Below are 144,179 nucleotides of genomic sequence, written 5' to 3'. Positions count from 1 at the left end.
CACTGGTTGACACACATATCAATTTAAAATTGTAGTTAAAAGTTCGTGAAAATGCATGCTTACAAGAGGGTGGATGCGTACCTTCATATTTTGTGTGCAAACACCTAGATGAATGGCTTGTTGCTGCTTAATGAATTTCAGAATTCATATGAGGCAGCAAAACTTCTGTATATGCAACCACAGTGCAAACTGAGAGTTTGTAAAAGACCATAGGTGTTAAGATGTAAACAACAATCGAGTGAAGGTGCAAATTTAGAGAGATTAAGTTTGTAGACTCAAAAAAAATATATCATATATACCTCCAAGTAATTTGCTTAGCTTCTCAGAGCTATAGTTATAGTGATTTTGGCAATTGTGACAATTTCCCCAAGTTGGAGAAAAAGTATGTTGTAACAAGAATATGTATCAGACGTAGCTGTGATGCTTTCCTGAAAAGAACAGTATCATTTCAACAGACTTTATTAAGACAAATTACTGGCAATGTTCCTAGTGTCAGTTATAATGATCTAGAAGATTTGTAACTGTTTAGATTAATATTTTTCAAGTGTATAGGAATTTAAAAGCAAAATATTGAAAAGCTAATCTAAACATAGGCATCCAAATACAGCTTTTGGGAAATTACGTTGTGATTTTGCAGAGTGCGATTGCACAAATCAGAGCTCTCCTGAGTTGTGAATACCTAAGAACTGGAAAACTGGGGTAGTGCTTTGAAAAGTGTTGTGCCAACAGTTTTCCTCATGCAAATTTTGGTGAAGGGTAAGAATATTCTTTGGCAAAAGACAACAAAATGTGTCCGACATCTCCTTTGATACACCAAGTGCACTTCTGATGAGAGACTTGTAATGTTTGCTGCCAAGTCACATACGCTGTAGGTAACAGCTCATATGATAATATTTTTTAATTGGACTCAGGCATTTTCATCTGCACAGCTTACATTGCAAGTTACATTGACTTTGAAAAATCTTATATTGATAGTCATTTTGATTCAGAGTTTACTCTGAAGAACCTTTACCTTCAAGAGGCATATTTGTCCAGCTAAAAGAGGACTAGAGCTACAAAAGGGTCATTGACATTTTAGAAAGTAAACATGAAAATACTCTGGCCTGACTCCAATGTGCAAAGGATGTGACACAAAAAAGCAACTGGAGTGAGGTTAAACAAAATACCAACATAAAGTGCTTTCACTGCATCGTGTCAAAGCAGGGAGATAAATTTTAGATTCTCTTTCAAGACCAGCACATGAACATGAATAATTATCCAACGTGTTTCAGGCAACTAGATAAAGTGTATTTCATTAGTGTGTTTTAAAAATGCTCTTCTAATAAAGCTATTCCCCCAGAATGAAGACTTGGGGGATGTTGGCTGGTCCCGGAAGAGGGCAGGTAGCCGATGTGCCAAGCTTCCCTGGAACGGGGGCTGCCACACGTAGTAATGCGGCCGGTCCGGGCACGCGGGGATCTCCCGCGGCCTCCGGGCGCTCCAAGGCGCAGGCAGTGATTTACTGCCAGCGAGGCTGTTTCTAATTGAGCTCCTGCGGATCGCGCTTGTTAGGGCTTGCCTCACCACAAACCTGGATTCAACCTTCAGGTTTCTTAATGAGTATATGTGAGAGAGAGCAAGCGTAACACTGGTACCAGTTATCAAACAGTAAAATGTGGTGTCTGACTCATGCAGCCACTGGAATACAGAGATAAAGTATCCAGCTTCCCCTGACAAATACTACACTATTCCTGCAATATCGTGTTACACATTCTTCTATTGGCTACTGCCGCCTTTCACACATTTATGCCATTCTTAATGGGCTGCTTATCCACGCATCAAGCATACAATGAGCTGCCTGCCATTCTTAACACACATTGAGTTTATGCACTAGTCATGACAGATTTTGAAATTTCCTTGTCTGTAGATCTGCACGGTGCAGCATCCTTTCCAAGGGTGCTTTAAATCAGGTCACAAATATTGCATCTCTTTAGTCTGTGCTTAGGTGCCTGCCATCCCCTGAAATAGCTGGATGCTCATCTGGGAGCACTTAATCACATATGTGAGTCAAATCATTTTCCAGATAACACATATTTCACTAAACTAACTTTCATTTAATGATATCCTCTAGCCTGTTATTATTCATGTAATCCAAATCCTTATGCCCTATATTGTTTTCTTTTCCTCTTTTCACATACCAGTTCTCTTGATGCTCTGAATTTTATTTTGCTTTAATATAATAAAATAGTCATTTTTCACATGGTTGACAATAGTCCAAAATCATACATCATTCCTTTGCTGAACCTTAATTTTTATGAAGTACAGTAATGGAGGCATAAAGAGACTCTCAGAAAAAGTAAAATGGATTGGGGCTATAGACTACATTTGTTATCTATTGCCCAGAATGTTTGATATACTATATTTAATAAAACACAAAGTCTACCTTAGAAAAGATAAGCTCCACTCTGAACTGTTTTAATAGGAAATGAAAATGTCTGTAGCACAGAAATGTATTATTTGATTATATCCAAATATTAGTGTTTAGATCGTCTTAAAAAAAAAACTATTTAACAAGCATATTGCTTACAAAAAAGTTGGTCATTTTGTTCTAAAAATTCCACATTGTAACAGGTGTTTTAATCTACAGAGTGTACTAATGACTGTAATCTTCATCAGTGTTCCCTTTTACTTTTTTCACTCACTTAACTTCTATTGGAAAAGGCAACAACTATAGTGCTGCTTGGCCCCTGTGAACAGTGTTTTCTGCCCTCTGATGCTCGTCTCCTGTGTTACTGTTTCTCATTTTCTGTTTTATGTCTTCATTCACACACCTTTTTACATTCACTCAAACTAAACATACAGGAGAGTACTTTTATATTTTAGATTCATCTTCATTGAAAGGAAGCTTAACTTTATTCAAAAGCAATGGGAGGCAGCAGCCACCCTCAAAGCAAACACTTTAAGGAAATCATTTTACAAAACATAATTAATTAGCCTTTGATGGAGAATAAATTTCAGTTAGAAAGAATAATTACAAGAAAAGATAGAATCTTTCAAAATCAAGCAGGCAAATGCAAACATTCTTCATTTCAAAAATTTCTTATTTTATGGCAAGTTTCAAAAGTTCACATCATTCATTCTTCCAAACATTTGCAGCAAAATCACAATGCTTGATCTGTGCACAATCCACAGGACTAGGTTTTGAGTAATCCTGTCAGTATCTACTAAATCTAACCTCCCCACCCCAGGCCCCCCAAAAAGAGACATCAGCTATTCATGTATCAGCCTGCCTGATACAGCAAGAAGGTAGCAGCAGCAAAGGGAAGGCACACCCTGAGCTTAGTGATAGGCAGTCACAGGCCAGTACTCAGAGCCTGCACCTTCTCTGGTTATTTACTAAGTTTATTCTAGTAGTTAGCAGCCCAGACCAAAACTTGTGCTGGAAAGCTACTTGAATTGCTAGCGGAACAGTAAAGAGGGCTCCTTCTGCAAACAATACTGATGGGGGAAGTTGTGTTTTCAAACTGACATCTCCACCTTAATGAACTGACCAGGTGGAGCAGTCACCTTGCATCACCGTACATAGTCGTTTTGAAGTCTGTTGTGTTTACCTTAAGCCTGCTTCATAAGATAGGTTGTGAAACTTACCTGAGTTAGTTACTGCATCGAGTCTACAAGCTAAGGGTGAACTGAATATATATGAAAGTCTCCTTGAAGCACGTGCAGCTTCAAGTTAAAAGCTTGCAGTGATGAAAAATCCTTTAAATTTCTCCAGAGACAAATTATCCTGGCTACTGACATTTACCTATTAGTTTATTTCATGTTGTTTTTTTCCTATTAGAATGAAGAACATGAACAGATCTATTATTCAGCATGAGGATACTGTCTTTTGGAAAGACTATACTATCAAATCATCTTTCTGTCTTCTCTTACATAAGACCAATACATGGAACTGACATTAGTTTAGAATCATCATGGCTTTTCTCAATGTCTCAGTTTTCCTCTTCCTTTCTGAACTATAAATTCCCTCACCGACTGCAGTGTTCCAGTAAAGCAACACCAAAAACACAGAGGTAAATCAGCCTTGCTTCTCTTTACAAAGTATTCTACCATTTTTTCATCCAGCAGCTGCTTCAACTCTTTTCACTATACCGAGCATGTGCTTTCAGTTGGTTATCCAGTGCGACCCCAAATCACTTTAAGCCTCTGCTTCCTCAGACAGAATATCCTCACCCAGTACATCTGGTACGTGTTCTTTTTTCCTTAGAAGTGCAAACATAGACTTGACTGTATTCCAGACACATAAACTTTGATTGCACCCAATTTGTTAAGTGATCTAAATGGTTATATATTATTGCTTTGGCCTTTTAAGTGTTTACTATTGTCCCAGTTGCAAGTTGGTCAGAGGTAATTGCATTCTACACCATGGATAAAAATGTTGAAAGAGTTGAGTTGAGAACACACTCATATACAGAACTTAAAATTGCAAGTCTATAATTTGTAAGTCACCGGTTGATCTAGCATCAACCTGCTTAATGAAAATGTTGTGCATTACCACAATGTTTTATTAATCTTTACCAAAAAAATGCATCAACAAATATAGATTTGAACCTCACAAGGAAAAGATATCAAAGTAATTATATGAGTGTCATTCTTTATAAATCAATGCTGATTGGCATTAATTAATTGTTCCCTTTCAGCATTTTATTAATAATGTTCAATATTAAGCACTCTTTATCTTGCCTTGAATCAGTGTTGGGTCAGTAGGCCTATAATTGCCCAGATCATTTGGTTTACCTCTTCATTAGTTATTGGACAAACTAATCTCGTCAGTGTTTTACTGGCAATTACCTATTTACTAAGAAAACAAATGATAATTTATTATGAATTCTTTCCTTCCAAATATGCATTCAAAACTTATTTGTCTTTGCACTTCCTGCCATAGATTTCTCTTTGTACTCTTTATCAGTTTCCCACAGTTCTTAGCTTCTGACTAGAAACTGTGACTTTGTTCATTAGCATCAGTTTCTCCTATCTTCTCCTTCTTATGTGTATTTTTGCTCATTTCTTCATTTCCTCTCGAGATAGTGAGGGCTTTTGTTCAGTTTCATTTCTTTGTTTGCTTTTGATCAGAATAGTCTTCTTTCCTAATGTTAGAATAGTAAGCTCAATAGCGTCTAGGAAATGCTTTTAAGTAGTACCCAAATATCTTTCATAACTTTCTAAATTCTTTCTACTGCCTAATTTAGCTAAAAATTTCTTTCAGTTTTATTATGCAGTGTCTTTAAAGCATTACATGTGTGTGTTCTACTCTATATGCACATTTTAAATGTGATTCACTGGAGCATAGGAGAAGGCTGAGGGAACAGCTTGCTTGGCCCAGGCAGAAGGCTGCTTCACAGGGACTTAATAGCAGCTTTCCTGTACCTAAGGGGAGGTTATCAAGGAGACAGAGCCAGACTGAGGTACTGAGGTACATGACAGGAGAACAAGGAAAACTGTGATGTCAACTTTACGTAAGGGGGGAAAAGAAGTCACTACATCAATAGCTAAGCATTGGAACAGGTTGCCCAGAGAGGCTTTGTCCTTGGAGATTTGCCTAAGTGGACAAAACCCTGTGCAACCTCATCTGACCTCAGAGCAGAAGGTTGGACTTGAGACTTTCTGAAGTCCTTTCCCACCTGAATGATTCTGTGACATATCTCATATCTCTGCCATTATTTATTTTTAGTTCTGTTTTTAGTTCCCTTTTATATGTCAAAATAAGGCTTATGTTAGCATCCTACTACGCTGGGTAAGACATTGATTTAGATTTAGATTTTTAGGAAAACAAATATGTTTAGAAATTTTGAGGACAATTTAGAAAGAATCACGTGAGACCTCCAGTTCTTGTCTTTCTAAGCGAAATTCTAAATAGACGTGTGAATAGTTTGTCAGTCTTTCCCTTTGTTGCTTGTTTGCTTGCTTTGTATAGCAGATACTTTTTTAGGTAATCTGTATGTTATAAAATCAACATTGCACGTGCAGGAGTCCTTTGGCAACTAATCATTTAAAATATTTAAAACAAATTGCCAATAGCAGACTGCAATAGGGCCACAAAGTATTATTCACCAGTTATGACAATGTCTTGTCAAAGAAGCTAGGGTGATGTAGGATAAGGAACATTCTGTTGACACAAATTGCTTGGCTTCCCAATCACAAGACTATTCTAGGCTTATTTTACTTGGCTAAACTGTCTATACTGTGTCTCATAAGCCAGAGTCTGGCCAATACTCAACACAATACATGCAATGTTCTCTTGCATTGAATGGTACAGACATGAATCCTTCCTGCTCACATGAGGAAGGCCAAAAATTTCTATTTTCACTTCTCTGAGCCACTATTTTTTTCAGGATTTACAGAGTAAAAAACAATTGAGAAAAACAACAACAACAAAAACAAACCAAAACAATTGCCTCATCTCCAAAAGGTCACTTTTGCTTAGTAAGAGCAATGCTACTCATTGTCTTTCTATCTGTCAGAGAGATGCCTGAGCTGACACACCTTTTGATAAAACCAGAGGCTAACACCTTAAAGGTGGTTGTCCCCGTACTACTGACCTTTTCAATGTGACATTTTAAAGTGACTTTGAATATTCATGCCAGGGAGGATCCCTTTGCCTTTCCCGCAGAATTCCTGGCTCCTTGCCATAAGCAACCTCAGCAAGGTGACTGTAGGCTTGTGACTCTTCCCATACAACCAGTTACACTAGCCATCTCATTTTGAAGTTCATATTAAAATTGCAATAGGCTAGAGCTTACCTAATACCATAATCCAGATAGAACTTTCTACGTACAATTAAAGAACATAACTCTTCCTGTTACATGGTCTGCCATCTGAAACAGATATTTGGCAGGGCTCAGCCTGTGATTTTGTGGGATTTTATCCACAATGCAGTATTATAGTAGTCATTAATTCCACTGGCTTGGGAGCTGCTATTCAAAGTCTACATTTTGTATATATTGTTTGCAAGTACTTTAGGAATAAGCTGACAGGATGTTGATATAAAGTATAGCTGGAACCCTACACTGGACATACGAAGGAGGCAAGGAAGCATACCTTTGTTGGTCACAGCGTGCACGAAAGCACACCCTGCAGATAAACACCTTGCTAAACGCACGTGAATATCTTGGTTAATGTTACCTCTTGCTGTTTCATGACATGAAACTTCTTTTCCAACGTTCCTTTATATCTTTGCCTCTTTCCACAGAAAAATATCTAAGCCACTGTTTTCATGTGTGGGAAATATGAAGTACAGTGTCTTTAATGTACAGTAGATATAGATCTGCATTGGTTTTAAATCATTCAAATCCAAGGAACTGGTTTTATTCTGAACGTAATCAAACAGTACTATGTAACATGATTCACTATGTAATACAAAACGCTCTGATCAGGTAAATGAAAATCCATGAACTACTTGCTAATGGCTGCTTTAGAAAGTGAGGAGTGGCAGAAGACCTGGAGAAGAACTTGCATCTAGCTGTTCCATATTCTTACTCTGTAAATACCTTTTGCTGGCCACTGTAAGAAACAGAAGACTGGTAAATTTTTCTATTTTGGTGCCGTGTGGCCTTAATAAGGGGATAATATCCAAGCTTTCAAGAATGGAAAATCAACAAAGTGGTTTGGGAAAATAACTTCATGTGCTGGCTGGATGAAATTCTATTACCTCCCCAATGAAGAGATCATGCCAGTACTGAAAAAAGATATCGCTGTTAACCTGTGGCGATTTCTAGATAACCAAGTTATTGTGGTCAAGATGTACATTTTCCAATCATATTTAAATAATGCTAGCCTTATGTAGCTTCAGCTATCAGAAAGCATCCAAACAAGTTGTTTTATACATAGCCATGGGGCAGTCATAGGAGGAAGCTGATGCATCTCATATCCCATGTTAGGTAGCCACAGAGCAGATCTCTGCATGAGGGCACATTTAGGGACAAACTAGAAAATGGTTATTAGAGGAACAAATACCTGAAGTTAAAGATAGCAAATATACCTACTATTGGTTGGAGGTTCAAAATTTCAGGTCCCAATATTTTAGGCAAACCAATTTTGGCTCCTAAAGTCTTCTCTAATTAAATTCTGCAGTGAGGGTTCTTGTCTAGCAGGCTTTTGTAGTGGTTAGACATGTGACATTCTGCATTTTTATTTTTGTTTTCAATTACAGAACACTTCTTAGTAGATAGGCAACATCTTTTATACTAGAAAGCTGCTCAGAGTAGCAATCCCACACTTAGAGATAAATGCTTCATTATTTTCATTTTTCTGATGTGGAATAAATGTACATGCTGTTTTCACTACAAATTTTAATTAATTCAAATCAAAGCTCATATATGAGCTGTCAGAGGAAATGCCCAACCCATTTGTGAGAGTATAGTTACCTAACGCAATGTGAAGAAGCCTCTACTTGCTATTATTTTGTTTAGCCATCATAGGTGTTTAATTACATTCTTTTGATGTCAGTAAAATCATTTAACTTCCCCTGAAGACATTGAAAGGCATCTGTTATATCGAAAAAAATATTTTCCCATACCACAGTTTGAGTTTTAAGCATAAGTACTTACCCAGCTCTTAGCTGTATCTTTTTAAAGTTCAAAATACTTTTCTCGTTCAAAATAACAATTCAACCATTACTATTTGCCTTTGAAGTATAGTCAGCAGCACATATACCAAAATGCATGTTTCTGTAACAAATAAACATACATTTTTATTTATATATAGCTAAACGGATCATAGCCACATAATTTGTAGCCATATTTGAAATTTAACATCTGGGTCACCAAATTTGGTGGACTCCAAACCTAGGACTTTAGTCTGAGTCTGTGAGGTTTCTCATACCCTAACAAGAATAAAATTCTTTCTGTGCCATAATTTTTTAAACAAGACCATAAAAGAGCATTTTACGTCACAGAGTCAGGAGAAGAACACACTCTCCTATTATTAATTACCATTAATCGTTATTTAGACATTTCCTGTGCTCAGGCTACTACATCATTTTATAATTATGTCTAAAAAAATATGTAATTATTATTAATTAACTGCAGGCAAATATTCCATTTTTTATGTGTATGTTTTTCAGAATTCTGAAATCAGGTAAAATATGTTGGGATCATTATACCATGTTTCCATCACTTAAAAATAGAATATGCACATAGTGTCCTTTGGAAACAGCTGTTAGTTATGGAAAATTAGTTTAATGTTATTCCATACTCTGCAACCTTTTTACTATCCACACTAAATGAGACAGAGGAAATGATACATGCTTATTGTTCCTTATCACATAATTATAATTATGTTCTTCTATTTTTTTTAATATTTAAGCCTTGGAAAATTTGCTAACTCCTGTGTATTTACAATATTTGTTTATGGTCACCCTCCTGTAATTCCTAAGAAATAATTGTCTTACCATTATCATGCATTTTTACATCTGAGCTACAGCAGCCAGAGTCTTAGTATTGAATCATAAGAAAATAAGAACTGGAAGAAAATAATTTACACAGTTTTAATTCACAGAACACAAACCATCATAGTCATTGCTTTTTTATATACCTATATCCCTTGTGCTGTATCCAGTTGCAGCTGGAACTGTTATGACATTCATCTCCAGTATGACACTTTTAAAAAGCATTTTATGGAGATGAAAAATTACAGAACTACTTTCATTAGTTATTTGTCATAAAAATAAATACCAAACAAATAACAAATAAATAGGGCTTTAAAAATCATATTGAGAACACTAGTGGAAATCCTGTAAGGACATCTAAACAATCCAAATGCCAAAGCAAGACCTCATACATTTTTGACAGAACTGAATCCAACTCAAATTCAACTAAATCCAAAACTATCTCATTTAATTAGGTAGCTGTCCCATCATAAAATTTCTGCCATATTGCAGTAATAACATGTTTTTTCACATATAAAGTTCTTTTCAGCCATAAATAAGTTAAATTTCTCTTACAGATTTTAACTGTTAAATATGTGTCTCAAATAAACATGCTGAAATTCCTCCTCACTTTCAATTAATTATAGAGAAAGCCTAGACCACTGACTTAGGGTAGTTCCTGAATTTTTAGGACTCACTAAAAATGCATTAAGTAAGTAAGATGCATTCCACTCTAAATGCTACCATCTTTATTCTACAGATAGACTAACTTTGACATAGGAAAGTAAGTTAATGTGCAAGAGGCAACATTAACTTTATGTATTTTCAATCTTCATTGCTCATTTAATGTAGCTATGAAATATAAAATGATAATACATAGCATCAAACAATAGTTAAGGCATGTTATATTAATGTGGTTATGTATTCATCTTAGAAAGAATAAACGTTTAAATTTTTTTCTAGTGCCAGGGTCCTGCTTTTGGATGTGTATATTATGTTGTACTTGTCATTAAACATAATTGCTTGCTGTTTTAGAAATATTCTCTCTTCTATTATTAAATATTTCCAAGGTCCACAAAAATATTTCCTGTTAAAGAAACACAGTAAATTATCCTCATTGTATATGCTGTTTGCTTCATATACAATAACATAATTTGCTGAGTGTGTTGAACTAAGGAAATTCATCTCAATCTGTAGATTTATATAAAGTTATAAAATACTCTGTGCATTTTTTATCTTTCAGAAGTAGTTTATGGCTAACATTAAAATTCAGTACAAGCTATGAAAGTTATGTTTAACATTATTTTATTCTTCAGCTGTTAGTATTCAGTCCACAGGGACTACAACTCAAGAGAAATACTTAAGGATGAACGGCATTATGCCTAGCTGTTATAACTAGAATTTAACGTCTGTTTATTTAATATAAATAATGATATGTGCCTATCTGAAGATCTAAGTAGCCTAACTATTAATCACACATTATATAAAATAACAGCAACATTAAAGCCTCACTTAACTGGAAACTCAGCCAACCTCTCATCTTTACGGGATGCAAAGTTTCCAACACCTTTTTTTTTTTCTGCCATCTTCAACAGATGTCTTTTGCAACCTGGAGCTGAAGATTATTGTATTCAAGCAATCTTAGACTCAGGTGGTGCTGGAGGTAATGCACACGGTTCTGCAGTGCTGATAGAGAGCACCTCCGATAATGTGTTTGCATATGGCGAGAAGGGGAAAGAGAAGGAGAGAGGAAGGGGAGAGTGCAAAGAAATCAGCCTTGAGTTCTCTGCTGGCAGTAGCTGTGGTAATATGACATTGGGTAATGCGACATTTGGGAGGCCTACATGATTTATAACATCCTAAACAGCTTCTGGAAGCAATTAAGCAAATAGTGCAGATCTCAGAGGATGAGAGGCCTGCCTCCCACAGTTCGATGGCTCGATACCTTGACTGCTGCATTTGGTACCAGCTTCAACCCCTGGCTGGTTTAGCAGCTTGGTGCAGAGTCTAATTTCAAGGCAGCAAAATAATAGAAAAACAGTTGATGGGATAGGATCACTAAAGAGAAGTTGGGAAGCCTAAAAGTGTCTTAAACTCCTATTTGCATGAATTCTATCAAGTCATGGCAGATGTCTGTTCTCGGTCATGCTCTGCCTCCTTTTCTTCTGCACCCTTTTCCATAGGTCACTATCATAGTCTCAGTCTTGGTCTAAGTTTCACCCGAGTTGTTCCTTGCTGTACCTCAAGCTTATGTCGATAATGACTGCAGTATTTTGTTGCAATAACCTAGCTCCTGACATAGGACTACGTGCAACCAGCTTATTGGAAGTATCATACCCTCTGCCTCCTAATAACTCCCCTAATAACCTTCATATACGCTGAAATGGAAAACTAAAACTAATGCACGAGGCCTCTCAGAGGAGAGACTGTCAGCTGAGATTTCATTTAAGGATAAGAATGAAGAGTTGTTCTGTTTGCTTGTGCCAAGGTCTTCAGGTTCATCATAATGTTCATGATCAGATCAGCAGCAGATTTTATAAAACATCAATATGGACATTTGATCATTATCTGTTTCCTGGAAAAAATCTCCATTGTCCTTACCCGTCAGCCTGACAAAAATGTCTTAGAATACAATACCTTAGATCCAATTTTATCATTTCTAAGCAACATAAAACTCTTCTAAATACAAACCAACCCAAAGATAGGGAATTGTGTCTGACTTCAGTCAATACTAGCTAGAGAGCTATGGCTGTAGACAGTGCAGCCCAGCTACATTTCTGTTTATAGCTGACAAAGTAATAATGGGACCTGAAACCATCTTAACGAAGATCAAGGTTCTTTTCAGAATAATTTGTTATTTTATAGTATTGCCATAGGTAAAATAATAAATTGTTCCTGAATGAAGCCCTGATAAATGGCTCAGCAGTCTGTTAGATAATAAGATTGATTTTTTACAGGTTATGATTGGCTGAATAAAAGGGGAAGTGCCAACATGTTTAATTTCTAAGTATTATGAAATAAATATAAAGGTATTACTACAACAAAGCATCATTGGACTTGTTAGTGTTCTTGCCATAATCCTTGAGGACATTTAATAATTGCCTTTGAAGTTTTAATACTCATTTGCTCATTCATTATTATAAATATGCAGTTGTGATTCTCTTACCAGATACTGATGGTGATAAAAAAGACTGGGTTTAAATATCTAAGGTTAAACTAAAATTTACAAAAAATAGTGGCTTAAGCCCTACGCAGAAATCTGGGAGAACAATTGCCTTTCTTTGGAATAACTTAGCAAACAACCAATCCTCCCTTAAAAGCATTGCATCTCTAGATAAACAAAATCAACTTTATTAAGAGAGGAGAATAAAATAGCATTAATTTGAGAAGAAAGAACAACAAATTTGCCATATGTCTTTCCTCTTACAAACCAAATTTTCACCCTTGTGATAAAATCCATTGTATCTGCTATCCTACCTTCTGGAATGAATGTCCAGTTGACAGCTGTTTCTTAGAACATTTGACATTTTTCTAATGCATCACATTCAGTGCTTGTTAACTGTGGCCGTGTCCCATAGGTGCAGCGTGCAACTGTCTGTGTCCTTTCCCTTGGGAAAATCCTGACTACCATACGCCTCACCTTTGCGGCGCTGCCTCATGCAGCTGCTGCTTTTAGCCAAGATGCCAGCTCTGCTCTGTGATCGTAGTGCCAGAGCTTCGTCCCAAGTTGTTATTTTCATCGGAGCAACCCCACGTTATCCAATCCATTTCAACTAAGGGTGCTGGAAGAGAGAGCGTGCTCCAGAAGCTGCACAGATTTAACATTGTGCTGTGCAAGCTTAGTACCTGGCTTAGGGTTTTAACTGTACTGTTATATTTTGAGTAGGGTTCATATCCAGATGTGACTCTGACGGAGAATACATACCAGCAGGGATTACACTGCCTCATACGAGATAAAAGTAATGTAGTATTAACCAAACAAATCATGCAATATTAACCAAACATTGTAATATCCACTGGTCTAGGTCGTATATCTGAGTTTAAGGTTATGATGAGGCCAGTTCTGTTGCTCATTAATTGCACAGCATTTTCTTACTCCTGAATCCTAATTGTAAATGAATATAACAAAACAAAAATAACCAAAATATTTTTACTAGCTGAGCAAGTATCACTCATGTAGGCTAATTCTTTTTATTGTGTGTTCATTAATAAGCAGAGAAATATGCAGGGAAAAACTCCTTTACATATAATTGTGATACTATAATGATACACTAATCTAGAGTATGCCAATTTGCTTGGCTAAAATTATTAACACTCATTTTCTTGGAACAAATGACTCATCAAAACCAAAATGAGCCGCCTATTAACACAGAGATTCAGGTCTGATTTGTTTCAGCAACTCATTCGAATAGATTAATTCTTAGTATTTGGAAAAGTAATATTAAAGTGAAGAGATTAAAGTTGACTCATCTTATTGAAATGAGTACAGTTACTCAGTTAGGTCAACTTCTTTATTATCCAGGAGTCTTCATACCCTTATGTATATATGTTCTTTATACCTAGATCATATTTACACCTGGAATGTCACATCTTAAATCAAACCATCAAATCATACATTATATGATAAGGAATTGCTTTTCTGAGGCTTAGACAGGGGATTATCCACTGTCTTGACAGCCCTCTCCCATAGCTTCTGCTCCCGACACTGGGGAAGTTGGACGGCTTTCTGTACTCGGGCTTTACATGTGTCAGTAAGGATCTCCCTAGTTTATGTACCACTGGGTTACTTTCTTTCATCAGGTTCAGGAAACTACTTCTCCAAATCCCTACATTAGATATGGAAAAATCTGGCTTTCCCAATTCTATTCTTATCATGAATGGTTAGATTATTAAAGACAACTGAATTCCATTGCACTTAGTCTCCTCAGCTAATGGGTGTACCCACGAACAGAGAAAGTTATGAAACCTGGGTTGCATGATAAAAAGCTTGTTTCCACCAACCTGAAGGAGCACAGCAGAAATTGGTCAGCAACTGGTCAGGGCCACGGGCCACCGGGCACTCGGTCACCAGAAGGACCACGGAGTCCCAAACAAATGCTCGAGAGACTGTGGAGTCTGAGGGAGTTAACTGGGAGACCAATTTGTGTGTGTGTGTGCATGCATGAGGGGACTGTACCAGCCACTGGAGTGGGGCTGCAGGTCTGGCGGGCACACATGTCCAAGTGCAACCAACTGGGGAGGCCAGGGATCCAGTTACTGGGCAAACTGAGTGTCTAAGCCAAGCTGCTGGAGAGACCCACATTGTGCAAGTGTGTGTGTATACATATATATTTATATACAAACATATATATATAAACATATGTATGTATGCATGTCCCACTCACAGACCCTCATCCTGATCAGCCAAAGATACGAACAGGATGAGGTCACTGGTGCTTTTTGTGTTTGCGCAAGTGCTGAGTGTGTCTATCCATGCTGATCCATGTCGCTAGCCATGCGTATGCACATACCTATGTGCTGTATATGCATGCTAGTCTGCACACCTAGTGGGAATACATGCTCAGACTCCCTACTGGTTGGATCTGGGGGCATGGAGCTGTGGCAGCCAGATTCAGCAACTCCCTTAAAGAAAAAACAAATTTTACAATAATATCTGCTTAGCAGTATTGCATCATAAGCCAGATTTATGGATGAATTTATTTAAGCCATGTACATACATTCCCCAAATAATTACAATGAATATTATGAAATAATCCAAAAACAATAGAAGGTACAAACTTTAAACTAATATTTTACTAACTATTTGTTTTTTCAATCTTTCCACTAGACCAATAAAAAAGGATGAGTTCAGCTTCTAAGGATTCTTTTTATTATTACTTAACCAATAGCAGAACTTGGTGAGGTGAGCCAAGGGTTAAAATAAATACAATTGCACTAACGCAAAAATAAATACAACTACACTAAAGCAAAAGAATATATATATATATATTTCTCATATATTTCTCCAAATGGACCAGGGAAACAGTTGAGATATGGATGTTCTCTAAGCTCTTAGTTCTCAGTGGTGATGCGAATAGAGTAACTAAGTAGCTAATGTATAGACATCAGTACTGTCTACACCTGTTTTCAAAACTGACATACAACAACAGATAGAGAACATACTGAAAACTGTAGAAAAATCTAGGAAAATGATATCTTTGGCAACTTATTAACTTTAAAAATATATACCAGAAGAGCCAATGTTGACAGTTATTTACTATGCATTAAGAAACTGGTGATAGGAATCCTGTCATTTACAAAAATTTCCAGATTAAACAGAAATCATTAACTTTTTCCCATTTTTTTCATCTTTTCTTTTCCTAGGGTCTCAGTGCCAACTTTTAGTAGCTTAATGTGGACCTGAGGAAGTGTTGTATGAAGGTGATACAAATAGAAGTGTGATAAAATTTCTTTTGATTTATAAAAAGATCTAATTTTATCTCTACATTGCTGTTTCACAAGACAAATGAAGGTAATATGCATTCGGGAACATTTAGTAGATGAGCAGAAGACTATGTTCAAGAAATTAGAATATCTATTAAATGAAATTTGCTTAGCAGAAAAGGGAAGAGATTTTTATTCAGTTCTGTGAAATTGTTTGATTCAAATCAGCTATGCCAAGTTTGCCCTCAGTGTATTTAAGAAAATAATAGAGAAAGGTTGGTTATCAAGACCACATTTCTGCTCTGTTGAATCACTGCTGCCCAAAGGTGTAACAGCTCAGTCCCTACAGTAAAGCAGCTTGGAAATTACATTTAATTATATTGACTACTGCCATCCAGATTGCTTTGGTTATTGCAGATGGTTCATGCAAAGTTGCAAGAATTTAATGTAAGCTTTTACACTGATCTTCACATGTGGAAGTCATCTTCTGACATGACTAGTCAAACAAAGTTCTCATCCTTTCAGGCATTTTTCTATCTACTCTGTAATGCTTCAGATGTTCAAAGCAAACAGAGCTGAGTTTATAAACCCAACCCTTTAATTTTGGTTTTGCTTACAGCTTATTTAAATAAAAGTCTCAGAAACATACTATCTATGTAAAAGTTTTCTGTGCTTCTGCTTCTTTAGTTAAAGCTTGCAAAACTCCCAGCTACCTTGTCTAAGACTGACAGATATCTATTAAAAAACAGGGGATCTGACTTGAAAATAGATATAAAGGAAGAGAAAGGACTCTCCTTTGTACAAAAAGAAATTTTCAGCACAAAACTATTATAGGTCATACTAATAATGGTCCACATAACAGTTCTTGACTATAAAGTTAAGAACTTGAAGTTGTCTAGACTGGATCATTACCTCATTTCCTAAGTGCTCCTTTTTAAAAACATGGTTTCCCTTGTTTATTTGAAATTGGGAATCATGTCACAGAACAACATTATCTGCCTCCCTAGCTCCCTACCTCCCCATCTACCAAGGAAATACACTCACCAGCAGTGAAAGGGACCCTGAGAGGCCAGGACCCCTTACCTAAGTCACCTTGATGCTTGTCTAACCTCTTCTTACTTACCTTATGAGAATGAAGATTTTGTACTCCCCAAACATTTCACTCTCCTTAGAGATAGATTTTTTTCCCTTAGAATCCAACCAGCTTTTTATTGCTACTTCTTAAGCAATAAGAACTTCTTATTCAATAAGAACTTCTTCTAACTTCTTCTTCCATCCACCATGCACACAGAGACCAGACTGTGCTGCAGGGAGAGCCCTGCAGTACCATTCTGGTGCTGCTGCCCTCACTGCTGCAGAAGTAAAGAGGTGAAGAGCAATAATTTTGCTTTATGTATGCAGCACTAGCAAAACAAAGTGCTCCTGATTTTGATATTTTTTTCCACCCTCTGGAACTGGAGAAAGAAATTTACCCCGAGTGAGATTTTTCAAAGCCACCTAACACATCAAGAGGTGACAGAATCTGACTTTTACTTATACAGTCTGTATTTCACTGATACCCAGAAACTTGTGAAAATCCCACTCCTGGTATAACTGTATATTAGGCTTGAGTTACTGCATGTTTTCCTGAGCACAATGGTTCAAGTTACCATTGCTATACTATGACTATAAAACAGTAATATATAGGTGCTATGGTGACATAGGAATGGCCCCTCAGCGCAGTAGGCATTTCATTAACATAAAATGCTCCAGATTTTATAAAGCAGACATAAGATACAAGGAATGGATAAAATAAGTACAGGAGTGCAAGGTCATACAATATTAGTAAGTATAATAGCGCTTTTACTGCTGCCAAGTATTGAAGCTATCACAGTAAAATAGAATTTTAAGGAAAAACATTAATGAGAACAATTAACTGACTTGGGGGGGGGTTCAGGGAGCTATACATGGGGGAAACCACAAACATTCTTGTTTAAAACCTAGTAAATGGAAGAAAAAGCTGTGGTATTGACTTGACATGGCAATTGATCTTTTGCTATTAATGAAAAATGAAAAATGGGATTAAGTCAACAAGGGTTTTGAAAGTGAAAACAATATTTTATTTTGGTGAAAAGGAGAAGCAAGGATGGGCGTCAGGGTGCAAAACAATATGTGACACGGATGAGGTGTAATCTTCACAGTAGTGCTCAGTAGATGCAAGCAAGGTTTGTACATACCTACAGATACATATTAGTCAATGTCAGAGAAAGGATATTGCAATAAATCATATGTGAAATTATAAATTTCTGACTATGTAATTAAGTAGGAAAGGTCTTGTATGAAAACCATTCAATAGTATCAGAATGATGTGTTCCTTTGTTCATTCAAAAACTTGTGAACAAAAAACAAAAACAGTAAAATGAATACAGAGAAAACCACAGAATAATAGAGGACACAGCCTTCAGCTTCTGCAGCAAAATTCACAAAGACCAGCTGCAAGCTCCTGCCTACATTTTCTGATTTTCACTCAAATCACTATTGTATACCTCTAACAAAACCTTTTTCTTTTTTTCCTCTTTTCTGGTTCTATGTTACAGGATACAGCACATCAGAAAATTCTGTAGACAAATATGTGAGAAAATAAGATAAAGTTTTAAAAGGTCATTTTAACTCCTCCATATAGTCTCCACTTATTTGTGACTCATACATGAGCAATAACTTTTCCTAAACAGAGGAGTGAGTGATAATATCTTCCTATGTAACAGTTACCTGGACATTAGCAGAATTCCTTCTTAACCTCACCAGATGTATATCTTCCAAACTGGAAGGATATGCTTGTCCGGCTCTTTGATTCTGAGTAATTAGCACCAGACTTCCTAAATGAGAACATGTCCTGTGGAAATAGAGGGTGGGCCCACAACATTACTTAAGCTGCTTGGCCTTTTGGGGTTCTGAAAGTTCAACTACAGAAAATTTTTGTGATAATTTCTATGTCCTTCTAAAATTCTTTAAAGGACATCTCTAGAGTGACTCTTGAAACTAAAATGTGCTCTCCAGCAAAAGGTGAGCAGAATATGTTCCAGTAAAATTACAATACCTTTCTCTCCGTATTTTTCCTTAATAAATACAAAGATTCTTTTCTCTAAATAATATTTTAGAATTTTTATTTCATAATGCAACCAATCAATGTCTTTTTCAGTTAGTAAAAAACATGAAGGCACAGTGGACTCAAACATTTGCATACTTAAATGTGGCATTTTTTTTAGTGGGTCACAAATTATTTAAATGAAACCATTGTATTCCTTTCACACTTCATGTGTGAAAGTTATTGGATGCCAATACCCCAAAAATACACATACTCCAAGAAGTAACTGGAAAGGCAAAGTAATATAGTTTACATGTGAATTGTTAGACAGCTGTTTTGGGGAGAATGCATGCTTCTCTGCAAATATCTGCATACTATATTTGATACTTTATTTGTGATAAGGATAGTTTCTCTAATGCAAGTCATATATATGTAATTTTTGCGCAGTTTCTCCCAACAACACACAGGGCAAATCAGGTGTTCCAGACTGACATCTATAAATACAGTACACTCAGCAAGGAGAGGACTAGAAAATCTGAAGCTTAAGGGCATTCTTCAAACCCTTCTCCTTCTCCAGAATGAGCACTATTAGAAAGCAAAGGCTCGTAGGATAATCGTGTTGGAAGCAGCAGGCAGAAAAGTTTTCAGAGTTTTCAAATCAGAAGGATATGAACACTTTGGCACTGACCCAGGCTATTTTTAATTGCCAGACCCTCAGAGAAGAAGACATAGCCTAGGCTCTCAGAGTTTGTACTTGCGCAATATAGTGGTAACATTCAAAAGCTACCTTGCTGCTCAGCAAATGCACACACAAGCCTGATCCGCCTTGAGCTAAATAACAGCCATGTGGCCATGTTAAAAAGACCCTGAGCTTGGACAACACACTCCAGGTTGCAGCAGGGCTGATTACGTTTGGTGGTGTAGTTAGTTACACAGTCACTTGGCTTTGCTTCCTTTGGAACAAGAGCAGGGTGAGCTTGCATCTCTGGAAGAAGCAAAAAAGCAAAGAGCCATGAAAACCACCATGTTCAATGGAGAGGTATGTTTTTGGTGCTCCAGGATTTTTTTTTGTATGTGAGGCACTTTTCTAGGATGTCAGGCTTTGGCACATAAGCCCTAAATATATCAAGTTTTAGAATCTTAATTCTTTTTGGGAAGACAGTCTAGAAGTAGTCTCATTTATTGTAATGAAACATATACTGAAAAAAATATAGAGTGGCCATTTTTAGAGATATCAACCATCCTGCACACTGAAGGAGGCAGGAAATATAGAAAAATGCTGCTTAAAGAGCCAATTAAAGACTATACTGTATGATACATATTCATAGAATAGGAAGGGAGGATCAATTAAATTTGGACTAGCTATCTGAATCCAATATTTCCCAATATTGTGGTATAGTAAAGATACTGTAGGAAGAGGAAGAGAACTTGTAGCTGAGAAACTGCTCCAAGCAATGGAGGCCACTTGAATAAAATGCAGAAAAACAGCTATGCAGAAGGAACAAGCAGCAGGTTTAACCAGAGCAGATTATGTTGAAAGAGAGGAAGTTACAAAAGTTGATTAAAGATGAAAAGCATATTTACTTACAGTTTTCCACTTAAGTTGATAGTTTATTAATAAAATCATATGTTATTATACTTAAATTTATACCATATATTGGGCTTACATGTTTTTATATTTCAATAGCTGCATGAAGAAATTAATAATGGTGGCACCACTTTATCAAAAAGATTTTCACTGCAAGGGAATGATTATGGTATCAAAGGATAAGTCACATGCATATAATGTAAACCTAATATTTTAATCTAAAAATAATAATAAACATGAACAAGAAATAAATTAAGAGTTTTAATGATCTTCAACTATATATGTAATTTCTCTTGGTAGTTTTTTGTTGACTCAAGTTTAGATATCCAGAAAAACATGCAGGTTCCTTCTACTATCACAGGATAAAGATGAGCATCCTAATGCACATGACATCCTTCTGAAAAGCTCAAACTGATAACTGAATATTCAGCAATGTTCCTCAGTATATTTTATACTGAGGACAAGAAACAGATTAGCACACAAATAATTTCTGTTTGCAAAACAGGAATATCATCTCATTCTGAATCTCTACCCATTCTCACTCACAAATATTTTGCAATGACAGCCTATCAGATCAGACAATGGATTTTATCATTAAAGGTTTGATTTCTACTGCTTACTTTTATTTACAGAATGGGGTACAAGCATTTAAGGAAGGTATAGATCTGCAAGGCAATTCATCACTAATTCCTTCTTCTGAACCAGGAGCGACAATGATAGTTAAGCTTTACAGTAACTTGCACTATCAATAATCCTGATATCTCTCTATTCAATAACCTCTTTATTTGTCTGTAATACATCAAGACTGTCAAATTCATGCATAAGTACATCCAGTAGTATTCTACATATGATAATGATATACTTGCAGACATCTTTTTATGGAATGCCATGAGAGATCTGAATCTATTTATCTATGAGATAAATATTTGGACAGAATTAAACTATGGACTCCTGTGATCTGGTTTATTTCACTTCTGATCTTAGTCCAGAAATTTGCTATAAACGTGTGAAGAAGTTAATTTTCCCTGCAATATCTCTGAAGCATCATCTATTCAAAGTAATTTCTAAAAGTGATTTACTCAAAGCACTTAATATATTTAATGATGATAATTTAATAATTCAGTAATGATAATAAACTCTTTTATATATGCTTCCAAAGGATTTTGCATTCTTTCAGTCACTTAGCTGTAATTTTTGGATACTGGGTACATCTCTGGCTATAATTTAAGAACTGTTTTGAAAACAGTTGCAGTAAAGATTTTTTTAGTGTTGATATAATAAACTTTGATATTAAGAATATACATTTCTGTTGGTTTGGAATTTCCAAAAAACAGCTTTGCTCCTCACATTTGCAGCCTAACATGGGAGATAAAGAAACGGAAAGGAGGTACAGACAGAGTCTGTGAAATTAGCATTAACTCCTACTATAATTTTTCCTATCTTTATGAGCTCTTACATGAAAAAAAAGCAGGGGAAAATATTTTTTAAAATATACAGTGCTTAGCTATGCAATGACAAACTTTGTAGTTAAGGACACACTTTCAAAACATCACAATATGACTTTCTTACATATTTAAAGATTTTCCATCACTTTCCAGGACTTTGTAAACAGAGTTTGCTTAAAAGTATACCACTGTGATACAACACCAAAATGAAAGAGTTCAGAGTGCTAGCGGTTGCAAATAAAAGTTTAAATTCTGACATGAAAATTCATTAATGTTATTGGACAAGTAGATTATCGGATTTATGATTCTTTTTCTATTCAAATAACTAATTCTCGAATAAATGATTTGTAAAAGGTTATTTGAAATATTATTAGACAGAAGACAACATAATGCTGTTGTTCTTATACAATTATTCCAAGGCAGTGAAGTCTCATCAATTAGATTAATACTGAAAGAAATTAATCTCTTTCCCAGAAAGTCGTGTTGATATTTCAGTGCAAAAAGGGACTCTTATTCTTGTCCAGTGATACATTCCAAAACTTACAAAACATTTGGGAAGCATTTTGTTTAAACTGGTCTTCTTAGCTGGTCTGTACCATAAGGCACAGAGATTCTATACATGCTTCTCTGCAGTTTCAGCATAGTTTCAGATGTGGGATTTCATACCTAGGCATGGCTTAGAAAGGAATTTACAGCAAATCAATTTTACAGCTTGAGTAGAACTCAGGAGATCATGGTTCCTAGGGGCTCAAACCATTTGCAAGCTATAACTTCTCTCTAAATCATAGAAAGATTGCTATCAAGAAAAAGGTGATTCCACAGGTTAAAGAAGATTTAGAGAACTTCATCCTTATGTCATCAGTTCTGACAAATGTCTTACAATTTCATATCTACCAGTTGCTGAAATGAGTGTTGAAATTCCCAGAGCTGGTAAATCTCTCTTAAAAACAGAAAGGATGGTTACAAACTCTAACTTTCTTTCTTTTTTTTTTTTTTTTTTTTTTTCCTTTTTTCTTTTTTCCCCAGAAATGTGTTTTTTAAAATGAGATGGAGGGAAGAGTTTATGCTTGTTATAGATAATGAAAATGCTGTCTTATATATAAGCACTGCTGAATGAACAGTCTAATTTAATACCTTTTGAAAAGAGGAAATTAAAGCATTGCATCACCCCTTGGACTTTCTGGAATATTGCTTCAGGAATAAGTCAGAGAAATTAAAGTTGACCAGCAAAATGCCCAGGTTTGGTGAGGGTTTTTCTGTTTTGTTTTGTTGTCAGAAAAAAAAAATGTAGCCATAACACTCAGGTTAGGATACAACTAGATCAGGACCGGTGTATAAATCACTACCAAAAACATACAGAATTAAATGAGCTTTGATATTGCTGCCTCAAATGGATATACATCAGACTGCTCTGTTTAGGTGCTGCCACATTAAAGTTTTGAAGCTCTTCTGCCATGCGAAGTCTGATGGCTCCTGGTTGTTTCCATGGCCTCTGTGAGATACTTCTGAAACACAGTCTTCATCTGCTACTCTTCACAGCAAAGACCACACAATCTCACAGCACTACAGTCGTCAAACTATCAACCCTGTGTAAGTATGAGAAATAAGAGAAAACCCAAGAGGGTTTTCTCCACTTCTCTGCTTCTCCGCTTCAGGGCAAATGATAGTTTAAGCAACCAGCTAGGCAGACTCTGTAAGGATTGCAAAGCTCTACATCTTCTACTGGAGGGGAAGTATACAAATCTAGATAAAACACCTACGTGCTTTCCTGCGTCTCAGTTTCCTCAGCAGTCTGAATCACTTCTTTGATCTCAGATTAGAGTCCCCTATCATGTTTTTGATCTTTGCCCCTGTAGCTCTTGATTTCGGATCTTGTCTCACTTGTGCACCCGGTTTTCTGCCTCTGGTGCTTCCTCCTTCTTTCTCTTAAACATACTGTGGTCAGTCAAAGATTATTTTGCACTGTCTTAATCAAACTCCAACACAAGATGTTATGTTTCTCAGCTATCTTCCTCTGAAACTTGGTCTTAAAAACTGGCAGCCATCTCCAAAGGTCAAGAAGGCTGTGGACATTTTTCTTAGCCCGGTGTCCAAAAAGAACAGGGAGCACAAATAGACCCAGTCAAACTGATCCCATTTTGTGCCTGACTTGGGAGCTCTGTGTGTCTTATTCAGAGTGTAGAGAGACTACTAAGACAGCCATGAGTAGATATTTGAATTCTAAAAAAAAAACCCCTCAAGTTTCAGGGAATTTGGAAGAGGTCCGCTTCTTGATGGAAAATTGGAGTTTTCTAGGAAAAATAAAATGTTTTGCATGTTTTTTGTCAAAACTAAATTCTTACCAATACCTAGTTTCAATAGAAAGCCCCAATAATAGTAATAGTTGCATATGCTTAGTTTGACAGATTTCTCATGATGTTTTTAAGATACAGACAAACATATAGTATTAAAGAAGTGGATAATTTCTGTTGTAAGGCAGGGCAACATTATAACTTTCTGAGACTGCTTGGGGAGGTATTTGATTATAAGGGGCAGTAAAGAAAGTATAGAGAAATTGGGAAAAAAAGAACAATAAAGAATCATAGTAATACCACTTGCAGAACAGTGGGGCTAGGAAACCAGATAAGATGTAAGAATGGTAAGTTTATTCCTGCTGTTGTAAAAAATGGTGATGATGTCACTCACGGAAGTATTTACAAAAGGAAAACAGTAGGTTTAGCAGTATTTTGAATACTTTTATATAAGGCTGAGTGGCAACTGCAGTGATGACAACAGTGCATAAGGATCGATAAAAAAGTCAAATGGTTAGTTAGATAGGTAAAGTTAGATACTGGAAATAAATTATTTAAAAATTCCATAAGTTTTCTATACAGTTTAGATACCTAGTTCTATACTAAAACAAAGACAACACATTAACTACGGATATATATGAATCCAAGAACAAAAATATTGCCAACAACTGCAGAGAGAAATAAGAGCTTAAAAATGTTTACAAAAGATTATAAACAGCTAGTATAGGTAATCTTTCTTTTAAGTTGACCATGAGCACATTAGACGACATAAGAAATCATCATCAAAGTGGACAGAATGGAGATCACAGAACAATAAATAGGAAAGCAATGGCCTGTTCAAATCAAACTAAAAAGGAAACATGAGGAGAGGAGGTCTGATAAATCAAAAATACTGAAAAGTGTAATTTCTGGTTGATCTCATTAATTTTTTGTCTAAGATAAACTGTTTTACATTTAAAAGCTTTTTTTTTCCTGCTCCTTAATAAATCATTTTAGTGAGATTTTTCTTTCTTAGATGATATCAATTTTGAAATGAAAAAAAGCCATTTAGCACAGAAAAATGCAAGTTCTCCACATACGGGTTTCCTATCACATTTCTTTTTCTCATGATATATTTTAGGCTTAGGTGCTACCTCATTTTTCTTATCAGATTAAAATGTTACAACTATAGTTTCTTTGGATCTACTTAACAGAAAAATTGGTATCAATGCCATAAAAATGTAGAAAATGTTTCATGAAGTTCCTGATACTGCAGTACAGCAAATTTCCTTCTAAGTTACCTTTGGTTGATCAAACTACACTAATTTAAGATTTTTTTTAAGTTACACAAGTATTTTATTCTTTCTATATACATGTCTACATAAACAAACATTTCATAAAACAACAAGAGATACCACCTAGGTAGATACAATAGCTTGTTTATTAAATTTTCAAAAGGTATGTACTATGTCTTTAAGTCTTTTTTAGTGTTCATTTCACAGTTGTGTAAGCTCACATTAGTCCCTGCTCACGTTTGCAATTGTTAGCAGCAAGAGCACTCATATTAGGGATGGGATAGTTATTTGAACAGATGGGACAAAATTATTATTATGGATACAGCAGAAAAAACTTTAAAGATAGAAGTTTGAAAAATGCTTTCTGCTGCTTGTTTGTGAAGCCTGCAAAATGCATGGCAAGACATAGCATCTAAGGTAAATAAGAGCACAAGCAAGGCATTCCGGGGTGGGAATGTAATGACTATGCTTTTGGTATGCGTGGGAATATAGACAGAGGGCTATTGGCTAAGAGAGGTGTTTTAATGCCCTTTGATCAAAATGAAAAAAGAAAACAGTTAAATAAATTTTGAATTTAAAATATTAATAAAGCTAAAGCGTAACGAAGATGTGGGATGAGAATTCCCTGTGCTACAAAATGGATTGCCTTGTTATCCATAATCATAGGCAGCTGCTCATTACTTTGTCAGTCTGCACTCTTAATTTGGTCGAAACCGTCTGGGATTTTGCATGTTTACCCTCGAGAGCTAATTTTCTATCCAAGATGCCCCCAAAGTTTTGGCAGTTACTGATGCTTTTCCTGTCCCTTCAGGAAGTGAATGAGTCAATGAGGACTGATAAGGGAACTATTTGCTGTTCCCTTGAAGACTGGACAGAAATCCGTTTTTTTTTTTTTCCCGTATGGGACATGAAGATGTACCTTCCTATGGCACTAGTGCCTTTCCCACAGCCATCTCGTTAGACCTAAGCAGCTCAATCCTTTTGCAAAAGCTTTCAACTCCAGTTCTGACTTCACATCCAGGCCAGAATGAAAGTGGCAAATTCTCCAAAACTGCAACATGTCTCTTCAATTCTTTCCTCAAGTCTCTCCAAAACAGGCATTTCTTCCCTACTGACAAGAAGAAAAAGGTTTTATGCAGGTAGTGCAATTTAGTGACTCATCTCGGTCATCTGGAGGCAGACTTGGCACTCCAGATTCCCAAGTAGGGCTCTTACACATGATGCTTTACCTGTTCAACCATTATACTCTCCTGGATGGGTATCTACAGGTCAGTTGATCTCAAGCTACTGCATTAGAAAACACACTGCTTATACAGCAATGGCAGCAGTGAGGATTAGATTATTTGCATTTAGATATAAACCATTTACATTCCGATATAAAAGAAGCTTGTATTCTTTTAGGCATTTAACCAATGAACACTAAAAGACCTACATCTGAAAATAAAATTGTTAACGAAGTATAAAAAGTAAAGAAAAGGAAAAATTAGCCAATAGCCACTTTGGAAAGGACACTCTTGGACAGCATAGCTAGAAATCATTTTCAGCAATAATAATATTTCTTAAGTAGTCCATAGAAGTTTAATAAAGACGTTTTTTTTCTCCTTAAAGAGAGAAGCTAGGCTTTATGGCCTTCATTAACCACGTGTTCACTTGCAGATCACTGAAAAATATTCTCAGCAGCTCTTAAAGACAAGCCTTCCTGCTGATTTGAGACAATCTCTAAACCTGTGCCCTAGACGAGATATTCCTTATATTACTGCCTCCCTTGAACTATCAAACTGGAGAATTTCTTCTTCTACCTCTTTACAAACCAGGTCCATAAAATTAAACAAACCCTTGGGCTCTCAAGTCTTGCCACATTTGTATCATTTTCCCAGGAACTTTTTTTCTGCAGTTGTTTTCTTTTGTTTGTGTGTTGCTTTTATTTTTTAGGTTGGAAAGGGCATTATTGCACCAGAGACCTGAAGTCATTTCACAGGATGCTATTCCAATCTAGACTTTCGCTGTACTCCTTCTTAACACTATTTAAGTTCCATTGGTTTTGGGAATAACAACAATAATACTGATTACTGTGTAATCACTGTGGTTTTTCGAATTCATTTTAGAAAATTAGTTTTTTCTAAATTATATTATCTACTTAAGTGCCTGAAAATCCTAAGTTATAAGTCTCTTACTTCTGTCCAAGCAAAGCTACAGTAGAGGTCATAATTTTATAGATAAAAACTCTACAGCAGACTAGACTGGAAAGGATATCTCTTGGATACTAATTAACAGAAAACATTGAAATGAATGATATAAGTAACTTCAGTGCAGATCTTAATGATACGTAAAAACACAATTGTGAACAAATACCAGCTACCCTTTCTAAATAAAGATTAGCTTAATATCCTGAATCTGCAGTACACAATTCTATTAAAAGGGAAAAAAGCCTGAAGGAAATTGCATAGTACTAACAGAAAGATGTAAGGCACTCCAGCTCCAAAAATCACAAATCAAAAGGAGTTAATTAAGTAGACAGATGACGTATATGGAATTGAATACTCTAGCTGACCAAAGTGGATGTATTTTAAAAACAAAAAAAGCAAGGAAATTTACACAACTCTGACCTCAGTGAATAGCAGATTATTAATTGCACAACAGTGAATCATTGGAAGATATTATATTGACAAAAATTTTAAATTCTCAAGTAGAAATGAAGGTGTTTCCGTTTACCAGGAAAACCACGGAATGAACAGGAGAAAAGAGTAACTCTTGCTCTTACGCCTACTTTTGCATTGATCTTATGAGGTTTACATGGGAATGAGGAGAAAGTTGCTTTCTTTTTTTTTGTTTGTTTTACAAAAAAAAGTTGCAGTCTTACATGAGGTTAGTTGATATCAACTCATAAAAATGTACTAAGTGTTATTCCATTTTGTGAGAAGTATTTGTCAAACTGTGTATCCTCTTCAGATCCTCTTAGGTGTACTAGCCATCATATTACTTGTGAACAAATGCACTAGAAAACGTTCCTGAAATTAGAAAATTAAAGACTTGAGCAGACAAACAAGTTATTCCAAGGTACACTAATGTTTGAATCTACGCCACATCAGTTTCTCTTCAGGAACTACCCACATGCAATGTTCTTACCCTGAGGCACATGTTGGTAAATGCTGGGGAGGTTATTCCTCTCTCTCTGAAGGATGTGCTCTCTCATGTTTCTACAGAGTGAGAATATGCAGACAGCTTCTATGGAAAACCTGAGCTGTAAATTTATACAGAGTTTAACTTGAAAAAAAAAATTGCCCACCCATATTCTTTGAATCAAAGTATCATAGATACTTTTTGCAGTGTAGAACAATGTGGGAAAACACCATCATGGCAGATGCATTCAGGTTTGTCTTCTGCAAGAATGAGCTCTTGACCAGGGGGCCATGTGGAAAAGATTGAAACACACAGAAAACTGCAGTGATTAGCTACAACTATTTGTTGTCGTTGTCCATTTCCTACAGACAATCTTTACTTTAGATACAGACTTTTAAAGCAAAATGAGACAATATAATTAGATCAGTTAGTTGTACTTTCTATATAACACAGACTGTAGAGCGTAATCTAGTCACTCCATGATAGGTATAGTAATTGATATTTATCCAAAATATAATCAAAAAAGGCATTCAGTTTTCATAATCAAACTCTAAGAGCTGGAGAGATTCTTAACTGTTCATTACACAGACTTTTAAAAACATGAGCTTTATTCTTATGTAGAAAATGTATCCGTTCAAACTTCAGCAATAGACAAAATGTAAGCCATTCTCTTCCAGGAAAGGTAAGTCTTATAAAGCCATTGCTTAATCTCATTTTTAATAAACTGAACAGACTGTGCCTTTTAGTGTAAGGCACTTTTCTAATATTAAAATAATTTTTGTGTTTTGTTGTTGTACCTTCTCTAATTTTTAAAGTGTTTTAGAACATATTTTTAAAATGTATATAAAATTGGAGGTTTTTTTAAAATGTACATCACATTCCATTATGGGGCACAACTCTTCTGTAAAAATATTTCCTTCTTCAAACTCATTACTGCTTTATTTGTATAGCCTCTAGACTCAGATATAGGTTTTTTTCCTCCGCGTTAACCTTATCATCATGCTGGGAATTCATCTTGGAATACTTGTGCTTTCTTGCACATTGCAAAAGACACTTTGGAGGCCACTTGTGAAGAGGAAGAATTAGTTTGATTTTCAGAAATGTAGGAGTAGCAGCCTCTGGGTGTGACTAGCCAAGAAAAAAAAGTGCTTCTTTAAAAACTGAGCAACTTTAAAATAAAAACTGAGCAACTTTAAAATGGAGATTGACAGCATAAACTGATCGGTGGGAAGAACCACATTTCAGGACTAAATGAAACACTACTGACAAAGTGAGAGTAGTCCATGTAGACCTTTGGAAGTCACCAATACAATATAGGAGAAAGAAGCTAAAAGATGTACAGCAAAAATCAGAATGGTCAAAACAGCTTAGATGTGATTACAGCAAGAAAAGACTAAGCTGTGAGATGATGACAGAATAGACATTTTTGGTGAATATACAACTAGCATCAAAAGCCTGTGTGAAAGTGCGTTGTCAGCCTTTGTCCAGTTTCCCATTCCAAACCTGAAAAACATCAGTACCTCAATCTTCATTAACCAAAGCTTCTATGGTTTCACCAGAAGGTCTGGTGGGTAGATGAGGAGCAGACATTATGACTCTGATGAGGATGAAGGATTAGACAAAGCAGAGGAATATTAATATTGAGTCCAAGTTGCTTGTATTCTCATATATACTATTGCCTTTCCAAGTTATTAAGCCTTTCATCTACATGATTATTAAACTTTACAGCACACACAACATTCAGTCAAAAGTGAAAAAGAAGCTTCCAGACATCCTACAAAGTGATTAATACCTTCGCCTTTGGCCTCCCACCTCACAGACAGCATGTTCTAATTGCCCAGAAGGTGGATTCAGCTATCAGTTCGTGTCTTTTAACTCATTATTTTTACTGAGAAGACTGATGGCAGACCCCTTATTGCTTAGATAATTTTGTACTCAGAACTTACACTTTTATTAAGTTGAAATATGTAAGACAACTATGCAAACTGTCATTGTCAAATACCAAAAATATTTTCACTTAATTTTTCAGTAAAAATGTTTTTGAGTTAATGCTTTAAAATCACACTAAACACAGCAAGTTGAGACATAGTCTTTCTGTTCCTGAATCTGCAGCCAAATGTCTAGAATTAATTTAGCATATTTCCAGCATACTTGGATTTTCAGTATAATACCCCTTGCTATAAAACAAATTAATTACTTTTTCTTACCATTTCAGTTATGAACACAGGTAAACTTTTTTTAAAAAGATCATGATGGAAACCTTTTACAAGTTATTGTTTAACACTACGCTACATTCACTTTTATAGTGATTTTTGTTACCTATTTACATTTTAAGCCTACATCTAGTGAGGCTCTCCTCATGAATACAGGCCATTTACAGCTATGTCCTACATTCTTAATTTCTTCTGTAGGTATGAGCTGATCTCTGAAATAAACTTGCCAGTGTACTTAGATTTCCTTCATAACTACCCAGAAACATCACCTCTTACAGGGATGAGAATCTGGCAGACACTAATGTACTTCAAAATTGACTAGGTCTTTTGCTCTCTCCATTTAAAAGCACTAGAATATAGGACTAAGTATTTGGTCAGCAGAAACCATTCAAATGAATGGGAAATCTTATTTTATAAAAACAGTAAGGAGATGCTTACCAGATTCCTCATGCAATTCCTTTCATTTCATTCTAAGGCAAAACCTTTAATGAATTATTTAGCTATTAATCTTAGCATTTTCTTTTCTCAAGATATATTTTTTTTAGATCTTCAAATATATAACAGACAATTAGCCTGGTATGAAAGGAGAGAAAAAGAAATTAAATGAAAACATGGATTAGATATTTTTAGATGTTTTTCTGTGAAGAAAATAAAAATAATGGGGTGGGGAAGAACCAGTGTTTTTCTTTTAAGTAAAAGAATATATTTCCTCTTTCCTTTTTGAAATCAAATTATCCATAGACAGAAAACATAATTCACTGAACATCTGCTGTTCTTCTCTTAGATCAAATCATTTAAATAGAAAAAGTAATTCTGTATGAGGAAAGGCAGGGAGTATGTGATGATCACTATGAACAGTTTTGAAGAAAAATATATTTCAAGATGAGAAGCCCTTCTTCTTCATTCTGCTCTTTTAAATCATCTTTGATAGGAGAGCAGGTTATTTACTAGACTGAGTCTAGTACATAAGTGAGTCTAGACTAAGACTGAGTACAAAACCTGTGTTAGATTTAGCATTAAAGTGTAGGCTAGGGCTTTGCACTTCAGAAGTGTCTTGCTTAAGGACAATGTCAGTGTTCTTGATTTAGTAGTCATTTTAACTAGAAACTCATTCAACACATTTGGAAGCAAATAGAGAGGGATTACAAATTGCATATAATTAGTCACAAGCATGAAAAAAAAATCTAATATTATAGTCCTGTTTGTTCTTTCTTTTTACAACAACTTACACTGAAATTATTCACATTGCCAACCTTTAAGTACTTAATGTTCATGCCTAAATTAGGAGGCTAATTTCCATGTGAAGCAAATTAAGAGAGTCTGTGTTGAAGCTTTAGCTTAAAGAAAGATCCCTAACTTTATCCAGTCCAGGTATTGCAGTCCCTGCTTTGGGGAGATTACTGTAGACCAGACGTACAGAGAAGATGAGGAGGATGGGACTCCAGACTGATATCATTGCTCTACACTGCCTAATGTTACGTTAGAAAATAGCAGCCTTTATAGGAATCTCAAGGTCATTCTGTTGCAATCTGATCTTAGTGTTGTGATTTAGTCTACCTCGGCAAAAGGAAAGCCGTCCACTTTCCATCATGATAATATTCCTTGGCAGAGTACTAGGCAACACATTGTTTTAGTGCATTAATATTTACATTTGAGGGTTATTTTTAAGTGTCTCTTTGTAAACCCCGTTGAGACTTACATTCAGAAAATATTTTTTAACTGAAATTCACTTCTTTCTTAGAATATAAACACTTCTCTTTCTACAGAGTTCCACAACCTACATAAATACAAGACCTTTTTCACTTGTCATTTTTGTTTTATTACATTTCCCATCGTTGCGAAGAAAATTAAATATGATTTACTATGTGCTAGGTGCTAGCTGTAGACTGAGAAATGCCCTCATGTACCACACAGCCATACTTTGCACAATCTCTCTAAGGGAGAGCCTTGCAGGCCGTAATTCTGAGGCTCGCAGTGTTGATGACTGAACTTAGCAGGTGAAAACTAGCCCTGTCTTTACTCAGTACCAAGAATGAGACTCTGGTCTTGGTTTACACCATCTCTGTCTGATGCACAAAATTATATTCTTGATTTTAATGATGGGCTTTTTCTCTTCAAATAGACAAACCTGGGTAAATATGAAAGCAAGGTTGCCACAGGTTGGAATAGAGACTGTGCTGTGTTAAACAAGTCAGAGGAAGCTTTAGCTGTGCTTGTTCAAATCATACTTCTTTGAAATGTACATTATAGATCTTATACTTCTATAGCTATCCAAAGAATTTTGAAAAAATGTGGGGTTTTTTTAAGATAAAAATGTCTGTTAGTTTATATGCTACTTGCTTCAGATACTACATACAGAGGCTAAAAAAGGCTGTTGTGTTTTAATACTTTCTTCTGGGATGTGTTAGATATCTGATAACAGTAACAGTTTAGCATCAAAAGTATATGCTAAATAAACTGAGTTCACTTTCAAACACATAAAAAAAGCTTGCAATGCTTTGTCCCGCATTAATTATTTAATCCTCTTCATTTTAGCTAATTGTAGATATCCAGAGGCTTATGCAGGCTTATTGACTTCTTTATCTAAGGTTCTGCAAGAACTTGTTTAAAAAGGGTGTTGCTATTATATACTTTCAAGCTTTTGCTTATTTAATAATCCTGAACATGACAGCCAGCTTTGGTTATGCAAACAAAACACTGAGCTTTGTTTCATAATATTTTCCTTTAGGTTATTATTGACACCAAATAATAACTGCTTCACAAATTATTTTTTGCACTTTTTTTTTGTTTCGTGCTTCCCTACTAAATGCTTTTATTACCTTTCACTTTTTTTCATGTCACTGTCACTCCAGGACATGTTTTTTCTGGAAGGAATTAGTGTTTTCAGCTGCTCCCTGCTAGTAGTTTTGGTGTCTGTGTAAATGAAATAATGCTAAAAGAAAGAGAGAAACAATTACTCTTTTGGCATATTTTATGTTTGTATTTAGAATAGGACAGCATATTTCATAGAAACAAGAGCAAGAAACCTTGAAGTATCATCTAGCTCAGTCCACTATCCCGAGGCAGAATCAACAATAGTTAAAACATTCTTCACGTATATTCTTCTAATCTGATTTTGAGAACTGTCATTGACATAAATCCTACCTTCCCTAGTAATCTATTCCTTTTTTTTTTTTTTTTTTTTTTTTTTTTGCTATTTCTAACAGCTAATAAATTTTCCTAATGTGGACTTGCTGCTCTTTAATACTTCTGCATTAGCAGCAGGATTTTAGATAGAGCAAGGATAGATAGATCTGTTTGCAGTGGAATTGCAGATGGAGTAGGGAAGATTGTTATTGTTTTAAATGAATAAAAGACATTTTATGCAGCTTCATTTAGCTGCATCTGCAACTTCGCTTGTACACGGGCAGCCCAACACAACTGCCCCAGCTTGCCAAAAATCTTATTTGACATCTCCCCATACTCCTCAGTAAAACCTGTGAACCTGATACAGGAATGAGCTGGGGACACCAAAGATTGGCCTTCCTCACCACCTGCAGCCAGGGCCAGGATGGAGCCCTTCATTTACCTCTTTCTTCTCAAGAATGAGTTCAGGTTAAATAGGAAAACACAGACATAGGGGACTCCTGCAAAGTAAGTTTTGGTGAGGGTGCTGAGGGTAAATACTTGTCGTACTGGGACAAAAGACATTAGGACAGCAGAAAAAGCTCATGGGCATATAAGCTTTGCTTCAGGGACACCCTGTAAGTGAATCAGTGAATGAGTCTGGCAGCCAGAATATGAAAAGCAGCAGCACCTAGCACAGGGAGAGAGTTCTGGATACGCCTCACTCCCCTCTGCCCCTCCTTGCCACTCCCTTCTCCCCTCTGGCACCAAAGGGGAAATTCCAGCCCAGCCAAAAGGGGCCAGTTTGCAGGGACCAACGAGTCTTTCCTCCTGGCAACAACACATGCCACGTCCTGAGCTGCTGCCGGTCGATCGTGGGCTGCACTGTCCCTGCAAGAGATATGTATTCGCTAAAACTGCAGCCTTGACTGAGTTGCTATTTATTTATGACTAGATTACACCCCACTGACTGTAACCATAACCCTTCTCCTGCACGCTCCTCCGGCGTTTCTAGCTCTTCCCTTTTCCACAATCGCAAGTGGCTGACTAGAACGTGAGACAGCCTCCTTTACCTTCCTTCCCTTATCATGCACCTGTCCACTCTCAGGAAATGTTCACCCGCTGTCCTGGCCGCACTCTATCACTGCATGCTACGAGGCTGGATACAGGGACGGTTTATGTCACGACATAGCTGCTGCTCCAAGGCCATCAGGAGCACTTCCACCCACCCTCTGGACCAAAACCATGCCTAGGACCATCTGAATAATTTCACAGAGTAGTGGACTGAATTCTCATGTCCTGGAACATTCCTGGTGCTGCTTAATTTACTAATATTGATATAGGCAGAATGTCCAGGAAGTATGCCTTTCACAGTAAATGTTTTAAAGTTTTATATTAACACCAAGTCTTATGTTCGCTACATACAGGCACACACAGCGAAAAGACCTTCTTGATTTGTTTGGAGTTGTGTAGTAGACATTCTGAGGATACGTGACCTTGTTTTTCACTCCATTGATCAATATCCAGACATTTTCAAAGGTGTATTTCTTAGTGGACTTTACACCTTCAGAAAAAACTGTTCCTCAGGGACATATCTCCTCTCTTCCTTAAAAACTTTCCTTAAACAAGTCATACTTTTTTTAAATTGTCATAATCATGTGTATTATTATAGTCATATCAATCATTCCAAGTCTGTTTTTTGCCAATTAAATAATAAAATGGCTAATGTATTAAGAACTCCGATTTACTTTCTGTGTTGCTTGAACTAGTATGAAGACACCTGAGATCACTATTTTTTCCTAATTTTGTCTCCTATGATCTTATTATGAGTATCCTCCTCTGCTTCTTAGTTGTTTCCAGGCTTTTGTGGTTAATATTCATTGATGTACTGTTAGCAGCTACCACTAATCTTAGTTTAAAATCCTTCTCACAAGTTCAGCTAACCCTATTCAAAGATGTTTTCCTCTTTTTCATGATATGATTTCTGTCTCTGCTCCTTTTTTTTTAGAATTTCAGTTGCTGAGGAAACCAAAACGTTTTCCAGTACCAAGATCTAAGAAGCCATACATTCATTCTTGAGGTTGTGACTGTCTGTTCCTTGGCCTTTACCATCTGTCACTACACACAGTGACTAGTAAATGGTGACTAGTAACTGTTCCCTCCTGTCAAGAAGCTGGTTCATCTGCTGAGGTTGTGCTGCAGTGATCCTCTCTGGCTACTTATCCTTTTTACTGTTTCGTTGTCATTTACATATTGTTCATTATGTCACATATTCGTGAATGCCTTCCAGTCTAACTAATGCTATTGACATCTTCCCCCCGACGCCTGAGAAACTTGAGTAGAGAGCATGCTTTATGGTTCCCCATTCCTGGCTTTCATTGATAGAAACATTTGGTTGTAGTGTCCAAAAGTGAACTGAATGCCAGGATTAGGAATCAGGGGTCGGAGAGCAGCAGGAAGCATTCAGGATCTTTGTGTGGATACAGCAATTATGTTTAAAAAAAAACATTTGTCATCACTGGCTGTGATGCCTTGACTCTTCCCAGTCATGTGGCTTTGCTTTTTTTCATCTCTGCGGACTTTTTTTTTACACTGCTTCTCAAAGCTCCCTTGTTGTTCACAGTTCATTATCTCCCGCTATTCAGCAATAATCCAAATCAGTGATGAGAGGCCAGCTAATTACCACCCTTCCTGCTCAGGCACCCTTATACAATCCATACATTGGCAATCACCAATACTCTTCAATATCCTTTTTCCTTAACTATTTTTGCAACACAGTTTACGTCTTCCAGGAAATCTTAGGGATATAAAGCTACTTTAGTTTTTATTCCCTTGGTAAAGGCATATTTTCTGCTTTACCTCAGTTTCATAAATCCTCCATCTAGCTGATAAGTATCAGATGGAAAAAAAGGCATGCTCTTATACAAATTAATGTGATGCAAAATGCGCAGTCACAAGAGGAGAGACGGGTGAAATAAATTACGCAGGAAATCTTGCGTCTATTATTTCATAACTTTTGAGCACTCACATTGTCATCTTAACTTTTCTTAAAATACAGTTTTAATAAAAAATAATTATTAGTTCAACTGAAACCAGTGTTATCTATATAAAAAAAGGTTGTCTTTTTATTGCACAAGGGCTTCAACTGCCTTAGAAAAGGCAATTTTTTATTTCTTGAATGCACAGAAATATGTTCAAAACTCCATCTCAGCTTGTTTAGTCAGTGTCCTTTCCTTCTGCATTTTCTGCCACCTACCTTGTTCAGTCTGTTCTCAAACACAGATATATGTATTTTTTCTACTGTTCTGATTGTGTTATGCCTCTTCTGAATTCTCTGTTAAATAAAATTCAAGTTGCTTCTTCTCAACTTCTAAAGCTTATTCCTCTCTACTAATCTACCATCCTGAATGTTATTTAGCCATACCTTAAGATCTCTCCTGCTTTTCCAGGAAAGGAACATTTGATTATAGATTTCTTTCTGTCTTCTACAGTTTTATGTACAAAATGGAATTCTTTTTTTAAATTCATTAGAAATGTCAAATATTTTCTAAGAACTCTTTAAAGTTTTCCTTATGATTCCTTATGATATCTTTAATAATGTGGATATCTTAGAAGTGGTTGAAGGACAGTCATATTGTTATTTTGTCATATATTTAAACAATACAGATAAAAATTGTATGTAATCATATATATATTAATTTTTCTTTATTCTCTAGCTTTTGCATATTACATCCTTCTTAGACCTTTGAACTCTCTGTGGACATTATATACTGGAATACAGTTAAAATATAACAGCTGAAGTACAAATTGCTAGCATATGAATGGAAGTCACAGCTTATACCCATTTCTAATATTTTTGAGATTAATAGATTACTATAAGGACCTGAGTAGGCAAGAAATATGGATAGACTATAACAAAAAAACAGACTTCATTAGACTTGTTGTCATTGACAAATGCTACATTGACACAACAGTGTCTTGAGCTACTGGTATTCTTGCTGAAATAAAGGTATCAATTCTTCCAGCCTGATTAGGGCTGTCAGAATCTGATCCAAATGCAAGTAACTACAATAAATTTTGGAGAGGAAAATCTAAACAAAAGATACTTATTGAGAAGTGTTGTATCTCTGGAAAACGCCTTATTCAACAAATTAAATGTGAGAGATTTGGCAGCAAACGTGTTGGCACAACGTAGGTTTCACACAGAGAGGAATCAAGTCGCGCTGCAGGGAAGTTACCCTCTTCATTACTGTGGTGACACTACATGAGGAAAAAAATGTATACCAGAAAAATATAACTAATGACAAATTGGAAAGAGTTCAGAGAACCATAAATACTACTAAAAGGCTTAAGGGCAAAGACTTACAATAAAATTAATGGAGTTATTTCTTTTCTTTATTAAGATGTTAGAAAAAAAACCTATTATTCACAATTATTATTTCTATGCTAATGCTAGGAAACAGATCATCAGCTGATATAAATCTGCATGGTTTAATTGAGAACAGAGTAGCTATGCTGATTTATATTAGTGGAGGATAAGACCCTAAGAAAAGAAGCAAAATTTAAGCTCATATGAGAAAGTAGCAGGAGAATTTTAACAGAGTTTTCTGAAAAGAAATGTAAAGAACCATTACATTTTAGAGCAGTCTCACAAGAGAACTGATGGAATTACTGATTTTTGGAACAATAGAGACCATTCTGACTGAGAAAATTAAGTATACGTTTTAAGGTGTGACACTAACACAAATGAAGACTATCATCAGCATGATCATTGCTTTTTCTTGTCCTATTTCAAACTGCTAGGATCAAATGAAAAGTCTCAGTTAGAAGATTTGAAGGCTGTGATGTATTTTTGAATAAGTTTTTCTTACTTTTATACACATTTTTAGACTGCAATAGATAAATATCACAGTCTTTGTGGTGTCTGGTATTATTATTTTGACATTTATACAAACAATAATAGATGACCATGCTTTAGAAAACCACAATGAAAATAGTTTTAAACCTCATTAGACAGTGTGATATCTGTGCAAAATAGTGCTGCAGCACTAGTTTGGGAAAAAATTATTCAGACATATACTAAAAGGAGGGCACTTAAAGAGCAGGTAGAAAGGCAGTTGTTTCATCTTAGTCGTTTATTGTGTTGCATGTATATAATGTTCTTTTTGATATGCTGCCATTCCAGTTGGCAACCTCTCAAGTTTGGAAGTTTTCCCTCTCCCCATGCAATACATAATTATTCCATACCAAATGGAACAGATGCAACAGGAGAGACTGAAAGGGTACATCTACGCAGTCATGACAGCGCAGGCTTCCAGCTCACATATGAGTCCAAATTCTCCCATCGTTCACACTGTTCATGCTTTGGATCAAACTGGAGTTGGCATAGGACTGGAGATAGCCAACTGTCTCAGCAGACAGAAGGCGCACACATAAGGTGAACTGGCTCAGGTTATATGGTGCATAAATCAACCCAGGCTTGAGCAAGCTGAAATCAAGATGGATCTCAGCAGAGCCTTACACAAGAACTCTCTACAGAGATGGCAGCATAGGAAGAAGTGGAATTGAATCTGGATACCCCACACCCTGAGAGATAATTGAACTCTTGAATAAAAAGATGGAGGAGGTGCCAATGTGCAGGGGGTTAAATTCGAGAGGTGTATTCTGGAAATGCAAAATTAGCTGGACTCAGCAGGGATGAAACACAGTCAGGACACTCTAACTGATGATCTCAGATGAGCTTAGGAACCCAGCTACTCTGTCCAGCACTGCAGTAATCCTAAATGATGGGTATTGGGGAACTTCATTCAGGCGAGTGTAAACACACAAAGGGAAATGTAAGCACGTAAAGAGTGTAAGTATCCAAACTTTTAAGCAGCAGCTGATGCTGGTTATGGTGCCTACTGGAAGAGTACTAGGATAAGTACCCACATTTTGGTGAACCTGCTAGGTGACTAACAAAAAGGGAAAACTAGAAGCAGGACCTAGGAAGTGATGGAAGTCGGGCACAGAGGTTGAGATCTACAGATGCAATTGGAGAATGAAACAGGCACAGCTGTGTCAATGCAGTAGGGACAAAGCAAGCCCTGGGACTGACAAGGCAAGAAAAGTCATCTAAGAAGGGCTGATAAAATCCTGTGAGAAAGACAATACATGGGAGGCAGTTGTAAGGAAGAGATATACAGATGAGAAAGAATGGAATTGTCTGTATCACAAAACATGGAACTGGGAAGAGAAATCAACAATGGAATAAAAATAGGAATAGTCTTGGGATAAATTAGAGAATACAAGAAAAATGAGACCTTGCTTTGGAAGAACTGGCAGAACAATTCATATTCACAAGAGACATCTCTTTAATGCCTGAACAGGAGCTGACATGTTCTGAGTCTCACTTTATTTAATCTTGGTAATGTTTAGGATTAGAATGTTTAGAATTAATCCTGAAATTTTCTCATGATGAGAATTTCTAAAAGTCACTAACAAAATAGATGCATAAATTCTCTGTTTGTTATTAATAAGTGACTGTATCATGAAGTGTCCCTATTAAAAATCTATTTAATATGTTTATACAGAAACCTCAAGAACAAAATGCTGCACAATCTGCTTCACCATATTCTTGGCCAGTGTTAAAAAAAAATCTCATAATGAAGTAGCTTGAGTCTTGGTTCAGTTCTAGCAGCACACCTCTGGTGACTGTTCTAGTCAACAGATAGCACCAATACCAGATAGCATATTATGCTAGTATGTGTCTTAAAGATGTCCTTTAGTATTGTTATAAAACATGTGGGTCTGTATAAACAGTATAGTAGCAGAGGTAGAACTATACACTGTTTTAATCTTATGGTCGTAGTGTCATAAGTACTTTTACAGTTTTCTGTCCCTGAAGTCATTTCCAGGGAGGAAAAGCCAAGGATGATTATATTATTCTTCACACTACTGATATGTGTAACTTCCTCCTCCTCTGATATCTGGAGGCTATATATACTATTTTTGTCATTCTTCTCTTAGGAGGAAGGAACTGAAGTAATTCCCTACACTGACAACATCAGGAATCTTAGTCCCTCTTCCCTAAAAGAAAGTTAAGTACAGCAGCTGTTAAATTCACCTCAGGTATTGTCATATATCTGAAAGAATTTTTTTCTTCCTATCTCAGTCCATTTAGAAAGATGGATCTTTAGTATTTAAATTGTGCTTTTATCCTTAAAAAATAAATTGTGGAACTGTCTTTAACCTTCTAATTTTTTGTCCTGTATTTGTTCAGTTAATGAATAATAAATGTTCTTGTAATGGTGCCAGCCTTACAAATTCATTCTGAGAGCTAGAATTCACACTGTGTGCTTTCTCATGTGTATGCCAAAGAACTAGCCAGAGACAATTTTAAGTTAGTGGAAATATATCTATGAAACGTATTCAACAGGCTTAAGACCAGATCTAAAGATTCCAATGGTAAGATTTACATCCAGGTCCCATTGTTGTCAATGGGGTTCACCAATTTAAATAATCCCAGAATTTCTTGGTGGAATATGAACAAGACAAATATTTAATATATGTATTTGTGTGTGCGTGTGGGGGTGGGGGTGTGTGCATGTGTGCACATGTGCTTGCGTGTATTTATCTCCTTAGGCTTCACTTAGGTTTCAATAAGCTGTCCAAAAGAAATGCTGAAAAACAGTTTGAAGTACAATGCAAATGGGAATGTATTGCAGTGATACAGGAGCTAACTTTAAATAATAATCAGAACCTATCTGGCTGTAATCACAGTGTCCAGTGAAAGCACTGTATCTTGCATGTCAGAGAGTTAACTATCCTGAGTGCCATGCTAGGCTGCTGCTAGTATTCTTTAGAGCCGTTTTGGTTGTCCTCACATAGCACTGCAGTCTGTGGTGTAATCAAACACAAAACCTCTGTGTAAAGATGCTTACAACCTTAGGAAAACAATATGAGGAGGACAGAGGAAATGACAAAATGTTAATATATTTATTACATGATGTTATCTTCAAATTTCCATCGCTGAACTTACAAATCAGGTGCTTATTGGGCACGGTAGTAGTTACAGAAACATGGAAAAAACTTTCTCTGACAGTAAAGCGAATATTAATTCCCGATATCCAGAGATAAGATGCACTTTTACAGTCAAATACTAACTATAGATCCCTCCAAAACTAGTCTCCAGGCCTCTATTTCCTTCTATAGACACCCAGAAATAGCCTCATGATCACAGGCCCTGGTTCTCATCGGGGACTTCAACCACCCTGATATCTGCTGGAGAGACAACACAGCAAGGCAAAAGCAATCCCAGAGGTTCCTGGAAAGCAACGATGACAAATTCTAGGTGATAGAGGAGCCAACAAGGATAGGTGTGCTGCTGGACCTGGTACTTAGGAACAAGGAAGGAAAGACTAAGGAAAATGTGAGCCCACTGCTGAATGGCACAGGGGGCCCTGGTGACAAAGGATACAGAAAAGGCAGAGATACTGAATACCTTCTTTGCCTCAGTCTTCACTGGTAAGACCAATCCTCAGGAAACCCAGACCCTGGAGACAAGGGAGAAAGCGGATACATCCACAAGTGCTGAGGGAACTGGCTGATATCATCGCAAAGCTACTTTCAATTATCTTTGAAAGGTCATGGCGATCCAAAGAAGTCCCTCAGGATTGGAAAGAAAAAAAAAACACTCCAGTCTTCTAAAAGGGCAAGAAAGAGCACCCAGGAAACTACAGGCCAGTCAGCTTCACCTTGATCTCCAGAAACGTAATGGAGTAGCTCATCCTGGACACCATCTCCAAGTATATGAGGGTAAGAAGGTAGTCAGAAATAGTCAGCATAAATTCACAAAGGGGAAATTATGCTTAACCAATCTGATAGCCTTCCATGATGGAATGACTGTCTGAGTAGATGAGGGAAGAGCATGGATGTTGTCTACCTTGACCAGCAAGGCTTTTGATGCTGTCTCCAATAATATTCTCATAGGCAGGCTGATGAAATATGGGTTAGATGAGCAGACAGTGAGATAGATCGAAAATTGGCTGGATAGCAAAGCTTAGAGGGCTGTGATCAGTTCCACAGAGTCTAGCTGGAGGCCAGTAGCCAGCAGAGTATCCCAGGGGCCAATACTGAGTCCAGTGCTGTTCAACATATTCATCAATGACCTGCATGAAGGTACAAAGTGAACTCTCAGTTTTCTGATGACATAAAACTGGGAGGAGTGGCTGAGGCACCAGAGGGCTGTTGTGCCATTCAGAGGGACCTCAACAGGCTGGAAAGATGGGCAGAGACCAATCTCAAGCAGTTCAACAAAGACAAGTGCAGAATCCTGCACCATTGAGAAATAGCCCCATGCACCATTATAAACTGGGGCTTGACCAGCTGGAAAGCAGCTCTACAGGGAAGGATCTGGCAGTTCTGGTGGACAGCAAGGTGACCATGAGCCAGCAATGTGGCAAAGTAAGGCAATGGTATCCTAGGTTGAGTTAAGAACATTTCTAGCAGGTTAAGGGAGGTAATCCTTTCCCTCTACTCAGCCGTTGTAAGGCCACACCTGGTGTCCAGTTCTGGGCTCCCCAGTGCAAGAGAGACATGGAGCTATGGAGCAAGTCCAGCAAAAGGCTATAAAGATGATTAAGGGACTGGAGCGTCTCTCATATGAGGAAAGGCTGAGAGAGCTATGACCGTTCAGCCTGGAGAAGAGAAGGTTGAGGGGGATCTTATCAATGTGTATAAGTGTCTGAAGGGAAGGTATAGAGAGCATGGGGCCATGGTCTTTTCAGTGGAGCCCAGTGACAAGACAAGAGGCAATGGGTGCAAACAGAAACACAGGAAGTTCCATCTCAACACGAAGAGAAACTTCTTTGCTGTCAGGGTGACTGAGTTCTGAAACAGGTTGCCCAGAGAGGGTGTGGAGCCTCCATTCTTGGAGATATTTAAAAGTTGTTTAGTTAGGGTCATGGACAACCTGACCTAGGTGACCTTGTTGGAGCAGAAAGATTGGACTAGATCTCCAGAGGTCTCTTCCAATTTCAACCATTCTGTGATTCTGTGAAATCACCAGTCTCTCTCCCAAGTTCCTCCTGCCCACCATACAAACATCCTTGTCTAGGAAGGTCTTCTCTTGTCCTTACTTCCAGGAGAGATTTGTCTAGTAAGGTTCTGAAAGTAAGGTACAACTCCCAGCAGCAGAACACAGGGTCTGAGACCACTGAGACCACCGAGACCACTGAGGACAGCAGCCATCTCCATCCCTTGCTGACAGGCTAGGGAGCTGTCAGCTATTCCCTAATACAGACTATTCCATCCTCCAAATAAAGACTGTTCTTTTTTGTAAGTCTTGCCTCCTTTCTAAAATGAAATTGAATCAAATCATGTTAAGGGCTTTGAAAATATTTAATGTATCTCCTCATTAACTTCCTTCATTTAACACCCCAGACTCTTTGCATTGCAGTTGTTAAATAAATATCAAAAAGAACTGTTAGCTTAAAATTAAAAATGTTTCATTTTTGGCACCACATGGCAAACTAAAGTTGCAGAACATTACAATACATTTGGGGTAAGCAATCAAGCTAATCAAATTAAAATGTTATAAATGTTTCTCACAGACATCTTGACAACAAACTGGTCTCTTCTGTGAATTTTGAATCCTAAAAATGAGAGGCAAAACCAAGCTGTACTTATTAGACAGAAAGAAGAAGACAGAGAGTAATATACTACTGGAGCAAAGATATAATCTAAATTGTTTGGCAAGCCAAACACCAAGCAGCCAAAACCAAACAGCAGTCATGCAGCTACACATGTACAAACCAGTGGTTAATGAGACTGTACATCGGCCTATCATGCAACTGTTAGATACTTCAGAAACAGCACCTATAGACTCTGTAGAGCCAAAAGTATTTTGATTGTAATCAGGCTGTGTCTTTTTCTTCAGTCACTTGCAATGTTCTTTGGCTGAAGCCATCTTCACAAAAGAATTGTCCATTAAGAACAGGGAAAGTATACAATATTACTCCTTATGCGTTGATCCTCATGAGGGAACAGCGGTAAGAAGGAAGTCTTGGTAAGCTTTTCCCCCAAACACTGTTCTGTTGTTACTGTGTAGCTGCAGCTGTGGTAGGCTCTGATCCAATGTGGTCCAACCACTAAAAGCGGGAACATGAAGAATTTATTCTTTTTTATTGTTTTTAAGAGGAGCGATGGATTCAATCGACAATAAATTGAAGTGAACTCACAGATTTGTCATTTCCAATTATAACAATATTATAACAATATATAACCATATTATAACAATAATTCTAATGACAGTATATAAAGGAAAATAACAAAGATTTGATATTTATTAGCTAATAAATATCAGAGTTTCCCATGTCATCTAACAGGAATTCTAGAGCACAGAGTTCTGTTTTGGCTCAATTTTCTGAAGTTAATTCTGGGATATTCTCTGTGGTAAATAGAGATTAGCCTGCAAGAGGATTGGGGCTCCAGACTTGGCATGCTAGATATATCCTGGGCAAAAATATGAAAATTTTGCAATCATCAGAATTACACAACTTTTGGTGGTTTTCTCATAGCTTGCCATTTCATTGAATGAAAATGTTTTTATTTTTTCTCTCCTAAAAATATAATATGCAATGTAAACCACTGTAGTGCCAACCCCTTCACACAGATTTATCTAAAAATGTCTCTGGCCAACTGCAGCAAAAGGGAAAGCAACTCTGATGCCTCAGTGAATATATCAGTTCTAGTAAAGCTGTGGGAAAATGTGGGAATTGGGGAAAATTCCAATTTTATTAAGCAGATAGGGAAAACCACAACTGAAAGCAAGATACTTTGAAAAAATTTTGTTTATTCCTCTCATCTTTTTAGAAGACAGCTCTTTCTTTATTCACTCATTAAAATACAATTTTCTACTACAGTCACTGCAGTTAAACATTTTTCCTTCTTATCCCAGTTATTTTTTGCTATTTTGAGATCTCTTTCTTTATAGTAATTACCATTAAGAATGGATAAATGGTGCCTTGGAAGATGGCAGTAAGCAGTCTCAAAGTTTCCATTAGGAAATGTATAACCTGCTTTATTTATTTTGAACATACTTTATTAATTATATCAAAATATAATGATTAGTCAGATTGAATGCAGTGAGACAAATGAATATAATTCTGTTTTGAAGTTATATGAAGACTCCTCTGGATTAGGTGAGTCATTAGGGACAAAGCAGCCTGCTTAATTCTGCTCTTCTGACATTTATTAGCACATGATGGTGCCAAGACATAGGCAGTATGCTTCTGCAACAGACTCTAATCAGATATACTAAAACATTTTTAAAATAATTGTCTCCATGCTTCACTCACACTCTTAAACAGATAGATGAGATAGATTTCACTATGCAGCATCACTTGCTTCTCTCCAGCATGGACTTTAGAGGGAAGCTTGATTCCAAAATAAAGAATTCTAGGAAAGCTTTCAGAATAAATAGTGGTACTTTACAAACTGGACAGAAATTTTGTGTTTTTCTCTTCTGGGAATATGTTCTATTTTAATTCAACTCAGCTGTCTTCTTCATGATTTACTGTTAAAGAACAACTCTGTAAAAGTGACCACAATATGTTTAAACATCCTGGTAGCAGCAATGACAACAACAACAAAAAACATTAAAAAAGTCATTACAATTTTGTTCAAATATAAAAAGAAGAATTACCTAAGAATAATGAAGCATGTTAAAAATATTCTAAAATGATAGCTAAAAGATGCTAAAAGGAAAGACTAAAAGAGTTAAATCTCTGCCAGCAGCAAGAGCACATGTTAAGGAGACTAAACTAAAGGTACAAAGGATATATATACTTCCTGTCATGAAAGATTTGAGAAAAGCAAAAGGAAGCCAGCATGGCTAAACAGCAATGTAAGAAAGATTATTAAAGGCAAGAAGGCATGTTTGAAAACACTGAAGTGGTGTCCAAATATGGAAAACAGAGAGGATTATACTTTGGCAGGTTAAATATAAAAACACATTAAGGCAAGCCAGACAACCACTTGTAGAAAGTTTGCAAAAGACATAAAAATAACAATAAATATTTTTTCAAATGTACAAGGCACAGGAAACTTGTCAGGGTGTCCAAAGAGCCAAGAGATATTCAGAGTTACAAGGAGCACTCAAAGAAGATAAGGCCATAGCAAAGAAACAAATTGAATCCTCTACTTTTGTGTTCACTGTGGATGCATGTGAGAAGGTTCTCAGGCCAGAAGATTTCTGTATTGCAAACTCATTAGAGAAGCTGTTTCAAATTTAAGTATTAGTAGAAGAGACTGTGGAAGAAGTAGATAAACAATTACAAAATAGCCAGGACCAGACAGCGTTCATCCAAGAGTTCTAAAGAAACTTGAGGCTAAAACAGCTCACCTATTAACTGTGATGTGTAACCTCAGATTTACAGCTACCTTGATGCATGAGAACTGGAAAGGGGCAGGTGTGATGCCAGTTTTTAAAAAATGGTTCCAGGACAGTTACAGGCTAGCAAGCCTCTCATCTGTACTTGACAAATTGGGAGCAATAATAAAAAAGAGAATCAGTGGCCATACTGACAAATACAACATCCTAGGGAGGAGTTCAACACAGTTTCTTGAAGGGGAAGTTCTGCCTCATAGGCCTCCTGGAAATCTTTCAAGGAGGCAACAAACTTGTTCATAGGGGAGATAAAGTTGCTGCAGTCTACTTGGATTTTCAAAAAGCATACAACAAAGTTTTTCACCAAAAGCCCTTGTAGGGTCTTAGAATAAAAGAGATTTTCTCATGAATTAAAGAATTGGTTAAAAGATAGGAAACACTGGGTAGGAGTAAATTTGACCAATGGAAGGTCTATAGGTATCCTTGCTAGGACTGTGTAGTTTAAAATTTTATTATTGCTATTACTGCATTTTTGAAGGATAGTAAAGATGAGCATCAGCTGTGATGCACAGAAGGAAAACATGAGACATAATGACTGGATGCTAAAATGGAGGTAAGATTCAATGAAGGTAAATGTAAAGCTAATGGACTCTGACCAGTATCCTGCAGAAATGAGTTCTAGGGATTACAATAGATGTTTCTATGCTCAGTATTCAGTAGCTATCAGAAAGAAAATAGAATGTTAAAAAGCATTAAGAAATGAATAGAGGACAAAGTAAAGAGCATCATTTGCCACTGAATAAATCCACAATGCTTGTACATCTTGATTATTCACGGTATTTCCCATCCTTCTATCTCATTAATAGTAAAACAGAACTGGTATAGCTTCAGAGAAAGGCAAAAAGGATGATCACAGATGTGCACTGGCATTCTGTATGGGAATGACTAGGTAGGATGCTAAGGTAGGGAGCTTCAGCCTAGGAAGGACCTCTGAGGGAATTAAGTTATAAATCTACCAAATCACAAACATCATGAAAGGGTAGGCAGTGATAGACTGTATACTCTTTCTTCTAATAGAAGAAGTGGCAGTTACCAAATAAAGCTAGTGGTTAATTTGCTCAAAGCAAAAGGTGATATAGCTAAGCTATGGAACTACTTGCCACAAAATCCTTGAAGAGTTAATGAAAAGCAATTTAATTATGGATTATTAAAAAAAAAATCATTCCTGACTAAGAAACTTATTCTCAAACTCAAAAATTACTGAAAGTCAGGAAAGTATTCTGGGGAAGTAATACCCTAGACTCTATTTTCTTTGTCAGCCTGAAGAAGAAAAGGCTTAAGGGGGACCTAATAGCAGCCTTCCAATAACTTCCTTCTAACTACCGAGAAGATGGAGGTTGGACTAGAGATATCCTAATGCCCCTTTCAATCTGAATTATTTTGTGATTCTATGATTCATTAGGTTCTGGCCACTGATGAAGACAGGACACTAGGCTAACTGCTTTTTTCCAAACCTGTATACACATTTTCATCTTCTTACACACATTTATGTTAGAACATGCTATTAAAAACTTAAGGTCAAACTCAAGCTCATTTAACAGTTCACCAGCTCTGCAAACTGAACAAAGCCAAATGTCTCCTGTATTTGAAATTTCAGGAAACAAAACTTGCTGAATTTTACTTGAATGCTTTCAGAAAGAAAAATTATTGAAGTCTTGACATAAGGTACCTATTCAAATGTAGTTTCTGAACCCTTTAAGAGAAACTCAGTATCTTCTAACAACATAGCCTGAACATAGAAATAACATGTTCAAAACAATTCCATCCCATTATTATTATTAAATACAGATTTCCTAGAAATCCCAACTAGGGAACAAGGCTCCACTATTCTGGATGATACACAAACGTGTGAGCAGATACAATTGCTTTTAAAGCCTCACCATATAATACACTAATTCTTTGTCTAATAGACTAAAAGATTTTCAAAAAAATATTCTATAATGCTTTGAGCAGTAGAATGAATAGGAAGACTTGAATTCTTGATAAGCAATGAAAATTGTAGTTTAACTGGCATTTTAGAAGCCAGCCAGAGAAATGACATATTGCTGAAGAAAATGTGACATGTTCAGGAAGAATAGGCAAGAAAAAATGGGAGAAAGCACTCTACTGTAAATGAAGACTGTATGATATATATAGAAATATAAAATATATTCTCTGACTCTCAGGGAGAGCTGAGATGCTGAATGGAAGGATGTCTGTAAAGGAAAGTAAAAGAGAAAAAGGAATAGGTATAATGTCATGATACGAGACTACTATAGACTACTTAGTTAGATAGAAGGTTTTTCTTTTTCCCAGACTGTCCAGCAAGATATTGCAATATGCTAAGTACAACATTTTATTTTAGAAGGTAGAGGGGACATTTAGGGGGCTATTGCTCTAGAAGTGACTAACAGGGGAATTGGTTGAGTATGTGAAAATAGAAGCTCATTTGTATGCAAATAATCAGAAAATAACAGAGTACCTCTAAAGGGAGGAAGGAAAGGAAGGAGTGAAAGTAACAAAATAATGACAATGAACTTTGTTATAAATTTAACTCAGGGAATATGTAGTTTTGGTCTCTTGGGAAGATACAGGAAGGGGAAAAGTAACAAAGTAGATAGTTACAAAAGAAACCTTATAAATACATAATCAGGCTGAGACAGAAAAAAGGAGGAGTAATGGATTTAGCATTATAAAGTGCAATTTAAGTAGCAAAGAATTGTACAAAAAGTGGAACATTACAAAAGGCACATGATAAATAATCAATATAAAGGAACTGCAGAAGCAAACAGGGATAAATCAAATATTACTGTTAAGACATTGAGAAGTAACATGTGAAAGGAGTTGGATGAGAACAGAAGGGAGTTACCAGGAAGGCTAAAAGACAAAGCAGCAAGAAATTTAAGGATTGGTCGTATGTAAGCTTAGTATTTGCTGAAATCTTGAGTACCTCCTTGGTATGTATGAAACTAGCTATCAAAATGTTTCAAAGTGCAGGGCATTAATATATTATGTAAAGCCATTAACCTATCTTACACTTCTCACTTAAATGTAAAATATATAGTATTGTAAACAACTGTGAAACATTTGTTTATGCAGTGTGGAAACTTCTGGTCTTGCCAGCATCAAACAAACACAGCAAACACTTTTCCTGGTCATTTTAAGCCATTGAAGGATATTTAAAAATGTAGGATTCAGTCTCTTATCAAAAACTTTGGTTAACATTTAAATTCCATGTTTGTAGTTATTTCTCCTATTTTTTATGCTAATTAGTATCAATTACCATGCTTAAATGTTTTTTTTTAAGAAGCCTTCAAAAATCTGAGTTTCTATGGAAAAAGTTCTGTACAAAAGAACTTGAGATGTGCTATTAAGCTATTCTACTTACAATTTAAAATTAAAGCTGTAAAATCATTTTTTTAGAATGCAATTTCTCTACAGTGTTTCCATTTGACTAGCAATAATTCCAAAATTAAAAAAGAATTGTCTCAAATTTTCAGCTAGAACTCTATCAAGAATGATAGTGTAAAACAGGTAGGACTCTAGCAATTTCACTTACATTCTTAATGCAACTCTAATGACTATATATTTAGTTTTGGGAGATCCTGGAACCACTCTTAATATAGTATGCATGTCACAACATCTGCTGAGCTCGAAGGGAAATGAAAGTATTCATCATAACCTAAAATTAACCCTTGCTTGTAAGAAGTTTGTAGTTCACTCCCGCACTGCTCGAGTGATTGAGAATGTTACCAGTGAATTCATCAGCTTCTTCATAAACTGAAAAATTGTATTACTTTGGATAAATCAACTCATATATTCTCTCTCAAAAATAGAATAATTTCACCTTTCAAATCAAATGCGAAAAAAAAAAGCAGGTGGTTTGAAGCACTGGGAACATTATTATGTCCAATTACATATAAAACCTATATATTAAGCATACTTGTAGAAAAAAGAAATAGAATATATTTGTTGAAAAAAATACAAAAATCATATTTTATAGAAAACTCAAGGTGAAAAATCAAAGATTATGAAGAGCATGAAAGAGTAATATTCTTTATATTATCTGTCTTTATATCTCTAGATATAGTATATCTGTATACTATATATCTTTACCCCAAAGAAACTTGGCCCTAAAGAGACTTTGTCCAGAGACTTACCCTCTGCATTCAACACTTCCCTTCCACTATTAACACTTCTTAATAAAAACCGAGACTGAAATATTTTGGTCCTAAAATTTATTGTATGTTGAAAGTAGAAATGACCCTAAAACAAAATAAAAGATGCTTGACTTTTAGGATAAGTTCTAATGACAGATTATATGAATTACAGAATGCTGCTTGGGAACACCGACAAATAGGTTTGGACATTCATCCTTAAATTTAACCTAGTCTGACTGTAATGGTACTATCACTGTAGTTCAAAAAAAAAAAAAAAAAAAAAAAAAAAAAGATAGGGGAAAACAAACTTGAACATGAATAAACTTGCCACAGACTGAGCTTGTGGAATTAATTTGTAACTAATAAATGACAACGATAATAACAGGATCCAATGGCTCAAAGAATAATTTAACAAAGTGACACCTGGGAAAATAATGCATTTTTTTTTCATTAAAATAGACTACTAAAGACTTCTATTTTTTCTTTTTATGCCACATGGGATAAATGAGATTACAACATGTGATTTGTTTCTTTCTTATCTATGGGTATATTATAATGATAAAAATTATACTAAACAATGAAAAAATAAAACTCCAAAGGAGAAAAGCTTTCAAATACAGCAAACAGCCTAATTAAATACACAACATAGTAAGGAAATAAGTGGGAAGACTGTGATGACATCTGGAATTCATTCACTGGATACAACAGAAAATCAAAACAAATGAGAAAATATATCAGAAAATGAAAAAATTAAGAGTAAGTTTTGTCTGTGTTTCTTTTTCTTGTCTATAAAACAGTTACATTATTACAGAAATTGCATAAGGGAAAAGAAATCCATTTCTCTGATCTGTGCATGTGTAGTACAGGTCTACAACATTAAATAGAACAGAATACCCTATAGAAGGGTAGAAAAATAGCATTGTTCCTATATCTTTTCAGGTGTGAAGCACCAATGCTATTCAGGAACCACACAGCAGAGCTTAATTACCCAGTCAGTAAAAACACTGTCTTAGAATTCCCTTTTATATTCTGAGAAATGGATTTCTTCACTTTCCAGTGAAGGAACAGTATCTAAAAATCTCTGTTTTGTGGAGTACTTTTTGCTTCCCAGGAAATGAGGGCACCAAGGCTGCATTCACACTAAACACCTCTACAAAATATAAGCCTTGAGGTGCTCCCATAGACATTTTACCACAGATAATTCAGCCTTTCCTCCATTTAGCTCCAGATTAGTTCCATGGAAAGTCTTAAGAGCCCTTCAGGCAGCTAAGGCTACATCTACATTAATAAATAATTCAGCAAATAAAAACATATTGGCTGAATGAAGCTGCCAATGTCCCCACATCCACATTATATATGTTTCAGGGATCTTTCTTCAGATGAGATCTAGTGTGATGCCTTGAACTGAACAACCTCATCATGAATGTGATTCAAAGCTGCCCAAAGGTAGCCAATGATTTGGAGCAGTCAGAGCATATCTGCAAGTACCTAGAGCAAAGCTTCTGGTTTAGTTTCCCTCAGGTGGAAACTATTATGCATGTACAAAACCTGTACATTTCTAGAAACTAAATCAATGTGCCATAACTGCAGATGACTGAGTACTTATCTTCAAAACTGCACTATTGCACTGAACCAACACACTCGTGCACATAAAGTGTACACCCAATACAAAAATGGTGATGGCCTTTCCATTTGACTGTGAATAAACCAACATTTCTGTTGGTAAAACCATCACTGATGATTTTGGCTGTGCAAGCAAAACTGAATTTTACTCGTCAGCAGCAAAATCTGGCTTTGTACGAACCATGGACACAGCCCCTGGCATGCAGAGGCAAAGCCCCAGTGGAAGGACTGAGGTGGCTGCAATGCAGCTACCCAAAAGGGAGGCGAAGGGAATGGGGGGCTCTGGCCATGAGCCACGTGGCCTTCCATGCTTCCCGCTATTTGCTGTCCTGTTACACACCATCACGACTCTCACACATTTATCACCAGCACAGCCAAGGGAGATGGGGGTGGGTGCTGAAGGCCAGCTGTGCAAAGAAATGATTGCGATTCAGAGGAAGATGGAATGAAAACCATGGGAGGGAAAAGGGAAAGCCAGCCTTGCTGTAGAGCAGTTGCTTCTCAGGTTGAGTGAAATGAATAGATAAACTTACAGCTTATCTGTGAGTCTTTTTTGCATACCAGCTGTTCTAAAGTTTCTTACTGATTTATTTAGCCAGTTATAAGACAAACTTGCAAATTTCATACACAGTATTTTACTTCATCTACTTCTAATTCAAAATTAGCAATAGCACCTAAAACATAACCTTGCTAAAATGAAATTGGAGAAGGGCACTGAAAAACATAGCGAGAATGCCGTTAATCCTGTCAAAGTGCTTAACATTGGTCTAAACTATTTTTAAAGCACTTGTTTAAATTTTAAAGCAGTAAGGGATCAAGAACAAACACAGGCATTTCTCGTCTCCTTGGGTGTAAGTAATTTTAAAGGTCAAGCACAGCTTTTTTGGTCCATGAAAAAGGTCTTTGCATTTTTGAAAGTTAAAAAACAGGCCAGATAATCAGCTAACATAAATTAGCAGAGTTCTATCACAGCCAGTTCAGGAGGCCAATTTACACTGACTGAGGTACAGCCCCCAGTTTTTTAAAATTCCAGAAGGGGAGAAAGATTACAGCATTTTTAAAGAAATATATCTTGAAAGAGGAGATGCAGATTTCCTTGTTAGTCTCGGCCAGAAGGAATGACCTCATAAGTACCATAAATCAAGACAATGAAAACAGGCTGTTAAAGTCCAGTCCTTGTGATGATAGGTGCTCTATTTCTTTAGGTTTGCAATAGAAAGCCAGGCTGTGCATGAATCTGAGTAGAAACTCTCTACTGAGCCAAAAAGAGCACCACAGGTTTAGGGTGCCACTCTGTTTATTCCATAAAAGTCCTAATTTAACAATCACTAGAAAAAAATCACTCATGCTTCTGACATGACAGTTCTCTCAAATAATTTTAGAAGTCCTATTGGTGTCCTTTGGACAGAAGGAGCAGCAAGTCAGCAGCTCATGAGTTCTCAGGAACTTAATCAGAACAATTTTCTAAAGCCGATTTTAGAATACCACGCTAATTTACACTACGTTCATCATAAACATGTGCAGAGTGTTTCTTCTGGGATATCAGAGAGGAGGTTTGTGAGGTTCTTGAAAGGTAGTAATTCATGTCTAAAATCTCTTTCTGTTAATTCTTTGAAAAAGAGCAGAGAAGTATTTTGGATCTCTCCGTCCAGATCTGCAGCAGCTGCAGATCTGAAGGGCACTTAAGACCTGATCCAAAGGTCAGTCAAATCAACGAAATATGTATCTGATTACATGAGGAAACAAAATCAGTGTTATCAGCTTAATCCTGCTTCTATGGAAGTCAAATTTCAATGGAAATACTATCCAACGCTTAGGCTACTGGTTAGTCCTTCACTGAATACTTTTTGGTGATTTTAGTAGGTGCTATTTAACTTAAAACTCTTCATGCATAAAGCATCCTCAAAGACTTGGTATGAGCAAAATGAGTAGCATCTTATTAATTTTTTTGCTGTTAAAATTAGTCTCCTAATCATTCTCCCAGTGCTTCACAAGAAGACATCTGCAGATCTAGGAGAAGGATTTCTGAGTCTGCCTCTTCTTCTCCACTCTTGTGCTGTACTCACTGCAGAGCTTGAAAAGCATATTCATGTGAGAACATTTTCTTTTCTAAATATGGGCAACTGGTATGTTAGGCTGATTATTTTTCAGAGTGAATTTCTGAAAAGATATGATCCTTCTCAGAAGGTCAGGTATTATAAGGTTAAGTCACATGAAGCATGTTTTTCTTCACCTTTAATTTCCTATTTTGATGCATACAACTAATTGCTATGTTGCACTAAAAGTAGATTGATTTTAACTTACTTGTACACCAGAACTGACTTGTAAACACAATTCAAGGATCCAACACAATAAACATTTATGTGACTACTCTAACTGAAGCACAGCTATGTAAGGATTCCTCCTCCATGAATAAAAGTTTAAAAGTATAGGGATAAAGGCCTGAATTCCAAATTTGGTTGTCTGAGACATTTATAATTCAAAATTTAACTGCAAGCAGGGCCTAAAATTAAGATGGTCTATAGCCCATATATAAGTAATCTTTCTTTCTGTTCTGAAGTATTAGACACACAGGCTGTGTTGGAATACAGGATGCCTAAATATAAGTCCTTTAACAGAATTCTTAAAAACACCACTTTTTATTATCTTGCACTTTTTAAATTCAAGCCACTTCTACATCATGATCATAATACAGGATTCAAACATGAAAACGTATACAAATATCAGCATACAATCAGGACTTGAAATGTAGTGTTTTCATGATCTTTTGCAAAAAATGCACAGATCTCTTTTTGTGTACAGGAGGTGTTTCAAAAACAATAACCATTCAACGCTATTAATCCCTTTTGGTGCACTTACATTGTCATATCCTACTCTGTGACCTGCAGTGTGATAAAAATACTGATTGTTTCAAAACTTATGAAATGATGAGGAGTAGCTCTGCTTCCTCAGGAGTCTCTTTCTCGCTATTCCCCTCTTCTGCTGTTTTTACTCTGTTTAAAAACACTAAGAAATCTGTGTGATAATTAACAGGCTTTTACTTTTGTTTATAGTGAGTGATACATACTTAGATATTGGATTAAATATTATAAATACACAGGGAGGGAGACTATGTTCTGGACAAAGTATCTCTATTATCTCTGCTCCCCCAAGAAACACTTATCAAGTGGCACTATATAAGGAACCTCCAGAATTACAAAGATTCTTATCTTTTCAAACTATTTGCAGAGATTAGAGCTGCTCTGACATGCATTTTCCAGCCTGTGAAATACTAAAACCAATAGTATCCTGCTTTTATTAAAATGCAAAAGCAAGCACTAAGAATCTGAGAAAATGCCAAACTAATGGTTAGTTGTGCATTGATTATTCATGTAATTTTATCTCTTTATGCATTTATCCTTCAAATTAAATGACAGGGGAAACAGTAGATGGACATGAAATCAGACAGTCTATGCAATTAACTCACCAAAGACACATAAATGTGTTTTCACTAGACACAGTACATGTGCCATTTTTTTCAGTTCTGGAGCATTAATACAATATGGTCCAGTGGCCTAACAATTCATGGTTTTCTATAGAGAATTTGCTCGATCTTGTTAAAAAAGGAGAGATTTTCTGATTTGTAAATTAAATTATATGTCCAAGGAAAACCCCTTAATTGAATTCTTCACTATATACACAGACTTGAGCTTGAGCTGCAGGTCTTATTTGAATAGGTACCAGCTAAGGCCAGATTCTACTCCATAGCAGAAAATGAACCATCATCACCATTCTAGAAAGCCAACTCTATCCTATTTCCTCTTCTTTCACATGATTTAAAAGCTGGTGCTTCGCTAAGACTCAAAAACAGAGAGAATATGCTCATCTACCTCTTTCATTTTACATTTCCAGTATCAGGGCTCTGGAAGCATTAGGGCATTCACAGTTCTGCATTTACAGAGCAGAACAGGTTTATTCTCAGGTTGTTCATGTTCAGTTAGTATTTTAGCAGAGTGCCAAAGTTTTTCTGAAGAAGTCAAGTCACAGAAAAGAAGCTTTATTTATAGCAGTTTCTCATCTAGCCAAATTGAAGAGTTGCATGAGAAAAAGGAAAACACATTTTTCTAGCCTAAACTGTTGATTTGTATCAGTCTTAGAGAATGTATTAGAACATTTAATACAGATATAAGTAAGAGAAATGCAAAATGAAAATGGAATGTATTAGGCAATCAGGCTGTTCCCAGCTCCCTGTACTATTATTATAAACCTGTTCCACTCATCCTGTAGAAGTTCTGTATGTCTGGAGACAGAGTGGAGCCTCCTTCTAGCAGGCAAGTTCGCCTTGTATATAATTCATTTCCTGTCAAGTAAGAAACCTTAAGACCTAAAGTGGTTACTAAAGGCTTATGGGGGCCCAGAATTTCACAAGTGAATGCTGTCATTTGTCTCTCCTAATTACCATGAATTCTTTCTTTGTGCATTGAATGGAGATTGGATTAACACAGCTATTTTGTTTAAAAATCAGACCTCAGCATTGTCACTTGCAATGCTGTAGTAGCTAAATTTATAGTATCTTATCTTGCTGAAGAATCTTTGCTGTGTTCCAGAACCATCTGTTAATGTCAGCACAGCTACTGAAATAGCACAACTTCATTATATTGTTATTGTACGCACAGCATAACAAAAAAACTAAATAGAAGGTCAAATTCTGATTATGTGATTACATATGTAAATCAACAATATTTCCATTGAGTAAAATGAAAATGCTGGATATGTGGTCAAAGACAGAATTTATAGCTTAGTGTGGCACTCACAGAAATAGTGATTATAAATAAATACACGGATGCATATATGCATGATATAATACAAAACACATAAAATATTGTATCTTTGTATGGTTAAATTTCTCTTAAAAAGTAAACTAGGAAAGAGCAAGAATTCAAAGGAATTTTTCCATTAATTTACCACACAAGAAAAGTCAATTTGGAGCCTAAACTACTTGACATAAGAATTCAGTTTGCTAATGGCATTCTTTATTAGGGAGAATATATTTTGTTTTCAAAACTTCTTTTGCAACCTTTTTCACCCATTCATTTACCTCAGGAAAACTGACAATTGTGAAAACAGATTTCCAAAAATCAGAGAGCAGATTGTTTTAATCCCATGCTTTGCTACTACAATTAGTACAGGTTTTGTAAAATGGAGATGAGACCCATTACAAAATCTGTCCCGTAACATTTTCTCCTGGGTCAGAGATGGGATCCATCTCCAATAGCATTCTTAGTTCTTCTGGTTCTAGTACCTTCCCACCCACTCAGGGCACTGAAATGGGCAGAGCTTCCTGGGGATATCTGCACATGTGTCTGAAACATCCAAAGCATGATACATGCCATTTCTTCACAAGACAGAAGGAAAGCATAGAGAGAAAGGATTTTAAACTTCTGATGGTCTGGCTTACTTCCCAGCACCAGCAAAGGAGACCAGTTTCTGTTATAATAAATGTATGGACACCCATTCACACAGATCTTGAAAGATCACTTGTTACTGGCATTATTTTCTCATTAAAGACTGCTTTAAGGCATTTCTGACTGCAAAATAATTTATGCAAATCGTGGCTTATCTTTACTATGTAAGGATCTTTTTTTTTTTTCTAACTTGCACAGGCTAGGGAAAACTCTCTTTGCCATTATGCCCGTTGTATCACCTACTACTTCTCATATAAAAATGATGTCGGTCAGTTCTACTGCTGAAAGGAAAAACAGGAGATTATAAAGCACATTCATCACAATGCTGGAAAGGTACGTTTTATAGTTGTAGAGAGACATCAGGTACCTCTCTACAGGGGCGTACTTGGATTTCCTTGGAAATACATAAATTAATGAATCCTGTGAATTAAAACACACTTGCACTCATCAGAAAGTTAGGATAATGGGGTTCCTTTCATTATGCTCCTTCTAGCAGGACAGTAAGAGACATCCTTGGCCATCAATTCCTGGTCTTTTTAGAAGGCTGTTCCAGAATTTCAGTCCTGTGCAGTCTGCTTGTTTCTAGCCTATCCTAATTATTGGCCAATTTATATCTACATATTCTGGTGTAAATATCATTATCTTACTGCTTCTGGTTTTCCTATTTATTTCCTTAACCTCTATAGAAGAAAAAAATATTTTAGCCTTTGGTTTACCCAGCCAAGCAGTCCAAACTTTCTTATGCTTTTCTACATAATAGACTCACCATTCTCCTAAATAAGCCCTCTTTATTCACGTTCCAAACTGAACACCATTCTCTAAGCAAGAATTAACAGAAGTCTTCATTCATTACTAAAGGCGAGATCTTACGAGGGCCTTGTGCCTCAGTTCCCTATTGCTATGGGATCTATGGTGGACCATATCTGCCTTTCCCACAGCTATGACTACAAGTGTCTCTGAAATATAAAAATACAGATGACCTTGCTTTATTTTATTTACAAAGCTGCCTTTTCCTGAAAAGTGTTATTTCAAACACTAAATATAACCATTGTTTTCCAGACCTGCGACTTCTTTCTTTTAAAAGTAAATTTAATATTTTAGATTGCAAAGAGAGTGAATGTATTGAGAAATTAAATGTTTTACAAAAGATGAAGTAGGCAGCTTGAAGCTGTCTATTTATCACTAGTTTTAGCATATAGTTGCAGTGTTCCAGGATAGTGCTGCCAAAGGAACAGCAACCTATTTTAGGGGCCGGGCCAGAAGGCAAGAAGTTGGCAAGGATATGCTTCTAAGCCTTGTCTTGTACATACAAATGCACATACAGGGAAGGGCACACTTCTCCGTCTCTCAGTGAGAAGGAGGAAGGACCAACCAAGCACAGAGAGTACAAGCTCCTGGGGAAGAAATACCATTATGGGGAGCAGAACTTGTTGATAGCAATTTTTAGCAGCTGATTCCTGATTTAACCAAATTGCTTCCAGTACAGGCCTAAAGTGTTCTGTTCTCCCCTCTATATAAGCTTAATTTCTGTCTCTCAGAATGCATATGCCTTCTTCAGCCTCTTTTTAACGGGGCTTATCATTAAACTATGATAAAAGAGAATAAAATTTATCAGTTATGATATCATTTTCATATAAGAAGTGTAAAAAGGTTAGACTTCTTTAGAGAAAAAATAAGCAGAAATGTACAACAAAAAGTGAAGAAGCAAAAACAAAAAGTGCTTTTATTTTAATTCTGTAATAATTCAAGAGTACAAGGTAACTAAATGATATTGCAAGACAGTTTGTTTAAAGATTATTATATTTTACAAGATACATAGTTAGTTCATGGAACTTGTCCCAGTACAGCACTTAAGAACATTCAAAAAGAGTAGAATTGAACTGATAGCAAAAATGTCCACATTACATTTTCATCCCCCCACACTCTCTTTTCTAAGGTTTTTTGAAATAACTCATTCATTTATCCTAAGACTGAGGGAGAAAATATGGCAAATCATCCTTCTGAAATGGTTGATAATGATGACTGTTAGGCAGTGTAGCATGATGCAGACAGAAAGAAAGAAAAGGAAAATCAGTAAGCACAATATGCAAGAGCTGGGAACTCTGAGGAAGTAGTTGGCAAATGAACCTATCTTTTTAAAAACAATACTTTAAAATTATATTACTTCATAAGGGAAAGCAGATTGAATTATATTTCCTTTTTATAGCTAGTTTTTAAAATTAGTGAATGACTTAATAGACTGAATACATTAGATGAAAATTGCTACTGTTTACAAAATCTTAAGAAAAAGAAAAGAGCAGGAAAATACATCATCCTTTCACCATACAGGTGGCAATTTTTTCATGTCCAGGAGAAGAGCAATCTATTGTTAACCCCACATGAAACCGGATTGAGGAATGACTCAGACTTACATATATGTCACTGTTCTCCATTTTGGATTATTTCCAAAACTGTGTGGGAAAAAAGAAATCTCATCTTCACAAATTTCGATTTTCTATACTGTCAGAGCTCAGAGCTTGTGAGTAGATCAGTACTGCCATCTTAATGGAACTGAGAATCAAAACCAACCAGTCTAATTCAGTATCTGCATTTTCTTATGCAAGTAAACACATACTCGAGAAAACAGTCAATCTGAGGGATTTAAACTATTGCACAAAATTGAATTCAAGTATTTCTCATCATTCTAATTGGAATATCCAGTTTTCACACGGCTTCTCTCTTTACAGTTGTACTGCAAGCACCCCATTCACACTGAGTTGTCTCAAACAGCAAAAATTCTTTTCACTTTTTTCTTTTCTCTAGACATGATCTTTAAAAGGATAGGTAAAGCAAATTCATGGTCACTGCCTGATCTTCCTGTTGTCTTTTCTACAGCAGTTTAAAAGCTTCAGCTGAGTGCTTCCCTGCAGGAATACATAGGCATAAAAGCAGACAATTTGCTAGTGTACCATAACCGCTCGATACAGTGAAATCTCACTCTTTCTATGAGCTCCAATAGCAGGTGAGAAAAAGAAGAAAACACTTCAATACAAGGTAATTTCTGCACTGTTTTCTTTCATTTTTTTTTTCACATTAATAGAATGTTATAGAATGAATATAATTCCAAACCTCAAAAGAGAGGAAATTCCAGAATTAAGATTGACTTTTACTGCACAGGTGCTGCGGTTGGGCATTTCCTGAACATCTGTTCTACAAAACTCTTTCTTTTTAATGTAATTTGCAAATAACACTTTTAGTGAGTGCCTTACACGAGGTAATCCAAACCACAGCTTTAGGCCTGGACCCATTCTCTGGCCTTAGGGTAAGTGGCACAGGATGGATTGCATCCACGCAGTTAAACTCTCTCTCTTCCCTACAACAGGGTGTCACCCCTATTGCCTACTGGAAACATTTCCTGGCTTGTACTATTCCTCAGTTGAAGCTCAGGCACTGGCTTGGAGAACGCTAGTTGGCTGGACCAAAACTGTGCCAAATGGAGTGCTAAAAATTAAACAGCACAGATAAGTGCATGCCAGTATTTGAGCCCATGTTTTGTCTCTGTTTTGTTTAGCGTACACATTGCCAGGAGGTTGGGCAGGAGGATCAAAAAGTAGAAAGAAAGGAGAGATCTATTTCTGGTAAAAGATAATTTTGGCCCAAGAACAAACATGTATAAATTAACCATGAATATGCTAGACTTCAAATTAAAAGAAGATTTCCAATCATGAGATGAGTCAAATTCGAAAACAACATTTCCATAGAATAGTACTTCATGCACAGAATAGTAGAACACTGGAAATGGCTAAACCATGAAAAGAATTGAATGATAGCATTTGTCTTGATGACAGGGGACTAGACTCAATTTAGGAAGTCCTTTTAGTCCTACTTCCTACATTCCTAATGCAATCAGACTTCATCAAACAAAAAGTGATAACACAATATGACTTTGAAGTCACTATACCTGATATTTTACACCTCTCCTCAGACTAAATGCACTACACAACAAGTTTGATTTCATAATTTTTCATTGAACAGGAATAGTCTCACTCAGTTTTCCCTGCAAGCAGTGAATATTTATATCCAATCCCACTTACATAGCTTTTTGTTTTCAAATGAATCCATTTTACCATAAAATTCTCTAGGGTTGTAATTACTGTGAATAGAATGACACAGACTAATGTAGATCTAGAAAAGCAGGAAACAAATTTGGGAACAGATATATTTATTTCTCATATATTATCACCTTTAAAATACTGGAATCAATATACAAATATAACAAGGAACTACTTAAGCACAGTACAAATAAAAAAATATATTATTTTGTTTTGTTTGGAAACAGAACTATATAAGCAAAATAACATGTTTTTTGGAGATTGTATAATTAATGCATTAGGCTACACAAACTGATCTCATGACAGGTAAACAACTGGATTTTAGACATAATAAGGAATGGTTGTCTTGTCCTGTAATAACCATCTAGTTGCACTGTAGATCTCCAAGATGATGTATCAGCTCGACTCTACCTACCTCAAACATTGCCTAGCATTGTGATTGGTATCAGCTCGACTCTGCCTACCTCAAACATTGCCTAGCATTGTGATTGCAGTGCGTAATTGTTTTCTTTTTCTCCCAAAATGGAAAACATGTAAGGGAAGTAAAAAAAATTTAAAAAGCATATTGCAGGAAGAATTATTATTTAACACAAGGACTAAAGTGCTTTGTGATGCTATAGTCAGTATAGATTGCACTGTCTGTGAACATACTCTTTGGAAGCATAAGCTCCAATACTTTTGGACAGCCATGCTAGTGCCTCTTGTGTAAGCTCCTCTGTAACTGGAGGTCCGTGGATACTGAAATGTCTCCCCCCCCACTAGAAACATGAGGACACAACTTCATCCCTAAGAATCCTATCACCTACAGCATCTTTAAGAATCAGTATTTGTTGGATAAATAACTACTAAAAACCTGCATTTTTCATCTGCTATATCAGTGGGCATTTCACAGTAGACCGTTGGCAAGCAGCATTTTCTTCAGAAGGACAGTATTCTTAAGAATTAGGACTACTAACTGCATCTGTTGAACAGAGACTGGAGCACTGCTCTCCAATTCTCCAATCAAAACCCTGGAAATAAAGAATAAATTGTCCTTGCAGGTTGGATACGCCATTGTTTCAGAAAAAGGATGAAGAAGTTTTTTGGACTCTGCTAGACTTAGCCTCGCCAGTGATTAACATACATCCACAAGCAGCTATGCAGAGCAGCTATCATTCTGTGGTTGAGGAACTGCTGGTTTGTCATTCAAGATGCATATTTTGGCCTCTTTCTGACTGAACACCAAGATCAGAGCTGATGAGCACCATTTATTCCTGCAATCTCCCTCACCATAGAAGGAAAACTCAGGCATACAAGAAGGGCAGTCACAGCATACTCCAGCTGGTCTCCCTGATCTGGGCAACTGGGTAACTTTCAAGATCATACATATAACTAATTTCTCAAAAGCAGATCTATTGCTTTTGCCTGCTATCCCAAATGAATCAGACCTCTCTTAGCACAGATGTGAAAAAACAAGGGAATTGAGACTGGGAAAAAAAAAAAAAAAAAAAAAAAAAAAAAAAAAAAAAACTTTGCTTCTGTCCTCTGATCTTCCAGGGATCTTAGTGGCTGCAAAAGTTTACAACAGTTTTAAGGCACCTCTGATTTCTGTTAACTTCTACTAACATCCTGAAGGCCATCAGAAGCCAACTGGGTGACGCAAAAGATTGTGGAACTCTGGCTGCAGCTCCTTCCACCAACTGAAAATTCCCCCATGCCAGTGAGATCTTCAGATGCTCATCTGAGACTGCTTTAAAACCTCTGTGTATTGAATGAATAGTAGAAAGAAGCTTTCACATAAGTTAGGAAATAGACATTTATTTTTTTAGCAGCTGCAACCATATTTTTACTGGCTTTGAAAGAGCTTTAACAGTCTCAGTGCAACTTCCTATTTTGGCCTTGTCTTTAGTGCCAAAAAACGTTCTTAGCAGCACAGCGTATCTATTGTACACTAATTATCCTGCTGTAAAGTCCTAATGGAAATAGTTATGTCATTTTATTGCAAAGTAAATCAGGAAAGGCACCAATGGACAGAAGCAGTTTTAGGCTTGCAGTAAAAAATCTGTCATCCTTTGTCTCCATCAAGATTTCAGAAAAGGATACTAGTCAGATGTACAAAACCCACTTTTTTTCAATGAAAGCAATGTCTCCTAGCTTAGTGTATCTGCTTATCTTCATAGCTTCTGCTGGGCAAAATAATCTCAAACACAACCGCACAACTCTAGCCTCCTTCACCGGCATTTTTAGCAGATATCATACGCTCTAAAGCTACCTGGCTCCATTCTTATGCTGCGTGAATTGCTGCTTCTTTTTCCTGCATCTGTAGAGTGCATTCTTTTTAGAGAAGCATTATATGAGCTACTGAACTTCTCATGCTGCCATTTCAAGAAATGATTGTATTAACTCCTTAAAAAAAAAATTGGAAACATCTCTTTTCATCCAGAATACTGCATTTACCCCCAGACTATCAAACAAACTGGCCAGTTACTGAGTATACCTTATAATAATGTAATTATCTCTAAAATACCAGTCTATATTAATATATTATGGAGAATCAACTAGTCTCAAGGAAACTGCTTTTCTTAAATTAATTTTTACAACTAGATTGCCTGAATGAAAAAAAAATGCAGCTGACTCTTATGTTCTTATGATGCTCATTGGAATAAAAGTGGCTCCTCAGTGGTGTAGATGTCCCCATGGATCTAAGTCTTGACTGAGTCATTCACTTGCTAATTAGTAATACAGAATAACCACAAAACTTCTCCCTGTCATTTGTGTAAAGCACAAAGGATTTATGGTGATGAAAAGAAACCAGCAGTCACTTTGGTAATTCTTACACATAGGAAAGTTCAATTAGAAATTCAAAATGAGTACTTTGATCCAATATTAAAATATTACTATTCAGTTGTGGTTGTGCTCTGACATTAAAATATGACTTCTCAGTCACAGAATAACACGTAAAGCAACTTGTGGTAGAAAAAGATAGGGAAGGTTACTTAAGGAGTTAGTTATTTCAACATATGTCCTCAATTTCAATGTAATTCGTGTAATTTCTGTAAATCTTTCATATTCTTTAGGGTTTTTTCTTTAGAAAAGTGATTCCTCTACAATCAAATACTCCCGTAGATAAAGCCTAAGGATGTTGGAGGGCACTCTTTGTGTTTCTTGGCTCTATACACTTTAACTCGCATTTTTTTATTTCTATTTAATTTGAAATTTTGTATCTATTACTCTGTGTCTCTAAGAAGCACTGCAGAGAGGAGTTAACTGAATTAACTTAGTGCAGACTGAGACCCTGTGCCAACTAAGGCCTCTGTGTACTCAGCTTGCTTATCAGTGTAACAGAGTTGTAAATGGGAATAGTGCAGTACATATGTACAAACTTTGTACAAACTGTTTTTTGCCCTTACAATTTAGATTTTTTCATAGGAGAACTTCTTCTTCATTTCAAAACTCTTGTAGAGGGTCTTTTAGCTCTGCAGTGCCTGTTGCTGAAGCCAGATCTGGTTCTATATACTCCTAAATTCTGGCTATTGCAGCCAGAAACCAAACCATTGACACACTAAGCGAGCTCGTCATTCCTGCGGCTGGAGCTTTATACAACGCAGCAGACAATCCATTAAGCTCTAGAGTAAATAGCATTTAGCAGCCATTTCTCAGCTGCAGAAGACGGTGAGACTCCTACATTCACAGCAAACTGGAAAGACTTCATTCACGCTTCAATTGGTGCTATTTCCATATATGCAGGGTAGTACTCCTGGTGAAGGACAATTCTGCTCAGTTGGTGGAATCAAATCCTATGAGGATGAGGAGCAGTATTTCTGTGGCCTCCCTGTGAAGAAACAAGTCTTCACAGAGCTGTGTGAGGAGCCTGTGTTCACCCTCAAGTGCTTCAAAATGCAAATGAGGTAGACCATAAAAAGACTGAATGCGGTTTGTAGTTGTGCTTTGGAAACCAACATGCTAATGGTCCATGGCTAACCAGTTCTCTTACCTGGTATACTTGGTAAGTCAACAGCCTGCACTATGTTGGAAATGGCCAAAGCTAATAAAAACATGTTTCCTAATGGGTTACGGACATAAGTAATTAATGTGTTTAAACTATTAAACTTGGAATTCCAGAGAAAAGACTTCCTAAACTGCACTGAGGCCAGTGACAACAGTAACACGCTTGCAAACTGCCAGCCAAAAGGAAGAGGGCACAATTCCACTATAGGTAGACTTGGTTAAACAGAAGGACAGGTTCAGGAGCTCAAATTAGGGACAGACAAAAAAGGTGCATGATACCAGAAAGGTAAAGAGACCTAAAGAAGCTTAAGAGTCATATTTTTCTTCATGACATGGTTATTGATAAAGTGACTGGACACAGAGCATCCACTTACACTTTCCTGATATGACTAATAAAGCCCACCGACTGCTTGAAACAGTCATATTCTTCAGGTCCTTTTACAGTAAAGAAAGAAGATAAATTTGTTGGAGAAAGAAAGCTGATTGCACAACGCCTCTGATGAGTGTTTGCTATGGCTCTCTCTCTCACCACAATGACTCTTTAATCTAAAACTTGTTGGATCTACTGGATCTACTGCTTTAAAAGACTCACTTCTTCCCTTTCCCCCCTTTTTTTCCTCCAGCTGATGATCCAATATGGTGGACTGTGCTGAAGCTCAGAATGCAATCACACCAGCAGTGCTTTCCATAAGCAGACTGCTTTTTCACACTTTCCACTGTTTCTCCTTTGGAGACTAAACCGGTCATCTGTTCTGAGGAGGAAGTATGCCATAACATTTTAACTTCCTGGCCCTATTTACTAAATGCATATACAGGGGAAGCAGTATGGGTTGATCATCCCTAGGTAATACACAAAATATCCTTTCAGTGAGTGTAGTCTTTTTTTGTTGTTGTTATGGACTCCCTCCCTTTTACTGCCTATCATCTACTTTATCTGCTTAAATTATAACCTTTTAAGGCAGAGACTATTATTATATAGATAGCCTGGTGAAGCTCAGAAAGTAACACAAGAACTCCAAGGAAATGCACGGTAGTAATTGAGAAACGCAAAAACTGTAACGAATGCATCAGCTATCTGATGCTCTGAAAGAAAATTACTAATCCTTTTTTCTGTATTGGATACAGAAGCACAAAGCAATCAGATGATCTGTCCTAAATCAAAACCCAGATATATAGTGGAGTTGGGTATGGGTGCAACAATTCATAAAATACATTTCAGTGCTTGCATAGCTCATCTTTACTTTGGCCAGAACCCTAATCTTGTGAAAAATTGGAAGTCTTTGAAACAACACAAGTCTAGGTTAAAATTAGGCAACTTTTCCGATGAAGTATCTTATTGTGGAAATGACCATTGATTTGGGCAGACAATTCTTTCTTCATTCAGACCTAATGTGATCTTTAATCAGTACTAAAGACTGCTGTCTCAGGAAATGCTAGTTCCATAAACCACTCTTCCTGCTACTTAGTGCACGCTCGAGATTCAACCTCCAGGAGCCTGACAGCTGTCCTCTCAGATGCAGACGAACGCTGTCCCAACGCCGAGGGCGGGAGTGCCAGCAGCGCCATCAGAAGCAATAGCGTTGCTCTCCCAGCCCATTGTTACTCTATTATTTCTACAGTGCACATATTTTAACAGCGTGCTAAAACACCTGCAGGAGCACCTTTGCATAAGCATTAGGAGGCACTGCTCCACAACTTTTCTGCGGCTGGAGCAGGTAAAAAGAGTTTCTAAGCTTTCCTTAAGACTCTTACTACACTGCCTACTTTTATTAGTTATGGAAAGGCAGCACTGAAATGGAAATCACGGATCAGAAGCCTTCCACAGAGCGCTTCACGCACAGAGATGCACAAGAGGTGCCACCCTGTTACCACACTGGCCATTTGCCCAATGCCGGCACCCAAACGGACTTGAGGTGACCCGACAGCCGAGGTGTCTCCCCAGGGCACCCCCCCCCAACACACACCCCCAGCAAAGCCCAGCGGCGCGGCCCCGGCCGCCGCGGGAGCCCCAACGGCGTCGGCCGCAGCGACCGTTAGGGGCCGCCGGCCGCGCGCGCCCAAGGGCGGGAAGGCGCCGCCGCCCCGCCACCGCCGGCGCGCCCGAGGGCGGGAAGGCGCCGCGGCCGCCCCACCCCGCCCCGCCGTCAGGGGGCGCCGCGGGGCGGCCCCTGCGGGCGGCCGCGCTGCCGCGGGCGGCGGGAGCGGGCGGGGTCGCTGCCGCCTGGCGCTTCCCTGGAGCCGAGCCGGGCTTCCCGCCTCCCCGCGGGATCGGCCTCGGCTTCCGAGCGCTCTAGGAGGAGCGGGAGGGCGGGGAAAGGCGTGTCCTGCCGGCGCCGCCGCTGCAGCCCTTGCCGCCGCCGCCGCCGCTGCGGGAGGCAGATCGGAGGTATAAAAGACCTGTGCGGGCGCCGGCGGCGGCTCCAGTCAGTGCCGGCGCTCAGGCCGTGGGGGAGAGGGGCGGCGGCGGCGGCGGCAGGAGGAGGAGGAGGAGGAGGAGGAGGAGGAGGAAGGAGCGCGGCAGCAAGCAGGGCTCGCCGTGGGCAACCCCAATGCGTGGACTATCGGCTGCTGCATTATGCTGGAGCTACGGTTCCGCTGAGAGGAGTTTGCAGACGGCTGGCCGGGCTGGACTGCAGCGCTGCCGTTCCTTATGAAGAAGGCACAAGTGAGTAGGGGCACCTGCGGGGGCGGCGCGCCGGCGGCTCCGCGGGTGCGCACGGCTGCCGCTACTCCAGCGGGGTGCTGGAGGGCGGACTGGAAAAAATAATAATAATCACCGAATAAAAAGAAACGTACAAAAAAAAAAAAAAATCCGCCGGGTCTTGTCCTTGTCATCACGCCGCCGGTGGAAAAGTTCCAGCGAGCGGGTCGCATCGACGGCTCGGCCGTATCCGCGCTCCGGAGGCGCTTGGAAAAACTGCCGTAGTAAATCAGCTGCCGGTCCTGCGCGTATCCCCCCAGCTCCCCTAAGCATGGCAACTGCTGTCCTGCGCATATTAAGAAAGAAAGAAAAGGGGGAAAAAAGATAGGTTTGGGCACAAGGAGTGGAAAAAACATCCCATTAAAAAAAAAGAGAGAGAGAGAAAAAAAGAAAAAGCCAGAGTGCACCACAGAAACGCTGCGTCCAAGGCTTGGCTTTGCGGAGCGGCGTTGCCCTCTGTCGTGGCGGGCCGCAGTGCCGTCGCCTGAGCTGCCGGAGCAGAGCAGAGCAGCGGGGCGCGCTGCGCGTCCTGCCCCGCAGCTCTTGCTTCCCCCTGCCCGGGGGGGAACGGGGGATTCTGCCTTCTCTCCTCTCTTGGTGATTGCAAGGTGTGCCCCCCCACCATAATTACAGAAAAGACAGAAAATACATTTTAAAAAGGGAAACAGCGTACGAAAAAACCCTATGGGACAACTGATCAGTCTTTGGAGAGAAGAGGGGGGTTAGAAATACTTGTTCTCCGAGGTATTTAAAATGCAAGTGGCCAGAGCACTGGAGAACATATCCATGCTTAAGGAGTAGTAACTTGGTTTAATTTTTGTGATGCTGAAGTACAGTGAGGGATAATCTTAAATGAACAGTGCTGAAGTCTAATGGCATAAATTCCTTCCTGCTGTTCCCTTGACACGATAAAGATGCCTTGCACCTCAAAACTGTTGTTTTGGACCTTGTAGACAGAGTTGATCATACATGCTAAATAGATTATTAATTGGGAAGGGTCACTTAAACGCTAAGAGCCATATTTGTGTGCTCAGTTAAAGTTTATACATTCACTTAAAATTGGAGTGGATTAAAAGCAGTATGATGTTATCCTATCCCATGGCAGCATGCAAGGCAGGCCATTTCCTGGGAAGAAAACGCACTTCAGCAGACAAATGAGGGTTTACAAGTGCAAGTAATAAAGCATTTCATGTGAACTGTAAACTTCTAAAACCTGCAGAGAACTTTTCCAAATTCAGAGCAAAGCAGGAATAATCCCTCTCTCCCAATAAACTGGGAAAGACAGGCAGTCCTGGCATTCAGTGCCATATGGCTTGACTCAGGATCACAAACTGTAGCCTGTGGAATAGCTTCTTGTCATGGTGGTGAAGCATCTGTCAGCCTTCAAGCAGTTATGCTTCCTGCTTTTGGGAGACAGAGACAGACTCCAAACTTTCCAAAGCATTTTCCCGTCATTTTAAGGATTAGCAAACAAATGTGATACCAAATCATTAATCATTCCAAGGAGAACAGAGCAGAAGATAGGTCAGTGAAGACTTTCCACTAAAACCAGGAAGACCTTTGCACAAAGAGAGAGAAAGCGAGTGAAGAGAATACAAGAAGGGGAACATAAGCACATTTTGGCACTCAGTGCACTGAAGTGAATTTTAATCTTTGTGTTCCCCTGTAGCTACTTTTCATGTTGTCTAGACTAATAACTGGCACAGAGAAAAGAATAGGATCGGAAAACTAGGAAAGTAGTGAACATTTCTTAGTAGATATCCTGCATTGGACATAGTATAGGAAGTGAGTACCACTATCTTGATAAGCCTGAAAGTACTTAGTAATACCTTGATTCTTAATACCTTAAACAATGGAGGGTTTTGATGCTTAAGGTAGTTATACAAGGTTAATATATAACTAGTGCAGCAGAAGGAGTAGCTGAGTCATACTTCGGTGCAACTGAAGTGCTGAAAGAGAAGACAGTTGTGCTGAATAGTAGACTAGAAGTAAAAAGGATGGTCAGCTTATTTACATCAGTCTTAACCTGACAAACTTGGGGAGCTGTAGAAACATGTTCCCCAAATATGTCAGTCCCCAGAAGGATTATTTCTGAAACTATGCAGTTTGATAAATATATAAACTTCTATTTTAAATGTGCCAGCACCTCTTTCTTTAAGCAGTAATGCCTTTAAAATTATGATTAAACATTAAGGGTCCAGTCTTACAAATCCTTCTTCAATGAGACTATTTCCATAAATTAATCTTATTGAAGGATTACTTGTATGAGAGGATTTGCAGGCTTATATACTTAGTAATTAAAACTATTACTGGAAGTGAGTTTATATTCTTTTGCATGCTAATATTACAACAAATAAAATGTCACAGATATCTGCACAGCCTTTTACATTTCAAAGAAAATATGCTGAGTGATGGTAGTGTGATATACCTTGCAAAAACATGTAGCAGGTCTCTGATTTCCTTGTTCTTTGTTCAGCCTGAAGACAATCTAAATAGGATTAAGTTACTTACTAAGAAATATGCTGCAAGGAGAACTCGCACATGAGGCTAACTCAGAAGACTGCCGATGGCATAGACTGTCAGATATGTTGTTCAAGCACTTGCTCTTTAGCCATGAGTTATGTGTACAGTCTCTTAGAAACTTCAGTATTAGAAAGGTCTTAGATCTGAGCTCAGCTTTTTACCCTTGAATGTGTATATTCATTGCTAATAGCTAAACAAGCTTTTTAGGTCATCCTATCCATAGTACATTTGTGTGACTGAAGTGGGAGCCTCTGTAAAAAATATTATGGATGTAGTAGTTGTAAAAAAGAATTGAAGAGGGAAAAATTGCCAATCCTGTCTCAGGCTAAAAGAGAAGTGTGAAGTATATATCTGGTACATTTCTGTGAGCTTGCAGAGGCATTGTTTTAAGGGAAATAGTAAGCTCTGATCTCTAATCTTTTTTGCCAGATTCTGTAAGAAAAAGACCGCTAGGCACTAGATGATGTTTGGAGTTCATGGTAGGCATAGATAGAAAAGGAAAATCTGTAGCAGCCAGAAAGATGTCCTGGTATACACATTGCGTAATGGACTAAGGTCTTGTTCTCTCTGTTTTTCATTCTGCTTATGGGAGACCAGTTTGTGAGTACTGCAACTGGAAAGAACATCTTGGAAGAAAATGTAGCTTGAAAAATAAACAGCAGATAATCTAGAAGACTCTTGGGAAAGCGAGGAGGTTTTTTGTACGATGTGTTCAGTGATTTTTTTTTTCTTTGCTTGCTTCTGCTGTGTGTTTGTGGCCTTTTATGTCTGTGATCTGTGGCAGTTGACTTTTGTAATGTATAGTCTGAGGCCTCTGCCCAGTCTGGTTCTGACCTGGTTCGGCCGTCACACTGAAACGTAGGTTCCCCTTCTGTGTGAAGCATTTCAGTTGTTAAGGTCCACGCAGTTCTGCAAGCTAACAGTTGCCGTTCTCCAAGTTTTGTTGTGCGGCTTAATGGTATGCTGGCTCATGTAATCGCCATATTGTGCAAAAGTTAGGAGTTGGCAAGGTGCAGCCCTTGGCTTAGGGTGGGCAATGCTCAGTATGCAGTATGTAAACACAACACCCGTTTATTTGAAGCAAGGCAGGAAAAATCTCTCTACGCAATTCCATTTGAGTGGTGTGGGAGCTGACAGATGAAAACGAAAGCATTTGTTCTCTCCCTGGTCTTTGGTATGCCAAACCTGAGGCTATCCAGCCTTTTAAACACACGACAAATCCAAGTTTTTTTTCTTGTGCGCTTGTAGAAAAAGGAGATGGACCAATGTAAGGTGAGTGGCGAGGGGAAGTGCTCCTCTTTATTTTTGTTGAATGGCAGTTACTTGGACTGTGTATTGAATCATATGTAAACCTGCAAAATTGATGTTATCAATCAATGTTATCGATGCTATCGAGCACATAATGTAGCATGTTTCTGATGAATGATTTTGGTTATTGCGAAATGGAAATAGTATCAGACATTTATTAGTATGACAGTGAAAACTGAAAATACGTTACAGTTGCTTAATGCTATTTTTGTTTTCTCTGGGCAGTTTGTATTTTATTTCATTAAAACTGGTAGCATGCATAGTATCTGAGGTTAATGAAAGTAGATATATTAATGAAGATATTATTCATACTATATGTCTAAATAAATGCCAGTTTAGGAGTTCAGATTAATGAACATGTTAAATCACAATAATGCAGGAAATAAATTATCTTCTAATTTCCTGCTGTTATTGAATAATCACTGGGTGAATGATTGATTGCTTTTTGTTTAAACAATATTTGAATTATACAAGATAGATAGATGGGATAACCGTATTGATTCTGATTAGGAATCTTCTGCTTTATATGTATTTTTGGTGCTGTCTTTGCTTTGTGGAGCAGACTGCAGGTTAGACAAAAGGCTAAAATAGCAATATTGTCTTTTTTTAAGTGTCTCTGGCATCAGGTCAGAGATATCCCTGCAAAAATTCCCTAAAGGAGGCCCTTGCAGTTCTCACTGCTTACACCACGCTTTGGAGCACACAGTTTTGCAAAGTGAGTAAATCTTGAGCCTCCAGCTGTTCCATCAGCACTTGCAGCAGAAGCAGAAGTGAGACAAGGTAGTGCAGGATGAGGAGACTGAGTGCAGGCTCCCTCTCCATTGGCTGGTACTACCCATGGAGAATGGACAGGAGTTTGGGGAGCTCCTGGAAGGATCTCTCAAGCAGGTCCATGGTAGACTCTGCTTTCATCCGTGCTAGCCCTTCACTGCTGTTAAAGAGCATGTGCAGGTATGCAGGAGCTGTGGAATTTGGTTATTCTTCTTTTGTTGCAAAAGCTGGGGAAGATCAGGTTTAAGACTGATCATCAAGATCATGATCATTTAGCCCAAGCCTCTTGAGCTACCATTTCTCCCCACTGTGATTTGGAGCGTGCATTATAGCCATTCACATGGTGTTTCTCAAGGCTTCAGTGAAGAGTTTCTAATCAGACTAAGTATCTTGGTATTCTCCCTGCCTTTCTTGGCTTCTCACTGATAATGTGCAGCAGAGGCAGAAAGTCAGAGAGGGGTGTGTGCTGGCAGCCTTGGGGCTGGGGCAGGACTGCATTACAGACCTCATCTCAGACTGATGTTCTCCAAAGCTTGCGGGTTTAAGGTAGGCTGTAACAAGAAGGTGAGCATATGGTTTACAGTGATTATTGCTGGGTTTGCAAGCCACATTGAATCAATCCATCGAGAAAAGGCTAATCTCTAGGAATTTACCTGAGCCTAGGTGCCTGGTGGTTAAAACATTCCAGCCTGTTTTGCTGAAGCTATTCCGCTTTGTGTTTGCCAGAGGAAAAAACATCAGTCCAAACTTTGAGTCTAAAGAGTCAAATTTGCACTGACTCCACAAAAGTAGAGATTTTAACTGTTTTGGGTTAAGTCATACTTTAAGCTTGAGTTAACTGAGCAGCGGTGCTTATTTGTTGAGTTTTGAGCATGGTTGACACATGAAATAGGAATGAGGGGGGATTACTTACCAGCCACAAATCCTAATTCACAGTTTGTGGATTGTGCCAACCTCTGAACTTCCATTCAGAAAGACTTAAGAGTCTGCAACTCAAAGTTTGAACATGTCAGTCTGCTAGTCCCATCTGTTTGTGTAACTAGATATTTCAAAGTATGGCCATTCCATGTGACTGAAGCTAACTTCAGTGCAATAGCTTTAACTGTTTGAAGCTTTCATCTAGTGACCTGTTCAGCTGCTGCCTTTTCTTCATTCTGCTGCCATCAGCTCCAGGGACATCAGCTCTCTGACTGTTAAGGCCAAGTATAAGCTTAGCCCAGTCCTCTTTACCATCTCTAGAAGTAGCTTAAGAAACTTTTAGAAGTACCTTCAGTATGGCTTTAGAAGTACCTTTAAGTGTAAGCTGCCTATTTAATGTGTAGTAGGACCTAAATTCTGCATTTGCTTTGACTGGAACCTGTCTGCCTGTTACAGGCAGAGTTGCATGTACTGATAGTCTTCCAGTGACTTTACTTTTTTCCTTGCAAGTAATGAAAATTGAGAAGAAATCCAAGTATCCAAGCCCACATATCTCTGAGTATGTGTAGAGGAATGCAGTTTGTGCAGAAACAGCTATACATATGAAGTATTTATTTGGATGTTAGCCTATGCTTGTGCCCAAACCTACATGCAGTGAAGGTCCTAAGCATGGTCTGCAAGCCTTCTGCCACAGACATTTGAAAATCGCCTATAATGAGGGCATAGCTGAGCTGTGGGAATGTCCTGGTTGAACCAAGAACAGGTGCTGAGAAGATGTGCTAACTGCATGTATTTCCTTTATAGTAGCAACACAATCTGTATGAGAATTTACATCATGCCTTTATCATGAAACAAGTGAGGCAAAGGGTAAATGAGTATTTCAGCACACTAGAACCTCCTCAGTATAAAGCTTTCTTTGAGTCTAATATGGGATAAATCTTAAACTATTTTTGTTGACTTGATCTATAGCTTTTCTTTGGGTATTTTTGTTCTTCTTTGTGAAACTTTAAATTCAGTGATGTAAAATTAATTCCTCATTTTCTGAGGAAGATCTTAATAATGCTTGCCTTTTTTTTGGGGGGGGGAGGGGGAAGGAGCTGTATGTTAATACCTGAAAGGTAAATAAATTTTATTTGAATACAGAAGTATGATAAACAATGTATTATTTTCTTTGCTCTATGTTGTTTGCTTGCTAGCAGCAACCAACATCTGCCTTTCATTCTGACTAGAGTATGATACATCGTCTCTAGGTAGATACTTCGGTTTATTTAGTAACATGTGATCTCTGATTACTTAAATAATATTCTGACAATTTTAAGACAGACTATAAAACTAAACTCTGCATGTCCTAACAGTCTATTTCCCTTTAAAACAGAAGATGAACCCTGTGCAAATCATGCAACAATTTACTGTGTAACAATTCCTCCTGGACAAAAGAATGAACTTAAGATGTGTGCAACACCTACCGAAAAGTCATGGTAATGCACTGACATACAAGGTTCGTTATTATAAAGTATGATTTTGAGAAGCGCCTGTAAGTGTGGAGGTTTTAGGGTGTGTAAGGAGGTGTGGATGTTTATTCCTCCATTTTATGTTGATCCAACAAATTATTCTCTACTTATGGAGATTTCATAATTGTGTATAAAATGGGAGTAGGATATCAAGATACTGACTTTTATGGTCAAACTGCTGTAATGGAGAGTTAAGTAAGGCAGCGAGGAATCAGACATGGTGCATCTAAAGTAATGACATGTTAGATAAATTCCAAATAATTCACTAAATGAAATGCTTAAAAATTTAGGGAGGTTGAAATTTAAACATGCTAATGGTTTATCTTAAAGAAGTCCTAAGTTTCAGACCTATAATCTTCAGCTTCCATTTGCTGGTTAAGTGAACTCAGCAAAATGTGTGTGTTTTGCATTAAATGACAACCAGACAGTGTTGTGTATTATGTCTTTAAACTGCTATAGATCTGGATGTCAGTTCTTACTTGAAATTAATCATGTTGGCTTTTATTTTTTTTCTCCTTTGAGTCATACAGGAATAGGAATGTTAGTCAGCCAAATGAATTTAGGAAGCTTGTATAACACTGCTTGGCACCCTCTTCCATTTGGATTAAAAAATATGTTCCCAAATAAACAGAACTTTCTGGTAATTATTTTATAACAGAAAAATATCTCCAATTTTCATAATTGCTGTCTTTTTCACCTGACTGTGGTTCTGCAACGTGTAGATTGCATTTCTCTTCTAATAGCAAAAACTTCATTTCTGTACTTGACACAAGTTCAAATGCTTCCGATATGTAGTGTATTCTTATTTTCAGGGAAACACAAACCTTATTTTTAAACAGTAAGTTTAACTACTGTTACTGAAGCTGCTTTGATCTTGTGTATTATAATCCCCGACAAAGAATGTGCCCTAGATTTTACTTTCCAGTCTCTAAATCTTTGTCCTTTAAAAATTCTGGCCATAGTCTATTCCAATCTGTTTTGATGATTTTTTTCAGTACTTGTTTCTTTAATTGTGTAATATTGGACACTGAAAGCCCTCTTCTCACATTACTAAAGTAAATGAGATTCTTGCTATTTTTTAAAAATTAGAGTAAGATTAGACTTTTCATTCCCAAGCAGGCTGCTGTCCATAATCCTCCACCTATTTTTTTTCCTGATTCAGGTGCAGGAAGAATTTTCTCTCCCATGTATGTGACCAAAATTTCTGTATTTTTTTTCTAACTTCACATCCAAACACATATCTGAAGATAGTTGTTCATTTTTCTAGTTTCTCTCCTCATTCATATGGAAAAGTCATTACTTTTGTTCCAACAATAGTACCTTCATTTCACTGTGCACCTTTCTTGGCATTACTGCCTTTAGGTCAGGATCCTCACCTTCAGCAATAAGACATCTGCATTTTTGGCACTCACAATAGTTATATTCTTAAATGCTTAAATTCTAATCTTTACTTCTGTTTAATGTTTTCTTTCCTACAGTTTTTGTAGTAATCTGTCACTGATTGATTGTTTTTATTTCACATTCGTATAACATTTTTGAGGCCCACTTCAAATATGAATCCTCTGAATAACATATATTTTCTGTGTTTTGTCTTGTCCATAAAAATTAAAATCTCACAATTAGAATGAATCCACCATTTTGTGGAATATGTTTATTTCTATGATCACACTCATACTAGTAACTAGTATTTATGACAGCTGTGAAGTGCCCACTGAAATACTGATCTGCCATTTCCAGAACTGGCAATACTTTTCCCTCAATAATTATTACTGGGGAATTTTCTTGCTATTTTTGAAGAGTCGGCTACTTATTCAGATCAAAGGAAATTCTTTTAGCATCGATTGTTATTTCTTTGTAATAGATAGTACATGACCATTTTACAAATATTTGATTCAGTGTTTTCGTTTAGTCTTTAAATCTGCTTGGAGTGAATTTCTTGCCTTTATAAACCTTTCTTTCATCTCTTTCTCCTCAGCTCAATTTTTGAAATCTACTCTTGAACAGGTTCTAGTGATCTACTGGGCATTAGCCAGTAATAGTCAGATTGTCAACAGTACTTTTGGTCATTTCACACCGTAACAGAATGCTGTTGACACTTACAAATGGCTGGAGACATATGTAAAGTTAATCCAATTGTAACTTGCTGGTTTATTTCTATTCAAAAAACTCCTTCTTACTTTGCATCCAAGAACATTATTTTGGTTACTGTTGTATTTCTACCTGCTATGAAGTGCTAATTATTAAACTGTGGTGTATTTCTTGGCTTTATTCACTACAGTAGATTCCTTTTCTTAACATGCACACTCCCAATGCAGCAAGTCCATTTCTTATTTCAAAGTAAATAGCACAATTCATACATCTAAAACTAAAAAGATTTTTTTTCCTATGCCATTTGACAAATAACACTTTAGTAAACTTGCTAAGAAACTGTGTCACTCATGAAAATAACTAACTAAAGTTCTCTTGGAATTCACCAGTATATGCACTGAAAACTATGTACTCTGAGGAGGTTTGTGCTAGTCTTCTCAGTAGTAGGGTGCATTTTCTTGAAGACTAATTATAGAAGCCAAGGAAATTTTATGATAGGTCAGACAACTTCAAATGCCATCTTTAATAAGAGCAGTTCTAGGAGACTTATGAGATCTATGTGCATAAGTGATCTAGGAAGTCATATTGTATCATGTAAGTATTTCCATAATGGTTTTTCATATCAGCACATCCGTAACAAGGATATTGTAGTACATGTATCAAAGGAATAATTTTCTATACTGAAAACTGTGGTTCTTTCCAGTTGTCATGAATGCTTTCGACCAAATGCTGTATAAGAAGTAAACTCAGCACACACAACTTAAAACTGTTTATTTCATAAGTAGGCCCTGTGAAAACCACTATTAAAAATAAATAGCTGTTTTTCAAAGGGTTGTTTCATCATTGCAAATACGTGACGATATCTAACTTCTGTTATCAGTTACTTAATAAATTCAAAGTACTATATTGATGGTGTCTTTAAAATTATATTTTGCAGACATCTATATTTCATAGATGTTTATATTTCTCCAAAATGATGCAGGCATAGTGGGAAATTTGCCTCAATGTTTTTTTCTTTATTTTATATCTGTAGTTCCATAGCCATATCTAGCTGCAAGTCGAGTGACTCAAGCTTTTCATTCAGTATGTTTACCCCACAACTTTTGCAGTTTTTAGGAAAGCTGAAAGTGTAGCTGCAGGTTTAAATTTTGCAGTTCTCTCCAGTTAACATGGCTATACAATTCCCAGTTTAAAAAAAAAAACTACACTACTATTACACTACTCTACAGTATAGTTCAACGAAAGGAATAAAAAAAAACTCCTATAAAAGATACGATGCTTTTAACGTACTAAAATTCTTTTTGTGTCAAAATAGGTGAAAAAAGAGGAACCATTGAAATTACTTGATTTTCCAAAGAAAAAGTCTAAGAAAACTAAGTCCCATACCGAATCTCCCATTTCCTAACAAATTGAAAAAAAAATTTAGAGACAGAAAGCAATACATAGGAATAAGTGGTTAATTTATAGCAAAGCAAAAACCTAAGAGGTAAAGTGCTCTAAGTATCAGCAACCTCATGTAGTTCAATCTGGAAAGAGGGTTCACAGATTGATGGCAACATGTGCAGGCTACATAAATTACTCAGGTTAATTGAAACTAAAAGAGATTCTGAAGAACTTTATAAAGGTTTAGTGAAGATAAGGGAACAGATGGCATGATGGCAAGTGAAGTTTGTTATATTGAAGTGCAAGGAGATGCATTTTGGAATGAATATTTTGAACTACTTGTAACTACATTAATAACAGTAGTTGTCATTATTGGTAAAAACTCCCTGCAAGCTCTTTTTTAATGTAACTATACTAGGTCAAGGAAAATGGATGAGAAATCTCTGTATTGTACCTCCAATAGAACAAATCAACCAACATACTGAGATGCAGCAGGAACAGAATGAAAATAAGAAGTGAAGTGTTTTTATGATGGTGATAGTCAGCCATCTTGAACAAAGGTCTGGTTGCCTTATGTGGAAAAAAATGTAACTGAAATTCTGTTTAGTTATAAGTTGTAAGTTCTAAGATAAGCAACAACTTTATAAGAAAACAGTGAGATATGAAGAGGGACTGAAAGTTGGGGGCAAGAAAACACTGAGAGGTGTAGGAAGGCAGATATATAAAAAGTAGGAGAGAGAATGGTTACTGGACATCACTGATCTTTTCTCAATACAGAGAAAAGAAATATGTAAGACGATTGAAAGTCAGAAGATGCAAAAGCAGGCAGTGCAACCTCCAAACACAGTGATGAGTCTGGAAACCCTTTTGACACTAAATATAACACAGCTTCAAATGCAGCTTGATAAATGGCAGAGGCAGTCAAAAAGGTCACTACCACCGAAAAGGGTAGTCCCAGTCTTCTCATCCTTGTACATCTCTTCCTCCTCCTCTCATTCCTCAGGGATTAGTTTGCTTTCTCTGAATTGAATTGACTAATCACTGTCTGTGAATTTACTGACTTGCAGGGGGGTCAGATAAATACTGGAGCAAGGGAAGCTGCAGAGGAGGCATTGAGAGCCCTCTCTCAGCAGCACTGGCCTGTTAGATTGGTTCAAACCATCTCATTAACCTCAAATGAAGAAAAAAGGATTATATGCCTATATAGGTGAAAAGCTATAGTTAGTTTACAGTCTGACCGTGCAAGCCTGCCTTTCTTTTAATTCATACAATTAGAAAGAATTTTCTTACATAGGCAGTATTTTGGTAACTACATAAGATCACTTTTCTTTCATTTTTTGTGTCCACCAAACTGATCTTGAGTGGGTCTGGCACTTCTTGCTTTCCAAATCTTCATTGCCTTAATTGCACAGGTCAGATTTGGCCTAATTAGAAACTCAGTTGCATATAGAACCATCTGCCAAAATTACCATCTGTAACAATTCAGTATTTGAGACAAGGAAGAGCCTTTGGAATGTATTGTAATTGAACTCCAATTACATATTAAAGTCATGACAAGTGAGACATTTATATTGAAATGGGGGTATGAATGGTTAGAACTCCCCAAATTTTATGCAATACTGGTATGTTGTATAGGTCTACTTGTTCAAAGATAGTGGAGTTTCCATGAAACAGCATCCTGGAAAGACACTTGTATACAGCATTTCAACATTAACAGGAAAAAAGCGCTTAAAAATGTCCTCCCCTTTTAGGAATGCATAGGAATACAATATATATATTTGAAGAGATAATGCAGTAAGTGGCTTTTTATGTTGCAGGAAACATTTTGAACTGTCACCTCTCCTCCATTACCTTTTGTCATCTTCAACTTACAGTGTTCTAGACTTTATACAGTGCTTCAGATTCCTAAAATGACTGTTCTGGCAATTTGCTTTCTTTAAAAATAAATAATCAATGTATCTCAAGAAAGTAATTCCAGAAAGAACTTTTAAAATTAGCAATGGCATGATACATATTAGTAAATTACTTCAAAAAAAGAAGCTGATGTTCATTTTCTGTGGTGAAAAGATATGCAACTGGAATAACAATCACTTAGATCTATTTTTGACACTTAGATCTATTTTTGACACGTGGAAATGTTTTCAATTTAGATTGAGAACTTAAGAAAATGTAATTACTTTTTTCTTACTAACATACCAAATGAATTGCTTTAAAACAAGTGTAATGTATTGGTAATTCCAGCTAGCACAATTTAAGTGCTGGGCCATTTACCTTGCTTATGAACATAATTAAATGTTTTGAAGATTAGTTTTTAATTTGAAGTGTCAGTACCTAGATTCATCTTCAGTCACAGAAATTGTAACTTCAAAGCATCTGACGTTAATCTCATCCATCAGTGTATCACTTCAGATAAAAATTCTTTTACCCCTTATTAAAGGCAAGCATTCAATCAAATACATATTTACTCTTCATGAATTTATATTCTAGTAACAGAGTGATTGTAAGATTGCTTTATTCTTCCACAGATCCTTACTTTACGGCTAAATTGTTCATTATGTTTTGACTATGTGTAGGAATGTTTCTGATTTAAATTATGCAGGAAGTAAAATACTGCCTAAAAACTTAGATTTTTTAAAAAAAGCAGAATTATTTACTAGGTAGCTTTCAAATACAAATAAATGGGAACAGAGTTGAAATCAAGATCTGAAATTAAAAGTGGCTTTTCTCATCAGAAAATGATTTCAAGTATGATTTTGCTTTATTTGTGAACAGCTGAGATAAACATTCATGAATCTTACAAATATTTCTTGGTGTAGACCTAATACATACAGCTTAAGCTGTCAATTAGGATGATAGGAAGTACAAAACCAAGACCTACTGAAATATTGAAAGTTAATGTTTTTAAGCAGGTTTACAAGAGTGCAAACCTGACCGTGTCATTCTCGTGGTCTTCATTTGATTTTTGACAACCGTAGAATCATATGCTCCAAGTTTTTGAATGATAAACAAGTTCATACAATTCCCAAGGTAGTATTCTGACAGACCTTCCAGTTTAGCTAACTGCTAAATATCTAAATGAACATACAACAGGATTTTTATTGTAATAACATCAGTGTCCTCAAAGGCCTCAGAGTATTCCATGCATCTTCTGAGACATTTCAACACAAGCACCAAAGCCAAGTGATTTAGCTTTCATTTTTCACTTCTGTTGCTTTTTAGAATACTGGGTTTTAAATGCCTTTGCTGTAGGTGGTCTGAAGCTTTTCCTCTGAAAACATATCTTCCAAAAACCTATTGCAATTTTTGTAGGAATTGACTATAAGTTATGATTAAAATATCTGCAGTGGCAGTTTATAGGGTTAGATAGCTAATTGATTGCCGGGCAACAAGTGATTTGTTGCAAATAGAACATGGGGTGGAAGAGGTTATTTTGGTGTTTTGAGGTGTTTTGAAACTCAAACTGATTCTAACAAAATAGATACTGTAGCACTAAATTTTATTTTTTTGTATTCATATATGGCAAACGATAGACATTCTGTTAATTTAGCATACTGTTTTGTAAGCAAGATTGTTACAAAATACATAAAACTCCAATTCTAAATCATGAGCAGTACAGGCATATCATAAAAACCATTATATCCAAGATAGTAAATTCCTTGGTGAAGTAAAAAACAGAAGCAACAGGAACTGAAGTTTCTGTATATATTCTATAGAATAACATGACCTCACCCAGTTCCTGTTACTGACTTTTGTAAAGACATGCCGTCATCCTACAATAGAATATATTCTGAAGAATACTTTCCAGCCCAAGGTAATGTTCCAAGATAATCATGTAAGCTTAGAGTTGTGCTTTTAAAACCATCTTTTGAATTCTGAAAGGATATGTTGAGACTTTTATCACTTACTTATTTTTAAAATTTTAGGTGTCACCACTGATTACAAGAGGGAACTTAAAATACCCCTTAAGTATTCCTCCAAAGAGCTAAGCTTAAAATGCATGAATAGCAGAACAACCTTCTTTCGTCAGTGCTACACTTGCTAATGAAAACTTCAGGTGCATCTTTGGTCAGACATCTGATTTTTTTTTAATCTCTTCTAAAGGCAAGATCAATTTTATCACTAGCATTTTACAAGAGAAGAATGAATGTTATATAACAGTCCAAAAAGTTATCAGCTGAGACCTTGGGGGATCAAAGTGAAAACTTCTTGGTTTTGGAGCATAGAAATTTCCTGTCTCCAGCCATTTTAAGTTGATGCAGGTGCTACTGTTTGGAATATATCCAAAAAGCCAGCCTTTGTGTAAATAAATGATGAATACATTTTATGTCAGCTGTTTTTTGTCAGTGGGAGAAACTGCTGTAACTAGTGAGGAATAATCTCATCTAAAAGTTGCATGATAAAGAGTTGTTAGCTCTTTGCTTCATAAACAACCACCTGGTTGCATACTACATCAGTTGAAATACCAGCAACAATACTTAGTAAAAGATGGGATAATCCTCTATTTACATTCACTGGAGGAGAGCTTGTGAAACTAAGATACTATAGAGAGTAAATAAATAAAGTTATAATCTGGGAAGGCATGAGGAAGGGAATGATTCGTTTATTTTCCATGAGTCTTTGTTTTTTATATTGTTTCTTTGTCATGTAGTACTGGAAATCATATGGGCTTGTTAGGCATAATGAAGACTCAGAAGTAGGAGGATTGATCTCCATAAATACATCAAAGGAACAGACCCAAAAAATGGAATTGAACAGTGTAAGCAAGGGAGCAGTACTGGCATGAAAACAAGATGATATAAATTGTCATTGATACGCAGGACACTGTAAGAAGGCTTTTAACCACCAGAGCAGTGAAGATCTAGAACAACCTCACAAGATAGTGTTGTTAGCCCCTCTACTCCTACTTTGCTCCTCTGGTATTTTTATTTGGTATTCCAGTCCTATAACAAAGATAAGATGCCTGTAGTATGAAAGGAGTGGGATACAGCATCAATATGCCTGGAGCTAACCTATTTCACGAGTTACTTGAAGCCCACGGTGACTCTAAAACTGATACTTGCAGTGGGGTTGGGCAAATAAAGTAGGACTTATACTGTAGGAGCACGAGTTTTTTGATTATCTGTTGAGGAGGTCTGCCTAGGCCTAATCCTATTTTTTAATGCTGGAATTCAGGTTACTAATAAAAGTCGCTTGCCATGGTAGCAGTTGATAGCTTTTCCAGATGCGCTGCAGATTACCCCTTTTGCCTGAAGTTACTCATGAGATCATCACTAGGGCAGAGGAACTGAAAAGAAAGCTGTTGGAGTTCAACTCCATGATACTTAGCAAGATGCAAATCCCATCGTTTATGCAACTACCATTTCTCACCTTGAAGACCACCAATGTGGACAGTAGCTATAAAAACTGCCAGTCACCCAGGGAACTACTAGTCTCATGATCCTGTATACACAGTACAATGTTGATGTGACAGAATATCATTTTTCAGTGTTTTCAAACCTTATTTTGGTGCTGGCAGAATTGAGAGATCCAAACCATGTTCTTTAATCACATATATAATACATCTATAATCACACCTGTGTACATCTGTAATTGTAAAGATGTAATAAAATTTAGTTATGTGATAAAATACAATCTCAGCTGCATTACCTCACAGTTTTAGTCTGTGTTGAGCAATTACGCTTTTGTAATGAGGTATTTGCCTAAGATTTCTTAGTGAACAGGTCAGAGAAATCAGTTGGGAATCCCTACAAAGATAGAGAACGTATCAGGGATGTAATAGAAGAAAATCAGAGTTCAGAAACAAAGTGGTGTCTTTCTGAGGACATGTCCTTGGTTTAAGGTCAGGCTGACAGGTCTGTGATTTATGTATCAAAAATCATCCTCTACTTTTGTAAGAAATGACAGGAAGAAAAAAAAAGCATAAAACCTTGTAATTCTGTAATAATATTCTTCTTCCTGCTGTTCTCTCCCCACAAGCTCAACCATGATCTGAAAACTGTTCAGATTTATCATACAATTTATATCTCACAAAATTTAAGAAAGACATGAAAAAGATTAAGAATATACTTAACCACTTTTATTTCATACTACTGAGGAATTACTAGGGAGGATAGAGATCTTTCATGATTTACATACGTTTTACTGCATGCCAAGTATCAAAATAGTTGATGTTTCTGCTGATCTTATTTTTCTTATTTTGTTAGTGTAATAGTTCTCCCAACCCATATTCCATCTATTTTCCAGTGCATGGAAAGAAAGATCCAGTACCGAATTTTTGTAAGAATTTTTCTTCTGTTGCTTTACTGATGCCTGAAGGTCTAAGATTAAAAAGGATGACCCTGAATATATTTTCAAAGATGAAAAAATCGTAATTCAAAACAATGTTCAAGATAGTGGATTTTTTGCACAAACTTGGCCAACAAGCATGAACATCTGAAATAGATCTTTTAAAAAAAGCATCTTTTACTACAAATCATACTTAAGAGAATGTCTTTCATTTCCTGAGGAAATCAGATCATCTGCTTCCATATAGTGTGAGAATCTTGTCTTCCCTGTTAAGCTAATCTTGTATATTACTTTGCCTTCCTCTTTAGATTACTTAAAAGTGCCTTTGGCTTCATACTAGAAGAATCTTTCTTAAGTTCCCAAGAGAGGGGAAAAAGAAAAAAGGCAAAAGAACTTCCTCTCTGGAGTTCGTGGGAGGTTTTGCGAGTAAGCTGAAGTCTGGTCTTCTGACTGTTCCTGTTTAGATTTTGTAGGTATTTTTGGATCTCAGTGTCTCCCTTAATGAAACAAATAAATAATGGTCTTTATCACATTTCAATGGGATAGAAAAATGTAAAATTTATTCTTAGATGATTGTAATGGAACTCCATAAAGTCCTTTTTATTTAAAAAAGACCTCTTGCCAATGTGTACAGCCTAGAAAGTCTGTGTTATAGGCAGGACGTCTGAAGGATTCTGTAGCTCTTATGACTTAACAGGAAGATTTCTTTCAAAATACGTTTTTATCTTTAGCCTTTCTTCCAGTTTAAACTTTTCTTCTCTGTAGAAGTCCTAGTTCTTGACAGAACTAGAATGCCATTTGATGGAGGAACATCAGTAAATGTTTAAATGGGCACTGTTAACATAGGCTCCAGAGACAATATCCCTCTATAATTACCTGTCTCTTGGCAATTTCACTTCCATATATTTGGGGACTAAACTAACTGACTGTCATCCAGGATGGATTTAGGATGGAAGGAAACTGCCTGAATTTATGACTGTCAGGCAAGACTGAAGAGTAGACAGAGTTTGTTATGGAACAAGTAATATTTTTAAAAGAGGGCAACCAGATGTTTTACATTAGTATCCTTATAGTGATGGCAAATGAATACATTAATTTACACATTAAAAACACTGTTTTGTAATCTAGTGGATGTAATTATAAAATACTTGGATTGCCTTGATTTGCAAGGCAATTTCTGTATCAAGTTACACTTCCTCTTGTTTATGGTGTCCATCTTATTTGCACTTGAGACACCCAGACAGAGCACAGCAGGACAGTGCCCTGCTAAGTGCAGCAATAACATATTGGCTGGAGCAACCCACTGCTTCTGCATCTATCAAGGAGAACTGGAAAGGAGGCAGTAACATGGCAATTCCACTGAAATGGCGTGAAATTAAGTTGTCATGAAGTCTGTCAAGCTTCATAGTTTTCCTAAGTTGCAGGCAATGGGAAAAATAGTGTGATTCATTATTTTCCCAGCACAGTAAGATCTATCTTAAATACAACTGTCTTAGGAAAAAGATAGGCATAACTTTGCAGAACGGGCGAATAGTGTTTCAATCCAGCTGAAGATGCTACACAGTGAAAAAAGTAGTTCTTTTTTAATGTTCAACAGTTTGGGGACTATTTTTATCCACTGACTTAAGTAGTTATTTATCATTAATTAACAGTATAAAGGAGCAAGGTCTGTAACCATCAGGATGCAGCAACCTCTTTTCCCTATTACATGAAGCGGATGGGCTCCAGCAAGCTCCACTGCAGCTTCTGCCACCAAATGGGTAATTACCTGAAAAATACTGTTCCTGTCGATTGCGGTTAGGCATTCCAGAAGCCATCCCCTGGAAAATAAGTAAGTTTGTAGAAAGGTCAGAAGGAGGAGGTTATATAGTTGGCAAATTTATGGAAAATCAAAGAAAGAGTGTTACATAAATAGCTATGAAAGCAGGTAGCCTATTAAACCCATATTTGAATGTAGGGCACAAAGGTACCTTTTCCTGCCCTCATTTGTAACAATAACCCATTAAATTCCTTTTGCTTTACCCCATGAAGGATGGTGGTGTTATGTATTTTAGATAACATATATATAGAATTAGATAAAAAGAGTATTCTGCCTTTTATAAATAACTAAATACACATTTAAATATTTCATGCCTAAAACACTCCAAGACTTAAATGGAAAAGAGTGGCCAGTATTTCTGTAGTCTCTGTGTTTAAATCAGAATCCCCAAAAAGCACACTACATCCTGATGAATTGTGATTACTTTTATCATCATTTTCCCTACTGCATATCATTCTTAAAAAAATCAAAAATAGCATCAGTCATTAGGAAAGCATGCGTACATCCTCTTTTTGAAATCATAACAAAACATTTAGGGTATGATCCAGGGATGCTTAGATATCGCACACCAGCAGGGTGATTCCTTTAGCTGACGTGAGACTCTTTTTTGGTCAATGGACTGCCAAAAGGTTGTTCGAGAAAACCCACATGTCATCTGGGGAGCTTCCCAAAAGTTAGGGTACCCAGATGGAGGAGCATGTGCAAGACTAGCATACACATAACCATTCTGATGCCTGTGTAATGAACGTTTCGTTTTTCTAATAATATCTTACCAGTATAAATTGCATGCACATTCTCTAGAATAAGAAACAGGAATCCCCTCATTTTGTCCCTTCTGACTAGGAAGTTGACATAGGAGGGGAATTACTTCCTAGTGTAATTCTGAGATAATTGCCATAGGAACCGATCCCAGCTCCTATGAGTTGAAATTACTTTGATGAAAGGAAATTTAACTTAGGTCTGTAACTCGTTTGTGAGCAGCCTAGGCAATAGGCCACTATACTGAATGAGACTACTGCCGTGCCTTTGAAGGGCAGTGATGAATGCACGATGGACTTAATGCTTCAGGTATGCATTATTCAGAGTTCGTGCAGTGGTTCCTCCAACTACACTGAAATTGTCTCCTGGGTAGCAGGAAAGATGTAGGGAACATTCCTGTTGAAAATGTAGTTGCCAAAATAATTCAGTGCCTCCAGAGCTAGGTAGGCACAAGTGAGTGACTTCTGTTTCATCCCTACCATACTCTGTAGGGATTTAGCAATATTTAGCATTTAAGCAATATTTAGGCACACAATTAGAATGCCAACGTTAGTGCTATCACCCGTTGGCATGGAGAAAGGTATTGCCAAATATCATGAGAATGGTAAGTGGATTACATGTTATATAAATGCTCATCTTTCATTTTAAGATTTTTCCATGCTCACTGTAAATATGTTAATTAGTTAAAGGCAGTTCTTCCGTGACTTTAATCATCTCTCTTAGCTTAAATAACTAAGCAGATTAGTAGGCACATGAAATAATTATTGTGCTTATTTGCTTCTGGATGACGGTCGATGGTAGAGAAAAGGCAAGAAAGCTCTTTTCTTGCTATTTTCATTTTCTGTTGGGGTTTTATTACAGAATTATGAAAATTAAATCTGTTATCCATGGCTGACCAACCAATGTTGTCCATGGCAGAAGTTCACAAGCTGTTCCTCAGCAAAGTAGTGTGCTAACATTGCCTGAGGGTTTAATATTGAGAGATGTTCCTGTCCCAGAATTAGGAAAAATAAAAAATAATTTTGGGAAGCCTGGCCCAGGGTGAATTTTGTTCTGTGTTGTCAGCTAACACTACTGCGGTTGTGGCTTATTTGTTTTTAACTGGATATGATTTACTCAATAAGCTGTAGTTAAAATGTCCATGGCTAACGTGACATGAATGTAGGAAATTGGATAATGAGGAGCCTGTTTATCTATGTAGCTACTATCTCTCCCTGTGCTTGGATTTTATTATTTACATTTATTGTTCATAATTTCTCTATAGTTATGATTAGATTTGTTATCAGTACAAACAAGAGGTTTGGAAATGTCCAGACTTTCCAACACTGTTTATTTAGCAAGGTGGTATTCCCCTTGCTGCTTTCCACTTAAGGAGTTAGCTGAATATTAACAAGCATAACTGTGTGCCTTTCATAGCACACTGTGAAAAAGATGCTGGAGCAATCTTTCACCAGCCTTTGTCAACATTCTGGATGATAAATGAATGTCTCTTGATTTACAGTTGCTAAAAGGATGGTCTTCAACACTTGAATCTGTAGCTAAGCCTATGAAAGCTCTTAGCTGAAATGATAGGTTGTTTGTGGCATATAGGCAATGATAGAAATCATTTGTGAAATATTCAGAAGTGATTAATTTAAATCTATAATTCAAGTTATCCTTTTTAGTATAATTGTTAAAATTATACTTTTCACAAAAACACTATTAAATATTAAGAATTTAAGAGATTTCAAAATACAAAAACAACAGAGTGGTTCTAATTTTTGAGCCAAAAATAGGAAGAGACCCTTTAGAATACAGGTGCCTCCTGTCTACCATATATCTTTAATATTAGTAGGTGATATGTGATTAGATCCTATAGCCAGCTTTGAAAATACCATTTTAGCTTAGAAATAATTATATATGGAAATCTGTAATGAGTGCTGTGTGGGTGACTTTCATTTATGCGTAGTATAGTGCAAAACTGTAACCTATTTATAAAGGGGGTGTTTAAGCTTCCCTTTTATTCCATCCTTGATTTAATTCAGTTCATTCAAGTTTTGCTCAAACAGCAGGTTCGGTCATTAGTGAACAGCACAAAAATTGTTTAGCTCTTTAATCTATATAGTCCTTAAATGCAATGTGCCTGTAGGCACATACAATATAAATATTTTGTAACTGCAAATAATTAAAAAATTTTGGATAATGGACGTGTTGAAACTAGTAGTATTTTGCAGGTTTTCAATTCCTGTTGGATGACATAGGGAACAAATATGCCAGAAGAACCTCAAATCATCTCAGAATTTACAAAGCATTTGTTTCTAAGAGCAGTTATTAAAATAACTATGCTTTTAAATTCTGTTATTTACATAGGACAAAACATCTTGTATTTTGATTGATTTGCGTAATTATAAAATATATGCTGATTTTATACTTCATGTATGGAGTGTACTTTCAGATCAGTTTGAGAAGCCTGAATACTGACCAGATACATCAGAATTCTCATTTTATCTAGTATATGTTCCTACTTTTGTTGATTTTTAAAATCAGTGGTCTGGCAGAAAGTGTTTCCAATGAAAGTGTTCTGTTACTTTTTTGACTATTGGACATGTTAGGTCAATTTTTGTGCACTGACACAAGTCACTAAACAAATCCAATCTTCTTTTATGTGTTACAAAATGTTGAATAAAGAAATCAGTGATTTAGGTCTCTTTCTACAAATAACACATAGGAGAAACAGCCCTGAACCTTAACAAGTGTAATGGTTAGTGTATTTTTTAACTCTGAAAGCAAAATTGTAGGTTTTTTACTGTGAAGCGATATAGTTAATCAACTTCTAAATTTTTATTAAAAAATGAAAATTTTTATTAAAAAAAAATTATTAAAAAAAAAAAAAAAAAAAAAAAAGGAGGTAGAAGTCCAAACAAGCAGAAGTGTCCAAATTGTCCAACAGAAGATACATTAAGAGATCTCGGATCCACACATTCTCATTCTCCCTACTAACATCTCCGTAGGAAAGTGGGGAACAGACCCTGGGCTATTGCCGGTTGTCTCGGCAATGCGACTGAGCCTGATGACCTCATCGCATTTCCTGGAAGTTTGCAACGTTTATATATGTATAACTCCAAAACTTTGTATGGCATAAGATATGGTTTGTTTTCATCATTAAGTACTTAACTTCACAATATTTCAAGGGTATTCTGCCAGTATTTGTATAGACATTAGATTAAAAGTATTTCTAGATGCTGGTTACGTTGAAGCAAGAAGTATTCTCAAAAGACATGCTGCATATTAAATGTTTGTTTTGCTTAGAATATTTTCAGTGTATTTGCATATAAGTCTGCCCACTGTCATGATTCTGTTGGGTCTGAAGGTGTGGTTTCATAAATGGTTTAGGCCAAGCTAAGTGCCAGCTCCACTGAAAGGGACTTTTGCCATCCATAACTGGCTATTTCTCCTCTCTCCATGTATGGGTGCTTCTTTGTTTTTGTAATTCAGAGAGCACATCTGCTTGAAAAATAGCACAGAAAACCAAAAATAAAAGTAGGTTGACTGACTGCAAATTGCAGCTGGCTAAACCATCTCACCAGGGTCAGTGCAAGAGAGGTGAAGGGCAGGAGGGTGAATGGTCTTTTCCAGCAGAAGTCTACAAAGAAGTTTGGCCTAAATCAGTCAGGAAATGCTTAAAAAAAAAAGAAAAAAAAAAAAAAAGCAAATGGCCAGTTTTGCTTAAAATATATATATATAAAATACAAAAGATGTAAGATATAAAAAGGAGATTCGGGCATCTTTCATCAGGTAAAACATCTGTCACTGTTTTGTCATGTTTAGATAGTTCCCAGATGATCTTTATATAATCATGCTTTCTTAGCACTTCTGGGTGAATAGATCTGCTTTTGACTCTGTGAGTTTTTCCCTCCACTTTCCTAGACAGCTTCATGTTGTTTGGTTTGGTTTGGTTTTAAATTGAAGGGCTATATGCTGTTTGAATCCAAGGCCAAAGAAGTGAGCTTTCTCCTTGCCTCAGAGAACAGAAAGGCTTGGAATGCATCTTAATTTCTGCAAAAACAAATTCTGCTCCTAAGCCTGCCCTTGCAAAGACTGGGGAGCCTGCACAGGCAAATTTCGTGCTTGCAGTAAATGCACACCATCATCGTCTCTTGCTGACAACTTCATTCAGCTGGCACAGGGAGCTTCAGAACCCAAGGCAACTCTTGGTTATCCATAACTTAAATGTTTTAGCATTCTGGAAATAAAGATACACAATTTAAACTTGGCCGAGGGCTCTGTGGGAAAGCAGCAGGGCTCAGGGAACAGATGGCTAGGAAGTTCAGGCAGTGTAGCAGAAAAGATGCACAGGTGCATCTGAACAACTTATCTAGCATTTTTTCTGCTGAATCTCAGAAGCCCATGTCAGTGCATTACATCACTGTCCATAATAGGACTTAGGAAGGGAAGGAAGTGTCAAAGCCAAGCTACTATTTTTGATAGGCCAGAGCGTGTCACTTAGAGAAAATGTATTTTATCGATGCTTGAGATCTCCGTGTTTTGGCAGAAGCTGGTTGTGGTTCTGCTTACAGCTGAAGTATCCAACTGTAATGGCTGTGATAACGAACTTTCTCCTTTTTATCTGTCTGGGGTCTAGTATCGCTTTGTTTTTTATGATCCATTATAACATCAGAAGCAGAGATTTATTGGCTACCTTACCAGATGAGTGGCGAGCATTTATTTAGCTGTGTGGTGATAATGAACAATGTTGCGAATTTTGATTCTTTCTCTTACTTGGTGCCTCTAAACTTGGAAGAAATGTGCCTGGACAGTTAAATGCAGCAGAATACTACACAAATGGTCTGATGGTTCAATACCAGATTTTTCATTGTTATTCCAAAGGTGCTTTCTTTCAGAAAAAAATGAGTTGAGAGCATTTCCTTGGATGTCTGGCATGAAGATTATAGTATGGCAGTGTGCTGATGAAAGAGTATTATCACATCTAGACTTCATATATGAAAAACATTACTACAGTCTCTCATACTTCTTTTTTGGAAAATGCTTACTAATTTTTCTTTGTTTTTTATAAATACAGACTTGGATTATCACTTACTTTTGTCTTCAACTACTCCTACTTAACCCTCTTGTCAAAGCCCAGAGCTCCTGTGGGAATCCAGTGACAGATGATGTGAATGACATTGCAAAATTGGTAAGTCGCTTTTAATTCACATGTATTTTTTATATTCAGTAATGATTACTGCCTGATGGTACTTACATTTGTAAGGAAAGTTAGCAAAATATGTTAGAACTAAGATAATATTAAAATCAAAATATGTCAAAATCAAAACCTTTATTGCAAAGAGTGGAGAATAACTTTCAGAGTTCTTTGAAGAGAGGTGACTTTCTTGATCACGGTGGCATGTGTGGACTTGTATGATTCCCTCCCTCCAAACTGCCCTGAAAATTGTCAAAAGTCTCAATTTCCTCAAACATTCTCTGGGAACAGAATACTGTTTCCCATCCAGATGACAGATTACTATTTTTGTATTATTGGTATGTGTGGAGTAGACTGGTGGCAAACAAAACTAAAATGAATGATAAGTCCTTACCCAAGGTTTACAGGAAGTTCATGCCATATATATGTAAAAAAAGTAATGTTAGGCATCTTTGTTGTCAATCATTGCAATAATGATTGAGCGGCTCCTACAATCTTTAGACGTGAGTGGGTTACATAGAATATTCTATATTTCTCTCTTTACTTGTTTTGTTATGTCTAAAAATTTAGTCTGAAGGACTGGCAGCTTTTTATAAGAACTAAATGAATGTAAGTACATTTTCAGTGTTACTTGGTTGAACATTGCATTCGTTTGAACAGCTGTTTCTCCTTGTTTGAAGTCACTTGGTGTTTAACTCCACTGAAGTCTGATTATGCTGACTCGCAGTAGTGCAGAATCTGACACCAAAGGTTTTAAGAAATAATAGATACTGAACACTTAACAAACATACCTGCACCTACATATTCTCTTCATCTGAAAATTATGGCTTTGTTATGGAGAATCAGTTGCAAGACCAGAATTAATGTTACCAGACACTTAATTTGATTCAGTTACATTTGATGACAGTGCATCTTAAGATGTTCTTAATTTGTTTTCTTTGGATATTATATGTGTTGGCACATAGTGTATTTCTCTGAGAAGGGAAGGGTGTTCCTATAGTCCTTCTGAAATGCTTAGTGCTGCATATTAGTCCCTTTAGGCATAATTCTGAAATATTGATATGTTTATTCAAGAAAATATTATGTACATCTCTTAAAAGAGTATTAAGCTTTGATTTAAAACTGTTGAAAGCATGACTTTAAAGTAACAGAACTCCTTTGAGGATTAGTGAAATTATTTGGGATAAGGTCAACACTAACTTTTTATCAATTCTGTATTCTCAGAACATATATTTTAACTTTCCTTTTAATACAATTTAAATATATAAATACTGGTGACAAATATTTGCATGCAGCTTGAACAATCATCCTTTCCTTTTGAGGAGAATTGTGAAAGAAACTTAATATTAAAAAAATCAAATTGGTCTTTCATTTGATTATGAATTTGCATGTAGTGTTCCTACATCTTCCTCCAATCTAGTCAGGTAACTGCAGTTCTTGTACGTATACCTGCAGTCCTCTGTCTCCATATCCATACTCTTTTCCACATACCTGCTTCTTGTTCCATGGACAGCATTGCTAGCTCCCTTATGTGGTCCCTAAGCAGGATGCCTACCTGAACAATATTTTCATTTTCTTCCAGGCTCATATCCTGTTTTGTCTGGCTTGCTGGCTGGGCAGGAGGGAGTTTAGTAACTGGTTGGGTTTGTGTGCTGCTTAGCCTGAAAGAAAAACTTTGCTGACTGGCCAGCTTGCATTGCACTTCTGCTGCTGCTGAGATTGAGCAGAACGGGGTAGGGCTGAGCTCATCCTGCCATTACTTCGGTGAGGATGCTGTTACTGTCTTTCTCCTGAAGGAAATTGCTGCAAAACATACAGGAACATGTATACTTACAGATCTCTCCACTCAATGCAAAATTTGAGTGAAATTAGCTAACAGATTCAAAGTTACTTTGATTTGGAGAAATGGCACAGATGCACAGAGTAGAAAGACTGAAAACCAGATGCTTGTTTTCTTTTTGTTTTGGATTATGCATTTGAGATTGTTTTGCGGAGAGTGTGTTTCCCTGTTTTGTGTATGTATGCTAATATTTGCATAGATTTTTCATCCACCTGAGAACAGAATGGATAACATAGAAATAAGTATAGTATCTTAAAGTACAAGAACTCTTGTTTTAAATTAAACTGACTGAATTACAAGTTGATCATTCCCTTTTAAAAATACTACACCAGGACAACTTGACACTGGGAATGAAAGAGCTATATATAATAAAGCTTAAAGTACTGTAATTTTAAGAAGAAATATCATTAAGTGACAATTTACCTAAAAGTAGTGAGAAATTCATGGTGAATGTGAACTGACTGTTCACATTACTTCACTAAGAAAGTACAATTCTTTTTTACAATGCCATGAAAACTGTATTGATTCAATAGAAATTTACTTTCAAATTCCTGGTGTAAGATATGGGTGCATTATAAAAGTTTTGCCAATGAAAGCAATGGGTGACTACTTCTACCTATACTTATAAGTGATAATTTTTTTCCCCCTTACCCACATAAGTCTTTAGGAAATATCTACATAAACCAATGAAGTATGGTGTAGAGGTTCCTGGACTACTTAAAAAAGACCTTGCTTAGGTACTGGCTAGAAATTATCAGCAAGGCTGTTTAGTTTTGATATAGTTATGTGTCTGTAATTTTGATACCTGCACCATACTATTCAAAGGTAACATCTGATTTCTGCATAGCATTGTATTTTACCGTATCAGTATATCTGAAATAATTAAAAGGAAACATTGTTTTCAAAATGGGGAGATAACATGATATTGGCAAACAGACTTTTAACTTCTAGTGGTTTTACATTTATAATTTGTCATGATATATAGGGTATATCCTAAGAATATACAATATGGACTCCAACATGACATTGATTAAAAATTTTGGTCGGATAAAGCCTAAAACTCTTACAAATTGCTGTAAATACTTGTATACCGCTTCTGCTTTTTAAACAAATTACACTTACTGAAATAAAGAATGATACTCTGAAGATTTGATTCTCTAGAATTAGTCATTGCAGCCCATAGGTAGCTGGTTTCCTTATGATCTTACTGGCATTTAAAGGTCTTGTTTTCCCACTGATCCAAAGAGTTTGTACCAATGGGACACAGTGTCTTTAATAAATCTTCTCTCTCACCCTGAGAATAAGTTGTAGTGCTGAGCAGCATATGCTATGTTTTTTCCCATAGTTATTGTAATATTATTATGCAATGGCTTTCTATAGACTTTGATCACACTTGCTGACAGTGGTGTGACATTTGTCTTAAAGACTTTATTCTTGGCCACACTGGCATGTTCTTCAGATACTTTATCCACAGCCATCAGTATAATTATATACTTATCAGTGATAAACTTACCAGTTCAGCAGTAAATTCACAAGTCCCATCATGTAGTTTAAGGTCTTGGCCTCTCTTCCTCATATCTCATCACAAATGTGCAGACATCAGCTTAGATTCAGTATGGCCTTCAGTAAAGCTAAGGAGATTTATGAGCTCTTCATCTTTCTCTGCCCCAAATGTTACTCTTCCCTAGCCCTAATTGTAAAGGAATGTCATCATGTCTCACCAGTCATTCAGATCTGCAATAAAAGTGCCCATTTTGGCTCTCACCACTTCGCAGACCTTCATTAAGCTCAATCCTAAAAGCTAGTAATTTTTTTTTCCTGTCGTAACAAGAAAAATGATTCTTTTTTCAGATAGCTGTCCATACAAATTCAACTTTCTTCTAAACTCGTAATGAATTTAAATCTAGTCCACAGACATGCATTTTTCTGGCCTTGATTTCTGTAATTCTGCCCTTCTTTTTATTCATTTTGCTGTTCTGACCCTATGAGCTTCCACTTACTTCCTTCAAGCTGCTCCTCCTTTGTCTCTTTATCAATGACAAGCTTCTTGGTTTTGTCTTCAAAGGCCTTATTAACACTGCCTGTGAACTGTCTTAACACATTCTGACATTGCCTTATCTTAGCTTCTCCTAAATATTTCCTTTGTTTCTGTTATGCTGTTCCTGGCCCACAGGAGAAATACTCCCTGATAAACTCCAGACAGATTTTCATCCTCTTTGTATCTCGTGCTAAGATTCTTACAGCATAAATTCATGTCCCTCTTTTTTCTTTTCTTACTCTACTCTTCTCTATCTCTACTGCATTTCACATAAAGCTAAAAAAACAGTGCCACAATTCCCTACCAAACTCTTTTGTTTGTAACTTAATTCAACCTAGTCTTCATTTATTTGTTTCTGGGGTTTTATTTTAATTACTGTAAGCTTTGTAAGGCTGGGATTGACAATATTAATGATTGTGTAGAGCCCAGCGCAAGGTGGCCTAGTCCTGAAGAAGTACAAACATAATGTAAATATTTAGGAGTAGTGATAGTAATTTAGTTAACAAAAGAGTTGGTTCTGCAAAAAATAGACATGTAGTTCACAGACAGAAAATGCCTTGAACATGGCTGCTGCTGTTAAACTATATTGTATTCTAGAAATCTGAGATGGACATGCTGCAACCAGTGTTTTCTGTGAACATAAACCAGGCATAGCTACTAAGCCTGTGCTAGTGCAGAATAAATAAGGCACTCTGTGTAATGCCTAAAGATGTGGATCATCTGCTTAATCAGTGTTACACTGAGTAATAAACTGAGGACAGATGTATGTTGTAACTTGTTTTCAGTGGTGTTAATATGGATTTTCACTAGTGTCACTAGTGTCAAGTGACTCTTACCAGAAACCAGAGTCAGAAAGAGCAGATTCAATAAAACTGAGGTTACTGAGCCCTAATCAACTTAAGACCAAAACAGACTGATAACAGTTCACACAAAGATGACTAGTAGTATTTTCCGTAAGATTAAATTTATTTGAAATTTTTATAATCTAATTTTGCAACATGAAGAACACATCCTATACAAAATGCTTTTAAGAAGAAAAGAACATTTCAATGATCAGTTTTAACAGGGAGAACTTTAAAAGAGCATAGTTTCATGCCTATAGAGAATGCAAGTATTTAGAGAGTATTCATTCTGCATTGCTAATCACTTGAACTCCTGTTTGTTTTTTTTTGTTTTTTGTTTTTTTTTTTTTTTGTTTTTTGTTTTTTTTTTAATGAAGATGTCTGGAGGGAAACATGCTGCTTGATGAACAAATGTTCCATATTATGAAACTGTAATTGCAGCACCTGTCAATAAAGCTTGTCCCCAGTGTTATTTTCAGCATTGTAAGTCAGCAAAAAGCCAGGCACCACATTGCTACAATTGTGACTCTAATTTAGCATAACAATTAAGATTTTTTTGAGTGTACAGTGTATATGTTTGGTAAATATCAGTATCAAACCCAGATGCAAGTAGAATTTTCACTGAGCTGTGCAACGTGTATGGAATGTACCTACACATTTCAGTTTATCCCATTAACAAAATTTAAGGTACTTGAGGTACTATCCTTTGTGATCTTCTTTTTTAAAACAATGTTTCTTTTGATTATTGGATGGCTAAGCAAAAGTTAGCATACACCAACTAGGCCAATCATTTGAACATGTTGTTTCAAACACCTTACCTTCACATTGCATCTTTGCTGTAAATGTGTACTTTACACCCTCCACAGCATTTTATATTTATTTTCAAATGGGTCTAATTTTAATGTGTGAAGGGGTTATAAAAAATGATCCAGTGTTTTTATCCTGCAAATAAGCTGCCACTATGGCTGTGAAAAGCGTGAACGGAACTTGTTAGCATGTTGTCTTAAGCCAAATGATGCAGATCTTATTAACTGCTTCATTAGCAAATGAGAAAGTAGATTGCAGAGATGATGGACTTTTCCTTCAAGGAAAGAAAAGCCAAAGATGGAAGGAGGGGAGATGTAGAAGCATTCAAGAGTAGGAAAAGAGTGTGAGGAAGAAAGAAATAGGAGGTAGAAATGGTAGCCTAAAGGAAAGTACATTTTTCCCATCATATGACTCAGAATAAAAAAGAAATCACTGACAATGGTGAATGGTTAATTTTTACTTTAAAGACTTACTTTATCTTTGATTCATGTATAAAAAATCTTGATATCTATGTTTATCTCCTTAAAGTTTTCAAACAGTAAAACAGTTCACAGTAAAGAGAATTTCCAGCATGAGTAGCCTCTCATATCAAAGAACTTGACTGCAGAGATAGGTTGTGACTTTTCTGTTTTGCTATTGTGATGAAAGAGTAGTTTATAGAATCTACATCACTTACAACTATTTCTGTGGGAATTCATCCCTTTTTCATCTCCCCATCTGTGTGATCATGAGCACATTTTAAAAAGTGTATTTGGGTTATGCAGTGTTAACAGGACTATATTAAATATTCAGACTTCTTTATGTCAAAAGGAATCTTGCATTCCACAGTGTAGATTTTGCTACAATTGGGAATATAGCCATTAATGTTGCTTTTATAAAAGTTTAAAGGCGTAAGTCTAGATTCCCTGTTATTTATCTCTTGAAGGAATAAGATGTTCTCAGAACCTGTTAGAATTTCTACAACCACACACACCTGCTAAATGAGATAAAATCTGGGGGCATCTTAATTGCAATGCATGGTTCATTCTATAAATTGCTTTCCAAAATCTTTAGCTGATGTTCTCTCTAAGGAAGATCATGCAGATGAGGATTTTGTTGCCCCCAAATTTGTCACTGTACTTAAGAAGTTGAGTACAAGAACCAAAAAGGCCTTCTTTTACTCATGAATTTTCAAGAAAGTTCACTTTTAAGCCATCATTGCTCAGGCAGGTCAGAACTTTCTTGTCCTCTGCCTCTTGCAGCTCCTCTTTGAGTTGCAATCATCAACAACCTCACACAAAGCTGTTAATACAGAAGCTGTCTTTGCCTTTGTACTCAACTGGAAAACTCAACACAGCCATGCTTGTCCCTCTTTTTGGCCCCACTAACATTACTACATGAGGATAATTCAGCATTGAAAAGGAAATGATTAGTTTTAGATTGTGGTTACCTTGGTGGCTAACCTTCGGCAAAATTTCAAGATTCATTCCAGGGCAAGCAAGACAAAATGTACAGATTTATCAAACGTATTTCCCACTGATACCTCAGAGACTTTGATAGGCTGGAGAGATGAGCAGAGGGGAACCTCATGAAATTCAATAAAGGGAAGTACAAAGTCCTACACCTAGAAAGGAATAACCAAAGCACCAGTATAGGCTGGGGATTGACCTGTGTAAAACAGCTCTGTGGAGAAAGACCTGGGAGTGCTGGTGGACAGCAAAGTGACAATGAGCCAACAGCATGCCCTTGTGGCAAAGCAGGCCAGTGATATCTGGGCTGCATTAGGAAGAACATTGGTAGCAGATCAAGGGAGGAAATCCTCCCCCTCTACTCAGCCCTGGTGAGGCTACATCTGGAGTATTGCATCCAGATCTGGGCTCCCCAGTGCAAGAGAGACATGGATCTATGGAGCGAGTCCAGCAAAGGGCTACTAAGATGATTAAGGGACTGAAGCACATCTCAAATGAGGAAAGGCTGAGAGAGCTGTGACCATTCTGCCTGGAGAAGACCGAGAGGGGATCTTATCAATGTGTATAGGTATCTGAAGGGAAAGTGTAGAGCGGATAGGGCCATGCTCTTTTCAGTGGTGCCCAGTGATAGGGCACAAACTGAACCACGGGAAGTTCCTCCTGAACATAAGGAAAAACTTCTTTACTGTGAGAATGACTGAGCGCTGAAGCAAGCTGCCCAGAGAGATTGTGGAGCCTCCATCCTCGAAGATTCTCAAAAGCGCTGCCTGGATATGATACTGGGCAGCGTGCTATCAGTGATCCTACTTGAGCAGGAGGATTGGACTAGGTGATCTCCAGAGGTCCCTTCCAACCTCAACCATTCTGTGATTTTGTGATTCTGTGACTCAACCCTGTTTTCTGTCAGTGAATTGGTAAGTCCAACTGGGACACAAATACAGCTTCATCACCTGGACTGAGCTACGCCATTTACCATTAGCAAAATATCTATCATGTGGAGCTGAATCAATAAAACGCTAACAATTTGTTTCTTCATGGGGCAGGACATATACTTCGGGTTTGACCACCCCAGTGATCTTCATTTTCAGTAGTAAATTCAAGAATATCTTTTCTGATTCACAGACTGTCAAGGAAAATATATCTGAGACTGAACTGTAATCTCCAGCTTTGTTTGAGAGCTGTAAGAGCTCTTAGGTGCTTATATTTTTTTAACTGTGCGTGAAAAGTGCTTGACAAGCACTGATGCCAGTAAAGTAGACTGTATACATAATGCATCTCAATTCTTGTAGTGTTCATTGATTTGGAACAAATTTCATCTTCCAGTGACCTTTCTTAAAGAAACGTACTTTTGCTGACATTGCTAAGTACTGAATCCCTCTAGAGTAAGTATGGGAAACTTTGCACCTGCGGTAAAATCTTCACTATCTTTGCTGCTTGAAGTGCTGCTAATCTTACCTTCTTAGCCATGCAAAGGAAACTGGAAAAGAAACAGGATTACCTGTTAATGTCCTGTGATGGCAGGGTGTTTTTTGAGAAAGGAAAAATTAATGAAAAATTGTAGATAGGGATTCAGCATAAATCAGTCCGTTTCAAAAGGAAATAAAAGTACAACTTCAGGATGTTCTAAAGAAGGAATGTATTGCAATAATTTTTAGTATTTATAATATCTTGAATCAGAACCCCCAAAAGCAATAGAAACTGATATAGAGGATTTGGTGGCACTTCTGCAACCTCTGCCTGGGGTATGTATAGGTATAAAAGTTAAAAAAAAATTATATGTTCTAGAGAACAGAATTTGTCAGGATCACTTGTATAAAACTTGGTTTAGTGCTGTAAGGAGAGGTCGTTGAACTGAAAGATCATGGCTCAGGCTACATTCTAAATACAAAAATGTTTAGAATTCACTAGTGACTTATTATGCATAAGTATTGTCCTTGAACCGTTCTAGAACCTTAACATTTTGAAGTTACTGTTTGATTTTTAATTGAAATGGAATTTTAATTAACAAGTAAAATATTCTGTTGTATCAAACAAAATATTACCTAAAAACTGTGCTGGTTGCTATAGCAGCATAATCAAAAGCACCCATAACAAAATGATCCTTAACCCAAATAAGTAGAAATGCTTTGCTGAACAAAGGATTGATTCTAGTCCATGAAAAGAGTTAGGTATGTGCTTAGCATCTTTCGACAAAATGGATTTCAAACAGGGATGAGAAATATCAACCAAATCTTTCCTTTCACAGATACACCAAAAAGATTTGCTCTATCATGAAGCATAGTATTAGTCAATTTTTCAAAAAAAAAAAAAAGTACTTCAAGAGATTGTGGATCATTGTAGTGGTCTCTCTCATCCACTCGTCCTCATCTACCCTCGTAGCACATTCCCCAGTGATCGGCCCTACCTCACTGGAGTGTTAGATCCTATCTGTAGGAGATCACATTGTATAATTGAGTAGGGCCCCTTCCGCCACTCCTCATTCTCATTTCAGCTCATCCCATGCTCACCCACATCTGTAGAGCCACACTGAGCTTACATGTTTGGTAGCTCTCCTTTCCATCAGAACATGGCTGTGAGATAATTATGTTACTCATAATTAGTTTGAAGCACAGCTTCAAAGTTAAAGCCATGCTTAAGGATTTTTCTGAACCTGTACATTAGTGAGCACTGGACAGGCGAGTATTCATTTAGTTTCAAATGCTCACCTAGAAAAGTTATTTGAAGGAAAAATGCTTAGTCAGGTAGGCCTGTTTGGAGAGGTAAAGGTGACATAAAAATTGTCATGTAAACGTTCCAAACACTTCAAGATGTCCCATTAAAAGATGGCAATGCAGTGATATTTCTGATTACTGGTATACTCAGTAATGAGTAACCTCAGAGCATCACTTCTCTTTCACCACTCTACTGACTAATTCTGCTGGGAGATAATAGCTTTGAATAACATCAACTGGGAATAGCCTGGGTTCTGGGAATGCTAGTGAGATACAAAAAGATACTTAACTTTTGAGCATATAACATACAGTGTAAGTTCCGCGTGAGATTGAGTATATAAGCTTTTGCAACTGATAGGTTACCTAAAATCTGTGTTGAATATTTGATAGATTATATGTTGAATACCATGATGGAAATTAAGTCTTAAGTTGAGTAGTCACTGATAACATTTTTATTATCTATTTATTGTAGGTTGGAAATCTCCCAAATGATTATATGATAACCCTTAAATATGTCCCGAAGATGGATAGCCTGGTATGTACAACCACTTAAATTAATCCCAATAAAATAGCCCACTGGATCCAGTGGTGGTCATAATATTTCGTACTTTGTTCTATAGCTTATTAAGTTACAGTTAAAGAATAATTATTTTATTCCTATGATTATTATTATTATTTGATGAATTGATTATATGAAATAGGCATTCCAAGAATTAATTTAAAAAATAGAAATATATAGAGATTCCTGCAGTCACTTAAAGTCTTGTTATTTATAGAATTTTTGGAAATTTTTTTCTTCATACTTTTTAGCATTTTCTCTGGAAAAAGTCAAACTATGGTATTGTTTCGTCACATCAGCTGAAAATTGTTGCTCAATTGAACAAGTAGTTTCTCTCTAATTGTACTTTAGGTATACTGTAGAATGTCTTTTTAGTTAAAGCTTGTGGAAGTGACTTTAATTGACAATGTATGTGCAGTAACCAATGAAGAAAAACCCAAGTTCAGTAACCGATAGTATCGGTAAAGAAAATTGGGACATTTTTTATTTCATTCAAACAATCTCTGTATTATTCTTTCTGTGTAACCCCACAGTTCATTCATAGTCATGCATTTAAATAAATCTTATATTTTATTTAAAATTTTCTAACATTTTATATTAAAAATGTCTTCATATTATCCTACTGCTTATTCTGCTAAATATCTTTGAAATTGTTCTTAATTTTTTTAAAACATTTTTAAGAATGTTGTGTTGCAAACGTTTTGTTGGCTGTTGTTTATGCCACAATGAAAAGAGAAGAAAAAAGGTGAAAGTAGAAATTATGCTGAATACTATACTGGCATTGATCTAAGGAAAGAAAAAGTACCGGCTTATCAATACAAGTGAATAATGTCGTGCCTGGCTTAAGAATATAAACTGAATCATTGTGCACATATGTCAAATGTTAGAAATCATCCAGTAGATGTAAAAAGTTGTGTTTGTATGTGTATAAAGTTGTCATTATGACAATCAAAATTATGTTAGCATACATATAAAAATACATCCTGTCCTATAACAGTCTAGCAATTCTAGCAAAATTCCCCTTTGATATTGGAGAATCAAAAGCAATGTTCTATCAGTCCTGGATAAATATGAAGTAAGAAGATTGCTGGAGGAAAAGGAAGTTGTAGGATAGTGAAGGGTACTGAAATATGAGATCTCGAGGTAATTGTGGCAAATCTAATAGTAATATAATAAGTATTCTTTTGAGTTTTGTAGGAAACTAGAAGCTTTTACTAAAACTTAGTGAAAGTTAGAGAATCCAGTCTAAACTTGATTCCTTAGACAGGAAAATTCAGAACCAATGCTGTGGAAGTCTGTATTGGATCTGTGCTCTAGTCTGTACTATAACATAAATAAAACTAATGAAAATTTGAAATCTCTAAAAATAGTCACTATCCAGAAAAAAAGAAAGTAAAACAGGCTGCCTTTGCCTTCTGTCTGCAGTGCTTTTTGAAATTCAGTGATTTTGAGTCCATATGTGATTTTCTGTCAAGGAGAATCATGCCCATGGAGTACAGCAGTAGCCTGAATCATGTTCCCTCAGCTTTCCCAATCAGTGAGGCAGGCTGGCAGGCGAGGGCAGGACTTTGTCAGGACCGATGTCTCTGCTGCTCTCTTGGGGAATGTTTACACTCCAAATAAGGAAGGCCAGGAAGCTTGCCTGAGCAATGGACTTATGATCGTTCCCACTATTTAACTCTTACCTTGCTCCGTGGTTTAGTTTTGGCTTCCAGTATAGTTTCTTTTTCTATAGTTTAAATGCCATGTCATCTGACTGCATCATATCCAGAAACTTAGAACCAGTTTACATTTACAATGGGCAGCCAAGATTTAAATAGAAAGAAGAGAAGTTGAGAGCAGGGATTTCCAAATTTGCTCTGCTTGTACACCACATTAAATAGTGGTGGTGGAAGGTGTAGCTCTTGGCCACATGCCTTCATTGGAGGAAGTTTTCAGCAGTATTCTTATCCCACTTTGCCAAATTCCTCTCTGGGGATTTCCAGTTGTATTACGTATACCACAGCAAAAGCTGGCTGAATAAATATGCTTTACTCTGAGTTCTAAAAAATCCCAACAAACTAAGAAACCTATGGCTTTGAATAAGGTGAATGCTCTTTATTCAATTCTAAAAGGATCAAAACAGTACTCTGCAGATTTTTTCAATAGATTTCAATCTTCAGAGTATGCATAAAGTGGGAAATATACCCAAGGTAACAAGGCTCAATCATAGGTGACTAAAGGTGGGAAGACAGAGTGAATCCCAAGCAGATGGAAAGCCAGTGTAGTGCATGTAACAGGAACAGACTGACCCAATCCATTAAACAGAAGGGTTGTTGCATTATGCACTAACTTGAGGCATCTGAGTGGCTTTAAAAGTAGACTCAGAGTGAACTGTGTAGGTTAACCTGGAGGTTAAAAGGCAAAGATGACAGCAGCACAGGCTGCACTGTAAGAGGGAGATACACTGTAAACTTTTAGATAGATAAAGAAAAGGTTAAATGAGGATTACCTGGGAAGACAGGGAAGCACCATTTGTAAGCACCTGAGGATGTAAATCTCAGTCAAAACTTACACAAAAATTTGCACAGAGCAGAGGTAAACTTTCATTTCTGCTTGGCAAACAGTATCATATTTCCAGTTTTAATGTAGTTTCCTCCCTGTGTTTGGTAAGTATTGAGAAAGCAAGAAAATGCACAGCTTGATGTTGAGAAGGAAACTTAAAGCTAATATGATCAGCTTTGCAGGTCGGAACAGTTCAGTCAGAGGAGACTCCCACACACATGCTAAATTGCAGGAGCAGCAAAATAGAATCCGTGCTGAAATCACCAAATGCTCCTGTTGTACACTAGGTGAAACAGCAAGCTTTTGCTGCTCTGTGCCATAGTAGAATGCACACCCTCAAAACCTTTGAGAAAAAGAGTTTCCAGACCTGCAATTCAGAGAAGCACTGGGGCTCTGTGTTGGTGTTCCTACACCAAAGCCGAAGATTCATTGTCTGTCTTGTCAGGGCAGTGTAATATGGCATGTAAACAGCGCACGTTGCTAGAATGGGGTATATTTCAATAAGCTTTCCTTAACTATATTTGCTTCTGCTCTCCCCTCTTGTTTTTGTGTTTGTGGAAAAAAGGAGGAGCAGAGAATGAAGCCAAATGTCATCCATTTCACATTTAGTTTTATTCTTTTTTTAAGTTATTACTATAATAGAGAAGGAGATGATTCTAAATTTCCGTTTATTAGTGGATGTGTGAGAGGGTTTCACAGAAAAGTGAAAGTTAAAGTGGAACTAAACAATGTATTTACATTAAGTTCTCTAATCCTCAAAGCCAAAGAGTCTTGGAAATGTGAATGCTTCTTCTTCATCAAATATATTTACACATTTGGGCAGAACAACAGCTGTGTCACTGAGAAACTAATTCATCCCCAGGTAATGATAGATAGTAGAGAATAAATTTTTTTGAATAAAGAATTTATTGCATAAATTGAGTAAAATGAAATTAAGTCAATGGGTGGATACAACTCCAAATATTTCCAATGTTCTCTGGAATAAGAAGTTGATGGATTCCATGGATGCTGTTATTCTAAATGCTGTGAAAAACTGAGAGTGCATCTTCCTCAGGGGTTGCTGAGCCAAGATCTTGAAAGGTGTGAGGTTTTAATGATCCCAAGACAGTTGAAAACAGTTGAAAAATAGCTTCATATTTGGAATAAATTTGAATGTTTCACCTAATATACTGTTAAAATGCTGATCTTCACTTGCTCTTTCATTTTTCTCATAACATTTACTATTAAAAATGCATTATTTATTGGGAAGGGGTTTCCATGTGCATGTTAAAATCACAGTATCACAAAATGGTTAAAGTTGGAAGGGACCTATGGAGGGACCTCCCTAGCCATTCCCTGCTCAAACGAGGTCACGTACTGCACATTGCCTAGGATTGTGTGCAGATGTTTTGAAGGAGACTGCACAGCCTCTCTGGGCAACCTGCTGCAGTGCTCAGTCACCCTCACAGTAAAGGAGTTTTTCCTCATGTTCAGACAGAACTTCCTGTGTTTCGGTTTGTGCCTGTTGCCTCTTGTCCTATTGTTGGGCACCACTGGAAAGAGCCTGGCCCCATCCCCTTGACAACCTCCCTTCAGATACTTACACACATTGATAAGATCCCCTCTCAATCTTCTCTTCTCCAGGCCGAACAGTCACAGCTCTCTTAGCCTTTCCTCATATAAAAAATGACCAACACATTACCTGCTGTGCTTACCATAATGAGTTAAGTTTTCTGGGGGAGAGTGGAGTTCGGTGGCCTTTATATTTACATGACTACTATTATGTAAATCTAAGTAAAGTAAGTTAATGACTTAAGCCAGCAAATGAATGACAAGATTTCAATCCCACGAACAGCTGTACAAACTTTAACTGCAGTATAGTTGTACAGATGTCATTGAAAGGATTTGAATGCTATTCCAGTGGCACAGATGTAGCAGATATCATGACATGGTGTGTAGAATCCCTTTATCAGGGAAAAATGAGGAAAAGAACTTTCAGACCTAGAGATGATGTTCAGAATCATAGAATCATAGCATCACAGAATCTGTAAGGTTGGAAGGGACCTCTGGAAATCATCTAGTCCAACCTTTCCGCTCAGCAGGGTCACCTAGAGCATGTTAGACAAGGTTGCATCCAGGCGGGCCTTGAATATCTTCAGAGAAGAAGACTCCACAACCTCTCTGGGCAACCTGTGCCAGTGCTCCATCACTCTTACAGTGAAGAAATTCCCCCTCACGGTCAGGTGGAACTTCCTGTGCTTCAGTTTCTGCCTGTTGCCTCTTGTCACGACACATGGGAAAACTGAGAAGAGTTTGTCCCCGTCCCCTTGACACCCTCCCTTAAGGTACTTGAACACATTGATAAGATCCCCCCTCAGTCTTCTCTTCTCCAGGCTAAACAGGCCCAGCTCTCACAGCCGTTCCTCATAGGGCAGATGCTCCAGCTCTATGATCATCTTTGTAGCCCTATGCTGGACTCTCGCCAGTAGCTCCATGTCTCTCTTGTACTAGAAAGCCCAGAACTGGACACAGTACTCGAGATGAGGCCTCACCAGGGCTGAGTAGAGGGTCAGGATCACCTCCCTCGACCTGCTGGCAACACTGTTCCTAATGCAGCCCAGGAGACCATTGGCTTTCTTGGCCACAAGGGCACATTGCTGGCTCATGGTCAACCTGTCATCCACCAGCACTCCCAGGTCTTTCTCTGCAGAGCTGCTCTCCAAAGGGTCAGCCCCGAGCTTCTACTGGTGCCTAGGGTTATTTTTCCCTAGGTGCAGGACTCTGCACTTGCACTTGTTGAACCTCATGAGGTTCCTCTCCATCCAACTCTCCAGCCTGTCCAGGTCTCACTGAATGGCAGCACAGCCCTCTGGTGTGTCAGCCATTTCTCCCAGCTTGGTCTCATCAGCAAACTTGCTGAGGAGGCACTCTGTCCGCTCATCCAGGTCATTGATGCAAACGTTGAACAGGATGGGACCCAGTACTGAGCCCTGGGGGACACCACTAGCCACAGACCTCCAACTAGACTCCACACCACTGATGACAATCCTCTGAGCTCTGCCTTTCAGCCAGTTCTCAGTCCACCTCACTGTCACTGTCTAACCCACACTTCCTGAGCTTCTCTAGGAGGATGTTATGGGAGACAGTGTCAAAAGGCTTGATGAAGTCAAGGTACACAACATCCACTGCTCTCCTCTCATCTACCCAGCCAGTCATTCCATCACAGAAGGCCATCAGGTTGGTTAAGCAGGATTTCCCCTTGGTGAATCCATGCTAGCTACTCCTGATCACCTTCTTCTCCTCCATATGTCTGGAGATGACATCCAGAATGAGCTGTTCCATCACCTTTCCGGGGATGGAGGTGAGGCTGACGGACCTGTAGTTGCCTGGGTCTTCCTTCTTGCCCTTCTTGAAGACTGGAGTGACATTGGCTTTCTTCCATTCCTCAGGCACCTCTCCAGTTCTCCAGGACCTTTCAAAGATGATGGAGAACGGCTTGGCAACAACATCCACCAGCTCCCTCAGTACCCGTGGGTGCATCCCATCCAGACCCATGGATTTGTGGATGTTTAGCCTGCCAAGAAGGTCTCTAATGCTTTCCTCCTCAACCAAAGGAAAGTCTTCCCTTCTCCAGACTTTCTCCCTCATGTCCAGGCTGCAGGATTCCTGAGGGCTGCCCTTAGCAGTGAAGACTGAAGCAAAGAAGGCATTCAGTAATTCTGCCTTCTCTGTATCCCTTGTCACCAGGGCCCCTGCCCCATTCAGTAGTGGGCCCACATTCTCCCTAGTCCTCCTCTTGCTGCTGATGTATTTGAAGAAGCCCTTCCTGTTGTCCTTGACATCCCTTGCCAGACTCAATTCCAACTGGGCCTTAGCCTTCCTTGCAGCATCTCTACATACTCTGACTGCATTCCTATAATTCTCCCAAGTAGCCTGTCCCCTCTTCCACATTCTGTGTACTTTCTTCATCTTTCTGAATTTGACCAAGAGCTCCTTGTTCACCCATGCAGGTCTCCTGCCCCCTTTGCTGTACTTCTTACTCATAGGGATGCACTGTTCTTGAGCTTGGAGGAAGTGATGTTTGAATATTAGCCAGCTCTCCTGGACCCCTTCCTTCTAGGGCCTTAACCCATGGGATTCTTCCAATTAGGTCTCTGAAGAGCCTGAAGTCTGCTCTGCTGAAGTCCAGGGTTGCAATCCTGCTTGTTACCCTAGTTCTTTCCTGCAGGATCCTGAACTCCACCATCTCATGGTCATTGCAGCCAAGGCTGCCCCCAACCTTCACATCTCTAACCAGTCCCTCTCTGTTGTTAAGGACAAGGTCCAGCAGGACACCCTTCCCCGTAGGCTCCTCCACCATTTGTGACAAGAAGTTATCATCAATGCATTGCAGGAGCCTCCTGGACTGCTTGTACCTTGCTGTGTAGTCCCTCCAGCAGATGTCAGGGTGGTTGAAGTCCCCCATGAGAACCAGGGCCTGTGATCGTGAGGCTACCTCCCGGTGTCTATAGAAGGCCTCATCAACTCTCTCTTCCTGGACAGGTGGCCTGTAGTAGACACCCACAACAGTGTCTCCTGTGTTAGCCTGCCCTTCGATCTTTACCCATAAGCTACATAGCTCACATAAGGAGCAACTCCACCACCTCGCCTCCCTGGCCTGTCTCTCCTAAAAAGCATATATCCAGCCATGGCAGCATTCCAGTCATGTGAGCTATCCCACCATGTCTCTGTGACTGCAATGAGGTCATGGCCATGCGACCGCACACTGATCTCCAGCTCCTCCTGTTTGTTCCCCGTGCTGCGTGCATTGGTATATATGCATTTTAAAGAGGTGGTCTTGCCTGCAGGTTTCCCAGGAAGGGTGTACGGGAGTCGCCCATAGCCATGTCCCAAATGCACATCCCCAGCTGCATGCACCCGTTGAAGGCCCCTTAACCCAAGTTGTGTTTTATTGTCTACCCTGTCTGTATGACACCCCTCCTCCCCCCTCCCACCTAGTTTAAAGCCCTCTTTACTAGGCTGGCCAACCTGTTTGCAGATGTGCCCCACTTGGTGAGGTGAATCCCATCTCTCCCCACCAGTTGTTGATCTTCAAACCATGTTCCATGGTCATAGAATCCAAAACCCTGTTGCCAAAACCAGCGGTGAAGCCAGTTGTTGATTTGGGAAATCTTCCTATTCCTCCTCCCATGCCTCCCCCTAATGGGCAGGACTGATGAGAAGACCACCTGGGCTCCCAGACCCTTGACCACCTAAGTCTTTGAAGTCTTCCCTGATTGTCTCTAGTTTGCTCTCTGTATCGTTAGCACCCACGTGAAAGAGCAGCAGAGGGTAGTAGTCTGATGAGCAGACAAGCCCTGGTAGCCTTTCAGACACATCTCGTATCCTCGCCCCCAGCAGGCAGCAAACCTCTCTAGAGGAGGGGTCAGATCAGCAGATAGGCACCTCTGTCCCCCTCAGCATGGAATCACCCACTACAACCACTCGTCGCCTCTTCCGAGTGGTCACTCAAGGCACAGCTCAGGCAGCCCAGTTGCTTCCCTTGAGGCCAGATCCAGGTTAAATAGCATTTAGTGAAAATACTGAAGCGAAAGAGTTAACCGAGCTAACTTGTTCAGAGATGGATAAAAGCTCACATTGATTTCCACAGCAGTAAATTTACAGTATCATTTTTCAGAACAGATTTAAATCAAGGATCTTTTGGGTTGAGTTATATACGGTAATAATAAAATGAAAATTGAGAGTAGTTTAAAGAAAGGCTAGAGAACAATTGTTAAAGCACTAATTATTTAAAAACAAACAAACCAACAAAGTTAATGAAAGCATGGAAGAGAGTTTATAGTAGTATATCCCAAGGTTCAAACTCTAAAGACACTAATGCTTTGCATTCATTAACAATTTAGTGAAGGGTAACAGACAAACATAAATATGTCAGCGTCAGAGAGAACAGAGATTATACCAAAAGGATTGAAGAGAAAGTTGGCCGCATTAGAGAAGATGAATTTTAATTTAGACAAATTCAAGATAATCCAAATTGGAAAGAAAAGTTTAATCTACTTTTGCACATTGAGTTACTTAACCAGTTTTTACAGAAGTGTGATATTTAACCTACCTTTCTGTTATTTTTATCCCCTGACAGCCTAATCACTGTTGGTTGCATTTGATGGTGCCTGAATTTTCAAGGAGTCTACATAATCTTCTCCAGAAATTTTCAGATATTTCAGATATGTCTGATGTTTTAAGCAACTATTCAATCATCAATAATCTCACAAGGATAATTAATGATCTTATGGCATGTCTAGCTTTTGATAAAAATAAGGTAATCTCCTAATACAGAGTTTCTACTTTTATGCTGGATATTTGTTTTTGAGCTTTCTCTAGAACAGCAGTTGGTATTTATCTGAAAATGTCCAGGGCTTCTTTACAGCTGTTCTTCATTTCTGTTCCTTGCTTTTGAAATCCTACTTTGTTTAGAGATGCATTGAATACACCGTGATAATGTTAGCTACTTATTATCTCCTGTTTTAAAGGAAAACAGCTTATAAGGATTTACAGTATATACATGACCTGTATAGAGTTACAGTCAAAAATGTAACTGTTATTCTTAATCATTCATTCAATCTGGCCTTTTTCAAACAGACAGAAATCTTCCTTGTGCATCCTGCTTAAGTTAGTAATCTTGCTAGTGATCCTAATGTAAATTTAAATATGATGTGGTTGAAGCTATTAATATACCCCTAATATGTATCATCATGTGTGAGCCTCAGAAAACTTCACCACAATTTAATGAACTTCTGTATGCAAAGACACAGCATAGACTAGAGGATATGGCTCATCACAGTTCCTTGTGTTTACTAATGCCAACAGCAGCTGGAAGGATTCTGGAAATCTCACTCTAGAGATGTCTGATTCTCTTGGGTGAAAATATGATAGAAAAAAAATAACTTTCTAATGCTTTACCCAGTTCTAACCAGTCTCTCAGTAATTACCAATTCTGTAGTTGAAGATCTTGTGCCACTGAATAAAAAAGAAAAAAAAATCCACCATATTCTATACAGCTAGGATTTCGTCCTCCATATACATTTATTTTTGCTCAGTCAGTTCTAGATTGTTTAAAGAGCTGATTTAATTGTTCCCTTTTTACATGCAGAATGAAATAAATGCACAGAAAGATCCAGTGTCGTTTGGTGTGGCATAAGCTGGTAACTCTGGCATATATTAGCATCATATTGCTGAGATACTGTTCTGTAATTAGATATTCTCTAGTTTTCCACTTCAGAATGAATGCTGTCCAATCTTCAGATTATCTTTCTTTATTTAATGCTTGTCCTGATCAGTCAAGGCACTGACACTTAAATGAGTTGTGATTATGTAATTATGAAAGAATTATGAAAGAATTAAATTTTAAGATAGAGAATGAAGAAGGAAATACCCTGTAATTCAGAGAAACAACTGTCTATGTTTGTCCTCATAGAAGAATAAATTTAGATCTACTGCTTGCAACAGTAGTATATGTTTCTTTCTTAAAAAGAAAATAATTTTAGAACCAAGCTCTGGGAAGTTTTTCTTGGTACACTTTTAACTTATGTGCTTACCAATGTCTTCCTTACTAGGAGTAAAATGTAATGCCAGGCCAAAGCTAACAGCTGGCGTAAGGAAAAGCTACTGTAAAAGCCACAGTCAGGTAAAAAGGAAACTAAAAAAACCATCAGTGATCTTAACATGGACCTCAATCTTTTTGTTTAATTTGGCATAACATATTATCCATTAGACCGCACAGTGATTGACTGGGCTGCCTTGTTTGTAGCCCTGCTCTTATTTTTAGGTACATTATCAGGGATCTCAACTGGCTTCTCTGTAGTACTATATCCTAGCTATTGTAATCTGTTCCCTGTAGTCCTATAGTCCTAATAGCAGTGATTGTGTTGTGTTCCTGTGTTCAGATCAAAAGGGTCATGGATAACATTACAAAATAACATGAAATCAAGGTAATTTTTATAATTAATGAAATAAAATATCAAATTCTATTCATTTTCAGCATAGGATGAGAACTGCATTTAATTTCTTAGCTACGTATTTCTGTGGCATTTTTACAGTGATGGATTAATAGCTCATTTCTGTTTGCAAAGTTATTTTTGAAACGCTCAGCTCAGAGCGTTTGTGTGTTTTCTTAAGATTGTATGCAGTAAAGTTGCTCTTCTACACCTTAAAAATTTGAACTTATTTGTGTCATCTTTGGATATTTTATCATCTGCTGATGTGCTGAAATGAGCACCTCTCCTCCCTTCTTTCAAATTGAATTCTATATTTTGCCCTAGGATTTTATAAAAGAAAATGGTCATCTTTATAAAGAAGGTCGCTTCATTCCCGAGGATTTTTTCAGTCACTTTAATAGTACCATTGAGGTCTATAAGGAGTTTGCAGACACATTGGATCAGAGTGACTGCATTTTGCCTTCAACAGTAGAAACACCAGAGAATGGTAAGATGGCTATTGTTTTTGTGAACAGAGACTAAGTAGATATAAATGGATGATTTTCCTTTGATTTCTGAGATACTAAAGATCTGATGCTATATCTGCTTTTTATTGCCAGTTAAAATGACTACCAACACCAAAACTTTTATTTCTATTCTAAGTAGAGTTTTATCTGGCAGTAAAACTAGTATCATCATTCCCAGTGACATCATTCCCTTAATATAATCCAAAATAACTTCAAATACTCTGCTCTGTTTCTTTTCATCCCAAATATATCCTGGATTGTCTTTTTACATTGCTCTTGTTCTTCATCTGATCTTCTGTTGATGGTTTATTTAATTTTTATAAGGCAGTAAAGGAGCCTAAGATTGTGCTACCTAAAGGGTAAAGAACTAGGACAAGTCGTAAATTGTAGCAGCATCAAGTCACCTCTGTGTTTGTCCCACTTCTCCTGAAAAGGACAATGTTTACTTGATTTTAAAAATTTAACAAGCTCAGGTCAGGCTCCTGTGTTCATTCTCATTCTTCTAGTGAATGGAGGTTTTGTGTTTCCTTTTACTCTCTAGGGACAAGTACTAGCTGTTTTAATTAGGGCAACATATTCAGTTGCAGTTCAACCAATAATAACTAGAAGTAGATCAATGCCATGACCTAAGAACTTGTGTAAAGTAATTGCTCTTCCAGAATAGGTATTCAGTAGCAGCTCAGTGTGTGACACATCTGTCTATTAATCAGATTGCCTTTTTTTAATTTGACTTAATCCTCGTTTAAAGCAGCCCTGTAGCCAGATCAGGATATCCCTGTAGCCCAGCATCTTATATAGAGGGAACTGTATTTTAAGTTACATAATGCTGACACACTCATTTTCTATTTAGATTCCAGAGTCGCTGTCACAAAAACATTTTTGTTTCCTCCTGTTGCTGCCAGCTCCCTTAGGAATGACAGCATTGGCAGTAACACTAGCAGTAACAGTAAGTACAAGTCATTGAATTAATATATGTGTCTCCATTTTGTTCTGGTAGCTGATCATTACAAGAGCTTAGAGGAAAAGAATGTCTTAGTTGTGCAAATTAATGGGAAGTCACTTATGTCTTATGGTATACCATGTGTTTATCAGCTGTTATACCAAAATGTAATGGACTTATCTGATCAAAATTTAGAGATGCCGTATATTTACAATGATATGACGGCTCTCTGCAACTTGGAGAGGTCAGATCTCTTCATTTCTTCCTCACTGCTGTCATGAGGTCTCCCTAATAATCTTAGTGAATGTGGCTATCCATGACAGTCATTTTAATTCTCCAAAGGGAAGCCACTGCAAACTAACACTATAGCTGTACTGAATGGGGCCCAGAATACTCACATGGGTGGAGAGGTTTTATGTACATTGTATTTTGAGACTAGTCTTGATCCCAAGCTCTACTCCAAACTTGAAGACTGTAGCTTGTGTAGCAGCAGAAGGGCTAGCTCCACAATCAGAGTGTTTTCAACTGAGATCAAGTGCATGGTTATATTACCCTTCCTTGTTTATAGCCCTGCTCTTATTTTTAGGTACATTGTCAGGGATCTCAACTGGCTTCTCTGTAGTACTATATCCTAGCTATTGTAATCTGTTCCCTGTAGTCCTATGATAATAGCAATGATTGGCCACTGACAAATAAGACAGCCTATAGTCCTTACCATTAGAGCCACAGTGTTTTCTGTCATGAGGTCAGAAGGGATATAGGAGTCAGACTGAAGAGAAATAACAAAGTGTCTGAGTCCTGTAGGCAAATATTCTCTGGAGCTTTTCTTGTGAGTAGAAGAAGTGGCTTTCCCTTAATGATTCCTACATGGTGCTTAGAGCTTATAGTATTACTGTTTCCCTTGTTCCTTTTTCCCAGCTGCATCAGGATGACAATGCACTTCTTTTTTTTTTTTCTATTTGCTCCCTTCACTTTACAAACATCCATGTTAGCTAAATGTGTGATATTTAAGTATGTGATTGGTACTTCTTCTGCTTAAGAAAGCATAGGCACAGAGCCAGCCTTTTACACCTGACGTAAGGGCATGACAGTGGCTCGTGATGGTGAGACGATACAAGAGATTTATTCTTCTGTTTCTTCCTGGGGAAAAGGATGATGTGATACCTGTTATCCACTAGTTATTCTCTGTGTTTCTACCACCATGCACCCTCCTTGTTGGCTGGCTCACAACGACTGTCAGATTTGAAGCCCTTCCTGATTGCTTTCTAATTAATAGGTTTTAAGTCATGGCTCCCCAAAATCCTCTAAGTCTGGAATGAAATCCATCTTCGACTCCTGGCTTCCAGCCTGCCTCTCTGGAAAAGACAAATCTTACTAGCATAAATTCCTAGCCAAGAGGTCACAGAATTGGCTGCGAATAACCTGATGAGCCTACAACCAATTATGAGGCATCAGGAAGGGGCTAAAGACTGCATGTGTTCCTGTCACACTCAGGTCTGAACATGTGATAATTTTTACTGCAGCTACTAGAGGAAGAATATTCAAGTGCAGCCTGAAGCTATAGGAATGGATCAAGGAGCCAAAAGAAAGAGATAGCTAGATTATGGGAGCAGTTTAGATGAAAGGAGTTTGACCCAGTACAGTAACGGGGAGGGACACCAGACAACACAGTGGAGAACAGGGCTCCAACCTCTAAAATGGCATCTGTGCCAGTACTGAGAGTGCAAGGATAGAAGCAGGTTTATTAATCTTGTCTTGTAACTACAGCTGATAATCAAGTAGGAAAAAAGCCTAATTAAAATAATGCAGTAAGTTAAAGAAATTGCATGGCTGACCATATGCTGTACAGGTGTGTTTTAACTGATTATCATTCTCTTAAGCAATTTATTGGAAAATTGGATACCAGTTAACAGCCTTATGTATAAATGACATGAGGACTGAATGTCTAGGGCTAGGGACTCATAATCAGCTTAAAATACATTAACTTGGACATTGTATGCTGACTGGTTACATTTTACTAGTTTATGTGGAGTTTGGGGGGATGGGAGATGTGACATCTTTATTGACATTTCTTTCTTACTCCCTGAGAGTGGTCTTCAGTACTGATTGCAAGTTTGTCTTGGCTTTACTGTTGAGAAAGTTTTCTTTTGGTATTAATCCATGCCTTCTTGTGAAGGAACAGCAATGAATAATCCTTATTGCTTTCTGCATGAAGAGTCCCAGCATAGAGAGACCCTATCTGCCTACTTCGGTACTAGTCTCAGAACAGCACCACTACATCCACATTTCAAAAGGAAAACATTTGGAAAAGGGTAGAAATCTGAAAATCAGAAAAAAGCATCTCAACACACAAACTACTGGAATAATTTTATTTTAAAAATATGATTGTCTTTTCTAGTATGTAGTTTTAACATAACTTATTAAAAATTAATGGTTTCTAGACCGTTTAGAAGCAGTCACTGTTTACAACCATATTCTTCTAGATGCATAGTAAATATTGAAGTCATTAATAAAGTTTCTGTAGAGTCAGATAACTTGAACTGCTCTTAATGCTAAATTGCACTTAGTAAAACCTGAAGTATATCATCTAATAAAATCATTTGTGAAATAATAGCTGTCATAGGAATTGTATATCATATAAATTAGCTATATTAATTTTTTTCCTCTTGAAGATACATTTATTTTAACAACCATATCTCATTACTTCAGTGCATCATTATTACTCAATGATAAAATTGAATTAATATAATAGAACAAAATTCTGACAAAATCTGCATCAGAATTCTTTCCCAAAATACATATAAAATTGAACAATTGATCTCATTCTTTGCTTTTTCTTTTTTTCTTTTTTTTTTTTTTTTTTTGAAATGGCAGTAGTACTATTTTCATCTTTTTAATATTGATTGTAGATCTGTGTCATATTCCCACTCCAGTTTTGCCCCCATATAATTATTACTCCACCAGTCTCCACAATTTCTTTAGTCTGTTTTCTGTTTTTTCTTCTCTGTGCTGCATAGTCTAGTCCAATTTAAATTCCAAGTAACTGTTTAGGTCCAAGTCTTGCTGGTACTTCTCTGTACTTCTCTGGAATCTTTATGCTATACCTCATCTAGAGAATTCAAATGAGATGGTTCCTATGTAAAGAACAAGCGTCAGGATGAGAGGCGTTGAGTCGTGATGATCTCTTCTTTCTGTGGCTGAACCAAACTGAATAAATGATAGTCTTTTTCTTCCTAATGAATGAATCTTATGTTGCCCTGCTTAAAATTTGAACATGCTAGCTATTGCTAACACTTACCGTTCACCTTAGTGCGGTAGTATTTATATTTTCATAGAAAGCTCACTGTTACTTTCTTCCATTTCTGCCTGTATTTTCCTCATAATAATGTGGCTTTATTCTTCAGTACTAAACAATGCAAGAATGTTTATGTTCTATAAACAGAGATCTCTGTGAGTGTTTTAGGAAGAACATTGACTTTTATAATTAAACAAAGAATAGCTTAGTTTAATTCTGTAATTGCACAACAGTTTGAAAATAGTAAGCCATGGCTTAATCCAATTGCTGTTGCATTCTGTGCCTTTGTTCCACCTTTACAGTTAATGGAAAACACTAACAAACAGGTGGGAGCTGTTCTACATTTGTGTAGATAAAATCTTGTGGTAATTGTGCTGCAGCTGAGTGAAGAAGATTGAAAATTCCTTTGAGACATACATGGCAATAAAATCTAGCTAGTGGTTTGAATCATAATTGCTTGCTAAACCTATGCACATGGCTCAAGGTGGAGATCAACTCAATAACTTCATTGTATAGCTGAGAGGCTTTCAGTGTAAATACGTTGTATTCCCAGTTTAGCATCCCAGTGTCCATGAAGATTATACATACATCTGCTGCAGATGAACTCACTTCCTAAGGGATTCTTCCAAAAGGTGCAAAATGAGAACTTTGTGCTGGCCTGCTTCTCTCCCCTTTAGCTCCATGAGATAGTGTCTATTTCAAATAAGTAACATTAACTGCAAAGCCAGCAGTTCCTGTGGTGTTGCAAAGTTTACAAACTTACCGATACATCTGGTTCCTCCTAGTCCTTCTCTTACTCTGCCTTTACCACTGTTGGAAGTGGGAAACTGTATGGAGCTCTAAAGTTTCCAATGTAGGACAGAACCTTATGGAATAAATAAAAGCGTGTTGACAACCAGCTTGTTTTTCTTAATTCTATTTTCTCCAGTAGGACACAGATCCCTGGGAGGTTCTCCAGACTGAAAATTCTCCAACCTATTCTGTTTTAGGTGTTACTATAAATAAAAAGCACATGATAAAACTTGCCACGACTCATTTAATTCTCTCCAGATCTTTCAAGACACTTAGTTCTGGATTTGAAAGTGAATCTAAATAATATGTTGTTGTTTGCTTTTTAAGGTAGCTTTGGGTTAGTGATTTTCTTTCAAATTAACTTTCAAATTAACTCAAATACAATCAGATTATTAAAAAAATCTATTATCGTTTGCTTTCTAAGGTAACTTTGGATGGTGGGTTTTTTTCATTTTTAACTATATTTAGATTCTGTCTCTGATTTCCAGGTCCCTACATGAAAAAATAATCATGTCTTTCTTTCAAATTTCCATAGATGCTAAAGAAAGCATCTACAGTTGAAGATAGCAGAAATCAGATTTTTTTATATATCTCATTTTAAAAGATGTTCTTCAGTTGTTTGAGACTCTAGTTTGTTAGAAATTGTAAAAATGAGGGTTCCTGACTTTGACTAATCTCTCTGAATGCTTTGCCTAAAATTTTTCTTGAAGTTGCCATAAAAATCAGTGTGCTTGCCATTACATGCTGCCTGGGTTTTGAGGCTAAGGGTTCCTGAGGTTGCTCACTGTGCAATAACATGTTATCAAATAATTTTTATGCCTGTGTGACCTGAAGAGTTTTTCCTTTCTTTTCCCCCCATTTTTCCTTTTTTCCTGAAGTCTACAGGGCAGAAACCAGAAAACGTAATGATCCCTATAGTTAAGAGAATTTATGTAATTCAGTTGTATAACAGAGCAGACTCACACTGGGAAACATGACTAATGTGATTAAGGCAAAACAATCTTGCATTTTGCTTAACTACAAGTGAGCAATATAGAAATTTTCTTCTGGGAATACACTGTAAATATGACTCAGATAAAATAATGATAGGCACTTCTTGTTTAAGATGTTCAGGCTGGTTTTACACCACTTCTGTTTGATCCAAATTTCTTGAAGTTCAGTTCTGCAAATAAACCGTCCCTATGCATAATCTCAGACAGGCAGTTCAATAAGGGATATGCCCCTCCACTTAATTTCTTCTCTTGATTTTAACGTCAGAGCAGACAAAAACAGACTAATCAGTAGCCTCTATTTATGTTCTTCTGTGTAAAACTGCCTACTGTCTTCCTCTACTCAGTAGACAATCAGGTTTCTTTCATGGTAAGCTAGTATTTGTTCTGCTTGACTGATGTTTCCTAATAATCCGACAAGTGTACCGGATGCAAGTAAAATTCAAGCCACTATAGTCAGAATCTAGAACTTGTAAACAGTATATTACTTAAAGTACGGACTTTTTTTTTTCAGTTCTGCCTACACTGTAGAAATGCAGTTTAATTTTGGAGGTGAAAAGAGCTTTAGTGTGTAAGCTTGTACCATGACAACCAGATAATCTCAGAGATAAAAGTGAGTTGCTAGTTAAGAATGATAAAGCTCTTTTTTAAACAAAAATGTTTTCTTAGTGGCTTTTTAATAATATACTACATACACATTGATTGACCCAGTTTATCATACCGTACATGCTTTGTTGTTTGTTCTTTGCATGAGTCACATGCACAACAGTTTCCAGTACTGTCAGAGTCCATTTTCTTATTTCTATTTCCAATCACCTACATTTTTCCAGTCCTTACAATTTGAGGATTTTTTTTTCTGTAATCTGGCAATGCACCCACTGTTTGAGTTGCAGTCACCAAATCTCAAAATGAACTGAAACGGGGTGGATGGTGTCTATATTAGCAGTCTCCTGTTGCTCACTTTGCATTTCAGAAGGTGAGTCCTAGGGTGACTGCATAGGATTTTTCACATCCTGCCCTTGATTAAATAACTGGAAGGCCAGATTTTACTCTCAGCATGCCTACAGCTCCCTGTGAGGAGAATAGCATAGCTTGTGTACATAAAAGGGCAGGATTTGGGCCCTTCCCTAAAATGTAAAAAGCCATGAAGAAGTGGTAGCAACAAAATAACACACAGCCAGACTTCAGCTTACAAGGGTTTGATCTCACTGAAGTCAGCAGGACCTTTCCAGGCAGGCGTTAGAAGTCAAGTCAGGCTTATTTTGTTAAATTAACCTCTCTTGAGAGACCTTGTGTAGGTGGTTCACTAGCCTGACTGTCAAGGCAAAGTGGCTATTTAAAATCACTAGTATGTGCCTTATAGATCTTAAAAAAATACATGAAGTGGCTATTTAAAAGTGACAGATCTATACTTTTCTGAAGAATTATTTTTTATTACACAAAATTGATAAATCCAACACACTGAAGAGAGCGAAGGAGAATATGCTCTACAAATGACAAAGACATTGACAAATGTATTGACACTGCAACACAGTTCATTGAGAAATGAGAAGAATGTCTTCGCAGTATGCAGGCCCCAGAAAATTTCCTGTGAGATTTTGTCATGAAATGCGTCTGATGTATACAGTGCTTTGAAGTATCTGTTCTACTATTTAAGATGCTCTTATGTAGGTGGTGCATGAACATGCTCTTGCTAACTGTGTTGCCCTGAAGATAGTTTTCTGCCATAAATCTGTCTTCACTAACAAGAACATCTGTAATTACAGAAGAAGCACTTGGCTTCATTAGCAGCCCCAGCCTGCAAGGGATCAGCATAGCGCTGACATCACTGCTGTCTCTTCTTATTGGCTTTATTTTGGGAGCCATATACTGGAAGGTAAGAAATGCTACATTTAATTGTTTACATGGTGATACATAATAAATTTCATACCTGTGGAGGCGGGGAGAACAGAACAGTTTGCATTTGAAACCGACAGACACCTCTTTTGATCTTCACTGAACTGTGTGACATGTAAATGTGAATCTCTATCGTCGTACTCTTGAATTACACCATTGAACTGTAAAACCTGTCCTATCAGTATGCTAGCTACGTGATTCCGAACTGGAAATTAAAAACACATGATTCCTCCAATTTCCCAGGTCTCCTGTCATAGCTTGAGTACCTTTTACCTATTGTGGCTTTGTCTACAGTGCAAAGAATTTAACGTTAAAATGTACTAGCAAGAGACATGTATTAGCAGGCTGGATGAGGCCTATATTTTGCAAGGTGGTTTTGATAATGAAAATTTGAAACAAAACTGAAATATACACCAATTGTTTTGGGGGTTTTAAAAATAGAGCTTTAGAATATTTATATTTAATTCATTTTCTTCCTAGAAAACACATCCCAAATCCAGAGCAGAAAGTGATGAAACTACACAATGTAATGACTGTCAAGAGGAAAATGAGATAAGGTATTTTATTTCACTTTACACACATATGTACAAATGTAAGTTTATCTTTGAGAGCTGCTTTCTGAAAGTCTCACTCTCATGCTTTCAGAAAGAAAAACACACACACACAAAATGAACACCTTATGCAGAGTTTTGCCATAGAGACAGAATATATGCTTACAGCTTGTCCCTTAAAGAAGCTCCTATTTTAAATATAAGAGTTGGTGTGAAGGAGATTTCTGTATACATTATTGGAGGACACCATATACATTAAGAGGACATTACTTTTCCCTTATCTCTACTAACTTCCACAAATCAACAAAAGGAGTAGTGCTGAAAAGCGATAGTTTCAAAGGAGTATCTTACAGCAGAGGAATGAAGCCAACCCAGGATTGCCAGGCTTTACTATAGGAAAAGCAACAGAAAGAAGAGAATTTTGTCATTTGCCATGTGGTACAAAGCTGGGTTAATACTACATGAATAAACAGAAATAAGTCTCTTGGCTGTACTCCTAAGTTTTTTTAAATTTGTTTTACATTAACATTTTTGAGATTCTTTCCTTTTTTGACACTTCCTTGGACATATGCATATAAGGATCCATTTTTTCCAGTTTATTTTAATATTTACAGAAGGTTGATGCAAACACTTGTAACTTCATAAGGTCATCCAGAAGTAATTCACTGCTTTCTTTATGTTTAAACATTGTTTTGTCTGATGTTAAGCAGAAATAATTCTGTATAACTCAGTTGATCAAATATACTGCAGAAATAATAGTTGAAGACATTCAGAGTTGCATTAGGACATGACTTAGACCAAAAAGCTTTCCAAATTCAGAAAAGGATTTAGGAATATAATAAGTTAGAGCAGCTCATGCTAAAATGTTTTAGGATTAATATTTAATCTCATTTTTCAGGATCTTTAATCAATTTTTAACTGTGAGGGATCAGGGGAAGGTCTAATGCACACAGCAGAGATACAGGCCTTATATTGTAAGCTTATCATGTTTTTTGCATGAAATGTCTCATATTTCCCACTGTTGAAGACAGGAATAGACTAGGTTATGAACTAGCAAGTTCCCAAGCTTAGCAGTTTTGGATGTATGGGCTGAAATTTACTGCGTTCATACTTTCTAGAATAATATATTCATAAAATAAAATTTCTTCATGTGCAATTCATAAGAAGAAGGGCTGCAAATAACTCATCCTGATTCAGTTTTAAAACCTGTGAAACTGGACATGCATCATTCTTTAGCTTCAAAGGAAATATAAAACCTTGCTTTATATGAGGAATGTTTTATATGTTTTTATTGTAATGAACTCCTAAAATATTCTATTTCCTTGAAGTGTTAGCATCATAATAATAAAGTGTCTATTTTCTATTTCAGTATGTTGCAGCAAAAAGAAAAAGAACATCTACAAGTGTAGCTGTTGGTTTTTCTCCCTCAACACTGTTACTGTTTCATGTACTGGTAAGTCTTTTATGCTTGAGAGTCCTACCATCAGCTTCATAACTTTTATCTGCTGAAATGTAAAGTGATTTGGAGTCTTATTTTGGGAAAAAGGAAATAAAGCTTGCTTTCTGTAGTCTTAAATTGCACCTAAGATCTTTAGCTACTAGTGTAATTAATCTTGTGTTGTGAATATAGGCGTCGGAATTTTAACCTGAGTGTTACAAAGCGAAATATTCCAAAATGAAGGACAACTATTGATTTTCCATTTTGGCATGACAGCCAATACTGAGAATCCTTCAGCTGTTGTCCTATAGCTGTTTCAAAGCAGTATGACCTAAAAAAAAGATTCTAAAAATAACAGGTGAGTGTAGGAGAACCAGCCAAGTAGAAACCTTCCCACAGGACCACAATATTTACAAAAGGATGAGCTGACCTTCTGTTAATTGTTGTTTACTCAGCACAGTTTGCAGCCTTCACAGCCTTATCAGATTCATAATTCTTGCTTTTGTTTATCCGAGTGATGATGTGAGTGAGCTTTCTCATTCCCAGTGAGTCTGTACAGAAGGGCACACTTCCCTGGCATGGGACTTCTGCGGCAGGAGTAATGCTGTATTTAACCTAGGGAATCTTTGATGAGCATCTGGAAGATTCAGGCAGTACTAGATGCTTCCTTTTATCTCAGGAGCTAGTAGAGCAAATTTAAGAGTATAGCAGACAGTCTAGGTTTTACAGTTTATCCTGTAGGGATTACTTTCAGGTGTCTTTCAAAGTGTTCATTGTGATTATTTTGGCCATTATGTCTCCCAAATACTTTATTTTGACTGAGAAGGCATCTGCTCACTTAAAAGGAAATCATCACTATGTTGGTCAAACAACTTCACTCTCAAGAAGACCTAAACTGAATTTGTTGCTGGCTACTCTGGATGACTGTAAAAGGGAAGTTTATTGCCAAAGATTTCCAGGTACCAAAAATGCACAAATACAACAGTTCGGTAAAACTGTGTGAATATGGTCTCCTCACCATCAGCTAGATGACATCATTGGGCTTCTGCAGGCAAGAGCATTCCAGACTAGCGTTAAGAAGTGTCATGAAATTGAAAGGGGGTCTCATAATAATGATTTTTGTTTCTGAATAAGGGAATGTCTGTGCAAGTGACACTGAATATATTTATTTCCAAAATTATAAGAAAAAAAAGTCTTGGTCTTTTTAAAAGCTGTACTGTTCAGTAATGAAGAGAGAAAAACTAATCAGCAGAATTATGATTTCCCTTTTTCTCTCTAAGCAGGTAACAGTTACATGTTCGCTTCATAAATGAAGCAGCTTTAAGCACATTCGTATTCCTTCTGGAGTGACAGACTGAGTCTGCATCTGTTGTTGCTGCCCATGACTCCATAGACATGATATAGAAATGAGGACAATTTGTGTTCGTTACTGTGAAACCAACATTGAATTGAACAACGTTAAAAAAAAGTGTGCACTGAGCAGGACTCTGTTTTATGTGAATATCTACCTTGTGTGGCATTTGGGGATTTTTATTAACATTAATACTTGCAGATGATTCTGACAAGCAAAGTCCTGAACAAAAAGCATCTTTCAAATGCCTCCAACTGTGTGTAATCATTGAAAGTCATAAATGTGTTTGTATCCTTAATTTAAATTCTGTGTCCTCTACCTTACCTTGGTGTCTTCAAATGGAGTTCTGTGAACTGACAGAAAAAGCAGAAATGGATACAGATAACATGTTCTTCAATTTTGTATATACAACTTGAAAGTAAAGCCAAGCCATGGACCAGTGTACTAGCCTTTTACTTATAAGGAACTGGGTTTATGTCTGGCAAAGGTCTTGTGTACGGCGATATGTGGTCTCTGTCGGATGCCAGGTGGCTCTATGCCCACCCAAAAAGCCTCAAGACTTCATCAGGGTTGATGGTCTCTGTTCAGGAGAAGCAATACTGGATGAAGAAACAAGTGTACTGGAGGTAATAGTACAGTGTGGAGCTTTCAAGAATTAGGAGTAACTGCTGAATATGTGAACACTGGTGTAATCTCCAGCCACGGAAAGGGAAGGGAGAGTAAAGAGTCTGAATTGCGTTCAAATATCAGAATGAAGGCAAACTCATGAAATGCATTTTAAATTCTGAAGATGCATGCCATTGGTATCTTCTCTTTACATATATATCATAGAAAATTTGAAAGATCCAGAGGGTATATTTAGCTTTTATTTACATCAGCTGTAATTAATGTTTGCATTGTGTTTTAAATGATTAATAAGCTTTAATATCCTGGCATTCTCCATTCTTAACGTTGATTCTCTTGAAACAGAATAGAGCGACTTTATTTCCCACTTGTCTTCTGCATCTATTGCTGTTATTGCATACATGGAATATGTACAGGACTGATGTACAGACATGCATTTTCAAGTAAACCCTAGAAATCGTGGTATAAATTGCAGTGCACTGTGCTGTCTCTTTCTAGATAGTAAATATGAATCATTTATCTATCTTAGGGGTTTGTACTTCAGAATGTAGAGGTCGCTCACCTCAAATGACAAACTTTCTAACAGCCAGTAAGAAGGTCAATAAGACTTTTAATTTAAGTAACTTAAAATAAAAAACTCTTTTAAAATGTTTTTCATAAAGTTGAATTTATCTTTAAAGTATATATTACTTAATTTTTTAAGAATTCTTGTGGATGTTTTAATCATCTGCAAAATTTTCTGGGAACCAAATGTCAAAAGAGTATGACAAATATATATATATATATATGTATATATATGTATGTGTATTACTGGTAAAACTGATCTATCTTTCATGCTACCAAAAAGAAAACGCCTCAAACCCTTACTAAAAGTTGATGGCAGAATTGATATGTGAGTATAGCCACATCTCATACAGTTTTATCCCCACTGAAATAAATAGCAAAACTTCAGACTTCACTGAGACCAGGGTTGGATCATGTGGATCTAGGATTCATTTATACTAAGGCACTGCTTGAGTGTTGTAAGAGAGTCCTCAAATCCTGTTCAGCCAGGGTAAGTTAGCATAGTTCCATAAATGTTAGCAAAGCTCTGGGATTTGCAACATCTGAGGGGCTTCTCAGACTAAATCAAAAGATGTGTAGTGTGAGAATTCAGCTTTCGTTTTTATTCAGAAGATGCTGAGGCACTCACTGCTTATGAGAAGTAAAAAGGTTCTCAGCACTTCTAAAAAGCAAGTGCATTGCAAGTTTCAGCTCTGCAAAAATCCAAACAGCAGGCTCAATCTTATAAAACAATGTATAGTTCTTTACTCACTATGCCTGCAGACTTTATGTTTCAAACTTATTTAAGAGTTCCCCTGAAGGAAATGTCAGCATGACTTAATATTTGATGGGAAATGTGCACCTTACTGGTAATACAGAGAATAACTGCCTACAGGTTTTGACAGAGAGGAAATGTATCCACAATAAATGGAAGCAATTATCCTTACACATTTTACAAAAACATTGAATATTTCACATATGTTATATGATGTGTTCTCAAATCAGTTCTATGCATTTGAAATCCTACAGTATTTTTCATAGATTCAGTTATTTAGTATTTATTAATATTCTTTGCTCATAAGAATGTTAGTTTTCCTAAATGTGTACTTTCCAAAAAATCAAATGTACAATAGCATTGCACATTGGTGTGCCTCAAATTTGACATTCAAAATGCATGGTGTTTTAGACTCCTTAGTATACAAGCTACTGTTTGATGAGAAAAGGTGAGATATTGTATAAATTGAAATATACTAACCACAGATGGATTAAAAACTGTGACTATATCATTTTCAAATAATGTCATGTACTTTCATCCTGGCAAATTTAAGGGTACCTAGGAACAGAAGGAAAATTCATATATAAGCCTTCTAACCTCACATCACAAATATTGTTCTCATTTTGAATTATGCACTGAATGAAGTAATATCACATATATTTCCTGTGTTCCCACCCCCTTTTGATTTGAACATAATGTTGCAAAGCAGAAGGCCACTTTTAGACATTTCTGAATGCAATAGATTGCATGGCACTTGGAAATGTAATTATGAAATTATTTGAAAGATTTTTGTGCTCTATTTGTCTACCCATTGCAGAGGCCCTTTCTTCAGACATAGTAAAATTCTGAAAGACTACTGACTTGTGAGAGACCTTTGAAATCAATGGAAATAGAATAAGTTACTTTTCTGCCTGAGCAGTGGTGGCAGGAACAGGCCCTTAATTACTTCTTCATCTAGTTTTAAGCTATCTGTCTGATTTCTGAAGAATGATCGGTTTTTAAACCTGCAGTTTGAGGAGACACAGCCCATGCATCATCACGGCTAGAAAATAAATATCCTTTCTCTTAAAAATAAATTGGAGAAAGCAAGTGAAGCATTTCATTTCTATGAAAGTTAACCAAATTTGGGGCTATGATATCTGTGGTTTTGTGAGAAACTAACATTTTTAAGTTTCCTTTGGAGTAGTTGAACTTTGCATGCAATTAATAGTGGCCTTGTGAGAATAAAAATCAGATAGTGATATACTGAGTAACTCAATGTGCTATTTTAGATGTGTGTTTACTTGAATAACTTAATGGTACTTATTTCATCACAAGGTCATTTTATAAATAAGCTTATAAACAACTAATGTGCTATACTATGGAATATGTGTACAACCTGCACATTTTTTTGGATTCTTATCTTCACCAGCTCTGTTTTCTCTGTTGCTGTCTCTTTGTAATATGCTGAAACTGTTCAGTACACACGAAACAACTATTAAATTGAAAGCTAACCATATATAAAATGCAGATATTTTGAGTTAGATTTACATTTAAGAATTAACCAACATTCTTCAATTCAGGAATTTGATTCAACTATCTATTAAATACAAATCTACAGTAATGGTGGCATGTTACTGTTATATTATCAAATTGATGGAACGCGGAAACTTCAGACTCTTTAGTGATAGAGACACAGACTTTTGCTGGTTGCATATGGGCAAATTCATATATTTCGATGTAAATGTCAGCACAATCTTATATAGTTACATTCTGACTGAAGGTAATAAACAAAGTTTATAAAATGTGATGTGTATGTATATATGTGTCCTCTTAAAGATAGATGTTTTCCCTGATCCTTTTTTATACCAGTTCAAATTTGGAATTTACATTATATACATATACTTTATTGTTCTAAATAAAGATATTATACACTGCCAGATAATGAATATGTTGCTTTATGTTAGTCCTGTTTATAACCTTTTTAAGCCCTGTTTCTTTGAAGAGTTTTCTGACAAAATACATCCTTCTAGGTGCAGATTCCTTCATAATATGTTTCATTTCTTATTCGTGCAATTTAAAGTTTTGTGCCATGAAAGTATGTCTCCATTGTCAGACACCAGTGCTGATCCAAAGTGTATTTATGATTGTGAGAATTATTCCAGCTTCTGAATTATAAGTTTCTTATAGCTCCTTAGTGAGCTTAAACTTGTTTGGGCCATGCTTTAGGCAGTCTTTCACATCTCATTCTTGCTATCAGCCAAATGCTGATATTATTTTAATAATTTTAATTATTTATTTTAATTTGCCACTAAAAAGTCTGAACTAACTGAAAGTTATCAATGGACTTCTTTTGCAATAGATGCCACTTGTTGACTAAAAAATTTTATTTACAAATAATAAGGTTCCAACCAAGACCAGAGCTTATCCATTAAGGAGGGCATCCTACCTTCCAGGTTTCAGCAGTTTACCGTGGCTTTTCAGGAAGCAGCTCCTGCTTTCCCTGCTTTCCATCCACCTGGGAGGGAGGTGAAGACCCCAGGATGAAAGAGCGATGAAGCTGTGGGAAGCAAACACAGCGGACTTCGCAAACAGCAGACTGATGAGGAGCAGAGAGCCTGGGAGGCAAGGAAACAGGATTTGCGAATGGCAGAGCTGATGGCATGAGACATGGAGCCACGGTTGCTGTTGTGGGCATGGCGTGAAGTCCAAAGCTGATGGGCCTGAAGGAGACATAGAGCAAGCGAAGGGCAGCTGGGCTCTGCATCAGTGCCGAGGTAGGAGTCATGAGCCCAGGCAGCACCTGGGCTTGCTGGGCTGGAGGCAAGCGAGGCACTCGGGTCAGCTAGGGCTGAATAAGTGTGGAGTAGCTGCAGAGGTTGGAGATAAGCATCCTTCAGTGGAAGTCAGAACTGATGTAAGAACAGGGAAGCAGAGTTGACTTAGAAGTGAGGAAAGGCAAAAGTAATGGTAGGGTGGGTGGGAATGAGATGTGAGAGCTCTCCGATAGTAAAACAGTCACAGCTCTCAGTAAAGCTAGGAGCATAGTAATTGTAATACACACAGAGAGGGGAGAGGGTAAGAGGCTAAAAACTGAGAAAGGAAACCAAATTTCTCAGCTAAAGAGATACTATAATAACATTTTTTTTTATGAGCTTACACTTTTGACGTCATGCGTCAAGTAACACTGAGTAAACTCTTTGCACCTGACAAATTCTTAACCTGAACTCTGAAGCCTAAAATGTGTTAAAGAATTGAGAGAAGTATTTACCCTTAGTTTTCCAATTTCAATGTCTCCAAAACAATGAGTAAAAACACTTAATTCAGTGGATGAAAACAAAGGAAATCTCTGTCTCAGACATGGAAAGCATTGATAATGACATTTTCCTATTTCCATCAGTCAGAAAAACAATGCTTACTTTTATAACCTACTGTTTCTTGATAGCAGTGCATTTGAACAGCTTAACACTTCTGTGAAATTGCAGTAATTTACATCATCTGGAATGTGCCCAGTGACTCCAATGTAATTTTATTTCATGTTAACCAGTCTAAACATATTTTTATCCAAAGTTTCTGAGTGATAACGCACAGGATTTTTTTTTGATTTTAATGAGTTGTTTTGGGATTTCATATTACATTAACAACTCATAGATTCAGTTCCTTACTTCTTTCATGTACCTGTTTATGTTAAATGTTCTTCCAAAGTTCAACTTTTCTAAAAGGGGTGAATTTGCCCAATAACTACAGTGAGACTTTTGCTAAAAAAAACAAGTTTCAGGTTGTTACATGCGTAAAAGGAATTATGAAGTGCTGCTGCATAGTAGAAATTAGGCTAATTTAAAACAGACTTCCAAAAATGTAAAGAGCCAGGGAATGGAAGGTTAGCTCTCTTTTTCCTCCATCATTTCCTGAGAAAAGTTATTTCAACACGTAACAGGAGAAATCCCAAACATAGTTATAGTTCCCCTGACTTGTGGCCTTTTCTGCAAGATCCCACGATAAGGAAGTAGGAACTAAAAATATAGATTTGACTTTTTCCAGATAGATGTGAGACTTGGGCTTCTGGCCAGTCACAAAATACAGGGACAATTTTCTTTCTTTTCTGGCAAGAAGATACTTTCTTGAGCTCATGGAAAAATATTCCGCTGAGATCACAAAAGCCTCATTGTTTGTCACCAGTTCTGTGCAAGATAATAGCATGATAGTAAAATTGGCCCAATTATAGTAAAGAAGCTGCAGAGCAGAACGTATAGCTTTTGTCAGTTTAAGTGACAAAATGTCATGTTAGAAATTTCACCTTGTCATCTCCTACATTGTGATTGATGATTATTAGGATCCTACAGGTTATTTAATCTGTCATGTTCTTAAAGTTAAATATTTTAGACCTTCCTTTTTCTCAGCAATGCTGTCATCATTAACAAAACACAGAACAGCCTTCACCTTTAGAAATGACAAAATGGGGATGTGTCTCTAAACCAATTAATAGCATCGGTGAAGGGAGAGACACAGCATCTGAATCTTTTGAATCACCTCCCTGAGAATAATCCATTGACTTCTTTGGGGCAATTACTTCTTTGACAGAAGTTGGGTAAAAGTACCCCATGGAAATTGCTGTACTGCTTGGCAGTTTGTTGTTAATTCTTTCTTCATGTTGCTCCAGGAGAATCTGGTTGCCTTATCCTGCAAGACCTGTGTTTTCTTGATTTTGTTCTAAAAGTGCTTTAGCCTTCACATCAGATAGTTTTGCAAATAAATAATGCTATTACTTGCTATAATTGGGTACTTACCACATTTCAAATAGAATTGCTGATAAGCAACGAAGCTCAAACAAGCATACTAACGTACATGTAATGTAATGTGTGCGTGTGTATGGGACAGGAGAGAAATAAAGGTGTTTGGATTTAGCAAACTTTAAAGATAAGTACTGTGAACTTCAGTTATATATCCTAAAGGAATGACTGAATCTCTTCACAAGTTCCAGTGCTTGGCAAGGATAAGCCTCAAGATTGCCAGGTCCCATGCGCTGATCAAAAGGTTCACTTGGCTCCCCATCCTGTGCTGTGCTCCTCAGTCACCTGCAGTTCGGTATCACCACCTCACCGGCTCAGTGACTCTCTGTGCCAGACGCATATGCACCTACTGGAGGCACCTAAAATGAATCTGTATCTCCATACAGGCCACCAAGGTTATTTCACTGGGCTTCAAAACCTGGCTCTGGGTTGTGTAACTCTTCACATACTAGCCTGGACCACGCCTAGAGCTCCCCAGAGTCCCAGGTCTCCTGTCTTGCTCCTCAAACCACTTCATGTAGCTATCCCATCCGTCCTGCAACCACGGCTCCTTGCCCCCCCCCCCAACAGTTTCCTGTTGATTCATGTTCCTCAATTAAGCCTTGTGTAGCCCAGCTGAGCTTAGCTGCCTCACCATTAGTAGTTTTTATGTAGGCATTAAATATTTGATTTACTATTTAGGAAGGAAACATTTTAAATTGCTTAGCGAAAGCTTAGACTTTTGAAACTGTCCCAGTTGGCATAATCGCAAAGTTGAATGATGGCTGAGATCACCAGAACAAACCCACCCTGGACACGGTACAGCTATGATTGGGACACTATTACTCAGATTGCATGGTGTAGTGCACCGCTCTATGCCTGTGGGCTGCGAGCACGTAAACCTGCTGCAAGTGTTTCCCCAGAGGAAAAAAAGTGTGTGCGCAGGTATGTCAAACCTGCTTTCCCCTAAAAATGTCTGGCCTTCAGATTTTATATAGCAATAGCCGGTCAAGTTAATCAGTCTATATGTGCCTCGTTCTTAGGTGGTGCTTGTTGACAAAACTGCCTAAAGAGGCTGACGAAAGTTTAACCTCTCGTAGCAGTGAATATCTTGCTGGTGCTCAAGTTAAATATAACCTGAGCTGGTTTTGCTGGGTTTCTCCTTCCTGTCTCTTCTTGTCCTCCCAATCCATGCCTCTCCAACCAGTTCTTGTTGTCCCTCCCCTCACCTCCGTGTCCATCACCGAGGACAGACGGCTCTGAGGACAGATGGCGTGTGCTTTCGCAGCCACGCAGCAGCCGGGAGTTTTGCATGGCATCATCAGACGCCAACAGGGAAGCACAGGGCTTCAGAGGGCAGCCAGTAGCTGCTGTCTCCAAGCCCTCGGAGCAGCAGAGTTGCCCAGCAGGTGCACAGCGTTGGTGGCTGAATCTTACTATATAGAGCCCTACAGAGCTTTAAACCTACCTGCTTCTCTTGATGGTTGAACTGTCCCCCTAAATTAACCTATATTTTTGGGGCATTGCAGCTCCTAAGATGAAAAGACAGTCCAGAATATTTGTAGCTGGAGCAGACAGAGGCATATTAAAAGATAATAATTTTTGAAGAAACTACATGGGTAAGTCACAAAACAAAAAGTTAGTCTGACTGAAATGCAGCCCAAGTTTGTTTTCAAATTTCATGATGGTTTTGTAAATGCCACGTCTAAATATCATGCATGTAGCTTATTGCAAATTTGACCCTTCTGCATTTTTAAGATTGGAAAATAAGACTGAGAAACTGTAGATTGGTGAAAAGCTAAACAGACTTCACTAAAATGACAATTTTCTAAATGCTATTAGATCTATCTAGCTCTGGATATAGTGATAGTAAACAACACAGGAATATAAAAAAGAAGTATCAAAGAAACAGTGAAAGTCAGGTTATGCAGCAGCTCTGCACTCAAGAGATCAGGTTTTGGAGGGTTTGGGTCATTTCCTTTCTAGATGCATCTATTTTTTTGAATAAGGAAATTCTGTAACTTCTTTTGAAGAATAAAATAGATATAAAAGAAGAAAAGGAAGTAGTAATGGATTAATTCACATAAACTCTTGCATGTGTAAGCTACAGAATTTCACCCATGGTTTCCTGAATTTATTCTGCCACTTTATGATGGACCTTATGCATTGTAAAAAGGCACCTAATCTGAATGCAAAGACAAATGAAAACAAATTTACTATGCAGAACATTATTAATTATCGTTACTTAAAATGAATGAATCTCATTTCCACCTCAAACTTTTCTGACTTCAGTTTCTTTTTATGAGGTTCTACAAAGTGATAACTGTGCTCTAATAAGGACAGAATTGCAAGAGACAGATGATTCTGGCAACTGAATAAAGAATTTGGGATATCAGAACGTGTCATCTGCTTGATAAGATGTTGCTTATTCTTGGAAACTGAGAAATACGTTTGAAGAGGGAGCAGTAAAACAAGAAAACACAAGTTTTTCTTTGATGAATGCAGAATATCCTGTATAAGAGTTTTTCATCTAATCACTACCATTTTTCTGGCCTTGAACAGCTCTCTGCTTTAACAGGAAGATATTTAACTTGCTTTTAAAGCCACAAAATACATTTCTGAACAGAACTTCATCTATGACTGATTCCTCCTGAATTATTTCCAGTCCTGCTACAAGTCATATTCTTTCTCTTTCAACATATGTTTTGGAACTTAGCACTTCTGGAAATCAACCAAAGCTATGGTTCTAGTGAGAAAAAATAACTGTGGAGAAGTCTCTAGAGGTTACAAGCATTAAGTTTCCCACTGTTTATCGCAGCACCTCTGCCTGAGTTTACGGCTCTCAGAGCAGAGCTAGCAGAACAGGGCAGGTGAGTATTCCTCATCCATTTCAGTGCAAAATCAACCAGACCGACTTGGAACACTTTAGAAAATATTGTTATTTGGCAAATGAGGTTTGGGTGAGTGACACGGCACTACAAGGGATGAGGACCTCTCTCACCATACTTTCTGTCCTCTCAGGAGTGAAGGAGGCAACCTCAAGCAACAGGCTGTCAATGGACACCTGAATATGTGAAAAATCACGTAATAGCCTGTGGCAATCATCTGACCACAACCTATTATTACGAGCAAACAAGGAAACGTGCCAACAAGGAGAGCTGGCAAATCACCCATCCAAAGAGACAACACAAAAGCTGGTGCTTAGTCATATGCTCACCAGAAACATCAAAGCATAAATTTCAGTTTTGAAGTTATTTCCTTAAAAGTTGGATTTATGATTGTTACTAAGATGGAACCCCCCTGCTTGCCTAATTTCCAGTTATTTCAGGCACTATTTGTTTTTCTTTAATTCCAAGCGTTCTTTTCTTAATGACAGCCAAGACCTTAGAGCATCAATGGGGCAAATGTAACCAGATTTACTGACTGCTGCAGCTGGAAACAGAGTTTTGAAGTGCTTTTCCTAACAAGTTACTCCTCTGCCTGAAAAAAGCTGGATTTGATTGGTTTGTTTGCTGCAAAACTGCTGTACCGCGTTTACTGGCCACCGTAACCCTGAGGACACAGATTCAAGTATTTTGCCCTTGGAAAATAACACTACGTTTTATCCTGCTTTGGGGAATATTTACTTTACCGTATACTAAACTGAGTAGTCTCTACACAAATTTCCCAATAAGAGTTCAGCCAAACATAGTATCATCTACTTTGTTTATTCCAAACAACACTGTACTTCATTTTTTCTTTTTTAAGCTTGAAATCTCATAATCTTTTGCAGTCTTTTTCTCTTAAAGCCATGAGACTTCTGATTTTTTAATCTCCATATTTGCCCTTTCTGCACACCTCTAGGCTTAATGAACTTTTTTTTTTTTTCCGAATAGAAACTTTACAAAGATACTTAAGAGTTCTCAGCAAAAACTGGTAAACAATTTTTTGAAAAAACTAGTTTTTAATGTTATGTGGATCTAATTCAGTTTGAACATGCTAAATATGAGTCTAGATAAACCCCATTATATAAAGTAGGTGGTACAGCAAAGACAAAAGAGACAAATAAGCTTAGTTGTAATTAAAGATGGACATTTCAGTTTGTGAGGGATTACGTTTTCTTCCATCAAATTATGACTATATCTGTAGCATCTCCTGTCCCATGTCTCTAGAAGTACTATCTGAAATATTTTATAGGAAGTTTCTACTAGGCTGTAAGTCTTTAAAAATTAAAGAGTTTTTTATTTTAGTATCTTAGAAGTAACAGGATAGAAAAATAGTCCATCCTTCTGCCCAGCATAGAGCCAGCTGTGTCTTTGTCAGTGCTGAAGTAACTCTTTTTTATCGGTTAGTAACACAGAGCTCGTGGTCTCCTTATGTCTATTCCAGTGAATATCTGTCTTTAGTCTTAAAAATCTGTCCTTTAATGTCTTATTTAACAGACATTACTGCATTCCTTCCTTACTGCATTCAATGTTATTTTCCTGAAAAAGTCCTGAACAGGCTATTCCCTTCCTTTCTACAGAATGCTTCTACGCCCTTGAAAACTATTAACATGCCTCTTCTCAGTCTTTTCTAGACTAAACAACCCTCCTTCCTCCAGTCTTTCTTCACAGATCGTATTTACAGCAAGCTCTACTTGCGGCTGTTCTCCGGACTCTCCAACTTAGTCACATGCATCCAAAGGTGTCATCTGTAAATTAGCAGTACGTTCTCAGAGTGATTGCTATTTGAAATAGGGTGAAACTATTTCCTTACTTCTCCTGACTTAATCAATATGCATTATTGATTAATTATTATCGTTATATCAAACTCCCCCAAAGATTTCACTTTTCCCCAATACAGTGCAGAGATGATCTCTGTTGCTTATGTACTTTCTGGGCCAGAGTTATTTGTGGGAACTATATCATCTTTTGAACTATGCATCAGTAGATGCTCCTGTTTGTTTTTATAGTTTATTATCCAAAATATTGAAATAACTTTGTCCTAGAACTAGTAGTGATCCAGAACAAAACAAGCTGGGATCTTTGCAAGTAAGAAAATCATGAAACTAAGTCAACAAGCAAATACAGCACACAGCAGCCACCATCAACAAAATTATGTCATATATTGAAAGGCTCTCTTCTCTGAGTGCCATTTTGACAAAATTAGAATCATTTGGGATTTTTTTCCAGCTGGGAAGACACTATGACCAACAGTCACCATTCTGCAGCTTCACCAAACACTGACTACCTGAAGTGCTATTGAAGTTTCTTGTTGAGACCAATCACATACATTGAACAAAAATGTTCACAGAACTTTTTCCTTCTTAGATTTTTTCTGAAAAGTGGTAATTCTGTCTGACTTCTAAACCTTAAGCATAAATAGTGTAGCATTTTTCTTAAGAGGGAAACTTTGACTTTGCATCTGAGGGAAGATAAGATCTTACCTTCTCTGGAATTGTTTCAGAATAGCTATTCCTAACTAAATTCAGGAGTGGACCTTCTTCATCTGAAATAATATCATCTACTTCCAAATTTGTTAACTCATGTTGAAAAGAGGTTAAGTTCATTTGGTACTCACAGTCTCATTTTCAATTCGGATTTCCAATAGTATATACAAATTAACTGCATAATAGAGTTAATGAGGAACAATTTTTTTGCATTATTTAAATCTTATTTGTGTAGAAATTTTGGAAAATGTACATTCTCTGAGAAATAATTATTCACTCAGCTTTTTAGTATATTTGCATAATTTAAGGTTATTAATACCAGAGTTTCTCAAAATATAAGTAGATATTATGACATCATCTTCAATAAATGAACATTATATGTTATATAGGAATTATGCCTCTAATACCTCCTTATTTAAGTACAAATGCTATTAAATTCTGGTCTTCGGTCATTAGAGTTATTTTAAGTCATCAAGTTTTATGTTTTAGGACAAAAACCAAAACATTAAAGAGCTCCCTGAGTCATCTTTGGATGAAATGAGTAAACTCATGAGTAAATGAGCAAATGAGTAAAAGCAGTGGAGAACTGCAATGAAATCTTTGTTTTCAGATATACTCAAAGGCTTTACGTTCAGTTTCTCTCATGTTTAGACCAAGATTGATTTGATACTAGTGATAGCATCAGATTCAAACACAATTTGGAACTGTAGCCTGTTTGAACTATATTGGAATTGCCTTTAAAGAGAACTTATATTACTAATAGTTGGATGTGTTAAGGTTTATTTTTCCAATAAAATCTCTCTAGGCAATCTCCATCACCAGCCAAAAGCACAAGAGAACCTCTTTCTAAGCATCATTTAAATTGCACCTAAATATCATTGTTTATTTGAATATTCTTCTTTTCCTTAGAAAGAACACTGAAGTTTGGGAGAGGATACAAGGTTTCAGACTGATTATTTTGTATTTGCTTGTCTGCTTGCAAGTCTGAAATATTGGTTGTGTCACCACCCCACGCGGGTTGAGGACAGGGACAGGAGCAGTGTGGCAACAGCAGATGTGGCAGACAGGCAGGTGACCCCAATAGCCATGTGAAGTTTTTCATTGCCAAGCACATAGCCTAGACACTGTCCTTCTCCTTGAGAGAGTGAGCAGAAGTGTTTTCCAAGCCTGGGCATGGAGCAGATCTGCGTTTTCCATGCTCATATTACTTCTCCACAAGAATTTGGATCACTTCTTTTTCCCATAGGGCCGTGTATGCTAGGAAAGGCTGAGAAACAAGCAAGCAGATCAAAGGAAGGGAACTAGTGAGGCACAGATCCACCCCTTCACTGTGAAGACCACCCGTGATGGACCTGTGTTACAGCTTCCCCTGTGGTGCTGCATTAGCCCAGGTGCAGGAGTTGGCATTGCCAGAGGAATACTTTACCTTCCTCCCGCTGCATTAAATGGAGTTTTCCCTGAATTCAGTTGCAGCCTGCTCTCGCTGGCTTTGTTTTTCCTCTTTCACCTAGCAAGGAGCTGCTATCTGTAGCAGTGACATGCGAACAATACTTTATGTAAATAACCTCCAGTTGGAGGTACTCATTAACACAGACAGTTCTGAAGGCAAATGAGACAGCATTTGGCAGCGAAAACCTTTAGTCTCTGATTCAGTCTGATTTAGTGCACACCCTACCGATTTCCTTATTTTTTCACTTTTTTTTTTTCCTAAGGGAAAAAATTCTTGCTCTTGTAGTTTTTGGAAAGCTGTTGTTAGCTCTTTTACAATAGAGCAGATACAGAGGGAGCAAATGCAGGGCTAACGTACAGCACAGGAAGGAGGGAAGTGTTGATTAGTGTCCATCATTAATCTATAGTCTGTGGGTTGCCAGCTTGCACTGAAATCAAATTTTAGCTTAAAGCTATACCCACCTGTGCATAACTCTCAGTGTTCAAAATTCAGAATATGTTAGCTAAGTGTCGACTTGCCCTTTGAAAGTGGACTGCTCCTCTTCTCCTCCAGCACGCACGCACCCAGACACGCAGGCAAAGCAGAGCGCACTGGAACACGTCTCCTCTGAACACACACCATGCCACAAGACATTCTTGTGCAGATGCCAGCTTGCAGTGGCTGCACACAACAGGCTAGTCTCAACTGAAGGTGAGAAAAAGCAGAGCTGAATGTCTCACGGACAGGGTTTTGGGGAAGGAGGAAGGAAGAAGTCCTCCATTGTGGCAGCACTGGCAGGGTTGCAAGTGAACACCTATTTTCTCAGGCAGATGTTAATACATGAGAATAAAAAAAAGTAGAGCTAGCAGCTGGCCCATAAACAATGCAGTTCAGCCCCCAAAGTAGGACAATTGGCAAGTATATGCTCCTTTTCCAGGCTTAAATCACAGCATGAGAACCAAAGTCACAGGATCACAACACCAGGTTGGAAGGGCTACAGGGAGGTCACCCAGTCCCACCTCACCAGCATTTAGCAGCTCTAGCATCAAAGTTAGATCCTTCAAAGAAGGTTAGAATCTTTTTTGGTGTGGAAAGTGGCAGTGCTAGGATTAACATCTGAGTTATATGGCCAGAATAAGGAGAAAGCATACTTAAGTGATGGCAAGAAGATCAAATGAAAAATAACGCAATAAGGCATTTGGAAATGGAATAAAATGTAGGAAGACATAGGAGAACAATGCTCACACTTTTCAAATGATACAATACCCACATTTTGTCATTTCTTCAGAACCTGTTTCTCTCTGACTCTTACTTTGTGATCCTGTGCCCTTGATTAAATGTAGGGTATTGAAATGCAGTCAGAAATTATATTCTACCATTTACAAGAAATATTTTGGAATATCATGCACTATATAAATACTATTGCTTCACCCTTCAGAAGAATGGCTGGAAGGCTCAGAGCCAACACACAATCTGTTTTACCCTGAAATCAGTTTTCTGGGGTTTTTACTTTTGCATAAGCACTGCAATACAACATAATTTTCTAGAATTTACTGAGAAGACTGAAAAACAGAGGTGTCGGAGGCGGGCTTGCGGAATCATAAGACGACCCAATATGAGCTAGCAATATGATCCGTTTATTTCAGCAACTTAACCTGCTTATATACCATCGTATGCTGTTCACACGCTCAAGCATCCAGCTGGCTATATCTAATTGGCTTACTACTATAGTTCACGCTGCAAAGCTCTGTGCTATTGGCCATCCACACATTCACTGTCCCGTCTCGCCAACCCCTTCATCCTGTTTTTACACAGCATTCATTCTTACTCCCTCATTACTTGTCCTTCAAGGTGTCTCCAAGGTTACTCCATATCAGCAAGTCAGGGTTGCTCATTTGCACGGCCTGATATCCATGCTCAGGCAGCCAATTCTCTACACAGAGGGTCTTAAATCTTTTAATAGGGTGACTTAAAATGGCTTTGTGGCAAAGTGTTGTGCTGCTTGCATGACCAGTGAGTGGACATGCTATGATTCAGCACCTCAAGCCTGGAGAGCCTGTGGTTTTTTCCAGATACTATATGAATTTTCTCAGAGCACAAGCATTCTTTTGTGATCTATTTCAGTGTAGAAAGCATAGAAAAGATTATCCTTTCTTTTTCCAAGAAAAATATATGTTTTACCTCATTCCAAAACTACTCAGCTATTATTCATACAATATTTGAGTTTAATCCCTGTAGAACTGGGTTTCCATTCTTCTGTTAATGACTGGATGATGAAAAAAAGAATACATGAAAATTGAAAGAAATTCATATGATAGGAGACGTGGAAGAAAAAGGACGAGCTAAGTGAAATAACTTATTGATTTCAAGTAGCATTGGAATCCTCAGTGGAAACTATTGGAGGATGTTTTGAAGGAAAATGTCTACACAGAAAAACATTCTGTAACTCTAGGACAGCTACCATGGCAGCTCATACCAAAATTTATGTTTTGATTTATTTTCCTATGTTAGCAAGATTCAGAATAACATTTCTAAATCTAAGTTTTTTTGCAGTATCCCTCTTTGGAGAAGTGAGTAAATGGCTGCAATAAGACATGAGTCTTTAACCAAGATGAACAAGTCACACAGCCAGTGATTTTCCCAGGCACACATCACTAGGCTCAAGAAAAGGTCAGCTAAGAACTTTGATAGTAAAACCACAGCTGATTTTGAAGGAAATACCAAAGTAATGAGATATTAGATGCTAACACTCAGATGAATATTTTCATAAGTGTCTATCTAGTTTGGTATTCCATCACGACTGCACGGTTAGCCCAGAATAAAATAAGCTGCAGACAAAAGGGGCTGCTGTTCAAGGACATAATCTTGAAGTTTCCCTAAATCTAATCTGTGAGCAAGTGTAAGGGTAGGGATATCAGCACCAGCTGCAGGTTTTGGAGATGGTGAGTTAAACCATAACTTTAGAAAGAGGAAGAAAAGAAGCAAGAGCTTTTCCTGCAAGGAGGTCTCAGGTGGCATACTTCAGGACTTCTGAGCAAGAAAATACTCTTGCTTGCTGTTATTTATTTCTCTGGTCCAGTGAGAAAGACACTGTGAATATTATACTGTGAATAAAAATTTTACTAAAAACAGCTATTTCATGTAATCATATGTTCCTCCTAATTGAAAGAAAGTGGCAGAGTCCAAGTCTGGACTTTAAAAATGTGAACATATATGAAGACCACTAGCTAGTTATGAGGAATGGAATTTCAGTAAAATTCTCAGGTGCAACGATATTTCACAAAAGATTAAATGAACCTATTCTTCTTTGTAGTGAAGTGAACTAGAGGTGCATATACAAATACAGCACCTCTATAGATACAGACACAGTAAATGACCATATCTGGGTTAAAGGGAGAGAAATCTGTCACATTCCAAACGCCGAATTTGACTGCAAGAACCTGTCGGATATTTCTTAGATGCCTAAATGTACACTAAATTACTGAGTGTCATGAACACCCACTGAAAACCACAAATACTGTTCCTCTCCATAATTTCTAAAATCACACAAGGCAGGGATTAGAGCTTTTGAGCACTTTAACTCCCTTTAATTCATATTTCAATTTATTTGTAAATATGCAAGTTAGTTGTCACTAATGCACCAGGGAATCTACAAAGTGGCAATACATTTTGTGAGATAACACTCAGGATCGCTATATCAAGACAAAACACGACTTCTTTGTAACCCTGTCCTAGCTCCCGCTTTCACTAAGCTGACAGGACCATAACTTTATTCCGGGGCAGCTGACTCTTTGCAGACTTCACTCCGTTTGGCTGATCGCTAAGCTCTGACTTATTCCAGCGAAAGCTGGGAGGAAATGAATCCTTCCCATGGGAAACGGGTCAGAGGTGTAGAGGGAAGAGAGCACACACAGCTCCTGGCCTGGGGAGGACATGAATGCAAGCAATAAAAAAATAGTGTCTGAAAGTTTCCGGCGGACTTTCACCGACCATCCTCTGCCCTACCCCAGCCAGCCGCTGGGCCAACACTCGCTCCTCACCACTGCTTCGCGTTCCCTGCACAGCTCCGCTCCTCCCTGCACCCTGCTCTCCTTCGCTAACTCTTTTTCCCCACCAAGGTGTTGCATGTCCCCACTGTGTCCATGTAACCCTTTCCAGCACCCTAAAAGCGGCCAGGAGGACCTAGCAAGCCCCAGCAGCAGCACCAAGACTGATGCGAGGGGGAGTCGGGGAAGAAGGCCAGCAA

At 37.3% G+C, this 144,179-nt stretch overlaps 1 protein-coding gene across 3 annotated transcripts; it reads left to right on the top strand.

The window, feature by feature from the left end:
• The first annotated feature begins 69,141 nt into the window (after positions 1-69,141).
• KITLG (KIT ligand) lies at positions 69,142-130,248 on the top strand. 3 transcript variants are annotated; one of them, XM_062585058.1, is made up of 10 exons: positions 69,142-69,304; positions 93,765-93,878; positions 104,043-104,105; positions 112,792-112,971; positions 114,971-115,133; positions 116,003-116,098; positions 122,935-123,044; positions 123,545-123,621; positions 124,985-125,068; positions 126,334-130,248. In XM_062585058.1, exons 1-9 carry the CDS (start codon positions 69,290-69,292, stop codon positions 125,022-125,024), a joined length of 858 nt encoding a protein of 285 aa, XP_062441042.1. In that variant the 5' UTR covers positions 69,142-69,289; the 3' UTR covers positions 125,025-125,068; positions 126,334-130,248. The 3 variants fall into 3 exon arrangements, with proteins under 3 accessions (XP_062441042.1, XP_062441036.1, XP_062441027.1); XM_062585052.1 differs by lacking the exon at positions 69,142-69,304 and adding an exon at positions 76,240-76,358 and having other exon boundaries at positions 126,337-130,248; XM_062585043.1 differs by lacking the exon at positions 69,142-69,304 and adding an exon at positions 76,240-76,358.
• The last annotated feature ends 13,931 nt before the right edge of the window (positions 130,249-144,179 follow it).

The sequence above is a fragment of the Rhea pennata genome, chromosome 1 (genome assembly GCF_028389875.1).
Source record: "Rhea pennata isolate bPtePen1 chromosome 1, bPtePen1.pri, whole genome shotgun sequence".
NCBI classification, from domain to species: domain Eukaryota; kingdom Metazoa; phylum Chordata; class Aves; order Rheiformes; family Rheidae; genus Rhea; species Rhea pennata.
Note: the sequence above shows the minus strand (reverse complement) of the source record. Positions and strands in the feature narration are given on the sequence as shown.

Excerpts from the sequence above, each read along its gene's own strand:
- KITLG (XM_062585052.1), top strand. The coding sequence starts at position 76,299 with ATGAACTTAAGATGTGTGCAACACCTACCGAAAAGTCATGGTAATGCA. Across the intron at positions 93,879-104,042 it reads TGAATGACATTGCAAAATTG|GTTGGAAATCTCCCAAATGA; the intron begins GTAAGTCGCTTT and ends TATTTATTGTAG. Across the intron at positions 123,622-124,984 it reads CAAGAGGAAAATGAGATAAG|TATGTTGCAGCAAAAAGAAA; the intron begins GTATTTTATTTC and ends TTTCTATTTCAG.